At 40.8% G+C, this 133,054-nt stretch overlaps 9 protein-coding genes and 1 long non-coding RNA gene across 15 annotated transcripts in view; 5 read left to right on the top strand and 5 right to left on the bottom strand.

The window, feature by feature from the left end:
* The first annotated feature begins 2,653 nt into the window (after positions 1 to 2,653).
* On the top strand, positions 2,654 to 46,331 carry LOC146499104 (uncharacterized). The gene is made up of 2 exons (XR_014870069.1): positions 2,654 to 2,699; positions 44,326 to 46,331. It is a non-coding gene; the product is annotated as an uncharacterized LOC146499104 (long non-coding RNA).
* vcam1b (vascular cell adhesion molecule 1b) lies at positions 6,986 to 20,256 on the bottom strand. Its single transcript, XM_085137020.1, has 10 exons — positions 20,125 to 20,256; positions 17,043 to 17,345; positions 15,637 to 15,942; positions 15,298 to 15,555; positions 14,945 to 15,211; positions 13,969 to 14,247; positions 10,883 to 11,185; positions 10,523 to 10,795; positions 8,601 to 8,861; positions 6,986 to 8,474 (listed from the first exon to the last, which is right to left on the bottom strand). Exons 1-10 carry the CDS (start codon positions 20,168 to 20,170, stop codon positions 8,314 to 8,316), a joined length of 2,457 nt encoding a protein of 818 aa, XP_084993146.1. The 5' UTR covers positions 20,171 to 20,256; the 3' UTR covers positions 6,986 to 8,313.
* cdc14ab (cell division cycle 14Ab) lies at positions 24,315 to 55,927 on the bottom strand. 5 transcript variants are annotated; one of them, XM_085137022.1, is made up of 16 exons: positions 54,066 to 55,927; positions 48,046 to 48,136; positions 47,463 to 47,538; positions 46,407 to 46,499; positions 45,788 to 45,867; positions 41,496 to 41,562; positions 41,083 to 41,145; positions 40,260 to 40,347; positions 36,995 to 37,225; positions 36,298 to 36,436; positions 33,378 to 33,558; positions 32,631 to 32,731; positions 30,614 to 30,661; positions 30,394 to 30,510; positions 29,372 to 29,732; positions 24,315 to 24,453 (listed from the first exon to the last, which is right to left on the bottom strand). In XM_085137022.1, exons 1-16 carry the CDS (start codon positions 54,208 to 54,210, stop codon positions 24,424 to 24,426), a joined length of 1,911 nt encoding a protein of 636 aa, XP_084993148.1. In that variant the 5' UTR covers positions 54,211 to 55,927; the 3' UTR covers positions 24,315 to 24,423. The 5 variants fall into 5 exon arrangements, with proteins under 5 accessions (XP_084993148.1, XP_084993151.1, XP_084993152.1 ...); XM_085137025.1 differs by lacking the exon at positions 54,066 to 55,927 and adding an exon at positions 49,372 to 49,778; XM_085137026.1 differs by lacking the exon at positions 29,372 to 29,732 and having other exon boundaries at positions 24,316 to 24,453.
* A 113-nt stretch (positions 55,928 to 56,040) lies between these two features.
* Positions 56,041 to 61,326, bottom strand: rtca (RNA 3'-terminal phosphate cyclase). The gene is made up of 11 exons (XM_085137031.1): positions 61,155 to 61,326; positions 60,900 to 61,000; positions 60,249 to 60,392; positions 59,985 to 60,108; positions 59,358 to 59,416; positions 59,134 to 59,275; positions 57,672 to 57,793; positions 57,370 to 57,428; positions 57,050 to 57,144; positions 56,866 to 56,970; positions 56,041 to 56,682 (listed from the first exon to the last, which is right to left on the bottom strand). The coding sequence occupies exons 1-11, from the start codon at positions 61,203 to 61,205 to the stop codon at positions 56,584 to 56,586; spliced, it is 1,101 nt and encodes a 366-aa protein (XP_084993157.1). The 5' UTR covers positions 61,206 to 61,326; the 3' UTR covers positions 56,041 to 56,583.
* A 5,598-nt stretch (positions 61,327 to 66,924) lies between these two features.
* lmnb2 (lamin B2) lies at positions 66,925 to 77,185 on the bottom strand. The gene is made up of 13 exons (XM_085137028.1): positions 76,750 to 77,185; positions 74,245 to 74,381; positions 73,950 to 74,106; positions 73,542 to 73,667; positions 73,312 to 73,410; positions 72,610 to 72,681; positions 72,391 to 72,516; positions 72,028 to 72,248; positions 71,393 to 71,630; positions 71,204 to 71,311; positions 70,596 to 70,715; positions 70,418 to 70,498; positions 66,925 to 69,338 (listed from the first exon to the last, which is right to left on the bottom strand). The coding sequence occupies exons 1-13, from the start codon at positions 76,966 to 76,968 to the stop codon at positions 69,303 to 69,305; spliced, it is 1,740 nt and encodes a 579-aa protein (XP_084993154.1). The 5' UTR covers positions 76,969 to 77,185; the 3' UTR covers positions 66,925 to 69,302.
* A 5,021-nt stretch (positions 77,186 to 82,206) lies between these two features.
* Positions 82,207 to 86,212, top strand: rpl36 (ribosomal protein L36). The gene is made up of 4 exons (XM_085137035.1): positions 82,207 to 82,326; positions 84,339 to 84,433; positions 84,695 to 84,829; positions 86,095 to 86,212. Exons 2-4 carry the CDS (start codon positions 84,341 to 84,343, stop codon positions 86,182 to 86,184), a joined length of 318 nt encoding a protein of 105 aa, XP_084993161.1. The 5' UTR covers positions 82,207 to 82,326; positions 84,339 to 84,340; the 3' UTR covers positions 86,185 to 86,212.
* Positions 86,213 to 88,600: 2,388 nt separating this feature from the next.
* pde6d (phosphodiesterase 6D, cGMP-specific, rod, delta) lies at positions 88,601 to 101,753 on the top strand. Of its 2 annotated transcripts, none has more exons than XM_085137033.1 (5): positions 88,601 to 88,883; positions 96,188 to 96,276; positions 98,319 to 98,444; positions 100,973 to 101,078; positions 101,617 to 101,753. In XM_085137033.1, exons 1-5 carry the CDS (start codon positions 88,834 to 88,836, stop codon positions 101,696 to 101,698), a joined length of 453 nt encoding a protein of 150 aa, XP_084993159.1. In that variant the 5' UTR covers positions 88,601 to 88,833; the 3' UTR covers positions 101,699 to 101,753. The 2 variants fall into 2 exon arrangements, with proteins under 2 accessions (XP_084993159.1, XP_084993160.1); XM_085137034.1 differs by lacking the exon at positions 88,601 to 88,883 and adding an exon at positions 88,890 to 95,752.
* Positions 101,754 to 102,097: 344 nt separating this feature from the next.
* Positions 102,098 to 110,935, top strand: phb2b (prohibitin 2b). Its single transcript, XM_085137032.1, is given in 12 exon segments — positions 102,098 to 102,219; positions 102,457 to 104,945; positions 105,786 to 105,918; positions 106,186 to 106,220; positions 106,222 to 106,271; positions 107,250 to 107,329; positions 107,586 to 107,770; positions 107,931 to 108,060; positions 108,254 to 108,357; positions 108,709 to 108,786; positions 108,966 to 109,045; positions 110,528 to 110,935. Coding segments are annotated over 11 exon segments (921 nt in total). The 5' UTR covers positions 102,098 to 102,219; positions 102,457 to 104,924; the 3' UTR covers positions 110,553 to 110,935.
* Positions 110,936 to 118,468: 7,533 nt separating this feature from the next.
* Positions 118,469 to 133,054, top strand: part of LOC146499112 (uncharacterized) — a 17,154-nt gene continuing 2,568 nt past the window's right edge. Inside the window, exons 1-5 of the mRNA XM_085137036.1 lie at positions 118,469 to 118,659; positions 126,509 to 126,577; positions 126,676 to 126,757; positions 128,399 to 128,478; positions 129,022 to 133,054. The exon at positions 129,022 to 133,054 is cut by the window's right edge and continues 2,568 nt beyond it. Coding sequence (XP_084993162.1) covers positions 118,615 to 118,659; positions 126,509 to 126,577; positions 126,676 to 126,757; positions 128,399 to 128,478; positions 129,022 to 129,060 — 315 coding nt within the window. The 5' untranslated portion in view covers positions 118,469 to 118,614 and the 3' untranslated portion in view covers positions 129,061 to 133,054. The remainder of the gene's footprint in view (positions 118,660 to 126,508; positions 126,578 to 126,675; positions 126,758 to 128,398; positions 128,479 to 129,021) is intronic.
* Positions 131,083 to 133,054, bottom strand: part of lrrc40 (leucine rich repeat containing 40) — a 10,124-nt gene continuing 8,152 nt past the window's right edge. The window contains exons 12-15 of the mRNA XM_085137027.1: positions 133,019 to 133,054; positions 132,556 to 132,633; positions 131,650 to 131,835; positions 131,083 to 131,304 (exon numbers count right to left, since the gene is read on the bottom strand). The exon at positions 133,019 to 133,054 is cut by the window's right edge and continues 75 nt beyond it. Coding sequence (XP_084993153.1) covers positions 131,199 to 131,304; positions 131,650 to 131,835; positions 132,556 to 132,633; positions 133,019 to 133,054 — 406 coding nt within the window. The 3' untranslated portion in view covers positions 131,083 to 131,198. The remainder of the gene's footprint in view (positions 131,305 to 131,649; positions 131,836 to 132,555; positions 132,634 to 133,018) is intronic.

Genomic DNA, 133,054 nt, shown 5'->3' on the forward strand with positions numbered 1-133,054 from the left:
CGAACTTGACAACATAAGACACGCAGCATGAAACATATAAAGGGTGAAGGAGGCTTAAGTTAAGCCTGTGACAAAAGACATTTGTGTAGAGGTCTTTGAGATTTCTGAGGTAAAAATCCCATCATATTCACCCATTATAGAGATTTTGATTAAAAGCCACATTATAACCATCCAAAAGTATACACGTCACGAGCTACAATGCTACAAAATTACACTACGCATTATTTTAGAGCAGGGGTCTAAAATAATGGGCCCTCAGCCCAGGGCCCACGTCAATGTGCAATGTTAAAATAAGTTCTTTAAAAAGCAAAAAGTTACTTAATATAAAGGCAATATGAGCAGAAGGTAACAACATGTTTTGTGTGAAAAACTAATGTGTACATTTATGTCTGCATTTTTATTTTGTTAAACATGAACAAAATTATGACCAAAGTCCTGCCATGTGTCTGGGTACAAATATGTTTATTTGGTAGTCCACTCAGTTAAGAGTGGGGGGGGAATTGCATTCCCATTTGTAGTTTTGTCTTGTTGTACAATATTTGAAATTTTTAAAAAACTACATTTTCAGAAATATTTGTGGGTGTTTTCTTGTTTGTTTGTTTGTCTTTGTACTACTTGAATACTAAAGTGGCCCTCCAATGAGATGACAGTGCCAGCAGTGGCCCACAGCTCATTTAAGTTTGAGACCCCTGCTTTAGAGCCACAAGTCTGTATGACATCTAAAATGAAACAGTCTTTAATTGTTTGAGGTTGCTTTTTCCATTGAATTTGTAAAAATAAATTTTCCATAAAGCAGTTGTAATATCCACAGGTGTAGGTGGGTGGCAGGCAGAGTTGTGGACCCAAAAACACAAGATCAAAAGGAAACAGGAAGTACAAATACTGAGACTAAGACACATTGGCTCGACACAAGGACTGGAGAGAAAAACAGACAAACATGGGTACATGACTGGGAAGGCTAAAGGACTAGCTTAGCAAAAATTCAATTTAGAGACGTGTATAGACACAACTCAAACTGGGAGCTGCTTCCAGAAGGCCCTATAAGCTGAAGGTTTGTTACTCCCACTCTACTTTTAAATACTCCAGGATCCGTAAGTAAGCCAACAGTCTGTGGGTGAAGTGCTCTAATTGGGTTTATGTGCTCTTTAAGATAAGATGAGGCCCGATTATTCAAGACCTTGTATGTGAGGAGAAGGATTTTAAATTTGATCCTGGATTTAACAGGGAGCCAACAAAGATACGCCAATACAGGAGAAATATGCTCTCTCTTTGTGGTCCCTGTAGTACTCTCACTGCAGCATTTTGGATCAACTGAAGACTTTTCAGGCAGTTTTTAAGACATCCTGATAACAATGAATTACAGTAGTCCAGGACAGAGGTAATAAATGCATGAACTAGTTTTTCAGCATCACTGATATTGTGCAATTGGAGGAAAGCAGTCTTACATATTTGTTTAATATGTACATTGAAGACAATATCCTGGTCAAAAATTATTCCTCACAGTGTTACTGGACATTAGTAATGCCATCCAGTAAGTATCCAGTTAGACACCATGTTTCTCTGATTTTTATTGGTGAGTACAATAACCTCAGTTTTATCTGAATTTAGAAGCAGGAGATTAGAGGCCATCCAGGTCTTTGTCTTTTATCTAGCTTCATGGACAGATAAAGGTGGGTATCATGTGCATAGCAATAAAAATTAAATAGGTATAATTCGAACCACTGCAGCACAGTACCTTTAATCCCTACAGCATGCTCTAATCGCTCAATCAACAGTATTGAACGCAGCCCTGATGTCTAGCAGGATAAGCACAGAGATAAGTCCATTGTTAGAGGCCAAAGAACATTGTTTTCAATCTTCATTAATTCTGTTTCTGTGCTGAGATGAGCTCTGAAACCTGATTGAAACTCTTTAAATAAACCACTGGAACTGCAGATGATCTGTTAGCTGTTTCACTAAATTTTGAGATTAGAGGAAGGTTGGAGACCTGTCAGTCAGTAGTATTAGAAGAAACAGCTTGTGCTTCGCTTCTCTGCCGTGTTGTTCTCAGGACTATGGCAGTAATTTGCTATCTCATGTTCAGAACTAGTTTTTGCTTTGTGCCCTGTTTAACCTTGCTCTCTTATCTGTCTTCAGTGATTCATTCAGTGAAACAATGCTTGACACTTCTTTTTTGTCATTGTTGCTTTGCTGTGGACAGGTCTGAGTACAAACCCACTTCAACCCATTATCACAAGACAGCAACCAATTACCTAAGGAATACTCACCTGCAATATGCCTGCCCACCGTTCACTGCTCTCTCAGTCCATTCAAACACGTAGGAACAAGCAGTTAATGCAGATGAGGAGTATGGAGCTAGTTCGGGAGCAGCAGGCAATAATAGTAAAAAAAGAACAAGTTCACAATATCAGACAATATTCTTCAGGCCTAGGACAATGGAAGGCTTAAGGCTCCACTGGAGAAAAAGAAATAGCATGGCAAGACCATTAAAGGCCTTTCAACACCAGTTTGACCTACTTTGACCAGAGGCCCAGCTCCAACCCTTTTCAGGCTTGAGACATTTATTATAATAGAGGCTTCAAGAGTACATTGATTAAGATGGATCTTTACAAGAAACTACAACCAAATGATTTGGTTTTTTTTGTTTTTTGTTGGGGGGGGGGGGGGGGGGGGGGGTGTTGCAAAAATCAAGTGAAGATGTAGATTTGTAGTGGCTGTAGCTCAGGAGTTAGAGGTTATCTACTAATCAGAAGGTTTGTGGTAAAATCCCTGGCTATGACAGTCTGCATGCCTAAGGATCCTTTGACAAGGTACAGAACCATAAGCTGGTCTCCGATGCATTCACTGGAGTGTGAATGTTGGATACTTAGGTGTAGAAAAATGCGCTTGTGTGAATGGGTGAATTAGGCATGTTGTATAAAGCGCTTTGAGTACTCAAGTAGAGTAGTAGTATTTCTTTTTATTTGTTTTGACTCTTTTATTTACAGTAAGTTATAAGTGTATTAGTGTTATAAGTGTGATATACCTTCTATACTAGGGGAGTATTTTTTATACAACCAATTTAAGCCATAAGTTGCACCTTACTAAAACCACTGAATGAAGCTCAATATTAAAGTTTCAGCAACGCAAGCTGTATGGGATTTCTATGGGAAATAATTAAAAATAGCATGATATTTAAAAATAAAAGCCTTGCCCTGCCTCAGCTATGAGCAGCAGATGGTGCTGATATACAACTGAAGTTCAGACACTCCAGGCCAGTGCAGAGTCTTTCAGGTCAAAGCCCAACCTGGTGTCGGATAGCTTTGTTACCACATCTCTAATCTCTCTAACGTATCTCTCTCACCTTATCTTCTTAAATTTGAGAGATTGTCTTTTAGTCTCAAGATGCTCACCACATGTCAAACCACTTATGTTGATAGAATTGTCATGTAAATGTAAAACATAAAACATTAGTCAGCTGGTTATGAAATCAGTATGTGCTGTGAGAGGACTGCTGATCAGTTTCCATGGTAACCATTAGACTCACTGCCCTCATTTGGATAGAAAAGAAAACGCCAACGCTGCAGCAGCATCGTTTTGCACGTCCTCTACCGTGAAAATAACAAATAACATAATCCTTCAATGTTCCTGCATTTGCATTGCAGATGTGTTCTCCCCCTTGTACCACTCTAATAGAGCCTTGGGTGACGTTGCATTCATGCCCCTATAAATTGCTTGAAAATAAAAGACAAATTGTGTGGAAGGAACTGGCTGGGATGCTGAATATGTGAGTAATATAAGAGTGCAGTACGTGGTGTAGCCCCATAGTTCTCGTGGTGAAGATAGATGTGGTCTATACGGTTCTGTGTTGACTACCACAAGGTGAATGAGGGTCACAGTTTGACACTTATCCCATGCCCCAGGCACGGCTTGTTTTTTCATGACACTGGATTTAACCAAGGGCTACTAGCAGATTCCCTTGTCCCTAGAGTCTTACAGAGAAAGCGACTTTCTCCACTGCATACGGTTTGTACCAATTCGTCATACTTCTATTTGGCTTGTTTGCAGCCCAAGCCACTTCCCAGTTCCTCATGGACCTGGTACTGTGTCCACATGCTGCATATGCTGCCACCTACTTGGATGGCGTTATCATCCATAGTGACACCTGGGTGGAGTATATGTGGTGGCTGGCTATTACCGGCGGTATATGCCAAACCTTTCACCTGTAAGGGTGCCCCAGATCTGGCCCAGTGGACAGAGCCACACCAGACAGCCTTCCTGCTGGTTTAGAAGGCTCTCTGTGGGGAACCTCCTAATTTTTCCCTGGCCGGGGCCATTTTGTCCCACCAGGTAAAGGGGAAGGGACAGTGTGCTCCAATTACAGGGGGATCAGACTCCTAAGTGTGCCAAGGCGCTGGAAAAAAAAAAAAAGAGTTCATCTGTTAGTCAAACGTCAGATAGAGGGCGAACAATGCATCTGTTTTTTGCAGGTGATGGGATCCTGGATTATCAACAAAGCGTAGAAGAGTGCAAAGTGGTGGGAATAAGAATCATCACCTCCAAGTCTGATGGCATAGTCCTTAGCCTAGATTAACAAGGTCCATGTCAGGTGTTGAGGAACCAGGACACACTGATGAGAAGGAGGCAAAAGTGGAACAAGGAGGCAAAAGTGGGCAAGAGATGAGAACAGGGCACTGTTGGAATTCTACTAGGCAAGTAACCCCAGCAGAAAGGGTTACATGAAGAGGATAGACAGGTGGCTCCAGCAACATCTGAGATTCCTGTCCAGAAGAGCACAGTCCTTGAAACAGCAAAGATAATGTGCAGGACCCTCAAGCTCCCAGACCTCTAGTAGAGAAACCGAGGTTAAAGGATAAAGAAAAAAGATTTATGGCCTGCATCTTTTATGCAGTCGTTTCTATGCAGATGGACACCTGTTCAAATAAAACCTTGGCCGTTTAAAGTAGAACGGATTATTTCATTCCAAATGCATTTGGAATACAAAACGGAAGAATAACATACATTTATCTGTCCAGATGACTGTGGCATCTATGCAGGCACACTCATGGAGTGTGCGACTGTAGTTTATGCACATTCAGCTGAAACATTTTAGGGACTCTGTTGATTAATGCATTTCTCTTTACTCCATCTGGTGTTTTTCATATTGTGTGTCCTGATGGGCCTCCAAGACCTCTCACCTCCAAGTGGCGTTGTGTAATAAGTGAGGACAAGAGTTCTGCTGTGTCTTGTCATTTTAATCTCCTGTTTCATTGGTATTTCCTGTCAGAGCAAAACGAAAATGGAGCTCCTTTGTATTCCTGATCTGGAGCGTCTTAAGCAGTATTTTTAAACAATTTTTTTTAGTTGTTCAGTTTCAGTATAGGTCATTTCTTTCTTCTGAACTCTGGGCTATTATTCACCCTCAGAGTTCTAGTTAAGCTCACAGTGGGTATTCTTGTAAACTTTCCCTTTCACTCTTACTGCTATCCTTCTGTTACAAATCTCGGGTTGTACATGATTTAATTATTGATAAACATATTGATTTATTCTGTCTTGCAGCAGGATGATTATATTAGTTTAAATGAATCAAAACCTAATCTACTAACTGTCCGAATGCCAGTACACCTAACCAATGTCATAAGTTTTGTTGCAGTGGTGGTGAAGATATTTGCTATTAAGTGAAAATAGTATTTTAGATAGTATTTTGAATAAATATATTTTTATGTTTTATAGTACCTTATTTATTTTGTATGTGTGGTGTACCTTTACTGAGCAAAGTGCACTTCTGCTGCCCTCCATGTTAGCTGTAGCTGTTCTCTGTTGTTTTCTCTGTTTTCTTATTTATTAAGCTTCAGTTTTCACCACCTGGCTTGTTTCTGCAGTTGCATTAGTCCGTGTTGTTAATTCACCTCTGTTTGTTTGAGAGCAGCATGTTAAAAGTTAATGAGATGGCATTATTATCTTCCCAGAGAGTCTGCATACGGATCAGTATTTCATCATCCACTGAAGTGGGTTTTTTTTTTTCATGCCTTCAATCTCTTCTCAAAGCCCTCACCTGAGTATGGAAACTGTAATAGGTCAGCCTTCCAAAGGTCCGTTTATCATAGAGATCTATGCAATGATGTTGATGGCTCCTTAAAATGGTAAATAGAGCTAGAGAAGCACAGACTGTTACAGAGTCTGACTCGAAACTGGTCCAAATACTTGGTCTGATCCATACTGACTCCCCTCTTCACACCTCGCTTCTGAAACCTTCCTGTTTCTATGACAACGAGGACCCAGTTCGCTTCACACTGAAAACAAAAGCCAACAGAACTCTTTTAATTTATCCTTCCAGTTTGTTGGACCCTTCCATGATTAGGCACATCCTGCTGCTTCCTGATAAAAACAGGGCTTTTAATGTGGTTTTGTGGTTTTCTTGGTTTAGACCTTTTCAACAACAATCAGGAGATTTTCACTGGGCACTAAGTCTCTGGGCTTTTATGACACCTTTAGGACTTGAGTCCAAAGATGGATTATGAGAAACAAGGCTAAGGTTGCATATAGGAGAAACACTCACAGACTAGAAGAATGTATTATAAAGGTTTTTTTTGTATATTTATGCAGTATTTATTTTTGGCAGTAGTTTTCTGTGTGTCTTCGGGTCAGTTTGCCTTTTTTGGTTGTTTTCTTTGTTGTTGTTGTGGTTTTATATCTGTCTTTAGTTGCTTTGTAGTTTGTGTGTGGGGAGTTTGGTGAGAATTTCTTTCTTGGCCAGATCTTTCTTGTGAATGAGCAGTAAGGAAAGAGAAAAACAGACAGTGTTGTATTTAATTTTGGGTTTAAAGGCTGGCGAGCTGAAATGACTGAAATGCAGCTCAGCCGTCACCATGGTAATAGCTGAGTCAATGCCAAAGATTCCAGTAAACACCGAATCTAACAGAAATAAAAGCGAAAGCTCGCCACTTACAGGGAATTCCCGGGGAAATCCTGCACACTGAAATTTCAAAAAGCCTGTGATAAGAAATAAAGACATAAATATCTTTATTGAAAGCAAGCAAAAAGAAACTGTACACATATTTACATATCATCTCTTATAACTCTGCAGATAATTCCACATCACACCAAGTGTGCAGCAGTACCACGGCGAGAGTTCAGAAGAGACTGAAGACTTTCTGGGAGAGTTCAGCCATATGGTGTCAGTCAGAAAGTCTCCATTAACAAGTTGAGCAACATCTTTGCTTTCCACAAATCTTTAAGCTGAGTAGCTCTCACTGAGAGGAAAGTTCACAGTCACTGAAAAGTCATTAACTCAGCTCACCCTGATAAGAGAATAAAATGCTGCTGAAAACTGACAGTGAACATTATTGCATATAAGATTACTGAGCCGTAGGTAGTGTTTATTTTTCAAGCTGGACTGTTGTAGTCACGTGTTGATTAGTGCCATGGATGTTGGTAACTTGCTGGAAGAACAGCCAGATTTTAAAATTTGGCAGCCATGAACTTGGGAGTGGTTTCTGGGTAGTTTTGTCACATGTTGGACAAAATTAGCTTCATGTGTGAACAGATAGCAAGCCACATGTTGAAATATTTAAACCGTATATCAGGAGGTAGAATTCCCATGTCACAATAACCAAGGATAAGATGTGACAGGATACGACAGGATAGGATAGGGTTTGATATTATCACATGCCGTGATACATGCCTGCTTTTGGCAAATGGAAGATAACTGTATGGCAATTCCTGTTGGGATGTGAGGGTGTATTGGGAGGTTTATACCATGTTGGGATTGTGAGAAGTGGTAGTAAAACATTAAGAGGTAGTAGTCACATTTTAGGAAATGCTAGCTACAGGTCAAGATGGGGTAACCACATAATTGGGGATGGTTAGCACACAACACCTTATTAGAAGTGGTGGCCACACATCAGCATGTCTAATTCACATGTTACATAAAGCAGTAGCCATACAATGAGATGTGATTGGGCCATGAACTGTAAAACACATCTGCAGAGTTGGCAGTTACATGTGACATGTAGCCATGTGATGGAACGTGTTAACCACACGGAAAGACAATATAGCCACATGTTCCTGGATACTGAAAATCATTATGTCATTTGTTAGCCGCTTATTGCTGGGACAACATGGTCACACCTATGAATATCAAAGCCATGTGTTTAAAAGCACAAAGCACATGTTGAAATAAAAGCCATCGGTCATATTGAGATATTGTCCTGCAGCAGCCACATGCACATGGTAGTCACATTTAAAAAAATCTGACAGCCATAGATTCAGATGTGTTGACGCTACACACTTGGTAGCTGCATGAACCAGGGGCCTTTTAGGCCAGGGTTGGCCTCAGGCTGAAGGTGGAGCAGACTGGGGCAGTTGATAAAAGCCTTTCTTCCTGGATCTCCTCACGTAGTCGAGGAACAGAGCAGAAGCTGCTAGAACAGTGGCGATGCAGACAGCTGGGATGATGATGACGCTGAAACTGGGTGGAAGCTTGGTACTTCTCTCTGCACAAGAAAATAGGCCAGTTTTGTGAAACTGTTTACAGAACTGCTGTGGGTAACATATGTTCAAATCAAACTTGAGCATTTTAACTTAAAGGGAATAATAAAATCCAAATGAATTTTACTGACCTCTGACACTGATGCTGAAGATTTTGACTTGGTACCCAAGGTCATTGGTCACGTTGACCTGGTATAACCCCGAGTCTTTGGCTGTGAGATTGACCAGTAGGAAAGTTCCATTAGTAGAATATAGCTCTGTGCCATTGGCCATTTTCTTGAGAATCACAGCTGACGGTGGGAAACTGATGGTTTGGCAGCAGACAGTGACATTTTGCCCCTCCTGGACCACTGTAGACGGCAGGATGTGGACTGTGGTGTTCCTCGGAGGAGCTGGATAAGAAAACAGATTAAAATTAGATCTTCCTTTTTGTTGTTGTTGTTGTTGTTGTTGTTGTACAACTGCTTTTGCAGGAAATGTGAAAAGACCCAACTGAGAAACTTGTCATTTTGGGGAGTTTAGCTTTATTCTAACTAATATATTGTGTTCATACAGTATATATTACAGTTTACAAATTACTAATAACATCGCTGTACTTATTGTACTTTTTGATTTTGTGGTTTGTAACTAACTGTAGCAACATCCTTGGTAAGATGCACATCCAGCTATAGCAAGGTACATTACTTTCCCAGTCTTACTGTCCAATCAAAGCACTTTAGAACACAAGCAACTTATATCCATATACTCATAATGCACTTTATCCTATAAACTCTAAGAATACTATCTACCTCAAATCCCCATGCAACTCAGCATCTATAGCTATAGGTACAGTACTATCTTTAATGCAGTAAAATCATGCTTTGAGCATAAACCACAGTACACTTGGGCTACACTGTGTTGCTGGTTCTTATAGTTTATTCATCTAGTTTACAGTGTATTTTGCTGATTTTACAGTGCATTCTGTAGACGTCGCTGAAAGTTCATTCTCTGTTGATTTTCAAGAAACACTTCAGTTAGTTTGACCAATTCAATTTTCAATTCAATTTTATTTATTTAGCATCAAATCACAACAACAATTGCCTCATATCTGTTTAAACGAACCCCGTCCTCTTTTAACATAAGGACGTGTAATCTAAATCTCAGTGGAAAGAGGGTCATACAGTGAACGTGAAAAGCGTGTGAAAGCAGCTCAGCTGAACCTGCTGACCTTCTGTCACACCTCTAACCAACACATCATCACCTGATAGTGGAGAGCCCTGCCACAGGAAAAAAAACAGTGCCAGTTTGATACTAAACATTCTTTCACATTTTGCTTCTTTGCGTTTCATCATTTAGTAGGTCATCTACTCCTCACTGTTTCACTTACAGCTCATGGGGCCTTTTCAATAAATATGGTTATTTTTAACCAGTTGGGTTTAGAAGGCCCACGGACATAAATCTATTTTTATGTCTGCCACAACCTGGATCAGCTCTAACGCAAGAGAAGACAGAGAAGTTTTGAATGTTTGGTAAAGAAATAATCAGAATGTCTGCGTTCATAAGATTCACTTTTGCATTATTCAATGTATTTCAACCTCTTTCACTCGATGGCCCTCTTAGGAAAACCACAGCAGCAAAACGCTTTAACTTATACTGAGTTTTCATCCTTGAATGCATGGTGGCACTGAGCCTGGCAGCTAAAGTTCTGAACTAATGACTCCACTGTAATGCCGGAAGTTTATTTCTGTCTCTGGCTTCTGATTACAGCTGTCAGAGAAAAAAAAACAAAAGGAAAACAAAGGGCTGATGAAGGTAGAGCGTGATTTAAAATATGGATGGATGAAATTTAAATTAGCTGATTTTATAAACCACACTAAGGTGTGAATGTGAGTGTGAATGTTTGTCTCTTTCCCTGTTTCTCCTGCCTGGACATCTGTCCTTCCTCTCTCCCTTCCTATCCCCCCTCCATCCATCCTGAATTAGATGGATGGATGATTTTTTTTGAAGTGTACAACATGTCATTCCCTCCTTCTTTACGAAAGACGCCTGTTATAATTATTATTAATGATCTGACCTTTGACAGTGATGGAGTGAGAAGCCACTTCAGATCCATACTTGTTGGATGCTTCACACCGGTAAAGGTCAGAGTGTTCCAGGAGGATCGGGGAGAAGGTGAAGGTCAGTGGTGATGAGGTGGCTGGTGTGATTCTTTGAAGCTCCATCTCGTTTCTGCTCAGCACCAGTGCTGGGGCCGGAGCTCCATCTGAGTGACAGCTAAAGGTCACGTGACGACCCTCCACCAGCTCCTCGTCTGGCCTAATTAACAGTGATGTGTTCCTCGGAGGATCTGAAAAAGAATTAGATCAGGAGTTTAATAAAGCTGGATCTGAAAAAAAATGAGAGCTGCAGAAAAAACATAAAAACAAACACTTACAGTGGACCTGCAGATGGATGCTGGTCCTCTTGGACCTCCACAAGTCTCCGCCTTCTTGCAGTAGGTCTGCGCTGCAGGTCAGCACCTGATGATCCTCGTCAACCCGGTGATGGAGACTAAAAGAGACGTTCTGTAAAACACTGGAGAAACTGAACGACTTTTCCGCCACCGTTTTGTTTCCCAAAAGCCACTGAATCCTCAGCTGATTAGCCCAGAAGACATTAATGACATCACAGCGGAAGACTGCTTCTTCACCCAGCAGGACAGGGCCAGGATTCTCCAGTACGGGATCAAATGGAAACGCTGGAGAGAGAGAGAGAAGTAAGTAGCTGATTCAGGAGTGTGAAAATATATAAATTGTGCCAATAAGAATCGGCTTCCAAAGATTTAAACATCAATTGATGGCTAATTATACATAAGAAACATTTTACATCAAAGTCAACAGACATCAAAAGTAAAGTTTTTTATGCTTTTCTGATATTTTGGAATTTACAGCGGTGAATCATAGTTGGGATTCATGATCTGAAATTTTTAGATTCAAAACAGCCCCCCACCACAGAACTCTAAGACCACGAGAAAGACCTGCAAAATGTCAGTACCGATTCCAGCAGATTCAAGGACCCTGAATCCTAGCCGAGACCCTTTCCTTCAATATATGCACAGCTTTTTAAAGAAACTGTTAAAGAAAATTGGACTGCTAATCTAATGCAATTTCAACCAATAAAATATGTTCATCTAAAACCTCCTCATTCATCTCATCAAGAGCTCTTCAAGCCTAACAAAGCGCCAAACTTCCTTAATATCCTATAAACTCACAGATCCCATTTAAAACCTTTGAAATGGGATCACTGAAATCTCAAATGGTCCACCTTCCAAAGCTTTAAAAACTCTGTAAAGAATACTAGATTCACCTGAAAGACCTCAAAAACCTCTTTAAATTAACTTCTGAAACCTAAATGAGTCCTTTTATGATTCTCAAAAACAATTTTGGTTCCACTGAATCGTTTTCAACACCTATAAAAGCAGGGAACCTTGTCAGGGAACACTGTAAACTCTGAAAATACAACAACCAGTGGACTCTAAACTATCCGAGATCAAAGTAAGAACTCTGACTTTAAAAACCTAGTAACAAAGTATGAAAATATCTGGAACACACGAGGCATGCAACAAACAACTGCATCTCTAAAATCTTTGTCATTGAAAAGCAAGTTTAACAACTAGAATGTAAAAGTCCGTGAATGGAGAGCTGAGCAACCTTAAGTGACTTGGAAGACTTTCAGCAACTTGATGAGGATGGTTAAGTTATGGTCATTTTCCTGCTTCTTGTCCAGTGCCATAACGAGGTCATGCACTAGCAGATATTCCAAGTGTGGATGTAACTGTCAGAAACACTGAGTCCTCGCCTCCTTTCTGTGTGGGAGGATTTTGCATGTTTTCAGTCTTTGTTGAAGTGGTAGGGGGGTAAAGATGAGTGCATGGGCGAGTGTTTGGCTTCTTTCCCCCATGTTGTCATTTCCTGACAGAGCATTGGAGTTCATCTTCTTCAGCTCAGATCTGACGGTCAACAAACCTTTTAAAATGAGCCTGTTTGTGGCTCTCAGATCACGAGCGTGTTAGTAATTGTTAGTCACTGCAGTTTCTCTTGGAGCTGCTTTTTAGCTCTGATGTGATCCGGTGAAACAGAGTTTTTTTTTTTTATAAAAACACACTGACTTTGGAGAAAAATCTAGAAAGCCTGATCTAGGCTAACTGATCAGTCATGAAAACGGCAATGTTTGTCGGGGCATGCTCTGCTCTCTGTATCGCCAAAGCAGTGAAAGCAGTGGTGTGCAGCTCTACCCCCACACTGATGAGCAGCTCGGCGTCAGGACATCTGTGCAAACATTACTAAGCCTCATGTCTGTTATGAGCAGTTCATCTTTTGATTGCACCTCTGAGATTATTGAATGTCTGACTCCTGTTGTGTGAGACTGCTGGGAATAAAACTGACAAACATCACATTTTCTTATGTTTTAGAAGTTCTTTCCTGCTTGTGCTGTTCTGCTTTACTTGTAAGGGTTTTGCTTCAAGTTTTTAGTACATAAAACTCTTAAAATACGAGGACACAAGTCAGACACAACACAGTGTAAGAAAAAAACCACCCAAAAACAACAACAAATCCTTTTCATTTATCTTTAAATTCCTCTAACTTCCTCTTTTCCTCTCATTGTTAATCTAATAATTATCAATTATTAAAGAGTCTTTATCATATATTTTGCAGTACAATTCCTACTGTCAGTGACCCGTGTTTATGTTTTTGGACTGTGCAATAAGATAATCTAAATTAGATTAGATTCTCTGAGGGGTTTATGTTTAGTTTGCCTGTACTTTAGTGTTCTTATTAGATCCTTTCTGTTTAGTATCTAGATCTTCCTCCCCTCAGTGTCCGATCTCCTCCTGTGGTTAGTTTGTCTCGTCTTCCCAGTCACCATGTCAAGCTTGCGTGTCATGAGTCTGTCAGAGTGTTCCTGTTTCTTTTTGATAGTCCTTGTCCTCTGTTCAGTTTATCTAGCTTTGCTTCCCCTTTGTCTCATTATGTCAGATTAGGTCCAACTGTGTCTCCCTCCAATTGCGGTTCCCTCGTTACCCTCCGTGTACATATTGTGTGTATTGTTCCTCGTCGGGTTGTCTGTGTGGCAAGCGTCAAGTCAGGTATTTCATGTTTAGGTTTTCCTGGTCGATGTTTTCACGTCCCTGTTCATGTTTCATGCCTTAGGTTCCCAGTTCATCCTGTTTTCAGAGTCATGCATTCAGGTTTTAGTTGCTTTTCCCAGTTGAGGTTTTGTTAGGTTAGTCGTTGTGTCCCATTTTTTTTCTCACTTTTTCAGCCATCAATAAAGGCTCGCTTTTAGTTTAAGCTTTGTTCTGTCTCTGGTGTCTTCATTTGGGTCCACTCTCCACTCGACACCTACTGCAATCTCTAAATGGTTTGAGAGGATTCTTCAAATGAACATGAAAATCTACTTAATAGGTTTAATAGGTGTGATTTGAAACCAAATAAAGTGGCAGTGCGGGACTATAACTGCTCTCAGGTGTGTCAGACTCACAATAGACATGGACTTGAATGTTTCTGCTCCTGTTGACGGTCTCGCACTGAGCCTGACAGCTGTATTCACCCCGATCCTGGAGATCCAGGTCCTGCAGATGGAGCACAGACAGTCCGTCCTGCGGCCAGGTTGTCTGGAGGACAGTCTGGTTCTGGTCTTTCCTCAACCAGGTGAGGAGGATGGGGTTGTGCAGACAGCCGGAGGCCTTGCAGCTCAGACTCAGAGCTGAACCTCTCGCTGCAGACACCTGAGGACTCGCCTCGACCTGTAGAGGGTGAGCTGGAGGAACACAGACATCTTACTGATCCTGCATGTTCACGCTGAAAGCAGTTATTCTAATCTTGTCTGTGAAGGCTCTTTTACAGGAGAGGCTTTTATTTTACCCTTACACTATTAACTTAAATAGTTTTTCTCTCACTTTAAACATGGATCCAAACTAATCTGCAAAGTGGTTAAACTGGGTCTGGTCCATTGTAGCTTAATCAATAATTATAGCTAAGCCTTCACTTTACTACAGAGGTTTGCACTCTGAAGTTCTCTTTATAGAAGCTTCCCTTTCTCTGTGGCTGCAGGGCTATGAGATCAAACTCAAGAAATGTTTTGATAAGAAATGTAACACTTCTCATTATTGTTCCTACTACTCCACCCTCATGTTGGAGGAACGAGACATTTGACCTGCACCTGAAAAATTACAAATGAAATTGATGACTATATCAATTGTATTGCAAGATAGATATTGTGATATAATCTGTAACTATGATGCTTTATGTCTGCAATAATCTGGTGTGACATCTGAGGAAGAATATTCACAGCAGGTTGAAGGATCAGGAAATGGGATTAGAGGCATCCATCACAACACATGATGGTCATTTAGGAGTACCTTCACATGAGGTACTTTCATTAATTTCATTTCATATTAAAATTTGAGAGTTTTTCTGAGATCACCTTGTAAGATACAAACTGGAGGAAAGATTACCTCTGACAGTGATGGAGCTGGAGGCCAGCTGGGATCCGTACAGATTAGAGGCATCACACTGGTAGACGTCAGAGTGTTCGAGCAGGGCGGAAGACAGGTTGAAGATTATCGTGGACGCTCTGTCAACGCTTTGAAGTTCTGTCCCATTCCTGCTCAGCACCAGTCTGGGGAGCGGAGCACCCTCTGAGCTACAGACAAAAGTTACCTGCTGACCCTCCACCACCTCCTCACCCGGAATTACAGAGAGGGAGGTGTTAGTGGGTGGACCTGTTAGGGAGACACAAGGGACACAACTGACTCATTGAAACTAATGGAAGTGCACATACTAAGAGTGAAACAGGACCATCACTCACTGTGAACCGTGACGTCCACGGTGCTACTGTGGGTTCCTTCCGTGTTTCGCGCATCACACTCGTACCGTCCAGCCTCGGACAGTTCCACCGCTGTGAAGTTGAGCTGACCGCCTTGACCGCGTTGCAGAGTTCGGCCATCTGCTGTCCTGAAACTCCAGGTGATGGTCGGCTCAGGATTTCCCTCTGCCAAACAGGTGAGAGTGAGCGGAGAGCCGGCCATAACTTCCTTAGACTCCAACTTCTTCACGACAGGAGCATCTGGAGACAGAGAAGTCGGGTTTATGAGGACACGGACAACAAGACTCAGACGTGAGGACTCAGAACCAAACCCAGACTCACATAAGACATTTATTGGCACTGCGCTTTCTCTGGTCCTCTTGTTATCTGGCAGGTCCTTCAGCTTCAGTGTGACCCTACAGGTGATATTTCTTCCCTGATCCGTGTTTTCAGCTGTGAAGTTGTAGTCAGACTGGACTGCCCCGGATTCACCATCTTGCACTGTGGTCTGCAGAATAGTGTTCCCACTGTGCCAACTGATGTTCACCTCCTCATCAGGATATATGTTAAATGCCTTGCAGGTCAGGGTGGACTTTACCCCCAGTTTGACATTATCCTGGCCTGTGATGACAGGGTCCGACGGGAAGGCTAGAACAGCAGAGACACAGAGGGCAGGCATTAATTCTTATAACAACAACAGTCTAATAGTAAATAAAAAGAGTGCAATTCTACTTGTAGCACCTTAAGTTTGGTTCCAATGTGGTTTTTGTGTCTGGATAATTCATAAGCACACAGTTTTTTTTAATGCTAACTTCTCTGCGTGGATGCTGGTGAGGCATGAAGGTAACGCCACTTTGACAGACAGGCGTCCCGACACAGACAGCCAGCTGGTGACTGCTAGCGCTTCGCCTTTTGAAGCATTTTTAACAAAATTGCCAGACAAATAATATTACCTAGGGTGTGTTACAGACCCTCAAGAAGTCTGTGCAGTTTTGGTTTTGGTGGGTGATCGCGAGTTTACCAGTTTTAGTTGGCAAGTCAGATTAATAAACAAATTGAAATAAATTGCTTTGATTAGGCTGATTCTGGTGTCCATAATGATTCAGAGTGAGGTGGGTTACATTTTACTTGCTACCGTGGATTTTTGTTTGCTGTAGTAGAATTAAAGTGATGCACTAGAAAAGCATATTGCTGGGAGAGAATGAAAGCCCCTAAAGTCTTTTACAGGACTTAAAAGCCAAGATTTGTTCACCTTTTCACTTGATTTTGGTAACCAAAACTGCTAGGTGTAGTGTGGAAAGGATCGCGGTTTGGATTAGAATGGACCCTTTCATAAATCTAACTACGTATCACAAGGTCAAACTTCTTCTTCTTCCTCTGTGATGTAAGGAAGTAATCTAATGGATTACCCTGCACTTTGAAAAATTATCCTAAAGTGACAGCAAGTGTTTTAAAATAAAGTAAACGTGGTTATGAAAAATGAAGGCGTAGTATATCAGAGGAGGAAACAGTATTTGGTGATGCAAGGGTCTTAGACCTCTGTTTCTCAGCAAAAGGCTCGTTTTCATCCAAAATCCTAATCACACTCTGCACTTCGATCTCATCTTGATCTTAGATTTAAAATCTACTTTATGTGTACAGAGGTAAAATTACAAACATGCACTAAACTCATGTTGTTTTAAATAGAGCAATAAGAAAATATATAACATAACGTTTCAAATGTATGCTGCATTTCAGTGGTAACTCACAGTAAACCTGCACCGAGCGTTTCGCTTGTTTCCTGTCTCCATTGCAGCTGACTGTACACAGTATCGCTTCATCATGCTCCATCTTTACACGCTCAAAGGTCAACACAGAACAAGTTTGGTTGGTGCTGATGGACCCGCTCAGAGGCCGGTCGCCCAGAATGGACCAGGAAACACTTGGCGTTGTGGTACAGCCCTGAAACAAGCAGACCAGCTGCTGACGCTCACCCAGACCGAACAGAGCTGTTTCAGGAGTTATGTCCACCCGTAGAGCCAAAATGTACTTCGATGACATCAGGAGCACAGCTGTGGACGGAAACAACAAAAATTATACAAAGCAACAACATAGCTGGGCCAGGTTCCAGAAAACAGGTTTAGTGGAAAGTTAGAGTTTGTTAACCTTGAGTTGAACCTCAGGTAAACTTTGCCTCAAATACAGATGATGTATGAATGAGGCTGATGAATATATAGCGCCAAATCACAATAACAGTTGCCTCAAGGTGCTTTATATTGTAAAGCAAAGATGCTGCAATAATACAAAAAGGAGGGGGGGAGGGGGACTCAATAATTAGACGACCTGTGGGGAGGAAGAGAGGACAAAAGACATTGTAAGAGAGACGGAGATTTTTAATAACTAATGATTAAATGCAAAATGGTGTATAAACACACTGAGTGAAAAAAAGGTGACCGAAGAAGTAATATCATGGGAAGCCCCCAGCAAGCCAAGACCTATTGCATCATAACTAAGGGAGGATTCAGAATCACCAGAATTCTTAAGACTAATCTTAAAAGTAATATAAGTCTTACTTAGACTAATCTTACTCTCCCAAATCAAAACTGGGAGTTGGTTCCACAGAAGAGGGGCCTGAAAGCTGAAGGCTCTGCCTCCCATTCTACTTTTAATTTACTCTGGGAACCACAAGTAAGCCTGCAGTGTGAGAACAAAGTGCTCTAATGTGGTGATATGGTACTATAAGGTCATTAAGATAAGATGGGCCTGGTTATTTAAGACCTTGTACATGAGGAACAGGATTTTAAATTTGATTCTGGATTTAACAGGGAGCCAATGAAGGGAAGCCAATGCAGGAGAAATGTGCTCTCTCTTTCTAGTCCGTCAGTACTCTTGTTGCAGCATTTTGGATCAACTGAAAGCTCTTCAGGGAGTTTTAAAACATTCCCTTAATAAGGAATTACAGTAGTTCCAGCTAAAAGTAATAAATTCACAAACTAGTTTTTCAGCATCACTTACAGACAGGATGTTTCTAATTTTAGAGATATTGTGCAAATGGAAGAAAACAGTCCTACATATTTGATTAATATGTGCATTGACGGACATATCCTGGTCAAAAATGACTCCAAGATTCCTCACAGTGTTACTGGAGGCCAAAGTATCCCCATCCAGAGTAAGAATCTGGTTAGAGACCATATTTCTAAAATTTTGGGGCCAAGCACAATAACCTCAGTTTTATCTGAACTTAGAAGCAGGAAATCAGAGGTCATCCAGGTCTTTATGTTCTTTTTCCTGCAGTTGAACTGATTAGTGTGTGTAATCTGGCTTCATGGACAGATAAAGTTGAGTGTCATCTGCATAGCAGTGAAAATGTAATTGTTATGCTCTCTAATGATACTGCCTAAAGGAAGCATGTATAACAAAACTGGTCCTAGCACAGAACCCTGTGGAACTCCGTAATTAACCTCGGTGTGTGAAGAGGACTCTTCATTTACATGAACAAATTGTAGTCTTTTAGACTACAATTTGTTCATGTAAATGACTACACCTACAGCATGTTCTAATCGCTGTAATAAAATATTATGGTCAACAGCACTGAGGTCTAGCAGGATAAGCACAGAGGTGAGTCCACTGTCAGAGGCCATCAGAAGATCATTTGTACCCTTCACTAAAGCTGTTTCTGTGATGAGCTCTGAAACTCTTCAAATAAACCATTCCCCTGCACACGTTCCATTAGCTGTTCAACAACTACTTTGTCAAGAATTTTAAGAGAAAAGGAAGGTTCTCCATGTGGATGGAAATGTATCAGCACCTGATGTTCTTGTGTGTCTACCAAGCAATAACCTGTGGGACTACAACAATTTAGCCAATGTAGAAGAGACAAAAACTGCAGTTCATCTGTGCTTCCATGTTCAAATGCCCACGTTTACAACATTAGAAAGCACATTTACAGTTTGGTACAAATAAACAGTTTTGGTTTCTGTTGAGCTTCCACCTTCATAAAAACTTTATGATAGCTCATGTTTTTAGAACTCGTTCATTTGGATACTGGCGAGACTTAAATTACAGGTGTGGTTGCTTTGATTGCTGGGGCTTGCAGCCTCGCCTTGTAAACTGTGCTGGACCTCTCCATCGTTTCTGTGGTACATTTTGGAATATTTAATGGATTGTGAGATAAAAATGACAAAATAGTCAATAAAAAGGAGAGCCCAAATTCAGTACTAGAAATAAAAGAACTGAGGTGGCCAGGTGTCAGTCTAAGCAGCCACGGCCTGCCCCCACTATCAGTGCAGTTATGAAGGGGAAACGATCCACAGGCCAACAGCTTAATTTGTACCATACTGGAAAGACACGTTTTAATTGTGTGAAGCTGCGCGTTTTAACCTGAGACTGACCCACTTTTAGAACCATCCATGAGTGGCCATTAGAGGAATTGGAGTTTCTGGCATTTTTGTGTTGTCACTCGTGTTTCCAAATCTTGTTTTGTTTTGTTTTTGTTTTGTTTTGTTTTTAGTGGGTTTGTTTGTTTGTTTTGATTGAGTTACACCAAAACATAAAAGAGTTTACTGTAAATTGCAAAGGAAATGAAACATTTCATATTTTCATGAAGTTGAATGTGGCTTTTAATGTGAGTTTTTGAATTTTCCTCATATTTTACGCATGTTTCTACTTTTTATTCTTTATTTGCGCTATAATAACCACAAGCACAAAAGCTGATGAAAAAACGAGAAAATGACGAACGAAATCTCAAATAAAAATCCAGAGGTTACAATAACCCCCCACCCCCCAAAAAATCTCTCTACGTTTAAAAGACATCACATAACAACCAGATTTATCAGAAGGAAGGACATTTACCTGAGATGAGCTGAACAAAGAGCCTGCGGACACACAGAAGATCCATCTTCTCTGTTGAGGCCACAAATACGCTGATGGATGGATGGATGGGCGGATGATTAATGGATGGATGGGTTCGTGAACAAACAGAGCAGCGTCTCGTTTCTCGGAGTTTCGGAATCTGAAGCAGAAAATCCGGCGATGATGAATCACAGAGGGTCTCTGAAGCCCTAAACAGGGCTGATGAAGCAAACGCCCCCTCCCGTCATTCAGTTCCAAGTGCCTGTGTGTGCACGCGCGGGCAACAGCGCCCTCTGCGGGACACGCGATGAGCGGGAAAACTTCACCGTCGCTTTGTGCTGTGTTCACTGCTCCACGGCCTTTCCTCCCGTTCTCTTTTCAACATCCTGTCGCCTTTTCTTTCTCCTCGTGTCTGTGCACTACACGTTTCCATCTTTTTCTCTGTCATGCTCCTGTTAAATTTAGTTATTCTCTACGTATGATATTCCTCGTTTCACACCGGGGTTATTTTCCTCTCACTTTTGGTTTCTCTATTTATGTGAATTTGATGTTTTTTCAACGATCTTTTTCAGTGACATTAAATCACCCACAAGACAGAAGCGTCACAGGCAGTGGTTATAGTAAGAAGGACAAATCAGCATTTTTCTTGGACTCCCAGCAGGAACTTTGTGAGGGAAATTCCCAGGGCTGAATCCCAAAAAGAAGAAAACATGCTGTATGTTTTCTGGTATTATGCCTTTATTGAGCTGACTAAAAGCTGGGACTAACACCTTTTAACAAAACGTGAACATGAATTCACTTCAATGCTGCCTTCTCACTTAGATACATTTAAAGTCAAATATTTCCTTTTGCTGTCAGTGAGCTGATGAAGCAGCAGCAGACATGCTGAATCACATTAAGGAGTAAATGAGCTGAATACAGTGAAGCTCTCACTGTGGGGCCTCTGCCTGACTGATTGAATGATCTGGAGACTGTGATAACAGCCTGAGTGATTCACAGCCTGAGTGATTCACAGCCTCTGTGATTTAGTATTGATTAGTTTGATGAGGATTCAGACTAATCAATCCTTTTCCTGATGAAGTCAGAGGTCTGGACAGCCCCCCACCCCAGGCTCTGAGATATCCGACCTCTGATTTACTGAATCATCACTTCTGTTATTTGTGTTGCACTTTTCCTTTCTTTGGTCGTTCATCCCACACTAGTCTTGGACTTGGGACAGCTTCTTCTATGCTGGATTTGGATTTTGTTTGTATACATGTGTGTGTTTTACACTTGGACTAATGTTGTAGAGAATCAGGTTGGTCGTGCACACGTGCGAGCACTGCAGGACGTTTTTGTCCCTTAACTTGAAAAACATCTTTGCACTCAGGTGGCACCTCAGAGCCTTAACATCTTACATGCACCTCCACTGGGAGAGAGCCACAAAACCTAAGGGTTAAATGAAGCCTTAAGACTGGTTCGATTTTGGGTCTGACCTGGACTTTTTTCCAAACCACACTCTGGTAGCATCAACAGATCAAGAACAAACTCAGAGTCGGAGGAATTGTTTTATTTCCTGTTATTGCTCAGACAGAAATTCTGTTAAAAGGGGGAAAAAAAACTACAATGTTTTTTAAACGTTCCCTCAGTAAAACACTTGAGTAAGACATTAAATACACATCAGACATCCATTTCCACTTCTTCATAACAGCAACAAGTTGTGCAAAAATAAAAACCTTCTGTGCATTGCTTATATTTGCAGTGCTTAACAAATGTATTAGACCACCACCTAGTGTACGTTTTGTCACAGTCGACCTAACTCTGACCAAGCTCTATATTGAAAATCTTATTTTTAATGTTGTAAAATATCATTATTGTTGTTATCCATGACTTTTCACGTTTTCTGCTTTACAAAAAAAAAGAGTAGAAAACAGTAAACCACATAATTATTCCCACGTCTCTCTTGGAAATGAGATCAATAAAATTACCTTTTGATCCAGATGCCAAATTACACTTATTTATATGCTTTTACAAACAGAAAAATTAGTTTCGTTTCAGTGGTTGGACATTACGTTCGATTCACAGTCCACTGTCCCGGATCAAGTTTGGGTATAAAAACTTCAGGAATTCAGTAATTTTCAGTTTTAAACAAGTTTGTGAAATACGTCTGAAATATTTGTTCTCGTGTAAAACCGGTGGTCTCATAAATTTGTTCAGAACTATATGTGACTTTCATCCAAACGATTATTTCTGAGATATTTAAGGCACTTCACGTCAGTTTAGTTAAACCATCATGTGACCGAGGGACATCACCATCGAATAAAGATTTCAGAACGAGTGATCTCTCTGAGTTGGTAGCTGGAGATTTGATTTCATTTGCCCACGATAATGTTAAAGACCCAGGAATCTGCCACAAATGACATATAAACTCATTTCTTACACACACCATGAGTGCAAAGGAAGACAACACTGTGCTGATGTCATCATCAAGCGCGTTTAAAGCTTCAGGAAAGTTACACCGGGCATTGTTTTATCCAGCACAGCGTGACCTGTATTTTACAGCAGGCTAAAAGCAGCAGTAAGGTGAAGCACATTAGTCAGCTGATGTGGTCTCACGTTCAGTCCTCTGCACACAGATAGAAATGACATGGTGCAATGACACCTTCTCACTCCTGTCTGTGGCTTAAGTTGTTAATCTATGCACAATCCAAATTACAAAGACACTGTTAGGACTCTGGAAATGTAAATAAAGACTAAATGCAATGATTTGCAGCGCTGCGCAGCTACAACCCTCTGTCAGACAAGAAAGGCACAACATTCCTCTCCCAGAGGAGAGAGGAATGCTGTTGGAAGCAGAGGGAATGCTGCACTGTGGGAAATGTGAAAGTGTCCCACTCTTTCTGACACTGCTCATATTTTTCTTAAATGGCACATTTTCTCAGCTCATGTTCTCAGACATGTTTTCTGTGTTATAATGAGAATAAAATATGTTTACCACATTTGCAAATCCTTGTATTGTATTTATTTACATTTTACACAGGAGTCCAACTTTTGGGTTTTTGCAAGTTTAAATTAAAATAAAATCCTGAGGTGCTAGAAAAGGTTCTATGTTTCTAAAGTTCATAAACCTTTAAAAAGTCACCGGGGCTTCCGGAGGTAAAAGGTGTTCTCATCTAGAGGCTCATTCTCGGAGGACGTACCAGCAGAGAAAGTAAGTTTAACTTCCTGTTTCCTAGAGAAAGTTCCTGTGGCGATAACCTTTAGAATAATACAGAACACTTATTTTCCACATAAAACAACACAGAAGATCACAGTCATTCCTAAAAAGAGGACTCTACGGGCCACATAAACATACGAATCCGTTTTCAGACTGACACCGTTAGCTAAACACAAAGTGCTTCCTGATGCTACTCACAGCAACAAGTGCTTCTAGTGTAAAGAGCATGCCTGCTGATGTCTGCTGTCCACATGGCTAAAACTAACCCTGATCCCACAGCTTAAACTCATTACTATACAACCACACTGCCTGCTAATCATTTTCCATTTACTGTTCATCTCCTTTAAATTGTTTCCCTTCCAGCTCTACTGGTTAGACTGTATATAAAAGATGGCAGCCAAATATCAGAAATCTGGCCTTGAATTAACTTCTTGTTGTTCTAAACTGTACTGAAGTGGAAATGGTGCCTTGTTACCAAACTTTTAATTCAGTCTGACAAATTCATTCAGAGAGGTGAGGTTTCATTTTACAATCACGACGCTAAAAAACTAAACTGGTTCTTTAAGGTACAGTGAGTGACAACACACACATTCACACCCATTCTCACTTTAATACCCTGAGCTTAGTTAATGACATTCTGTTTTTGGGTCCCTTATTCTTCTGCTATTAATAATGGTATTCCTTTAGATTAAATTAGACACACAAACACAAAAAAAGAGGGCTGATCGTCACATCAACCAAACAATATGCTGGTTAACCTATCAGAAGCCGGACGGAAATACTGTAACCATGATGACAGAGCAAATTGTCATCAGCTGATCCCTCACTTTACCAAAAAGTTACACTGATCATTAAAACAAAAATACAACTTTCTGTCACAAATATAAAATATATCTTTTCCATGTAAATATATCTTCATGTGTGCGGACTATTTATTTACAGACAGCTCATTTACAGTCTGACGAGCAAGCAGCCATCACCTAACAGGAGATTCAGTCCTGACAGAGAAAACATCTGAAGGTTCCCTCTGAACATCCAATTTAGGAGTCGGGTTGTGGAGAGAAAAAATAAAAGAAAAATGTCTTCAGGTCAGTCGGGTATTTTTAGTACTGGATGTACTCGGACTGAAGAGACTGAAAGAGAAAACAAACAGTGTGATTAACTTTAGGGCAAATGTGATCTCTGCATTTCCTGTGGGGGGCTTTAACAGAGCTGTGGGAGGACGATGTGGGAAAAGGAAATTCCAGATGAACTGACATCCATGAAATCAACTACAACAACCAGGGCTTATCTAAAACTTTTGCCCTATGCACGGTTGTTCATCATGATATTTACAATCTATATTGATCATAAACATCATGGCCACCTAAAAATGTACAAGAAAATTCAGAGTTCTTTCTAAAGTCATAGCTGAAAACATGAAAAGCTCTACAGTACTCTGTGGAGCTGGTTCATGACACCAGAACCAACATAAATGTAGCTGGGAATGACACAACAACATGAAAGGGATTTTCTGATTGTGTAAAACTAAAATAAGCACACAGGTGTCTAAACAGAGTCGTATCTACAGTGTCTTTGTGTGTTGCTCCCTGCAGTCCATTTGCACTGTGCCTCTGCAGACATGCCCACATTTTTACAGCAGACAATGCTGCTCAGTTTTTCATTATTCCGAAAGCTCATTTTACATAATTGACAACATTTTTCATCAGAAATATATGATGACAACATTTCTCTGTGCTGTGGCTAACATATATAATCTCAGTCACAGTAGCACTGCATTTATTCTATATCATTGGTCCTTGTCCATGTATGCCTACATGTATGCTAAAGCACTCACAAATACCTTGACTAAGCAGCAATTTTATGAACCGTTCAGAAACCAAGCTGTACGCACAGTGCATGCTGCAAAAAACAAAGTGAACCCTTAAATTTATTAACTCATACAACCCCTGTTAGCATCTCCATCAGACGCTTCCTGTAGCTGATTATAGTGCTTGCACAGTCATGAGGAGGAATTCTGGGCCATTTCCTGCTACTTCCTACAACTGTTTCAGTTCATCAATATTTGGCAATGTCTTGATTAGTAAGCCTTCTTAGGGCTCAATAAGTAGGAGGTCAGCACTGTGACCTCCCACTGCTCCAAAACATTCATTTTTGCTGGTTCAACTATTCTTAATTTCCCTAACATGCTGACATGTTAGGGAAATTAGCTTGTAAACTGCTGACTTGGCATTTTCCCCTAAAATTCCTGGATCCAGTTTTAAATGACTTGTTCCCTCAGGCTCTGAGGTAACAAATGCTTTACAGGAGGGACAAGGTCTTGTGTTTTATGTGCAGAGCCTTAGGAGTTTGTAATCACACCTCATGAGGTCACATTTCTATTCTATAAATCAGATTCATGTCAGCTGACTGGCTGCGCCGTTCTAGCAGCTTTATTTTCTTCTCTGAAACCAGCTCAGAGTTTTGGTGCCTGTGCGCTTGGGATCGCTGTCTTGCTGAAATGTCCACCATCGTTTCATCTTCATCATCCTGGTAGATGGCAGTAGATTTTTATCAAAAATGTCTTGGTACATTTTTCCACTCATTCTTCCTTCAAATTATATGAAAACTTCCACTGCCGTATACTTAAAAGCCCCACACCATGATGTCCCCACCTTCAAACTTCACTGTTGTCCTTGGGTGATATGCAGCGGCTTTTGGCCTCCAAACATGGTGTGTGTTACGGCATTCAAAGAGTTCAGTTTTGGTCTCATCTGACCAGACTATATTAGGGCTCTTTGACAACAGAATTTTTTTTCCCTCCTCTGTCTGAAATCTTGGAGAGGCCACCCGGTCGTGGTCGGTTTACTGTGTAATGATGTTCTTTCCACTTCAGCAGTGCTCAGTGGAACTCACTGGAGCAGTGTAAAAATTCTAATGTAACCAATGCCACCAGTATGTTTTACCCCTCTTGAGATGTTTCTTATATGACTCTTTTGTATGAGACACTTTTTCATAGGCCATCAGTTGGCACTGAACCAGCTGATATTAGTTTGCACTAAGTGTGTCTGTGAAGGTTCTCAGTCATCCAGGTCATCGTAGTCAAAGGAGCTTGCAAAGAAAAGCGTCTGGACTTCTTTAAGTTACTTGAAGACGTTTCACCTCTCATCCGAGAAGCTTCTTCAGTTCTAAGGTCAAATGGTGGGGAGTCCCAGATATAAACCTAGTGGGAGTGTCCCCCCACAGAGGGACAAAAGGACCCCCTGATGATCCTCTAATCGCCTGAGCCAAGGTGTGGAACTGGGTGTGGGTCCCAATCAGCCAGAGTTTCGGGTGATTTGCACTAAGTGGTAGGATTGCTTTCTAATTGCTTTCTAATTACTGACAGATTTCAGCTGCTGTCATGCCTGTTTGCACCTCCCTTTCTTAATCAGTTCAATACCTTTTCCTTTATCATTTCTTATTATTACACATAATGTATGGATATCTACAGTTTCTTGAAGAAGTTTCACCTCTCATCTGAGAAGCTTCTTCAGTTCTGTGTGTGTGGGTTTCCCTGTAAGTCAACAAACACAGACCAGCATCTACTTTTTGACTGACAGCACTCATCACAAACTTGGGAGTAATCAGGACCCTGCAGCACCGAGCAGAAAACATTCCCTCTAAAGCAGAAGGGAAAGAAAAGGAACACACCCCTGTAAAGAAAGCTCTTAAAACACATGGTTATCCCAACTGGGCAAATCAGGAAAGATGCACAGTAAACAAAGGTCAAATGACAAACAGAACAACATGGTCAACGCTTATGTAGCAGGTTTATCAGAGAAACCCAAGAGAATTTTGTATAAGTATGACCTCCCAATGTACTTCAGACCCAGCCGCACCCTCAGACAAAAACTGGTTCATCCCAAGGACAAAACTCGGAAACACAAACTAAGCCACTTTACAAAGGCATGGCACAACATAGAAGAGCCACCTCGACAGGACAAGACTCAGCTGTACACTTGCATCTAAATGTTAAAGGTCACTCTTTCGAGGATGCCAATGTTCATATTTTGGACAGAGGAGACAGACGGTTTGAAAGAGGAGTGAAAGGGGCTATTTATGCCCACTGTGAACGACCATCCTAGAACAGAGGGGGTGGTTTAGGACCCCAACTGTCTGCCACCAACAATGCAGTTTTGAGATCCTTTCCCAGGTGCCTTAACACCCACTCACATCTTGCATCAGGTGTCAATAGTTTACATGATAGGACGAACTATCACAATGGTTTCCCCCGAAACCTCTGCTAATAATAACCCATATCCTTTTTGACACCTTGGCTCATGTGATGACGGACCTGATCAATAGTGGGTCAATGACCCTCTTAAGTGACACAACCACTAGGTTTTAAATACCTGAGATTCACCACCATTTGGTTTTAGAACTGAAGAAGCTACTTGGATGAGAGGTGAAACATCTTCAAGAAACTTAAAGTCCAGTCACTTCTCTTTCCAAGCTCCTTAGACTAGGACATAGACATATGTATTTGGATTTCTTTGCATGTGTGGAGTGAATGTGTTGTTACTGACATCAGGTGAGCGTTTCATCTCAAGAACACCTTTAGAAATATATCTACTTAGAAAATTGGTGGCATGTTCAATGATTCAATGATCATTTTACCTGCTGTATCCGGTTGTTAAACCTCTGAAAAAAATTAGATCATTGACTTTGGATTTGTCACCAAGCGCTGAAGACTACATGTTCACACACGTACATGTCCAAGTAACACCTACAACCCCCTCTCAAATGTGTTATATTCAAACTTTAGTTACAATAAGTTAACTCTTTTTAGGGATTGAGATCTGAGCAGGTTCCTCAGCTCAGCAGCAGCTTTGTGTTAGTGTGAGTGACGTTAACATGACTGAGATAAGGAGCGTAACGCCACAGAAATACACTGATTCATACCTCCATTAATTAAACAACATCTTTGAAAACAGAGATTCACCAGGTTCATCATGATATTAAAAAGTAACGAGAGGATCATTATCATCCCATTTATAAACCCCCAAAATTACAAACAAACAAAAAAGAGTTCTAATGACAAGGTGTTTTTCAACCTGCAAATATTGCGTATTGTATTTATAATTGTAAATCTTTGTCAATAATATGTACAAAATATTAAATCTTTAGGAGAACATAAAACACAATAAGGCAAATAAACATATTTAATAGAATGGTTGTCAATTACTTATCTGTTAATAGACTACTGAGTTATTTACAGGCTTTGAGGCTTCTGTGTCTCAGCAGCTCATCCTATACCGTGTAGCTTTTTATGGGGTTTTATTTTGAAGTGGTGACACCTTATCATTTCATCCCTTCTTCTTGTTGTTACTGTCCAGTCAGAACACAGATCAGTTCAGAAACACCAGAGAAGGAAACGGAAAACAGCAGAGGTCATGGATCAGAAACACACTGGAAACATCAGCTATTAAACAAGCTGTGTTTTTACTGGCTGAGAGTCTAAATGTTCCAGATCAACTACTGTACATTATTAACACACAAAAAAAACAGAAGTCACAGATACAAGATTGAACTCTGTTTTCATATTTTGCTGTTATGAACCTGCAGACTGTATGTAAAAGTATGTATCCCTGTGATGTCACTCATCCTCAGATTTAGTTGTTTGGTCCTTTCTTGAGCCAGCATGCATACACTATGCACAGACATACTGAGTAGTCAGTACTAAATAATCCACAAAAACTATGGAAAGGAGCTATTCTGTGACTACAGGTAATTTGTACACCTGTCAATCAAATAAGCCAGGGCCTTACGAGATTCAACTGAGCCCTGTTTAGCGGGTATGCAGGGTAAAATCAGTAGAGAGCAAAACTATTTTGTGTAGCAGGTCATTAACCTGGTTATGTCATGGCTGAAGTTCACCAATCAAAGTCTGTTCATTTTTCAGCCCTGAAAGTTGCTGCTCAAGTGGCTTAAAGAAATCTGCTGTTACATCCAGTGTGTTAGTGACATGAAAACAGAGAGCCAAGCAACACAGACGGAGGGGCCAAGCTGCTGCTGTGTCAGAGGACTTACAGGTATGGAGCGGCTCAGGTAGCGTCCTGAGGGGCCCTTTGTTGCGCTGTAGGGCCCAGGGCCCCTGTAGGGCCTGAAGTCCTGAGGCCCTGGTTGAACAAGACCTTTTCCTGTAGGGGGCACTGCAGGGCTGCTGTATAGACTGATGTTGTTGTTAACTTCATGCTGTATGCTGCGAGGTCCATTACCATAGCGAGAGACAGATGGTGGAGTAAAAGATGATGACGGGGAGCGTGGAGAGAGAGAAGACGAAGACGAGGACGGGGGAGGAAGAGAGGAGTACAGAGTCTTCCTGTCCTTCTCGGTGTCAGCAGCGTACAGATCACTGAGAGAGCTGGCCAATCGAGAGCTCAGATTTGAGCTGAAGTCAGCAGGCAAACAACACACAAACAAATTATTACAACAAACAATACAGCTAATATAATGCAACACGTCTGCTCCATCTGAATTCAAGTCAGTGTAAAGGTGACTACACTGGTTTAAACCGGATTCCTGTTACTTTTGCTTAAATCCATTTAAATCCAGTTTAAACCTGAAACAGATCAGGTTCAATCAGCCATTGTTAAAACACAAGTTGAAAATCAGCCAAGTACTTTTACTAAATGGTAAATGGACTTTCGCATTTCTACTCAGGGCACTCTTTTTGCAACTTCCCTCAATCACCCATTCACACACACTTTCTATCTAACATTCACACACATTCATACTTCACTGCATCAGACAACCCTAAGAGTTGCTGCTCAAGTGCCTTAAAGAAATCTGGTGTTGCATGGGTTAGTATCTTGCATGCAGACTGGAGCAGATGGGACTGAACCACTAACTCTCCAATTAGTAGGTGACCTGCTCTACCACTTCAGCTACAGCCACTAGTACTTCTGACAGGTACTACAGGTAGTGTCTTAGTACTACAGAGCAAGAAAGGAGGCGAGTAGTGAGTTCAGATGAAAAGCAGTAGGTTATAAAGGAGGTGATGTGATGTAAGTGAGAAGGGTGTGATAAAGGAGGTCTTTGGGATCACTGACCTCCTGATGTTTGACATTGTTGATGATGGACTCTTCCCGATCCTCTTGGCTGCAGCAGAATTGGAGGATGTCGGGTAGTTGGTGGACTTGAGTGGGGAAGTGGCGCCCATCGACAGTCTGGACACAAACATACAATGGTGATCAAAACTCACGATTCCTACTGTATGTTCTCGTATGCACTGAGGAAAGCTGTAATATGTTTGGCTGTGAGGAATTGTACCTGAGTGGTTGTGAGGCTGATCTACTGTGCACATTTATCTCCTCCACTCTGAAAAATGACATCTTTGTCAATGCAGGCTCCGAACAAAACTTAAGACAAGACAGACTACATGCCAGTACATGAAAAATCAGCCTGCCACCTTTCAGCAGGGGAAGAAGAAGGAGGAGAAAGGAGTTTTTCAAGATTCAGAGCGCTTCCTGCAATCAGAACACACACACTTAGGGCCATCCGAAAAGAGCCTGTGAGTTACTGCAGTGCAACAGTCTCTTGTAGCTTATTCCTTTAAGTGAAACCAATTTAATAGCTCAGGAACTGCATTAGGATCCCAGGAGCTCTGATGTTCTGTCCACATATAAAGCAATTTGCACACAGCCTTGAAGGTGACGCTTGATTGCCAATGGAAATTCCAGACTTTGGTTAACTAGTTAACCCTTTAATAAATGTACCACCCCCTCATATCTCAGTCAACAATATCCTTTGCTTTCACTGGTAGTCACTTCAATTGCTTGTGTGAAAGCTGAGAAAGTTTAACTCAGGTTCCTCCCACTTCGTGTATGTAATGATTATTTTGGCCACTCCTGCTTCATATCACCCAAAGTGGCTGTAGTTGTCACAAGCTCTAGAAAAAGATGAACTATGAATCGTTTAAACGTAAATTAACACACATAACTTAAAGGCTGAACCAGGGTTGTGTCTACACATAATTATAATAATACATTTTATTTAAAAGCACCTTACAAGACACCCAAGGACACTTCACAATAAGAGTAAAAAATATATAACAGAAGAAAGACAGCACGAAGAACACTTAAAAACAAGACAAAATAAACAATAAGTTCACATTCAATATGCACACTTGAACAGATTTCAAGGTTATAATCTGCCTGGGAGCAGAGCAACTGAAGGCTCTGCTTCCCATGCTACTGAGAATTTGCATATGATCAAGGAACTGACCTCCCAGCCCATTGTTCCCTGAGTGGTGCTAGTCTCAGTCATTATGCAAATGTACTGTTTATAAGCTTGGGGAAACCCTCAGTCAGCTGAGACTGAAGACGTCACTTGGATGAGTGACAAAATGTTTCTCCCACTGAAAACGCTACGTCCAGATGAACAGAATCAACTTTTGGGGACCCTCTCACAAAAATATCATTTATTCATGTTTCTTCACCCAAATCGATGAAAACTGCCCAAGACAACACAGTTTAACAAGACATGAAACCGCATTTTTCCACCAACAAGGTGATTCTCAAAGAACTATCAGCTGAATAGTAGCATGCATATCTCAGCATGGCACAGTTCCTGCAATATCGAAATCTGGTGCTCAAAGCAATAAGGTACAAGAGACCGCTGCACGGCAGGCTTTTTTCGGACGGCCCTAAGTGTGTGTTCTGATTGCAGGAAGGACTCACAATCCTGAAAAATTGCTTGGCACTGAACTAAAAATATTTTTTATAAATAACGACAAGTGAGCAGTCCTCTCTCTTTCTCCTCCTTCCTCGTGAATTAAAAAATTTGAAGAAAATGGACATTGTGAAGAGCAAAAGAAGAAGTGGCAGGCCTAAAGAACCATTTACAGAAGATGAACGGTATATGAAAGTCATATCTTTAAGAAACAGAAAAAAACAGCAAAGAACTGACACAGAACCTGAAAGTTCAGCTGATCGCACCATTGTAAGATGATAAAAGTGGTTCCCTTAGGTCCAGAATTTGTTGTTCCCTTTTCACATGTATGGCCTGCTTGAATCCTTACCCATCTTTCACCATCTTACAATGCTGTGATTGCAGCCATTCCCCAACTCTTTGTGAATGGTACTCATGGCCATTGACCAGGGGTCATGTCATCAGACTGACCTCACAGCCCATTAGTTAGTCAGTGTTGCTAGTTTCAGCCATTATGCAAATGTACCGCTTATAAGTTGGGGAAATGTGCAGTCAGCTGAGTTTGAAGAGGTCAGATTTTTCCCACTGAAAAGTTTCAGCTGTAATGGGTGGTACTGATTTGATTAGGTTTTAGTACCTCAGGGCACTAGTAGTGGCTGGACGGGGGAAGCGTCGGCTCTTTAAGGCTCTCAGTTTGTCTCCCTGAGTCAGGCCCAGCCCACCGTCTGTTTGGTCACCCTGAAACATAAAACAAAAATACTGTATGACAGCTGACATGTTGCACTTCACAATGAGAATAAACTCACAATAAATAAATAAATGATGTTATTAACAATAATAATGACAGAATAATCATAATGATGTAAAAGAAAAACTAACGGTAAGTAAAGAATATCAGTGAGTCCCTATTACCTGTGATTAAAAGTGAACCATCAACAAATAGCTGATCCTGACCGATCAGCAGTCAAAGACAAAGCTCCTGTTTCCAACTCAATCCTATCACCAAGAAAAGCCTAAGATTAAATAGTCATGCAAAAACTAAACACCAATTCAATCTTTAAAGCTCAATACACTTAAATAAAAGCAGGCCAGCTTTCAATGATTAATTGTGCAATATTTTGGGAGTTTGTTGAATTACCTCACAAAAAATTCACTTCTTTGAAATATTGTAATGTGATAAGAAACACAAAGATGAAACAAGACTTTTTTTTTTGATAAACATCACATAATGTGTTTTGATTCTGATTATGAATGCTGAAGTTTGAGGGTAAGGACAATTTCAGGTCACATACACAAAGCTTCTTCAATGTGCTTGTTCTGTGTGTGTGTGTGTGTGTGTGTGTGTGTGTGTGTGTGTGTGTGTGTGTGTGTGTGTGTGTCCTACCTCATGTAGTTGGTCAGAGCTCTGCGATCTGGTCAAGTTGCCGTTAGGGTTTGTGTTGATGTGTGTAGGGTTTAATGTGAGCTCCTCCATACTAGTGATGAGATGAGGCATAGCCCTCTCCTCCTGCTTGGCTTTTTGGGAATGCTGATTGTCTCCGAGAGACCACAGCGCTGCCTGCTTCCTGTTAATGCAAACACACATCAATGTTGATGCTACAACTGGTTTTCTTTAAAGATCCTGCTTCAATTTTGTCTCATGCAAATAAAAAACGTATTTGGATTAATGTTTTTGTCGGATCAAGTTGTTGTCAGCCAGACCCTGGATCTTTTTGCTCTTTGAAGCTGTTGTTTGACTGATTGATATAGCAACAAACCCTTAAACCTATTTGGTTAATCTTAATTGTCTTGTGGGTTTGAAGGCTTATTGGATTGAAGAACCAAATAAACAGGATCAATATAACTAGGACAAACTGAGCTTTGTTTTAACTAACTTACAGACAACAGGACCCTGAACTGCAAACTACTATATCCCAAACATTAATTTGTCACACTGGATAAAACATTGTTTTTGAAGTGATAGATCACTAATTAAAAAACTTAAGCAGTTAAAAATTTCAGCTGTTTGTTGAGTAGCTGCAGAGCTCAGACTCAAACCACCATGTGCTGATTGAAATCTTCACCACGTTCAAAAATGTTTTCACAGAAACATAGTTTAATGACGAAACAAACTGAGCTGCTCTATACTAGCCTGCAGTAACTTGGTAATCTGATTACAGGTTTTAAGAGCAAAACTGGATGGTCACACATTAAAGTAGTTTCTGCACTGTTTCAGATGCAGGATGAATACAAGATGAGGCTATTTTGAGGCACTATAAAATTAACTTTATTTTCAACAGTCACCAAAACATAAAACTGAATATATAGAAGTCACCAGTTAAATCTTCTAAAAACTAAATTTAAAAGTCGACTGACTTTAAAAGTCAACTGCCCTATCAGAAGGTTTCTTAAAACCTTCTGATATTATTATCACAATATTTTCTGTTTCACTTCTTTTGGTTTCTTTCTGGGAGTCAGTGCTGGTGGTCATGAGTATCACACCTTCCATTTACTTTCATGTGCGTCTCACATTTACTAGAATACCTGTGATCCATGATCATTTCCTCTCTTTCATGTAGACAGGGCAGAATGAATGTGACATTAACTTGTTGCACCATCTTCTGGTACAAACTGGCATTACACCAAACTATGGTTCAGTTTATCTGTTTGTTTCTTTTTTTACACTGCACTTATGTAGTAGATACAGTTGTGGTCAGAGCTTTACTTTCACAAATCACAAGGATGAGTGGCAAAGTATTTTTGGGTGGTGGAATAATACAGACATCTTTTATGACTGTATTACTACTGTATTATAATTTTGGTGCACAAGTTTGAATTTATTTTGGATTTTCTTTAGTGCACACAGAATCAAAATAATACATAGAGGCTCCTCCAAAATTTCTTTAGGAAGTTTTAGATGTCACAGGCCTTTGGTTACTTTCAATAATTAACAGATCTCTCTCCACTGGCTGTGTCGCTGAATACTTAAAGACAGCCTCTGTACAACCATCATCAAAAATATAGTCTTGATCCCTCTGACCACAACAATTACTGACCAATCTCAAAGTTACCTTTTATAGTTGCATCATGCAACTGAATACTGTTTTGGAAAGGCTCTCTACACCTACGTCGGAGCAATGTCTTTGAAAAAAAACATTCAGGTTCACAGCACTGAGGCTGTGCTTATTATGGTAACATGACGTTGTAAGTGGTGACACTGCTGAAACTGTCTTATCTTATATTAGGGAATGGATGTGTGCAATTAAAAAAAATTCATTTAGATAAACTGCATCCAAGCATCAAGTCCTTCATTTGTCCTTTATCAGTTTATGCAAAATCAGCTGTCAGTAACCTGGGAGTGATATTCAATTCTAATTTCATCTTTGTGAAACATGAACAAGATCACCAAGTCTACTACCAAGAAATATCACAAGGACAGGATCACCTGAGAAGGAGAGTTGTAGATTTACACAAGTTGGGAAGATATTTTTCCGAACCACTTTCTAAAGAACCATACTTCCCAAGAGCATTACTTCCAAGAATTGTCCAAAAGTACAACTTATTTGGATTGGCCAACACAACGAGCCAAGCTCTCACCCTCAGATGACAGGAAACTGGTGGAACACCAAGTTAAACACAGTGTCCCTATCCACAGTGAAGTGAGTATTGCTTCAGGGTGGACTTGGAGGGCACCGACCGGGGCACTTACTTCAAAATGAATTTAAGCTTGACTGCAATTTGCAGCTGCCCACACGGACAAGCCAAATGCCTTCTGGAGAAATGTTTTATGGTCAGATGAGAAAATGCCTGAGCTGTTTAGCCAAAATGACAGGAGATATGTTTGGAGGAGTAAAGGTGAGTGTTTCAAACGTAAGAACACTGTACCAACTGTCAAGCATGGTGCTGCTCATGCATCATGCTCTGGGGCTGTTTTCCTGCCAGTGGTACTGGTCCACTGCATAAAGAGAATATAATGAAGAAGAAGAACAACTACCTCAAAATTATTCAGCTTCAGCCGAACTCAACAGCTAGATGATTAAAACCTGTGCCCCCAATCTTTTTTTTTTTTTTGTTTAAAGAACAGCTACAAAAAAAAACATTTAAAAGCCCAGAATTTCAGTAGCATTAATGCCCACAGTGAGTATATGTAAACTTACCAAAATTATAGATGTTTGTGGACAAAATATGAGTAAATTTTGGAAGCAAGTTAGTTTGATGCATCATACAACTGAATACTGTTTATCTTTACATCTTAAGAATTTGTTTGTTGTTCTTTCTGAAAGATGAAAACAGAGATACAATCAAACAAATAATGAGAGACCTACTCCTCTAAGAAGTTCTGCTGGGGTCCAATCACAGAGCCCGGTCTGCAGATCCGTATCCATGCGATGGCCTCACCTGCCGTGAAGCGGTAATGTTTCATCAGGTAACAGCCAATTAGAGTTCCCGTCCTGCCCAGACCAGCTGACAGAAAGACAAAGAAGTGAACCAGTGAGTCAGCAGAGAAGTATTAAAGTAGACTTCAAACAGCCTTCTTGTTTGTTTCTATCACAAACTCTGTGGATGAACAGCACTAACTCACTGCACCAACTGCAGATAAGTACCACATGCTAAATGACAATAGACTGGTCACTTCTGTTAAACTTCTAAAGCCTGCCTGAAGGGTCTAGGGATTTGGAAAGATTCCCTCACTTGCTCCAAAATGTAAATATTAGGGCTGCAACGATTCATCCTGCCTGCTCAAGGCTGATGCCAGCCGTCCTATATTACATATAGCCTTACCTGCAGCAAACAGGGGTGAGTCTAAAGGGGGGCATTGCGGTGTATTAGATCATATTTATTTCAAGGTATTCATAATACTTTTTCAGATTGAAAGTGAAATAATATAAAACAAGTTAATAAAAAGCCATGAGCCAGTAAAACTGTGAGCCACTGACCGGGGGGGTTTAGGTTGGACACTGAATTATTAATAATATTAATTAACATCTACACCATCAGAACCAGATAGAGGACAGGACATACCCTTGCAGTGGACGGCCACAGCACCATCTGTATTCTCACAGATGTGCAGAAAGCGCCGTGCGATGATGTCGTTGGGCGTGGTGCCATCTGGGAAGAAAAGGTCGTAGTGGCTGAAGCCTGCATCAGTGAAGCGTTTGGCGTCGTAGATCTTCTTGTTAAGACGGATGATAGTAGTCACATTGTGTTTTCTGAAGTATGGGAAGTAAGCCTCAGGAGCATGCAGAGGGTAACCTGCAGTAGGCAGAATGACAACAGGTGTCACTTACATCCTTTAATGCTTTTGTTTCATTGGGAGACTAGATTGGCCTGACTTTGGTCAATGTAGTCACACCTGGTTAAGCTGTGATGCCACATCATCGTCATTTGACTCAGAACACACTATATATTGTTTCTGCTTATTTGATCCTGGAGTATTTGCCTCTTTTCTCATTTCCTAAGGAGAACAGAGATGACGAAAAAACAGTCTGTATTACAACAAAAAAAAAACCAAAAAAGTTTACTGCTCTATTGCTTTCTTTACCTAGAAAGGTACAACCTAACCCGGGTCCAAATAGGTGAGTGCATAAACTATTGCACTACCATGAGACCATTAAAGACAATACTCCTTGGGGTTGCATGAAAAAGCTCAGCAGACTTTTACGCCGGATCCCGAATCTGCTGCGGTGGCCTGTTTGCATAAGCACTTTAATATCACTGGGTGACAAACAATCCACCCAAGATTTTAATGAATATTCCCCTTGCAAGAAATTTTAACTGATAAACTTCTGTCGGGCAGTTTTGAATAGATATGTAATTCAGTTCCTCCCCAAAAATGAATTAATAGCCCAACTCATCCCAGGAAAATAATCATTTACCAACTTTTTTCTTACTTTATTAGCACTCCACATAAATATTCCTAAATGTTTTTGTAAATGACATCCTTCAACTTGACTCAACTCGACTGTTTCCGTTGTTTTGCATTAAAATTGAATACCACCTCAACGTGTGGACCGTTATAGCGATGCATTTAAAAGTTGTGGCATCATTTGTATGTGACACAAAAACAACAACAAGGGCGGATGTCGAGGCGATTGTATGCCAGCTTTTTTTTTCCAGGCTCGGGGACCACGCTGTTCGGTTTGGCCATTTCCCTTGCTGCCGAGTTTCAAAATTTGCAGTTTTGATTTTCATGAAGGAGTCATTCTTATGATCATCGAGTGACTAGCCAACCAGTGGCATACAGTGTATAATTTCACATTTTCAGATAGATTCATGAACTAGGTACCAAATGGAAAACCATAGTGGGAAGGGCTGAGGGAGAGCATGGATCTCCGTTACATGCTTAACTAAGACTATGACTAAGTATGTATTATTGTAAGGTCCACCTTACAATATAAAGCGCCACGAGGCAACTGTTGTTGTGATTTGGCGCTGTATAAATACAATTGAATTGAACTGAATTGAATGAAAGCAATTAACAATCAGCAATCTCTCTTTAAGACAGCCTTTTGACCAAATCTGTCCCCAGGCTTCAAACAGGGAACAGTAGAGGGCAGTTTATAACGTGGGAAGATCCCACAGTGGCACAAGCAGGCTAGAAGTTTACAGAAAATTACAGATTTCATCTGGCCATTGGTGAGTGCAACACTAAATCAACTGGTCTGAAATAAGAAAAAAAATGTGAAAAAGTTGTATAGATTTAAAGAGTTAATATGGCTAATGAACAACAGATTATCTATTTGAAGTGTTTAGATGTGCACAGCTTACAACTTGTAAAAGTGAAACTCTGTAACATAAACTGTTAACCCTATTGGAGTGTGTGCATGTGTGTTAGACTGAAGATTGTAACAGTGAATGAGAGCCCCAGCTGAGTAGAGATAGGGATGTAGCTTACATATATAATTATTAGAGACTGAAAAGATCTATTAAAAAAAAAACCACCAACAACAAAACATCAATTTTCCTCATTTGCTGGTGATTTCACCAATATTTACAAGCTAAAGGCATTTGTAGTTTACACATTATGCAACACAGTAAACTTATATATCTCTACTAAACTAAATGCCTTTTTACATAAAAATGAAAGATTTACTTTTTCTTTGTTATTATTTTATGTGTTACAGAACAAGACACAACACGACAACGCCAATACCTCCTGGGCCATTTCTATGCCATGTCTACCAGTTCACCACCAGCTCATCACCATGACAGCCACTCACTGGGAATGAAGACTGCTAATGCTTGAGAGAGGGTCCTGGAATAGGAAAGACCCCATCAGGAGCATTGCTGAGCCAGCCAATAGGGCAAACTGTGCATTGTATGGCCCATTGGCCACATCTAGTCCCTTGGTTGTTGCTGAATGGCCCACATGAGGTCAATGGTAATTTAAGATTTAAAGTACATAAGTATACATCATGCAGTTTGCATACAGTCTGGCAAATCACAACACAACTATATAGAAGGCTACTGTTTTTTAATTTACTAATGGATGCATGAAGATGATTGTAGGGTTTTTACTAAAATATGGAATTTTATGTATTTATTTTCTGTCATCGGCAGCAACATAGCCAAGCGCTTAGTTTGTGGAGAACAGAGAGCTGTGTTTCAATCACTATGAGGCCCAATGTGCAGACAAAATACAAGAACCTGACTGTTTGTGAGCGGGAACTGCACAGCACACAATGCACCCGACCCTTACGTCGCCTTCTGCGGGTGGTGGGCCTACAGGTTTGTGGGCCCATGTCCCTTTTCGGGTTGTGCCCGACCGGGCCCTACGGACTATGGACCAGCCACCAGTAGCTTACCCTCAGGCACCCTCCCTGGGCCTGGCTCGAGGGCGGGGGCCCTAGTAAGCCTATCCCAGGCAGAGTGAACTGTTCCCTGGATCTTCTGCTCTTACAGGTTTTTGAATCATTCAATTTACCATGGGAGACACTACCGGGGGGCAAAAACATTTCACATTTCCAATGCCTAACTAACAACTATTCTTACCAGTAACAGTTTATAACGACACAAAATGAATACTGAGCAGACTGAGTTTATCTTATTGCCGCGGACCTCATAATTTGTGTAAATTAAATGCTCACCCCTGGTATACCCCAGCTGAAGTAATGGTATATGACCTTCTGATGATGTAACTGGAGGTGTTCTAACCCTAAACCCACTCCACCCCCCATTTCCACAACCGACCAAATTGATAACAGACAAGAATATGCTAAAACAACACACACCCGACTCCCTTGCTATTGCAGAAAAGACAGGCTGCAGTCTGAACACGTTCACTCACCGTTCTCCACTTTAGTTTTAGGATGAGGACCGCTGAAGGCCAAAAACTTTCCTGGTACAATCCAGTTCAGATCTCCATTCTCCACGCGCTACCAACAAAAAACAACAACAACAAAAATCTTTTAGAAGATGTAGCCAAAATTCCATTAAGAGTAAAAGCAAGCACACACATCAGGTTAACAAAGCTAATTACAAGACTATCAATTATTTAGATCATGAATGAATGCTTGCAGTCACTACGCCAGAAATGATGATGAAAATCCTGAATATTTGTCAGTTAAATTTTAACTAATAATGCCCTGAGAGCTGTACTTAATCAAATTAAGAAAATTACAAATACGAGTGGTAGATGCTGTTTATGTAAACAAGGGGAACTTCCTGTATATTTATGTGTATTTCCATCAATATTTGATATAGATAAGAAGTGACAGGGGTCTAAGATGTACCTGTGTGCCTAGTTTGCTTGCTCAACTTATGATTTTGTGCATTATAGTAAGATTCTTTCCATTCTGCAAGGAGTGCTTTTGTCTACATAATGTGAGAATAGTAAACATCCTTTTAGTCTGCAAAACAAACACGCTGAATTTTATATTAATTTTTTGCTGACTTTCTTTAAAACAAATCTTAATTCATTACAAATGTAGACAGAACTCAGTTGGAGTGACTCTCTTCGTGTTTTGCTTTGATGTCTAAAGTTATATGACTGTCAACCAGGCTCAGATTGTTTTTTTTCTGAACCTTTCCCTTCTAACTGAATTTTAAAGACTGACTTGATGAAGTAAACACTGGCAGCGGCTGGTAACTAATGATGTGAGTATTCATACCTCATAGTGTTCGTACTCGTCTACATCAAAGGTTTCGAAGTTGAAGAAGCCATGCTGCAGAGCCTGAAACACAGAATGGCTGACTCTGTAAACAACTGAACAAAACTGAGGGCAGAAAGATCGGCAACAAAGCTGCAAGATGGCTGCAGTAATGGTCTAGCAGAGCAATAAAAGATATAAAAGATATAACAAAAATGTTAAAAATGTAGAACTCAGTACATTACAAGAGTAATTTGATCTATGTAAATGTAATGTGTGTAAACTGTACTATAGACACTAAAAGAAACAGAAAATGTAATAATGCCCACAGAAAAAAGGTAGTGTGGAACATCTACTGTGGAAAAAAAATGTCATTAATCCAATAAACTAAGATTTTAAATTCAAGTACTCAGCAGACGGCACATTGACCTCACCTTCCTGATGCCCTGCAAGCAGTCCAACACAGTCAGGTTGAAGGTGCAATTCCCAAAAGAAGCATCCCTGCAGAGATACATATTGTGAAGACACCATACAGCAGCTTAGCCCATATACTAGGAAGCTAATAGACATTACACAATTCAAAAGCTCCATTTAACACAACACCAACAAAGCACCCTGTCCACTGACAGTGTGGCATTTGTGAGTAGTCCTGTGTAGTCTTTATGTAGGGGTGCACGCCTCCTGGAAGAACAAGTCCCACTAGGAAAGTTTTAGGAGAGCAAAACAGGTTGTCTAACAGTTTTGGCATGCTAGCAGGATGAGCTTTTAAAGCTGAAGAGACTGGCTGTGATGTGTTAACCCAAGCCAATATTTTAGCTGGCCTGCCTGCTTTGTTTGTCTAACAACTATTTATTAAAGGTTATTTAAAAAAGACCGCTGCAGCTTTTCTTGTCTGATGTATTTTAGACTTAAGATTGAAAAGGTCAGTCTTACAATGGATCATTACTGACATGTTTTTATTTAACATCCATATTTTACACACTATTTTCCCAGTTGTACTGAAAATGTACCCAAGCCAGAATAAACTGAAGTTTTCCACTCTATTTTTCAGCAAATGTCTTTGAAAAAGCCATCCACTGGCAGACTCTTCTTCTACATCCTGAAGAGTGTCCCAGAAAGTCGACTCTGTTCATCCGGACGTAGCATTTTCAGTGGGAGAAACATTTCATTACTCATCCAAATGACTTCTTCAGTCTCAGCTGACTACCGGTTTTCCCAACCTTTTTAATAGCATATTTGCATTATGACTGAAAGTAGCACCACTGAATATCAACGGGCCATGAGGTCACTTTCATGTTCATTAATGACCATTGATCAAAGGCCATGAGTACCATTCAGAGAGTTGGAGAATGGCTGCAATCACAACATTGCAGATGGTGAAAGACGTGTCCCTTAGGCCCCCACCTGGATTCAGAGATGGTCTTTCCCTTTTCATATAAATGGCCTCCTTGACTGCCCGCCCAAACCAACGTTCCTCCCACCACCGCATCCTAGTCACTGAAAGAGCGTCCACTGGCCTGAAGGTGTGTATAGACTGCGTAGTCCTGACCTGATGAGTTAGCTTTTATGTGTTGCGCTTCGCCAGAGGTTGTTTGGTTTCCCCGATGTATAAATCATGGCAATCCTCCTGGCACTTCACAGCGTACACTATATTACTCTGTGTTGGGGGACCTGATCCTTGGGGTGCACCAATTTTTGGCGCAGCGTGTTTTGGGGTTTGAAAGACACAGAGACGCTGTGTTTAGAGAAACTGTATCTTAACTGTTCCGAGTCCTGACACATAAGGGATCGCTCCAGGTTTTCGCTTATGCAGCAGTTTCCCTTCTTTTATTGATATGTACACCATCCAAGTTTTAGGTGACCATGTCCATGTGGGTATTCCAAGAAGTAGGTTTAGCTATCAACTCTGAGTTTGTTAACCCTGAGATGAGGGACACTCTGGTTTTCTGTTCCAGAAAGAGCATCAACTTCAATCCTGAATCAGTTACCAGGGTAACACACACCTGCTTGCTGGCAGGTTTTCTTCAACAAACTGAGTTTCCCTGACTCCTCCCCTCCTGCTGCACCTGAACCAGCTGACAGACATCAATTCATCTCATCATTCATTAAGTTGTTATTGGGGTGCATAGGTGAGTCAGTTCATTTCCAGAAGTTTATGTTTGAAACAAACACTGAAATCCCAGATTTACAGTAGTTTGCCATTCTGTGTATTTAACATGAACACTTTTACAGACATTCTGTCATCATTTATTTATACACAGATTTATAATAATCTCAGAATAAAATATAAGTAGCCTCCATCATTTTAATTGTTTAATCAGATCTTTAGTTTCTGTTTTTACACATTTTGTCTCTCTCTTCTTACAGCTGAATAATTGCATTTAAAATCAAAAGTAAAATTAGGATTTAGTTTTATCTAATGAAAATTCTTATTGGCCTAAATCATGAAAGCAGAATGTTGCAATTTAAATATTATATAACAAACTATGAATGAAATAATATGTTTTGGCTGTGATGATGACAGAGTGGCCCAAACTGATTAAAATGACTCTTCTTCCCTCCTGTTTTTATGGATGAATATCTTGGTCAGCACTGACATGTGTTCATATTCCTCGGTTCATTGGATTAAAATTGAGGCTCTGCACTTTATTTACCCGTTGCCATGGTGAATTGTAGAATCAGGGCTCTGTGATGACGGCTTTCTTTCTCTATCAGCTCTGTTAACTCAGGGTGAACCTAGTCCGTTGATTGGACGGACTCTGATCAGCTGTTCTGGAACAGGAAACTCAGAGTTGCTGATCTCAGAGTTTGTTTTTAACCTCAGACTTAGATGAACATGGTTCCTGGAATCTCTCCTGGTCTGGATGAATAAATATATTCCACACAGCTGCAGAGATCATCACTTGTTTTGGTAAGAGGTGGTTTCAGATCCTCAGTGTGCAAGGACTCCGCTTCACTTTGACACCACTCTGACTGAACTCGTCCACACCATAAATAACAGTGCCATTCCTGCTTAATGCTTCGCTTCTGTTACGCACCAACACATCAAGGCCACAGTTACCTGCTGTAACAGCGTTCCACAGAAACTTTCATTTATAACCACTGTTGGAGTGAGGTCGCTGCTGCAGTATACTCATACTATACAATAGCTGTCGCAACGCAGGCAATATATCACCACATAAATGCTGATATAGGAGGAGAAGAAGTCATAACCAAAAGCCAAGACCTTGTCGACTGAAATTTTTTTTACGTTTTTTGGAAAAGAAAAAGAAAAAAAGAGAAAAAAAAAAAAAAAAAAAAAAAAAAAAAAAAAAAAAAAAAAAACACACACTGCTCCAACATCTGGTGTGGCAAAAACAGACATGTCATTTTTATTTTAAACATTCTTCTTATTTCTGTTCAGACTCAGACACCCAAGCTGCACCTCCAACAGATGGCCTCAGTCTTTAGGAGTGGTGTTTGCTGCAGCTGCTTCAGGGGTCTGAATCCTTTATAGCTACAACTAAATGGAGCTGTGATCAGACACTGAATGTTTCACTACTAACCCTCCCTGGAAAGGTGGGCCCTACCCATCATGTTTAATCCGTTAGCAGCCAGGTGAGACCTCAAAGCTTCTCATGAGGCCACCACAAAGACAGAGTCCTCCTCCATTCAACAGCACGCTCAGCTGTTATGTAACAAGTCAGTGAGTGACAACAAAAAGTCCTTTATTGTGAGCACGCACACTTACACAGAGCTCATCTGCTCTGGGTCGGTCTCTCAGTGACTGTTAGCTGTGGTATACAAACTGCTAACACCCTTCACTTAAACGATAGCTGCATCCCTAAACTTATTTTAGTAAGAATGACTTTTGTTTTATTAATGACAAATATTAAATATTCAAAGGAGGAAAACCACAGCTATTTTAGAATAAAAGATAAAATAAGATTTATACACACAATCTAAACTAAGGACTAAAAATGTTACCTTACTCTGTGTTCTTGGAAAGCTTTTCAACATCAATAGGAGGACATTTTTGTGCTGCTGAAAACACACATTATGGTGGTGTAGCCATTAATTGTTAAAAATAATAATTCGGTGTTGAAGGTTTTTTTTTTTAGTTTTGATTGGCTTAGGGTTAGTAGACATGTTTGTTGACATGACCATAATAAAGTGATAAAAATTAGATTTGGGGGATTTTGGGCAAACACTACCTTTCTACTTTTGGATATTCAACATTGTAACCGTACAGCTTTGGTTTAATGCCACAAAATAAGATAATCCCATCAAAATAAAGAAATTTGCATCTCAATACTGATACCAGAGAAGTCCTCTGAAAATATTTTATTTTATTAAACTTCCACAGAGATAATAATGCATTCAAATTATTAGAAACAAACAGTGCTACAGTAGAAAGCAAAAGTGTATAACCAACATATGCTTTCTACTAGCCAAGAGCATTGTAAGGTAGGTGTGGTTAGGTCGCCAGCCTGAAGACAGATCTGATGTTGTTGTTTGCTTCACAACATTTAACTCAGCTCATAAGAACACTAAATACTATTATTTTTCAGACAAGTCACCATTTAATGTTGAAAATGCAGCACACAAATGGAATAAAAAATAATTCTTTTTTTTTAAATCAACCATGTCATTTGAACTGCAAGTTATGGATCTTCAACAGTGCTGGTACAGATGTCTAGTATGGTAAATGTACTTCCTGCAGTAATACTACTGTTGAGAGACTCACCTGAAAGGCAGGTAAGCAGCATTTGAGCCTGAGATCAAAGCTCTGTAGGCTTCTTCTGGGGTCTTCTTCAAGTAAATCACCTGGGAGAGGACAGATATTAATAAAGAATGCATTTAAAAAAAATGCTGAATGTTTTTAAGCAGCTAAAAATGATACCAAAACATAGTTTTGTACAACTTTAGCTATAAAACGGATCCGAATGATGACGGAAGAAGCTGAAGATTTAACAATGTGTTTAAGGGTTTATTTCAATGTAGTGACAAGATAACGTGCACAGAAATCACAGACTGATTAAATGAGGCGACAGGAACTGAAATGTGGAGAATCCAGCAGCATTGCTCACTGAGTCATGAGAGCGTCTCATTCATGAAAATCAAAACCACCTTTTTTGAAACCTGGAAATGACAGAAATGACTACAAAAGAAAAACAAAAACCAAAAAAAAAAAAAAAAAAAACTGCAGTGATCCATGAGTCTAACGAACAAACCAGTCTACCGTTGTGTTTAGCGCTGCCTGTTGCCGTTTTGGGAGTCGTCGTCCCCCCGTTGTTAGCTTCACCTCTCTTATGAACAGCTCTGATTTATACACAAAGATGGATAAGAAGCAGAGATGTACTCACAGCATAGCCACCAATCAGCACAGCCGCGTTGGATCTCTTCCTTTGATCGAAGCTGGTGTAATGAACAATTCGCTTCCTGGTCAGTGTGAATGACTGCCAACAACGAGAAAGAACCCAAGGTTAAACAAAGTGGACATGAAATACTAAATGTATAAAGACTAATTTACACCATGGAGCCCTGCTCTCAAAAACTGACATATATGTAACTGTAGCTGGAATTAAGAAATAAGTGCTTAAAGTTGAGTTTTAAAAACATGTCTAGTGCCATCTTCTGTTAATACCAAACGTTAAGTCATCGGGTCGGTTAGTTGGTTGCAGTCAGACTTACATGGGATTATGTTAGATAAGTAGTAACAGAACCAAAAACTCATGGGTCACTTTTGTGCTGCACCCGGCTGTAAAAATTAGTTTTATGTTATAACTGAGGATATACTGTCCACTTTCACTCTTGCTCTTTAAGCATTAAGTGCTTCTTCATTGATTGGGTAGCTGCACCGAAACGGTAAAATCCATCTGTTAGCCATAATGTTTAGTTTTGTAAAGCACCTTAAAAATGAGCACCGTTTGGTTTTTGCTTGCACGTCTGTCGGGTAAGTCCTGGAAAAGTTTGAGGCTGCAGTGCACAAGTGAAAGCATGTTTTCTCTCAGTCTGAAAGGAGGCAGGCTCAGGACCACTAAACCTGCTCCCTTTGTGTCAGATCAGATCAGATCTTGTGTTACCGCTGTCAGCAGAAGACGTGCTGCTTGGTGTGGGATGAACACGTAGCACAGATCAGTGTTTATATGGGCGTTTTGAGAATGAACATGGGCTGTGGATCCAGATCGTCCAGTCAGCTGGACGTCATGACAAATGACAAGAAGAATGTAATCACTGTGGCAACGTGCAAACAAAAAACAGAGGTTTGAAGTCAGAGGGAGGAGTGGACATAAGATGACACAATCTCACAGCAGGTTGACTGCCACAGAGTGAACCTGCTGTGAGATTGTGTCATGCAGCATCTGTCCTTTTGCATTCTGGGCATTCCTGCACAGGGTGAGGCAGCAGTAGAAACTCACCTTGAGCTTCTTGTTGAGCTTGCAGCAGTATCGGTACAACATGGCCAGGTTCAGAGGCCCAAAGTCTGCGTAGAAGCTGCAGACACAAAGGACATAGAGTATACAGTCAGTCAGACACACAGAAGTCAGACTCCTGCTGGCTGAAAAGGAAAGTGATACAGAGAGTAAAAGTCTCCATTTAAATTCCTGAAGTATTTCTCCTGTAAAGGGGTCACACTTCAACATTTCAACTGTCCAAGCAGGACTAACTTCTTTTAACTTTCAGTCAGGCCTCTAAAATTTCCAGTCATCGGCATCCAGAAAAGCACTCAGTTGCTTTTATCCCTTTTACTTCATTAAAAAAAAAATAAGTAAATAAATAAATATTACACTGTTATTATTATATTATATTACACAATGCATCTCACTTCTTTCATCTATGTGTGTGCCAGGTTACACATGCACAGCTCAAATTCTTGGTACACTCTTCAAATACAACATTAAACACAGTCGTTGACAAAGCTGGTTACAAATGCCTGGCTTTGCAAGTTGTATATAAAACACACATAGTCAGAATGTAGTGCAGCAGGTGTGATATACTTACTTTTCATACACAAACTCGTCATCAGTGCAGAAGTAGTGTGTGTTGGCTGTGCTTTTGGGTTTACTGCGTAACGTGGCGAAATACAGGCGCTCTGTTAGAGACAGATATGAAAGGCAGTTAGATTTGCTGATTGTGGAAATCACTGCCTTTCCATTGTATACCACAACTTGCTGATAAGTTTTGAACCTTCAACGCTTACCAATAAACACACAGGTCAACTATGGGCATTCTGCTTCTTCTGCTTTTATGTTGCGCTGTTCCTGTATGTCTACAACCCTGAAATGAGGGTTCAGGAAGCTCCTCTCTATGTAAAGAGCTTAGCTTTATTTTTATGTTTTTAAACCCACAAGAACATTGTAGTGCAACACAGTCTGGACTGATTATTGCTACAGTTTGATCTTCTGGAATTCTGAATTTAACTTCAGAGATTATGAAAGCCTAATAAAGGCAGCAGGAAAAGGAAAAAAATGGGGCAGAGTGAGCAACATTTTAGGTCCAAACAGCTCATTCATTTCTGAAATCCAAACTTTAGTGATGAAGCATATTTTTCACCCTCTAATCCTTGTTTATGCACTAGTATGAGACACAGACACACACTCATAAAAGATGGCATTGGTTTTGTTGCTTTGTTTTCACCAGCTCTTTCGCTCTGCTCATCGGCTCTGAGTGATCCACCGAGTTATTTAGTTACACACAGTAAGCTTACAATGGATTTCAGAAAATTCGATTTTTTTAGTTTAATTCATAGCAAAACTGATCAGTGTTACTGGAGAGAGAATACAGTGTAGAACTCTCCGAAAAACGTTTTTATGCAATGCCTGCCTCTCCACAGTGACTTTTCTGTGTGCACGATGAATCTACTCGTATACGACAAACGACAAGCTCTGTTTAAAACACGGAGCTGGCAGCCCTGGGGACTCCAAGCACTGACCGCACAAACAGTGCAGAGGATAAGGAACTAATCCAAGGCTAATTCTACAGAATGCTGCTGCTAGGTGTACAGCACTGTTACCCTCTTTAGAAGCATCGATGACTGATCAAATCTGAGAGGATGCCACAATCTCTATTTCAGTTCAGTAGGCGCTAAGCAAAGTTATCCATCAACATCACTTTATATCAAACCAGTCACCAATGGAAACAATCACTAACCTGCTGTGTAATGGCATAAAGTTGATTTTTTACTTATCATTTTAACGTTTATAGGATTTTACTTTTTTTAACTCGACAACTCCCGGTTCTCCGTGGAGTTGTGACAAATAGTTTAACAACTATGTATTGTGCTTTTTTGTCCCCTTGTTAACTCTGTAATAATACTGTTAAAGTTACCTTTGATAAACTCTACGGCTCCCAGCAGCTCAGAGTCCTGGCTCATCCTGAACAAGGCAGACAGGATCGGGGACTGCTTTGCACCCGCCACCGTCACGGATCCGTCTAACGCCTGACCTGTCTCTGCTCCGCCTGCTATCTCCACAAACTTTTCTGAACTGCTAGCAGTTCAATAAGCGGTTAGCGGGCTAGTAGGCAGTTGAACAGAGAGTTTTAACTAAAGTTAGAAACTTTCACTTTAGTTCCACACTGGTCTTTTCAGCTTCTCCCCTCGAAAATACAAGCCTTTCTACTCATTGCTTTCTGTTTTATAACGACAAGTATTCTCAGCCTTCATATTAGCATGTTAGCACCACTCGACGACGATCCGACACTCTAAAACTCAGATTGCCTAAATCCCTCCTTAAGACACGTTACTGTAGCAACGGGAGCCGCTCCCATAGCAACGACAGCCAATCACCAAACAGAACATGCTGCCTTTCTGCGTTGCTTTCAAGTTCCACTGGGAAACAAACAACGAGGCCTTCAATCACTCGGTCTACTCGACTAGTATTTGATAAGCTGGAAAAAGAAAAAACTAGTTGGTTCCAAAAAAAAAAAAAAAAAAGATGTAAATAAAACAGAGCAACGATTTGCAAAGCCAAAAACTCCGTATTTCATTCACAAAAGAACACAAATTATATGAGTTAAAAATGAGTCAATGAGAGGGACAGTTCAGACTGAGCAACTTGGAGACAAAGTGAGAGAGACAAGATTGAGATGGTTTGGACATGTGCAGAGGAGGGAAAGTGATATAAGATAAAGGATGAGAGGGCGGAGGAAACGAGGAAGACCTCAGGGGATTAAATGGATGTAATGAGCAGATATAGAGGGTTGGTGTGACTGTCAGATTTATTATTCTTATTGAATGTGCCAATGCAATAACAATTAATTATCAGTTTTCTTCTTCTTCTTCTTTCCTTTAACAATTTGATGTGTAAGTTGTCTTTCAGATTTGAGAGATCTCCCACAAAAGTTATATCAGGACAGGCAACTCTTGTCTGAGTATCTTGAAAAGTAACAAACCAAGAGCAATCTCAGGCACACTTTATCAAAGAAACACAATTCAAAGGTTGTGAGTCACAAGGCTTTGAACTTTTCCATGTTTTTATATCTTTTACTTTTTTTCACAGTAGCAGTTTAAGGTTTTATGAAGCATTTGATTGTTTTCAAGAGATTTTCCTCTTGCAGTGTGATAACATCTATCACTATAAAAGCGAGCCTGGAAAATGATCAGGAAAAATGCATGGGTTTTTTTCAACTTATTTTTTTATAAATAACTAAATAATATTCATTATGATGGATTTATGGCTCTCTCAGACACCCAACAACCTTGGCCATTAAAAGCATTTACAAAACAGCTTCAAATTTTCAGCTGAAAATCAGACGCAGAGGGTGTCTTTATACTGTAATCATGTCCACATTATGCACACTAGGTAAGTACCAAATGAGCATTTTATATTTGGGAAGTTGAGGCTACTCGCAGTGAAAGAATTTTTCTAATATGACTTGTTGGTATTACTATGTCACTATCTCTCTCTCAATCTAAATCATTATGGCTGATCTTGTGGGTGTGTATGGCAGTTAACATGTGACATCTGGATCATTCAAACAGCAGCTTAAAACCCCTTTAAAGTAAAACCACATCTATATTGATGTCACTTATCTGAGCTGATAAAATGTGCACATTACATGAGTACCACTGTTTAAACAGAAGGTGTTTCAATGTGCTTGCCTTTCAAAGTAAAATCCAGTTAACAGTAAAATGACATTTTAAAATGTTTCCAGCTGCCTTTATCACTCTCAGACCTTTACGGGCTGAAAAATAATCTCTACGTGTTGTTTCAGCTTTCAAATGATTTTAGCCAAATTATAAAAGAACTTAAAAATAAAAGTTCAAAATTACATAAGCTGCTTTTTAGGGGTTAAAAGAGGATTTCTTTATAATATAAAATAAGTGCGTTGAAGTACAGACACTTGTGCCAAAAAGTATGCTCTGATAAAAACTGAAGTATTGACTTAACTGATTCAAGTAAAAGTGAAAAAGTATGGGCTCTGAAATGTACTCAAAGTAAAAAAAATTAAAAAGTAGCTTTCTGGAAGACATTTCTACCAGCCATTTATGTGCAAAGCTAACTGAACTATATTGATAAACTAATAAAACTATGATATTACATTGGAATACAAACATTTTAATCTAAATCCTAATTCTAATAAAACAGAGAAAAAGAAAGGGAATTATTAATTATTTTTTTTAAACGGTTCTATTTGCTGTTGCCTACATTGTAGATGGTGAGTCTTCCTCAACACCTAAACAGAAAAATGAGTATGGGGTTAAAGTGGGGTTCGGTAGGTGGGGGGATGTTAAGAATAACTGTGGTGGCTCAGCGTCGGGGCAAATATCACAATACAAAATGATTTCTAATGTGGGTTCCAGTATATTTTCTTTGTGTTCAGGCTGTGATCGGTTGACCCGAGCTGCTGAGGCTGCTCACAGGTTTACTGGTCTTTGTGGATTTACACAACTGAACGGAACAAGATTCGAGCAACGTGCTTCGGGACTTTCTGAACCAGTTTATCTTTGTCTTCCTAAATGACATACTCATCATCTCAAAGAACTTTATAGACCACCACAACTATGTTTTCCAGGTACAAAGACAGCTAGAAAACAGACTGTGTGTTAACATGAGACAGGTGCATTGAATCTGTGACTTTTCTTGGATTCATTATCAAAAGTGGACAGGTGAAGGTAGACCTAGCCCAGGTTTGCAACCATTTGACGCTCAGCAGAGATGGTTTTCTTTGACACCTCTAGTCAGGTTTACGGTTTATGAGCAGTGCTCTTGTAGCAACGGAAAAGCAAAATGCATCCGTGTTGCTTTTTCCTGCCTGTTTTATTTGTGCCCAAAATAAATCTTCAAGTTCTCCACCTGCAGGATTACTTAGACCTGTACTCCACCTGTACATGCATTGTCCCTGGATTTTGTCATTAGGTTGCCTCTGCTATCACTTAACAACGTCATTGGAGAATCAATCTCCAAGCTGCTCATTTCATTGCTCTCCTCTAGCTCCCTGCAGCACTACAAATGAATCAACTACCGATCAACCATGTGATCCACCTCCAGGGGATACTTGTTGTCATCATCTCAGACAGTGGCCCTCAAGTCACCTTGAGAGTCTGGAAAGAGTTCTGCATTGCCATTTGGCCAAATGTTAGACTCTCATCTGGTTTCCAGCTGCAGACTAATGGCCAAATCGAAAGAGCCAACCAGGAGCAGGAAGCAGCCTTTGGTGTGTGGTATCAACCAACCAGTATAAACCACTGCAACAGGTCTCACCCTATTTGAGGCATCTCTTGGTGACTGCCCACACTTGTTGCTGTCTGAACAAGGTGAGCTTACAACACCATCTTTGTTGCTGTCTCCAAATTACAGTGGTCCATTTTACATTTAGGCCATTATCAACTCTGTTTCTATCCTCTGTTTTCAGCCTATCACAATTGCTCCAAGAGCACACCAATGACTCATCCAGGCCAAAAAGAACCCAAAACATCTAAAGAACTGCAGACCTTGGCTCAGTTAAGGACAGAGTTTATAATTCAACAATAAGAAAGAGACTGGGCAATAGTGGCAACGTGAGTTTCAAGAAGAAACCTGCTGCTGAGCAAAAAGAACACAACAGTTCATCTCACATTGGCCAGAAAACATCTTGATGATCCCCAAGACTGTTGGGAAAATGTTCTGTGACTGATGAGACAAAAGATGAACATTTTTAAGGTTTGACTGCTGTTACATCTGCCATAAAACGAACACAGCATTTCATAAGAAGCACATAGCAGCAACAGTTAAACATGGTGGTGGTAGTGCGATGGTCTGTGGATGCTTTGCTGCTTCAGGAACTGGATCACTTGGTATAATTGGTGGAAACATAAATTCTGCTCTTCTCATGCTCAAAAACCCTCCAATGAGGTTGAAGCAATTCTGCAACAGTGGGCCAAAATCCAGCACCACGGTGTGAAAGACTCATTGCAGTTGTTGCTGCCAAGGGTGGCACAAGTTTTAAGGTTTAGGCAGCAATTACTCTCTCACACAGGTTTGGGTAGCTTTTATCTTAGTCTAATATTAAAATTTGTTTAATATGTGAAACATGTAAGTGCAATGTAAATAATGAAATTCTGAATGCAATATAATTTCATTTAAATTAGATTTCTTCCTCCAGCCAAATCCAAGACATCAGCATTTCTGGATAAACAAAGGTAACCAAGGTCAAGGTGTTTTGAGTCTATTATCTGTAATTAATGGCAAATCCTCAAGCAGATGACCAAGAGACGTGCTTGTTATGGGGCTTAGGCCTCATTTAGTCAATAAAAAGTCATATTTATAGATAAATATGAAAAAGAATATGTCATTAAAGTTACAATAATGCGTCCCTACAATAAATAGGAGTTTCTATTCTTTTCTTTTTCCTATGTCTTTCCTAAGTCAATCAAATAGTTTCTAGAAAATTCTTTAAACTATTCTGTGTGAAATGCAGGTGAAATGATCCTTCCTCAGACCGAGTTTGTGGTAAAGTTTCCTTCTGTATTTGTATTACAGAGTAGTCCTTTAACGTCCATTGAGCATCTGTATATATCCCAATGACGACTTCAAACTCACCTGCGATCAATGAGATCCACACACAGTTGGGAGCTGATCCTGATCCAGGTCCCGGCACTGGTACCGGTCCTTGTCCAGGTCTGGGTCCTGGCTGGAGTATCAGAGGGTTGACCTGGTGGGTCCTCCAGGACCCGGTGTCTGCCATGCTGCAGGGGAACAAACAGACTGTAAGGGTACAGCTGAAGGAAAGCGGTGTCAGGTGCCCTGGATTGGGTTACCCCTGGTTCCAGAGGGGACAGAGGTGTGAGTTTACAGCCTCCTCAGGTTTCAACACACATTCTGAGCTGGACTTCCTGCTATGCACACTGTACATCATGTCACCTACTTCAGGTGAGTTAGAGGGGCAACCAACACAATAACTGATGACATCACGGAAACAGGACCATAGGACACAGGAAGTCCAGGTCTATATTTAAAACCAGGTTTAGAATAGTCAGGAGCCAGTTACCCATTTAATCCGCAGTCATAGGCACACATTCAGTTTTTACATCAAAAAAACTTTGATGCTATTTGGGAAGAAACTGCATGGGGTAGAAAAGCTACAAAAATATTTAAAAAATCCTGCCAATACCTAACCATTCAACCACCCACACAATACACAGTGAGTAACATACATTTTGAACATGTCACCAGTTGTCTAAGTAAAAATATTTCTGAGGTGCTATTGATATGAAATTTTCACCAGTTTTTCAGTGAAATTTTCAGTACCAACCCATCCAATCCACACATGGAGAGAAATCAAACCATAGATGTCCATAATTTAATTTATGCGCAATAATGAGAACTGACACAGGGCAAAAGTATTGAAAACATGAAGAAAGGGAGATCCAAACAGGCATGGAAAGTCATGGCCCAAAGCCCAGAGAGCTGGATGTGGAGCACTCTGTGGAACCTGAGGAACAGGTGGTGTGAAGAGTTAGGGTCATCCCCTCCTGCCAGTTCTGGGGGTGACATAAAACTTAACTAGAAAGACACCACAGGCCACAACATAAAATAAAAAATGTTTTTTAAAAGATTTGCTGAACACAGAATTAAAAAAACACTGCTGATTTGGCCAAAACGGGCCCCTCGTACAGCTGTAAATCCTCCTATTAACGACTTCATCAGTGCCCGTAACAGTACGGGCACTCTGATGTACTGATAGAACTTTGTTTTTCTTTTTGGTGGACTGATTTTCTCTCTTATATCAATTTATACACTGGATCTGCACACAACCACACAAGCGTCCCTTGATACATGCAGCAAACACAAACACACTTTTTTCTATTGACTCGGTGTCTTGTCCTGGTGTATGTCCTGTGTTTGTGTGTAGTAACTGGTTAAGTCATCAGTCCAAAATTAAAGTGGTTACATATGAACTGCAATTCTTGAGCCTAAATCTTGCAACCATGTAAACAGTAGGAGTGTGTGGTCAAATATCTATAAACCTCCACTCACAGCTCCTACACAACAACATAAAGCCACAGCACAGGGCTAATTGTAAATGGATTGGCTCTTACATAGCACTTTATACAACATCACATTCACACACATGCATCTACATCAAAGTGCTTCCTACTATTCATATGAACACCAGGATCAAACCACCAACCCTGTCATTAGTCGGTAACCTGCTCTACAACCACCCCAACTGAGAACTTCCTCCTTTCTAATCCCCATATCTGTATTAAGCTTCTATTTGCCATATTTCAGATCTCCTGTAGGTGAGACCAGTAAACTGGGAATGCTGTACATTTGCTGAATGAATTTTATTTTGGTTCAGGAAGCACAGCAGTCATCTCTTCCCAGTCAGCCTGTATGCTCATCTGTAGAGGCCCGATAGATCGGTTCATAGTGGGCATGCTTCCAATAAATGTAGATTCTGAGCAAAAACCATTGCTTTTAAGAAATCATACTGAAGGTTACTCGGTAGTTGAATTGCAATCAGTTTTATGACGCGTTTGAGCAAAGCATGCATATAAACATAGAACTGGAAGACAGTTTATTCATTTTATTGGTCAGGTTATGATTACAACTCAAAACTTCATATGTATTGGTCACTGTTAGATAATCAGCAATGCTGATTTCTGAACTGGACTGAAAAAGCCTCTCAAAAGTCTAACTACTACACTCCACATAGTGTTAAATAATCCTGATCCTTTAATCGCAAAGACCCTTCTTTGCTGAGGGTTCAATTCTCATGCAAAAAGCCAAAATCTCAATCAAGGCTATGGATATATGAAAATTTTCAAAACTCTGAACAAAGAAAACTCAAATTTGACAAAGGAGGATACTGACCAAAAAGCAAATGTGCTTTCAGTCAAAGAGCAACCAAAGAACCAGGAAAGTGAAGTGCACATGGGGAAATATTGGAAATCTTTCCTTGAAGCAGTTAAAAACAGGCAGAAACATGTGAACACGAGGAGATTTATTTATTACAGTATTTATGGAAAAAACCCTGAGAGACAGAAACTAAGAGGGTCGGCCACGTTTGGAGCAGCTACCGAGCGTGGGGTCAGTGTGTGCACAGCGTGTTCTGCTACAGGTTGGGGTTCACCGCTCCTGATCCTTGACATTCGATGATGTAGGTGATGTTTCTGCTCAGCTCGTCTTCGCACTTTGTTATTGTGAACTTTGCCTGCAAATACAACAGCACACAAGGTTAATGACTGATCAGCTCGACTCAGACAGATCCGAGGATGACCTGAGGTGCTGCGTCAAACACCAGGACAAGATAAAGAAGCAATATTAAAACTGGAACTGTGACTCGCGAACAGAAAAGGCACCATTGGCCGAGTCTTGTGCTGCAAGAGTTTCTGACCTGAGTCAGCTGCTCTGCGATGTGAATTGCTGTCTGTGTGTGTAGCGTCACAGCACCAGTTCGAATCCGAGACGTTCCCTTTGCCAGCGCCATGAAGATAATGAGCTGCAGAGGAGAGTCAGAGTAAGGTCAGAGTAAGGTCGCAGAGTGTGTGCGTGTGCGTGTCGCTCTCTCTCACACTCACCTGGTCCTGCAGGAATTCGTCCACGCAGCCATTGTGTCTGATGTTTTTCAGCAACATCTCAGCAGCTTCGATACCCACTTTATCTGCATACACACCTAAAAAACAAAAATCCCATGTACTTGAACATCTGCACTGTCAAAGAAAAGTCTCATCACACTGTTTCAGAACATCAGCCCAACAAGCATTCAAAGCATGTTTGTTTTCAAAGAGGGGCATGGGAAAGTAATGACTTCATATAAATTACATTTCTCAATGAGGTGTCAACATTTATCACATTACTGCAGCATTGCTGCCACCTGCTGGTTCGTGTGACTCCTCACCTTTCTTTCCCAGTGCTGAACCAGCAAATATGCAACCTGTAGAGGACTCAGCGATGATTCTGAAAAAGAGGTGAAAAAGCAGTCAGGGGCTGATCCTTTGGGAAGCATTGGCAGTTTTAAACCAAGAGCTTCATAGTGTACGGCCTCTTAGACCAGGTTTCACAAAGCTAGAACTCCTCTTCATGCTGATGATTTTAAATAATCAGGACTCTGGCCAAATGCTTTTCCCCTATTCTAACGTTCCAGAACATTTTTTCTTCCTTGCATGCCAACGCTGAATGTATCGTATGTTCAGAGCTTACATTATTCCATTTCCATTCCCGCAGGCCTTTTCCTTCTCTTGCTGTGGCTGGATGTTGATGTAAAGTTCTTTGATTTCCTTCCTGATGGTTCGAACAGCAGCAGCTGACATGTCTTTAGCCAACTGTAGAAAACAAAACCTACAGTCAGCTCAATAAAGAAAAGCATACCTGACATTTTTCACATTTAGTTTTACAATAACAGACCACGCAGCACCGGACAGTACATTTCATTCGAAAGTTCCTTAACTAAGTTTAAGAAAGTGAATCCATTTCCACAGAAACCTTGGCTGCATACAACCTTGGCTACAGTGGCTCTTCTTAAACAGAAGGCAACAAATCAGAGAGGTTCAGATTTTCTCTGTATGTTCAAGGCACAACTTGTCCTGGCATCACATATGTTGCCCATATCTTTATGCCATATTTATCTTGGCATGTACCGTTTGAAAGGGCAGCATCTCCTAAAGCAACCAGACACTCATCCAGTGTGCTGTTTGCACTTGAGATATAGATGAGAGGCTGGCACTCCCCATACTCCAAAACTCTCTGACCACTGCTAATTTGTCTTGTATCACGATTGTCTAAATGATTCCCCCATAACAACACGGAAAATTTCTGGAGTCACATGATGGTCTTAAAAATTGTCTGACTAGAATCTGCATCCCATAAACTGCTGGTAGATTCATTTCTGGGTCTTTGCACAGTACAAGGGTAATAGCACATTGTTCATCAGGAATTCAGTGCAGTTGTGGAAGATTGTACTCCAAGGGCAATTCCAAGGCATTTGCAAACATGACAGTTAAGTGCTAACTATACTGTTATGCACTGTCCCCACTGCTGTTCTGCACAGGACTCAAACCTAACGCCAATTCATCGCAAAGAGTGGATATGTTTATATATTCAGGAGTGGAGTGCACTCCTTAGCCAGGTGGAGACCGAACGACCAAGTCCAACACTAGGCTGTTGGGTCTCCAGCTGTCCGTGTCCACAACAGACTTAAATCAAGGCTTAAAGTCACCATCTTGGACTCTAGCTGGTGATGTCAGTTCTTATCCTGTTCTGAAGCCTCGGTGAGCTTTGTGTAGCTCAATATAAACAAAGTGAAAGACTGTATAAAAGATGGACGTAGCAAGGTCATCACAATAGAGAGTTTCAAAAAAACTGATGTGAGTAGGAGGCCTCACTGTGAAACTGCTTATTCATTGGCTAGCCATTTTTGAATGACAAGTTATTAGCCAACGAGCTAATAATGAGCACAAATAATCCTTTCTGAAACATAGCATGTGGCTAAGACTAGTTCATTAGCAGTGACTGTATTAACAAAAAAAATAACAAAGAAGAAATTGTGTACCGGAAAATTAATGAAAGATTGGAAAAATAATCCAGTACACAAGAAAAACAAAAACACAACAGTCGACGCAGTAAAAACCATAAAATGAGTAATGTGAGTGAGTGTGAACTTTACTTTGAAAGGTAGAACTCCAGCAACATAAGCTCTACCATAGATCTTTGTGATGTTTCCTCTCTCAGTCATTGTGACAGGCGTCAGCTCTTTGATTGGATTCACCGTCACCAATACCTCACCTCCACCTTTAGGGTAGAAACCCCTGACACAAATACACAGTACACGGTCAGATACACACAAGTACTCCAGTAACATTTCAACTCTGTAGATCTTGGTACACTGACCTCATTCTGATGTCACAGTCAAAATGGACTCCAAACTTCTCCACAATGGGTTTGAATACCTGAAGACAATAAAAGATACAATCAAATGTAATATAAAAACAAACGCTATAAACACACACTTAAAGTTCTCTGCTTTCACTTTCACTGGAAGTGCATCAGGTTAAGCACCAACTGAAGCTCTGAGTCAGTTAGCAGGGTAACAGACTGTGGTAACCCGCAGTTTCTCTCAGGTTGACTAATATCACAAGCCCATCAGTAAACTCTGTCTTATCACTTTCTACACATTTGATCTTCACTCTTTTTCCTCATAGGCCACATCAGATTACTGCTGAATAACTAGATTTAAAAGTCAAATAGAACTCTAGCAACATCTAATGAATATTAGACTTGGGTGGATGACCACTGACAGCATAAAAAGTTGTGTTCTATCAAACTTTAATGCGGTCTATGGAGGATCAGAGTGGTCCAAGCAAAATAAAATGACTCTTTCCACTCTAAAGGTAAACATCATGGTCCATACTGACACAACGTACTCTTCAGTGAGTTGGAGACTGTGTTCTTGGTATTGGGGTACCAATGATGATTACTTTGTCTGTTATAGGGCCGTGGTGTGTCTATGTCGATTACCTTGATAGTGTAGTCAATCTGAGGAGCCATCTCTGCGTTGGTTCCTCCCTTCAGACACAGCTGTGAGGCAGCATCGGCATAAAGAGCACAAGGCAGAGCAACCTGCAGCAGGAGACACACACTCCTGACACACACACACACAAGAAGTGATTATATATAGATGTTTAATGTTTAAAACAAAAACAATCAATAGCTTTTGTATTACTGCCAGATAGCAGCTGGTTACTTATTAAGTAAGCGATGCAGTCAGTGGGTCAGACTTACCCTGCAGTCTGCGTGTCAGCCGTGTAGTTCCCAGCCCGGGTTTTACCAGGAGTCAGACTGATGTCAGTGGAGCCAATGCTGGCTCCTTGAAGACTGCCAGAACACAGATCTGAGACCAGCTGCAGGCCGGTCAGGTGCTGTGGTCTGCACACAATTGATCAAAATGTTACCATTTGAAATTTCAGAACTCTGTTCTTTTACTGGGATTTTGAGGGGGCTTGTGTCTCCAACTTTTTCAGAACGAAATAGAAATGCACACGAAAACGTCGCAAATAAAACGAACCGAACAGTAATTAATAAAATCTAATTAAGATCGCTGATTAAAAGCCGAGGAAATTCTGCGGCACAGAGTCGTGAAGGTTTCTGCTGAAGCTGCTAAAAGTCGTGCTGTGCAGACTGAAGCTGAAGGTGACAGATGGTCTTCTTTTCACACAGAAGCTGCGTTTTTAAATCAGCTGAGTCTCAACAAAGGCACACAGACAAACCGGGAGGTATTTAACTAATCAGCGTTCACACGGTAGCGCAAATAACACCAATGTAAATAAATCGGACAATCGGTTGTTTTTGTTAATACTTTTATTAAGTTAACCGATGCATCAACTTTAATGAATAGGCTAACACTAGCCTGCTAGCACTGAGCTAGGAACTCACCTCAGACCCGGCGTGCTTCTGCCGGCTCGGATTTTGGTGATTTTGATGGAGGACCCGATGATGCAGCTGAGCGCCGCCGAGACTCTCAGGATCTGTCCGCCCTGCACAGAGCAAATGAAGGGGAAACAGAAGCGACATCAGCGAGCTAAAAACCGCCTGCTGTCCGCCGCGCTAGCATTGTGCTAGCACATTAGCGGCGGGGAAAGCCGGCAGCTTTTCATGTGATCACCTCCCCAACATAAAGTGAGTACTCACTCCTTCCATCACGCTGCCGTCTATCTCCACAGCCTCAGATTCCATCTTCATTCAAAACAAAGAATTTTTTACTTGGATGCTGTTGCTCAGCTCAACTCCAGCTTCCCGTACTTTTCCCTTGTGGTTGTTCTTCTTCTTCTTCGTCTTTATCAGCGGTTGACAAAGAAGGAATTGGTGCGTTACTGCCACCAACTTGTATGGAGTGGGAACCAGAATGACACTTCAGGATTGGATGCTATTATACAAATGGGTTTGTCTAAGATACCTAATTATGACCTGATAACTTTTACTTCCTGGGTTATTTCTAAGTAAACCAATTAAATCTAGTTTCAGTTTCATTCTATTTGGGTTTTGAATCAGAGACTGTCTTTTTTCTTTCTCATACTCCTGACAGTATAATATTACATGCTCTACTCTCAGCACCCCCACAGTACTTACATTTTTTATTGCAATGTTTCCCTAAAATGTATGGTGTATAATTAAGCCCAGTGCACCTTAATATGAGACGTAAAATGATTGTGTCTTCTCTACTCCTTCTCCCTACACTTCTTCATCTATAACCAAATGACTGCAACCACTTCCATTAACTTTCAAACTAAAATGAAAAAAGGTGACCACACTAAAACAGTTTTTTTTTCTTTCCTCCAAGTGGTGGAGTAGAAAACATGATTTTGTTTATTTACTAAAATATTTTATCTGTAGTTTATGGAATACAACATTTTCCAGCCATTAACTCTCCTCAGTTCCTTTCGAATTATTTTCCAGGAATTTTCAGTTTCTTCAAACCATAAAAATGTCTTTAAAGTTTGTGAAGGAAGCTAAAAGTAAGGATGCTTTTAGCTCTATTTTTTGGCCACCTTGTTTAATGTGGCTAAAAATTCAAAACACATCAAATATTCCAACTTAGATAGAAGAGCATTGCTGAGGCCCAGCACTGATGTTGGATCACAGTTGGTTTTCCAATCCATCCTGGAACAGATTGGATTTGGACTCAGTCCAGGTCATGTTTTTTTTTTACTGCAATTGTATTTCTTAATGACCATTTAGTAAGAAAAGTTCATGTTGAACAGCATTCCAGCTTGGGGGCTAGTCTGTTCAGCTGCCATAGGTGAGGTACACTCTGGATAGGTCACCAACCTTTAAACTGTAATATGAATTTTTATATATAACTTTACATAATAATCATGTATAACTAATAAATAATTTTTTCTAGTTTACTATTCTGTGTATAAACCACACCTGTCCACAGAATCAATTCCTTCTACTCCAAATGCTCCACCACTATGGTCAAGACCAAAGAGCTTTAAGAGACATCAGGGACAAACTGTACACCTGCACAAAGTTGAAATGAGCTACAAGAACATTAACAAAAAAGCTTGGTGAGAAGATGACAACTGCTGGTGAGATTATTTGGAAATGGAAGCAATATAAAATGAAAATAATTCACAGTCAGTCTGAAGCTCCATACAAAATTTTGCCTCATGGGTGAAGCTGATCATGAGATAAGTGCTGCTTGTTAATGATCTGATGCAGTTGGGATCAGTCACCAAGAACACCATTGGTACCACACTACATTGTAATGGATTGAAATCTTGCAGGTCCTCCTGGTCAAGAAGGCATATGTACAGGCCTGTTCTAAGTTTGCTAGTAAACATCTAAACAATTCAGAGAAGGATTGGAAGAAAATGCTGAAGTCAGATGAAACAAGAATTGAGCTCTTTGACATCCGCTCCACCCGCCATGTATAGAGGCAGAGAAAGGTTAAATGTGACTCATAGAACATCATCTGCACAATCAAACACGGAGGTGGAAACATCGTAGTTTGGGCTTTTTTTCTGCTAAAGACAATTTCACAATAAAATCCTGACCGAGAACCTCCCTCTCTCAGCCAGGACACTGAAGATTGGTCAGTGACTCAAAACATATCGTCGAGGCAACAAATGAGTGGTTAAAATGAAGCACACTAAGGTAATGGAGTGGCCTAGCCTGTCTCCAAACCTCAGTCCTATTGAAAAGCTGTACAGAAGTCTTGACCCCTTCATCCACTGTTTCTTTACATTTTGCTAGGACAATGGGAAGCTGGTGCAGCAAATGCCTGAAACATGGGCAAACATGCATGAACATATAAAACAAAAACAGAGTTTGTAATGAGCACCTTTATTATACTCTCTTACTATCCTAGGCAGCTTTACTGTAACTGTAACGTCAATCAAGATTTGAACCAAAAATTGCAAATGTGGCTTCATCACTCTTCATGAGACCCATTTTTCAGTTCATTTCTTGTGTAATCTGGCATACCTCAGCCTTTTCATCTAAAGTCCAGACCCTCTATCTGCTCTATGGGTGCATTCCAAAAGCCTCCATCTCGTTTTCCTAACCTCTTCTCTTTGACCTCAATGAAAATATAATTAAGGTCAAGGAGAAGTTGGTAATACTACTGATAAGTACTTAGGAAAAGAGTGGTGCACCAAGAATATGAAAAACCTCACAGCGCTGTCCTTAACAATGTGAGATCAGATGTCTGCTGTGCTGAAAGTACATTGTGAAGAAGACAGACAACAAAATGTGCATTTTCACCACAATGTGTTCGATCCCTGTTGTTTTATGCAGGTCATTTAAACAAGAATATCCTGTGACAAATCTCTTCATTCCAAAAGAAAAGGAACATTTTAGGCCGGATTCATTGCAGCAGCACAAAGCCTTCCAAGAACATGACATTTTTATTTTTATTTTATTTTTTTGCCGTTTCTATGCATATGCTGCGTCCCATTTATTTGACAAAGGCATACAAGGTTAATCCACTTAATGAGCAGCCCCAGGGAAAGATGGAGAGAGTGGGCATGTGAGATGGCCCAAAATGAATGCTGGGATGGGGTGGGCAACAAGGGATACACATGAGCCATCCTTCAAATCTGGGCATTTGGAGGAGCCTTGGAATTTGGACAGTCTTTGTTGAAATGCCATACCTCTGTGATTTTAGCTACTTTGTAACCTTTTTCTAAAGCTAAAGTAAATGCAGGAATGGGCCACAAACCAGTCAGAGCTCTTTGCTCATTACCAAGATTACATCACAGGCTGCTCACTGTTTTGTGTAAAGAGAAAGCTTAGTTTTTCTTTTGTTGTTGTTTTTTTTAATCAAATACAAAACATTAACTTTCATGATATGAAAACATTTTACTACAAAAGATCTTCAATGTATTACTAAAACATGACAAATTAACAACAAAGTAAACAAACACTAATAAACTGCGACTGAAAGTATCTTAAATTGGTTGGCTGAGGCAGCAGCAGGGAAGCTCGGACCTCCCTCTAAAACATGGCTGTGCCATGGGCTCCCCCGTGTCACCTATTGTAGCCAACCTTTACATGGAGGAAGTGGAAAGGAAGGCTCTTGGCTCTTTCAAAGGAAGAGTACCCAGCCACTGGTACAGATATGTAGACGACACCTGGGTCAAAATCAAGACACAAGAAGTGGAATCCTTCACTGCGCACATCAACGCTGTGGATAAAAACATCAAGTTCACCAGGGAAGACACAAAGGACGACTGTTTGCCTTTCCTGGACTGCGCTGTGCACATTGAAGAGAATGGCAACCTCAACATCGAAGTTTACCGGAAGCCCACACACACGGACCAGTACCTCCTCTTTGACTCCCATCACCCTCTGGAACACAAACTTGGAGTAATTAGGACCCTACACCACCGGGCAGAACATGTTCCCTCTAAGCCTGAAGGAAAAAAGAAGGAACACACACATGTAAAGGAAGCACTCAAAACGTGCGGCTATCCTAAATGGGCGTTCTTAAAGTCAGCAAAGAGGCACAGAAAAGAAGATCAGACACCAGCGAGGGAGGATAAGAAGGACAGACGCAACAACATTGTCATCCCCTATGTAGCCGGTGTATCAGAGAAACTCGGGAGGGTTTTCTCCAAGCATGACATCCCAGAGCATTTCAGACCCAGCAACACGCTCGGACAAAAACTGGTTCACCCGAAAGACAAAACGCCAAAACACAGACTTAACAATGTGGTGTATGCCGTACAGTGCAGCGAGGAATGCCCAGACCTCTACATTGGAGACCAAACAGCCACTTCACAAGCGCATGGCACAACACAGAAGAGCCACCTCCACAGGACAAGACTCAGCTGTCCATCTGCATCTTAAGGATAAAGGACACTCTTTCGAGGATGCCAATGTTCACATTTTGGACAGAGAGGACAGATGGTTTGAAAGAGGAGTGAAAGAAGCCATCTATGTCCACTGTGAGCGACCATCTTTGAACAGAGGCGGTGGTTTATAATAATCATGTATAACTAATAAATAATTTTTTCTAGTTTACTATTCTGTGTATAAACCACACCTGTCCACAGAATCAATTCCTTCTACTCCAAATGCTCCACCACTATGGTCAACTCTCACCAACTCTCTGCCATCTATAATCCAGTTTTGAGATCCCTTCCCAGACGCCTTAACGCCCACTCACATCCGGGGCCATCTGACCTCAGGAATTCGCATGATAAGGTGGGGCCAGGTTTCACAATGAACTCACCCGAAACTCTGGCTGATTGGGACCCACACCCAGTTCCACACCTTGGCTCAGGCGATTAGAGGATCATCAGGGGGTCCTTTTGTCCCTCCGTGGGGGGATACTCCCACTAGGTTTATATCTGGGACTCTCCACCATTTGACCTTAGAACTGAAGAAGCTTCTCGGATGAGAGGTGAAACGTCTTCAAGCAACTTAGAGAAGTCCAGACACTTTTCTTTGCAAGCTCCTTTGACGACCTCCCTCTAACCACCTACTCCTCCGGGGAGCCATCGAGCTGTTCCCGGGTCTACCCCCGGCCCTTCTGATGGACATGCCTGGCTGAAACACGTTACCCAGCAGGCGACGGCCTTTGCCGTCACCTTAGATGTGGAGGAGTGGCAGCTCTACCAGCCGGTTAGTGGACTAAGAAATCAGTGTCCAGAAACATCGCAGGTCTTACTGATTCTAAACATCAAACCCCTTCCTCAGAAACCCCTAAAACTGTTTGTTTCCCGCTCTCCAAGGAGCTCCAGGTCCCGCTCGTAGACTCGAGAGGCTTTTGCTGTAGCTCAGTCAGGCAAACGAGAGCTCTCTCAGACCTCTGGCTTCAGGTGAGGGGGTGTCACAGCTCCACAGCACGTGTTTCTCTCCCGCGCTCTCATTGGTCGAAGCAAGGGCCTGCCTCTTTTAATGGCGTATTGGTTATAAATGTTCTTGTGTTTAAGGGTAGGGCCACCTGTAATTTAACGTAGTTTATTGACGTTCAAGGTCACTCCCACCTTCAGTCAAGGGTCTGACGGGTATCGGCCGACTCAAGAGCTGGAAGTTTGACTCCGAATATGAGTTTTTTGCATCAATCTTTCAAATGTTTGATATTTGTGTCGCCTCAAGTTAATAATAAATGCTTAATATCAGGTTAAAATGACTTGGTTGTAGTACAAATGCCTTCAATGACATGTCTCATCACATATGCAAGCAGAGACTGTTGAGCAGTGGGGCCACACTGACCCATGTTATTTGTAAAATCATTCTAATTAAGTGGCATTTTTAAATCGGACGACCCTGGACTCTGCAGTGTCTGTCAGATAAACAGCAAGTTCCTCAAAGGCCATTATTTGACTCATATTGTTTTTACTGAGGAGCTATCAAATGATGTCTGTTCAAGGCATTCTTTATAAACACACCTCACCCCACTAATATTAATGATTTGTATGCACATAGAAGACTCTTGATACCACATACATATGTGTAAAACATTTATTAAGTGTACAAAAAGTAGCTTGACAGAAAAATCATAGATAAAACAGACAATACATGCCATAACCCCTACATGAATAATAGCATTTCTCTGGTTCTTCGGACTTTTGTTGTCATCAATGTTGGTTACTTTTCAGTTATTAGTAAAGCAACTGGTGCTTTCTCCCAATAGAAATCAAAACATTTTATATTAACTGTTCGTATCAAGTGAAGCCTTTCGACTTTTTAGTGGAACACTACAGGAATAGTGTTTAGCTAATTTTTTTGTTTATTTTTTACACGGACCCTGAAATATAAGTCGAGTTTCCCCAGTTTCATTAAGTCACAAAAACCCTACCAGAGCCAATCTAAGAATTGTACACACATAAAAAAAATAAAAAAAAGTTAAACTGATTACATAGAACTAGTAAATCACACAACACAAACACACGAGAGAGCCGTTTCCACAATAACACACAGCAGGTATGAGAAAAACTCATACAGTGTGCTCAAGTCAGAAACAGTACAGACGGAGACCGTGTACTCGAAATATCACGTCAGACCTGCAAAAGTCTGAGGAAACAGGAATCTTACTTCCATCATTTATCCCACACACTTCAAAAAGTTTGTCAGTTTTAGGTTTCAGATTGAGAAAGCTTTAACTTTAATTTCATCATCTAACCTAATCCAATTGACACTGCACTGTCCAAAGAAGAACAAACCCAAGCAAAGAAAAACTGGCCGCTGCATGGTAAATGTTCCTAAACCCTAAAGCCTCAGCTCCTCTCTGCAGATCCAGGTGCTTATTAACAGCCTGGCATGTTGGTTAGATGAGTCCAGTATCCTGTCTGTCTGCACACATACGTCCTGTTTCGGCTCAGAGACGCAACATTTAGCAAGTCTGAGAAGCACCAGTTAGTTCTCCAACTTTGTCGAATGAAAAATGAAAACGGCAACAAGAGGCATAACAGCAGACTGTAAGAAGACTCCACCCACCCTACAATGTCAGCATTTGTAATAAGTGTTCTATTATTGTTCTGAAGTTTAGTTCCATTGGTTCTCTGGAGGCATCGGTCAGTTTTTGTTACAAGTGCAGATTTCTTCCTCTGCAGACTACACACGGGCAGCATAGACACGCACCTGCTAATAGAAGTGTTGCCAGTCAAAATGAACCACTAGTGTTTTTTGGTCAAAAAAAAAGTGCTGGCCTCACTAAGAAAATCTCTACAAAAAACTATTAGCAACAAATAAAGCCAGTCTAGGCAACAAGTTGCAGTGTAATTCAAAAAATAAGAGCTAAATAAGAACATTCAAACACTGTAATGGAGCGGTGTGAGGGCCCTGGACTTCCTCTGGGTCTGCTGTCAGGGTTTACACAGCTGCTTTGGAGCACTCGCAGCTCTTCTAGGTGTGGATAGGACTGAGTTCAACAAAGCACATTTCCCCAGGAAAGCAGGGTTCACATGCATCACATAATTCTGACCATGCTAGTCTTGTTGAGGGTCGCAAGAACACAGACAGGAGAGCTGCGTGATTTTAGGTTTGGCAGTTGTCTTGTGTTTTTTCCTGGCTTTATGGATTTCAGCTTGCATCTCAACTAGGAGCCACATTTAACAAAAAAAGGAGGCTGCTTTTAGTTTTCAGAAATCTAAGAACGTTTTATCTTCACCTTTGAAGAAATAAGGAAGAGAAAAGTACGGAGCATAGTCACAAAGAGTTCTGGGTTGTGACCAGAAGGTCAAGTATCAACCGAGTGTACCTCAAAGGTCAGAGGTGGTTAGATTGAGCCCAAAGTAGAAGAACTGGATCCGGTCAATTTGCAAACCACCTTTTGAATAGGGAAATCTAAGGTAACTGAACAAGAATGTATCGTTTCATTTGCATTTGGATGCAAGTGAAAGGAAGACTTCAAAAAATACTAAAAAAAAACATGCAGCAGACAAACATGAGTATCCACGCAATAAATGTTAAAGTTAGAAACACATTCAGAAAGGCCCTGATGTCACAAGAAAGGGGTTTGATAACAGATGCATTTTACCCAGTACACACCCAGTATACAGCGGGTGTACATAGCATATATACTATATATAGTATATATATTCTATATACCATATATAGTGTCTATATACCATGTTCTGTTGTGCTTAGGAGTTGGGATCCATCATGTCTAATCCATCGTTGCTGGCGTCTGACTAATTTTTATTGACTCATTAAAGTAGGTGCAGAAATATGGAAAGCTATAAAAACCAAGTCCATTATACAAAAAATGATCTTGAATAGTAAAAACATCACATAATGAGGCAATGGACAGGATCATATCTGAATGGCTCTAGAAGAAAAAAGTAGTATATAAAGGGTAAAAGCCATCTACTTATGAGGAAGGCTTCACATGATGGCACACTCTCTGGACGACACTTTGCCCTGTAGGAGAAACAAAAAGGTTTGTTATTGGGAGACTTCCATGTGTAGCAGTACAGATGTACAAGTTCCAAAGACTGACTCCATCCAACAGCCTACAACAGGTGCTGACTGAGACAGACCGTGTGTTCTACACTGTTTAACCCCAGTAAATAAACACGTTATGAAAACTATGAGCTCATTTTGAATGTGATTGCAGCCACAAGTCATAAATACGTTGGCGCAGGGTCACATGCAACACTGTATAGCATCCCCTCTTCTTCTAACAGCAACCCACAAGTGTGTGGGACTTGAGGAGAGCTTGTTGGACTTGTGGAAGAGGAATGTGTCCCATTCTTCTCTGTTAGAGGATTCCAGCTGCTCAGCAGTTCTGACCCTGCTTTGTCCTGTTTTTTTGGTGCAAGCTGCAATCCATAGGCACTGATTTTGGTTAGTATGACCTCAGCAGTTTCTCCACTTTACCTCAGTCTATTTTAAACTAGCTTTGGTCCAGAGAAGACAGCAGTGTCTCTGGATAACACTCTGATGTGGCTGCCTCTTTGCATGACAGAGCTCCAACCTGCATCTGTGGAGGGCACGCTGAGCTGTGTTCACACACTGATCCTGAGCCCATGCACTGATTTCCACCACACAATCATGCCCGTTTTAAGGGACTGGTGATGCAGATATCCAACAATGATGATATTATGAACTACAGATGATGAATTACTCAAAGTCTTCACATGTTTACATTCAGAAACATTCTGAAAAACAATTTGTAGACACAATTTTCTGCAGAATGGTGAACCTCTGCCTCTCTAAGATGCTCTTTTTAGACCCCGTCATGTGACTCACATGTTGCCAATTAACTTAAGTGGCTGCTAAATGTTCCTCCAGCTCTTTCTTTTTAGTACCACTTACTTCATCAACCTTTTATTGACCTTGTCCAACTGCTCTGCTACCTGCTGCTGCCATCGAGTCAAAATGAGCTCATAGTTTTCTTAACATCTAATCTAACTGCAGTGACAGCCCTGCTCCTTTACACTGAGCCAAACAAAAAGTTTTACTAAAAAAGTAAAGAAAAAGAAAATTTGTTGGTGTACCGTTTGTGCCACTGTCTCCTCCTCGCCATCAACATCATCTACATCCACCTGAGTGTTGGTTACAGTCCTCCTGGCCACCTCCTGTGAGACAAACACCGCATGACTCAAAAAATAGAAACCATGTACGAATTTCAAACAAAGGAAACTGGTTTAGTTAGCTATGCATTGACATCTTTACCTCGCCATCAGCATTGACCAAAGAGGTAACTATGTCATTTCCTGTGCCCCAGGAAGCCTGGCTTTTCCACAGCAAGTCAGTTGGAGGACTGTGAGCCATACCTGCATCGGCAGACCACACCTAGGTGCAGGTAAACAACAAAAAAAGCTCTTTACAACATACAGTATAACATACAGCTTCACATATTACATTTTTACAATATTACACAGCATGATCATCACGGTACAGTCTGTTAAAGTCTGTCCAGGTAGGAAGTCTGAGCCGCTGGGAATCCATTTCACCTGCACAGGTGCAAATCAATGACAACAGGGGCAGTGGAGAGACAACAAGTCAATGCCCCAGAGGGTTTAGCAGTTGGAGGCCACAGACTTTCACTCCCTCCTTTTCCCACTGATTTTTCTCTTGGTGTCCTTGTCAAATACTAGTAGCATGAGACCACCAGTGGGTGGTAGCACATTCAGCACAGTGGGAGAGGGAGGATGGCTGCTACAGGCCAAATGATCTTTGCTGGTGGGCTCTTTATCAGTGTTCCTGTCTCACCTCCACTACACGTGTGTCTGTACGTGTCTGATCGTTTAAGGTCATGCAACCATACGCAATCTACTCACAGTGACAGACTGCCCAGCTTTCAGGACATATTTTGGTGAGAACTTGTAGATGATTTCTTCCCCATTGTCAACCTGTCTCTTCAATCTCCAGTTGCCCAGAGGCTGATCCTGCAAGACATGAGGAGCTTTAATACAGAAGTGCACTTTGTTCAGAAAAGGAGACACAATATAAAATTTCACTTAACACACCTGCTCAGTATCGTTGATGAGTGTGACTGCGTTTCCATCCATGTCAGTCGGTGATATGGTGACGGCTCCAGTAGCCGTAGCCTCTTCTGACACCAGCAACTGCTCCTCTCCTCTTCCAATCTCGGGCATCTCCCTAATCTCTGCTTCTGCTCTCTTCCTCTTAGAGGAGCGGGAGGATGAAGATCCTGTTAATCTGGACACTGTGACTCGGGAAGACGGGCTGGGGGACAGCTTCAGTCTAAAACAGGAGGAGAAAATGATGCTGCTGGAATCAATGCTGTTGCAACGATCCCAACAGACCAATCTGATCCAAGTATCACTTTCCACCCGCTACACATCCTACCCTACAGTAAGTACTGGCTCTGATGGCATCCTCGTGATAAAGTACTTGATAAAATACTTCTACTGCGGAAAAACACTCTGTATCAGCAAATACCACACATACAGATACCTTGGCTTCAGGTACAGATGAGATTATGACTTCTATTTTTTTTTTTTTTAGCCCAATCAGTCTCATTCACCTCCACAAGGGCTGAAACAGTTCAATGATGTGAGAACATAGGCCAGTCTGAAACTGGATTTCACACATTTATCACTTTGATTCAGTTTATAAAGCACACCACAAACATGTGCACCTGTGTTCCTCTCCCTCCAGCAGTTTCCTGTATGCATTGATCTCCATATCCAGAGCCAGCTTCACATCCAGCAGCTCCTGGTATTCACTGAGCTGAGCGTTCATCCGGTCTCTCAGTTCAGCCATTTCTTGTTCTTTTGCTTCGATGGCACGGCGGTGCTTGTCTCGCTCAGACGACAGAATTTCTTCCAACTCTCTGATACGATCTTCTGAGGCAACCACCTACAAAAGCAAACATGCAGACACCACCCAATTAAAACCAAATAGCAAACCACCAGAAATCCTGAGCTGTTTAAGTGATTTAAAGTGTGGAAGCTGTAGGAGAGGTCTCCATTTGGGTGTACTGGTGTCCATAAAGCCACACCTGTTTCTGCAGGGCGCTGAGCTGGTACCCAAGGCTCTCTATTCTGGTACGAGACTCCTGCAGCTCCTCCCTGGCTGAGCTCATTGCCTTGTCATTAATCTCAGAGGACACTTTGGCATTATCCAACTGCAGACAGAACGAGACACATAGCATATTTGAACACAAGGAGCATAAAACAAAAAGAAAGAAAGGGGGAAAAGACAAACATGTGTCTCTCACCTTGGCCTGAAATGTTTGCTCCAGTTCTTCCTTATAAATAGAGACTTGCTCATCATGTTGCCTCCGCAGGTCCTGGTTGGGATCACACAACTCTGATTAACATTCATTCTCAACAGAAAGCCTGCTGAGCAGTGCTGACACAGATGTGAAGGTGAAATTTAGCATCAACACAAACACAGTACAGACATAATAATATATACATAATATACTTGCCAAAATGGTTACAGAGAAAATTAACAAGTCCTAGCATGCAATGTGAAATTGTGCAGCATTTTACAGTCAGAGCCAACCAGCATGCTCCTGTGCATGTGCGCACAATTTTCAAAAAACAACTAGAATTGGCGTTTCCAACACAAGATTTATCAAGGAATAACAAAGTGAACTGATAGTGACCTCAGCAGATTCGTGCTTTCACAGTGTGACATTGTGGGTCAGTGGAGCTGCTGCTACCAAAAGATATTAGGGTCAGCTGCTGATGGCATCCTGCCCAGGTGTACGGGTACTCACAGAAACCTTTGATAACCGAAGTCTGAGAAACATAGTACTGGTTTTCTTTTGGTGCCACAGGCAAAAAAGAACTAAAAACTGACTGATACTAAAAATGCCTTTATTATTTGTATGATAACATTTGTTTTTCAATGACTGTAAATATACTGGGTTGTAACAGCCACAGACACAGGAACATCAGAAATGACATCATACCTGTAAAGCTTGTGCCAGTTTGAACTCATAGTCCTGTCTGACTCCAGAGTCCACCTCCACTATTCTCTGCTCATGTCGACGGCGAGACTCGCGCACCTCCTGAGCACAAGAAGTGAGTGAAGTGTAACAGAGAAACGTCACCCAAAAAAACCCAAATTATGCAATATTATGCAAATTAGACTTTATGGCAGTCTTGTGCACATGCACAGTATTTACGACACAACCCTTACCTCATCAAACATAGTCTTCCTGAACTCCAGCTCTTCACTCAGTGACTGACAGCGGTTCTCTAAGTCCACACGCATCAGCGTCTCTGCCTCCAGCTGGCGTTTACCAACAGCATGGCTGTCCTCTGCCTACACATCATAAGACCGGGACATTTATTAGCACATGGACAACATTAGGCTGATTGGCTGGCTCTTCATGACCAAGCAGAGAACATTTGTCATGTTAGTCTGGCATACAAAAAGTAAATGAAACATTTACTTTCGGGGACATAATACCCAACTGAAAAGGTAAACACAATAAACCAGAATATATCCCAAGCATATCATCATGGTGATCATATATTATCATTTCTAATGATTCAACCATTTCTAGATTTTTTTTTTTTACTAAACATCTGGCATCTTTCCCACCTTGGCCAGCAGGTTCTTGACATCAGCTAGCTCAGAGCTCAGAGCAGCATTTTGGCTTAGAGCTGTTGAAAGAGCTGCTTCATTCTTATTCAGCTGGGCTTCCAAACCACTGGCCCTGGACATTGCTGCAGCAAGATCACCATCCTTTTTCTTTATACTGGAACAAATAGACAAGGAGGCAGAACACAATTATTATCTTTAAGTGGTCACTTAATGGCCCTTACAAGCAAACATCCCAAATCTTTAGCCACGTTAACACAATTTCAAATAAAAAAAGTATTTGATAAGGCGTTACCTGCGTGTAGCTTCTTCCAGGTCAGCCTGAGCCTTGCCCAGATCTATCTGGAGCCTGGCTCTCTCTTTAGCAGTTTCATCCAAAACTCGCCGAGCATCAGCCAACTCTGCCTCATACAGAGCCTTTAGGCCTGTTACCTAAAGAGAGGGATGCAAAACACATTACCTGGTGGCTTGGCCTGGTGAAGAAAACAAACACTACTGACTGTTCCAGGATGGAAAGTCTTCTGAGTGGTTGCATATTACAACAGAAGGACATGTTTCTAAATTTCACCTTAAAAATGTAAAAAAAAAAAAAAAACAAAAAAAAAAAACCCAACCTATTTCTTTTTTTCCCCCTTTCTTTTAATCAGACAGAGGATTATTACAGGAACATACACTAAACTAAATATACACTGCGGCTCCATTATTATGTCTTAAATTTAAATTTGTTCCCGTTTGAATTTTATCTGAATAAATAATGAATTGAAATAAATAAATAAAACTCTTTCAGTCAAGCATTGGGAGCAGTGTTAAATTCAACAGTCAGAGCAGCCGTTTCCAGCTGACCTAATTTCATTCAGTATCAATTATTCTGAATGAATAGATCCAACTACCACAACTACACACACTGTGTGACGTTTTCAGTAACTATACATAATGTTAGGATGTAACAAAAGTAATTACTGTCTGAAAATAGCCTTAAAGCTTTTCTTTCACTGCTGCCACCACATTGGACTTTCCGAGTCTAAATAAGACTCAACTAACAGCAAAGAGGAAGTGCATTAGCATTTGAGCAAAAAAATACCCCATAAGTACTTCATCTATAAAACCTATAGAAACCAACCATCGCATGTCGCTTCACCAGTGGCAAAAAAGGTGAAGAGAAAGAAGACAGAACAAAACAAGGAAGACCGATACAACCATTTACACAATGGAGAGAGGTTCGGGATTTAAGACTTTCCAAAAATGTCAAATTTAAAAAAAAAACAAAAAAAAAACTTGCCTGCTTATGATCTAATTTACATTTTTTTTTAAAATTACCTTAGTGTCACTGGAATTTAAAATAACATTTTTAGAATTTATATTACATTATTAAGTAGCAACCCTGTCAGTGTTAGCCACATTGGTAACTACTCCCTGCTACCTGCAGTAGTACAAAAATGACTCATGTTTTTTAAAAACAAACAACAACAACAAAACAGCAGAAAACAGTCACAAAGGCAGGCTTGTTAATTCAGTTAGCACTAGACATGCCAACCAATAAAATCATAAGGCTAGTGTGCAGAAAAAGGCAGCACTGAGTGATTGCTAACATAAAAGAACACGTTTAGGGGCTCTCCTTTACTCTTTATAAAAGAAGGAACTTTGGAACATAGTATATGAAAGTGTAAAAAGGGTGGACAAGGCCAATTTTTCGCAAATGTGGTTATTGCGTGCGTTCAATGCTGTGTTGATTGAGGTTGCTACTTTACAAGAAAAACAGGAAATTGATGTTGCTATGGGCAACAACGTGTCTTTGCAACACCACCTGCTATAACTCCAGTAGAAACACTACAAGACCAAAATTTATCTGTTGTAGGTCGAGTGTCGAAATAGTAGTTCCTTTAAGAAGCAGTTCCATTACAGGGTTGCTACCTGTGAGCATACAATGACTCACAGCACGAAGAAAAAAAGGATCTGGCACGATTACAAGATCTACCATTACTCAACTATGTTGGGTTTTTGTGTTTGTTTTTTTGATGAAGCAGAAATCATACATCATGCAAAGGTCACATATAAAAAAATAGAAACCACGCACAAGTTCAAATTTTACCTTTAGGGCAACAACTATTCAAGATTACAACAAACACCTTTGTCCCATGATAGGTTCTATCGATGCTTATCTGATTTAGTCCAAAAACAGACTAAAGGATAGTCTGAAACAGCACAAACTCAGCTTTTAACTTGAGATTATTTAAATGTTTTCTGTTAATTCGAGAAGACATTTAAAGTGAAATGAAGCGCAAAATTGTCTTGATACAATCATCCAGGTAAGGTAATCAATCATTCTGGTAAAGAAATTCCCCAAAAAATGGATTCTGTGGTTTTTTTTGTTTGTGTTTTTTGTTTAGGTTTTTTTTTTTTTTTTTTGGGGGGGGGGGGGAGTCAAATGAACGGACAAATTCACAAATACAAAAAATACATTAAATTTAAAAAAAAAAAAAAAAATCACTGGGCAGAGATTGGCGCGCAGACCCACCCGCTCAGTGCTTCCGGTCCGGTCACATTTGAATACAGATGCAGTATGGATCATTACGGCAAACAATGCAAAGCCAACGGCACCAGTGAAGCTGAGTTTACCGTATGTGAGCGCACTGTTAGTTACACATTTTACGCCGCATAATTAACGTGACTTATAATGACCGATTTTCCCTATCGTTCAAGACTACATATGTGCGCGCACGAGCCTTTTTTCAGTTACACATTTTTACGACAGGGATCACGTGCTGATATTACGTTTGCTGAAATATTTTCATTTACTAACCTCTCTCGTAGTCACCTCTTCTTTTTCCGAAACTTTGACCATTAGCCGGTCATTCTCCAATTCCAGCGCCCGCACGCGATCGATGTACACAGCCAGCCTGTCGTTCAGATGCTGCAACTCCTGTTTCTCCTGTAAACGAGAAATCCGAGTCGGGGAGAGAGGAGTGGAGGCCGCTGACCGGCCAGCTTCACGGCTTGGGGTAGCGCTTGCAGTCGCCATAGCGGTTCCTTCAAAATTCTGCCCGACTTTTCCTGAGCACTCAGCGAGCAAAAGAAAATAAATGATTGTATCTACTGGCTTTGTTAGATCGGGATGCAAAACAGCTCCTCTTGATAGTTAGCGCCAGGATATCGCAATCAATGAGCCGGAGGACCACGCAGTGTCTCGAACGCTTGCTTTACACAGTGATGTGATTCCAAGATGGCCGCGGTCAGGACCGCGCCAAAAGCAGAGGACACTTCCTGTCCGCAATGGCTGATGGGAAAGCAGAGGTACGGGAAGGGCGTAACGTAACGCATAACCTCCTGTCTAAGCAAAAGCACCTTTAGAGGTTTTTTTCAAAAATGTCCCGTGACTTTAACATTATGAAGGACGGCTTCCCCACCAAAACCCACGAAAAATTACCAGAAAGAACTGTTCACACTTGATAGTACTGAAGAGGATTAGGGCCACTGGGGAAAAAAAAAAGTGGGCACGTCTTTTTTTTTTTTTCTTTTCCTGAATTCTGAGAAAAAAGTCAGAATTCTGACTTTTTTCTCGGAATTCCGACTTTAACCGCAGAATTCTGACTTTAATTTCTCAGAATTCTGAAAAAAAAGTCAGAATTCTGAGATTAAAGTCAGAATTCTGACTTTTTTCTCAGATTTTTTTTCCAGTGGCCCTAATCCTCTTCCATATGATAGCAATAGGATAGGGTTACACAGGTGCATATAAAGACTTCACACCAAACTTCACCTTTCCTCTATGCTTAGAAATAGAAGCAGTTCATTCTGGTAAATGACAGTATATTTATATTCCTGTGAGTGCCAAACATAGTGTGTGTGTGTTTCATTGTTCTACTGTGCTTCATTGTTCTGGTAACAGTGACAATAAAGATCTATCTTATCTTATCTTATCTTATCTTTTTATACAGTATGTCAGCATTCAAAGACAACCACTACAACTATAAAACATTCTATTACATAATTATCCCACTTGTAAGCAGTGTTGCTCAAGTTACTTGAAAATAGCAATTATTTGCTAATTGCTGATTACTCCCCCAAAAAAGTAATCCTGTTACTTTATTGAATACTTATTTCCAAAAGTAATTAGCTACTTATTACTTAGTTACTTTTTAAAAACATGAAACCCAACATAATTCTATTGTTTAAGCATAATCCATCATATAAAATTGAAGTCTCTTTTAAAAACTTGTTTTATTAATTTTAACCTTTTGACTTTATGTGCATTGCAGTTAAATTATATGCAACAGTGTTTGACTTGAAGAAATTTGTTAACATTTAACCCTATTTCCTGTATATTCCAGCATATAAAATAAAATGGGTTTTTTTTTGTGTTTACACTCATTCTTTCAAATATATGAAAGTAAAACACTGCAAAAAAAAAAATAAATCAAAGATTCAGCAGCACTCCTGTTGTTCTTAAATCTATTTTCACCTGTTTAGCAGGAGTGGCGCCGGTGGAGTTTTTCCTGGTGCCGCAGCTTTCATGTCAATGGGGGGATCTGGGGGTTTGCTCAGATTTGAAGTTTAATTTTTCACTGTAGAAAGAGCTTTTCTTCCCACACAGAGTGTACAGCAGACACTAAAGTTTTTGTCACTTTTTTTCAGAATCAAACTCAAAGTAATGTCAGTACTTCCAAGCTTTAAACGCTGCATGGTCGTACTCTCTCCAGCAACACACATCTGTTGCTGCCACAGATGTCGCACACTCATACGTCATTGTCATGAGACATTCTCACAAACAAAATCACAGTTTAGTAATACAGCGTACTTACGAGAAAGTAACAGTAATATAATTACTTTTTTGCAATAGTAATCCCTTACTTTACTTGTTACTTGAAAAAAGTAATTGGATTACAGTAACGCTTGTAAGTCCCAAAATTATAACTAATTGACACATTAAATATAAACTTGTGCTTTTATGTAAAATACTGAACATGAAATTAATACAAATCCATCAACATGAATTTACCTCTTTTAACAAAAATCTCCTACTTGTAATTTAATTATGTTTGTTTGTTATTGTCCATTTATGGAAATATAAGCAGCCTCCTACAAAATCCTAAAAATATTTTTTAACTCTGTAGAGTTTATTATGTGGATGTGTTGGCAGTGCAAAGACAGCCTGCACTTCTGATTTATAAACAAAATTTGGGAGCTGTTTTCATTTTGTTCTCAGTGGAAGAGTTGGATGGAGGAGGCTGCTCTTTGGTGAGATTAATGGCAGAGGCGTAAATCCTATCCCACAAACCATAGACCAAGGTGACTATGGTTTGAGGGTAAATGTTAGAAATGAGAAAAAGACAAACACCCATGTCGAAAAGTAGAGGGCTCTAAGTTGAGGGTTTTAAAGGCGATAGCATACACAAAACATATGGAATACATAATAATAAAGATTATGATCTCTACACTGAAAATAATTAATCAGCATTCACACTAATTTTAACAATAAGATGAAACAACAACTAAGTATGTTACCAACTAGTGAAAATAGCGACGATTAGTCAGGTAGTCGACCAGTCGTGCACATCCTAGTAATTTATTATTTATGAGTACACAGTTGTTAAACCTACTTAATATTTACTAATAAATGATCAGTTTAACTAATTAGCCCCCACATATTAAGGGATTTTTAGATTTACACCAGATTTTATTTTCAGACACAGCAAACAATGATTATGTCAACATCTTTAATCAATGACATTATCAAAACCACAAACGAGGTGACGACAAATGATTCCCTTCACTCTAAAACATCAAGGTGTATGGAGCTCTTCAAATGTAGGTTTAAAGGCTTTTTGCCCTCGAACAATTAACATTGGCTCAATACCTTGAACAGTGTACGACTCTCTGCAGAATTGGATGATGAAACATTTTAACTCCACACTTGTCTTATTATTATATATTATAATAAGACATGATTATTTATCATAAATAATTATAGATAAGACAGTTTAAAGCAAGGCAAATGCTGGCTGGGGAGATGGCAGCCCCCCCAAAAAAGGTAATTCAAATATGCTAAATTCGTGACTGATGATATTGGACTGCAATAATTACTCTCTTAATGTAACAATTTGATCTTTTTGACCAGTTTTGTCATTTTCAAAAACATGAAGTTTACTTTCAGAGAAGAGAAAAGAAAACAGAAATGCTTTTTTTAGAACCATTTTTATTTGTTTTGTGAATGTTTTCAACCACATTAACTGATTAGCAGGGTAGTTGACAATATATAATCATCCCCAAAATCTTTTTTTTTTTTTTTTACAGTGTATTGCCTTCGTCAGCAGCCTCTCTACAACTGTGTGACTGAGCTTCAGTCTGCGCTGGGATGTTGAGTTCATTCATTAGCTTGTGAAAACTTTGTGTGTGCATAGCTTGCCAGATCAACAACGTATGTGTGTTTTCCTCTAGGTGTTGGAAATGGAGTTTGTCATGGGAGCCCAGCCACTGTACAAATGTGGGAATTGCAGTTGTCACAATTTACACCACGGACACGAGCACTGTGTGGGATTCATGGAGAATCAGCACAGACCCACAGTGCGAGGATTGTCACCTATTGTTGTTCACTTTTTATCACTGTAAATAAACTCACTGCCTTACACAGCTACTGTGTATTTCGGGGTCAGTGGCCACAGATACTGTGTGTTTTGGGCCTGGTCAGCTCATTAAAACAGGTACTGTTTGTTGTGCTAGGCCACCGGCAACAGTGAACTTGGGTTTTGCTTCTAAGTTAGAAGGTGTCTGGGAAGGAATCTCAAAACTGGATTATAGATGGCAGACAGCTGGTGTCATAAGCCACCAGCTCTGTTCAAAGATGGTCGTTCACAATGGGCATAGATGGCTTCTTTCACTCCTCTTTCAAACAATCTGTCTAATCTGTCCAAAATGTGAACATCGGCATCCTCGAAAGAGTGACCTTTGTCCTTAAGATGCAGATGGACAGCCGAGTGTTGTCCTGTTGACCTGTCTGTCTGACCTTCTTTTCTGTGCATCTTTGCTGATTTGATGATCAAAAAACAATTAGGATAACCACATGTTTTAAGAGCTTTCTTTACATGTGTGTGTTCCCTCTTTTTCCCTTCTGGTTTAGAGGGAACATTTTCTGCCCAGTGATTTAGGGTCCTGATTACTCCAAGTTTGTGTCCCAGAGGGCGGTGGGAGTCAAAGAGGAGGTACTGGTCTGTGTGTGTGTGGGTTTCTGGTAAACTTCCACACCCCGGGCGGACGTCAACACGCCACCTGGATCTGCCGCGGCTGAGCTGGAGGACAACGTGCCACCTGGATCTGCCGCACCCAAGCTGGAGGACAGTGCACTGCCTGGACCTGCCATGCACGACCTGCCATGCCTGAGCGAGACGGTCTGCACATCAATGTCCTGCCAAGTTACACATCCACGATCTGCCAAGCCACATCCTGTTCAGTCACAGTCTGCACTGCCAGCACGTTGCTGGTCACCTGCCATGCCACGCCGTCGCCGGCCACCAAAAGTCTTTCGCCATTGTTGCTGCCCACCTGAACTGTTCCATTGCCGAAGTTGGACCTGCGGTTGGCCCTCTGGGCTTTTTGTGTTGGACTATGTCCCTTTTGTTGTCTTGGGGGATTGGTTTGCTTTTGGACTATGCTAATAGTAAACAGCTAATGTTACCATATGTGTCGGCCAGGTTGACATTCATGAAGACTGTTTAATACTTTATTAAAAAACAGGAGCTTTGTTGACCTCTGAACTTTCTCCTTAAGTTTTGTTAAGTGTTATTAGCATTAGCTAATCCAGCTGTTAGTAAGGAGGAGCTGTGTGTCTGTCTGTGTGAAGTCGTGTGTCAGCAGCCAAAAAACCCAAAGGATCTATTGGTTCACATTTCCACCAACTACAAGAAGCATCTCACTGTACTCACCAACAGTGGTTTCTGGGGGAATAATTATTTCCTTCAATGTATATAGAAAAAAACATTTAGACATTTAGGGCAAGAAGAATCAAAAGTCTCACTAAACAACAATGGTATTTGTATTAGAATATTAAGAGCTATGGATTTTATATACTGATGCACCAAACTCTGTGAAGATTAGAAACACTTTTGCAAAGGATAAAGCTGTGCATCATCACAGCCTCCTCCATCCTCAAACCTCCAAATGCATTTTAGGAATAAAACGCCCTTTAACATAGTGTACATAGACTGATTCCAGAGACAGATTAGTGAAATGAGAAAACCCCATTAAAATGAAAAACACTTCCTCTTCCCGGGCAGCAGGGGGCGCTGTCACGCCAGCGTAACAGAAGCGTTTTCCGGGTCAGCGCTTTCATTGCCCCGTTTAGCTCACGCAACAGTCCTTCCGGCCTGACCGCCATCAAAGATAGCAGGTACGATTTTAATGTCGAGAAGTTTTAGCCAAAAGCCGTTTCTAATCTTTGCCATCCGTCGAGTTTTAGAAGATTTGTTGAAACTGCTAGTAACTACTAACGTTACTTTACATCTCAGCTCAGTATTGTAGCACCGTATTTATATGAAGTTGAAGAAAATGTGGCGTCTAGTCAGCCGTGTCCGTTTTCATTATGTTCCTGAGTGCGTAGAAATCGGTGCTTCCGAGCGCAGACTGAATACTGTTGTAGTGAGAAACTAAAGCAGCGAGCAGACCTGCGTGCACATAGGGAGCTGTCACACAGTCTGGTGGACACTAACGCTTTACCGGCCCGGTGTGACGGATCAGCGCCAGTAGGTCGCTTGTATCCTCAAAATTGGAAATGAAATAGCAGATTGCTCGAGGCTAACTCGCGTGTCTTACATGGCGAGTCCAAATCAAGAGTTTTTACTGAAGGTGGCTGCAGCAGAGCACCTTTTAGTAATCAGCGTTCACTGAGTGTAAATGATGATGGTTAAGCTTCCACCGACATTGACCTGTTTAGGTTGTGGTTGTTAAACGGAGATTTGGAGTCCTGTTAGCACTGTAAGAAATGTTTTTGAGACCAAATTATGGTGTTGTTTCAAATAGCTCGCTCAAAAGGACCAGAAGCTCCTGCTAACATTCTTTTTGCACACAGTTATCGGTCTAATCTGCAAGTTGCATCCATTGAACGAGAGTAATTGGTCTGTTGTGTGTGTATATCACACAGTGCTTTTTTTATGAGGTTGAATTGATTCCACTGACCTTACATCTTGCTCGACTTCCTGAGCTACAGCTACCTTTGCAGTAAAGTAAAGCGATGGAGGTCCCCATCCTATTCCTGTGTCACAGACCTTGCCATGTCACATCTACACCCTGTTTGATTTGAGCTTTCCTGCTGTCAGATGATCATAGCACTACTGAACCCAGTGATGTAGACCACTCAAGGAGGGAAAAAAGGCTTCAGTAAAACATTGCCCATGGGTGCAAAGCTAATGTGCCTTACAATCAGTGTTGGGCAAGTTACTTCGAAAAAGTAATTAATTATAGTTACTAGTTCTTCAAAAAAGTAACTGAGTTACAATATTCTAAAAGTAATTAATTACTTGAAAAGTAACTATTGCGTTACTTTAATAAAACGTTTAACGCTCTGGGGTCCAGGGTATAATTGGCCATTTTAACTACTTTTGATTTTCCCTCCACATTTTACCTTTAAAAACTATTTACTTTGCCTTGTTTGGTATCATCCTTTTCAGCACAACCTCACGTGTCTGAATTTACTGTTATGTTTTCATTTTGACATACTGTATTAACACAATTGATCTAAAATCAGACAAAAAACTTTAAATGCAAATAGAAATTGTCAATTTTAAAATCCTCTGCACAAGTTTTGCAAACAACAAAGTTATTTGCATCCTTTTACCTTGATTTTTTTAAAATAACTTTGTATAAATAAATAGCTTTGTCTTGAAGTGGTCATGTGATTGGCTTACCATGACTACTTTATTCTTCCTCAGTCAAACAGCAGCACTCATGCGATTGTTTTGCCCTCTTAGCTCCAGGTGTTGTTCTAGACAGTGATCGTGATTACCGTCCGCAGGAGCGCGTGCAGCTGCTTAAAGCTGTAGCATCCAGATTACTTACTAGTCAGCTATTTCTGTGCAACTGATATAAGATGCGGTAAGCTGAACACAGCATCAACCGTCTGTTTGTTGAAAAATAGTAACGGACCGCATTTTCTTGTTAGTAACTGTACCGGCGTTGTAACGATAGGAATAGTAATTAGTTAGATTACTCGTTACTGAAAAAAGTAACGCCGTTATTCCCATCACTGCTTACAATAGAGCTTAGACAAGAGCCTGTTGTCGATGTTGGTCTCCCCGCTATTGCATACCAAAGTATTTGTTCTGATATGTTGATCATGTGAGATTGCAGCTAGTTAAAGCCTCATCATTTGCACTTGTCTTAATGTTTGTGTGTGATCCTCCGCAGACATGGCTATTCGTTATCCTATGGCTGTTGGCCTTAACAAAGGCCACCCAGTCACCAAAAATGTAACTGCTCCCAAACACAGCCGCCGGCGCGGGGTGAGTATCTCTTGCTGAGTGACTTTACAGACTTGACTATATTACAAGTGTTAAGATAAATATATTTGCACTTCAGACAATAGTTTGTGTACTTACTCTGTGACTGGTTTGACCTGAAGCGTTCGATGACACATATAGTGTAGATCAGTCCACATAAGCATAATTTGTCAGGCATCAACATTCCTATATCACATTATGTCCAAATAGAGTCAATGGTGTTAAATGCTTTGACTTACCGTGTACTATGTCTTTACTGCCCAGCGTCTGACCAAACACACCAAGTTTGTGCGGGATATGATCCGTGAAGTGTGTGGGTTTGCTCCGTATGAGAGGAGAGCCATGGAGCTGCTGAAAGTGTCCAAGGACAAGAGAGCCCTCAAGTTCATCAAGAAGAGGGTGAGTTTGTGTCAAAGCACTCGCCAGCCTAAACCACAGTACTATTTGCCCAGTTAGAAAACATAAAAGTGAGGACAAGTTGTAAAATGTAAATAAAGATTATGCAAATGTTGTATTATCTGTAGAATATTTATAAAACATATTACATGTTTAAACTGAATTATTGTACCATGTTAAGAAAACTGAGCTCATTTTGACTCGATGGCAGCAGCAGGTATCAGAACATTCGAACAGGGTCAAGCTGAAAAAGTGGCACTAAAAAGAAAGAGCTGGAGGAACATTTAGCAGCCACTTAGGTTAATTGGCAACATGTGAGTCACATGACTGGGTCTAAAAGAGCATCTTAGAGAGGTAGAGGTTCACCATTCTGCACAAAACTGCGTCTACAAATTGTTTTTCAGAAAGTTTCTGAATGTAAACATGTGAAGACTTTGAGTAATTCATCATCTGTAGTTCATAATATCATCATTGTTGGATATCTGCATCACCAGTCCCTCAAAACGGGCATGATTGTGTGGTGGAAATCAGTGCATGGGCTCAGGATCAGTGTGTGAACACAGCTCAGCGTGCCCTCCACAGATGCAGGTTGGAGCTCTGTCATGCAAAGAGGCAGCCACATGGGAGCGTGATCCATAGACACTGCTGTCTTTTCTGGACCAAAGCCAGTTTGAGATAGACTGAGGCAAAGTGGAAAACTGCTGAGGTCATATTAATCAAAATCAGTGCCTATGGAAGTGGCAGTTTGCACCAAAAAACAGGACGAAGCAGGGTTAGAACTGCTGAGCAGCTGGAATCCTCTAACGGAGAAGAAGAATCTTCTAACATTCCTCTTCCACAAGTCCCGCAGCTGCTCTGGTGGACTTGTGGGTTGTTGTTAGAAGAAGAGGGGATGCTACACAGTGCTGCACGTGACCCTGCGCCAACTTATTTATGATTTGTGGCTGCAATCACATTCCAAATGAGCTCAGTTTTCATAACATGTTTATTTACTGAGGTTATCAGTACCATGTTTTGTGATTTGGAGGTTATACTCATAATTTTCTATGTTACACAGCCTTCCAACTGCTAACTATGAGTTGAGATGTGTGCATTCTCACAATTTCAGTGAGGTAGTTTTATTATGAGCCATCTGTAATGTGTTGGCCATTTATAAGGACCCGAGCTTTTTTGTGATTGTTTGTTGGATATGATTTTTTTATGCACTGACTGGACAACAGAAAAGCTCAGAGCTCTTCTAATATTTCTATACTTTTTTCCCCTCACAGATCGGCACTCACATTCGGGCCAAGAGAAAGAGAGAAGAGCTGAGCAACGTACTGGCTGCCATGAGAAAGGCTGCTGCCAAGAAGGAGTAAAAGTCATTTAATAAAACGTGAAACTACATTCCAGCCTCGTCTTTCTTTTTTTGCTTTGTCACCATTCATCAGATCTGTTTATGTTGCTGCAACCATCTCGGTCATCAGCACACCTGAAGATGTTTGTAGAAATCTCAAAATATAGACATAACATGCTGCTTGGCTTTAGACCAGACTGTAGATTAGCCTACGGTGGCTAAAGGAATGAATATCACCAAAGAACTTGTAAAATTACCGCTGCAGCAGAAATAAAGCATATACATTTTTGTATAGAAATGTGTACTTTAAGTATAAAATAAATTTTAGAATGGTGACTTGTGCCCATTCTTTTCTGTTTGAAAGGGGCATGAAGCTTTGGCATGTGTGTAAAAATGCTTAATCAGCTGAGTATTCTCCAGCACTTTATTTTGTCTCACACACGGTCACTCTCAAGCCACTTCCAAATTTTAAATGAGTTCACAAAATGAAATGGAGAAACATGAGGTGTGGAAGTTCAGTGGTTACCACTGTCGCCTCAGTGAGGGGTTTGTGGTTCACATCCCAACTGGGCTGTTCTTTGAGTTTGCATGGTTTTGATGTGTGGCTTGTAGTCTTACAGAATTTGAGTGATCAGTACTACAAAACGCGACACACACCAGTCGTGCTAAATTAGCTCACAGGTGACTTGAATAATGCTGATCATCTCCAGCTCTGTTAATTGGCTATGCACCACAGACCTTAGTAGACAAACCATTACTTAAAGTGCCATCACTTGACTCAGCTGTATTGGCTAATTATAGGCCAATCTCCAACCTTCCTTTTATTTCAAAAATTCTTGCAAGTGTAGTTGTAAACCGCTAACTGATCATGTGCAGAGAAAAATAGTTTATTTGAGGAGGTTCAGTCAGGTTCGAAGCTGAGAGATGCATCTCCACCTTCAGCTGGTCCATGTATTGTTCAGAAATGGTCTCAGTGGAAGGGTTGCTTTCAGGAAGTCATTGTTAAGAAAGGTAAACAAACAAAAGCCTGAAGTATGCCACATTACACAAGAACTGGACTGAAAATCAGTGGCAAATGGCCCAATGGAGTGATGGATTCAAATTAAAAGATTTTGTTTCAAATTGTTGTCAGTAAGTGTAGAGGAGGTCAAGAAAGATGTACAACGGTGAGCACCTACAGCCTGCATCTGTTAAAAACGGTGGAGGCTCTCTCATGGTTGGGGTTGCATTTCAGCCAGTGGTGTTGGAGATCTTGTTAAAATCGATGAAATTATGAATCCAGATAAGTATCAAAAGATTTAGCATCTTCAAAAATGGTAAATTGCTGCACCCATCCCCCATTTTCCATGCAAATTATAAAGATATAAGGGGTGCTCAAGACTTCTACATAAGCCTGGTGCAGTCGTACTGTGTGAAATTGTATGCACACACAGATTTGCCACCAACAATGAACATGTCTGTTTTTAGTAGTGTTTGGTCCTGGAGAAGGACAGCCCTGTTTGGATTGTGCGTGCAAACCACAGTTTCCAGCCTGGTGAGCCTTGCTCTTGGGAGATTTTGCTCCGTCTTTAACAACTTAAGAAAATTATATTGCTCAATTTTCTCATCCAATAAAAGAATATTTACTACATCCGTTTACCTTGTATTTTATTTAAAACCTACAAAAGGGTCACATATTTCTAGATGTCACTAAGGGATATTGCCCTTCAATATAACTAAAGCTTTCAGACAGTTGTAGGGGTCGCAGTATATAATCATTTGTGAGACAATCATACAGGTTTAAAATAATACAAATTAGAACTAAATACCCTGAATTTGAACTGAAATGTAACATTTAGGACAACTGAGTTAAATTCTATCTCTGAGCTACGTTTTGATGTAAGTACAGGATATATAATAAAATATGTATAATATAAGACCTATTATTTTTTGCACCCTACAAAATTAAATGAGTGAAATGAGTGTCTTGAGCTACACTATAGCTAACTAGTTTACTTGCTAAAGTTAACATTACTGTTGGCTAAAGGGAGTCCGCGCACGGCTGTGGTGTTCTCACATACATCACACGAAACAACACAATTTTGCTCCAATAAAAGTAAAATAAATGACATAAATTAAAGATTTTCTCCATTTCGGTCGTCCATCACGGATGCAGCGTCTACTGTCGCGGTTGCTAAGCAACAAGAGCCGAGCGTCGTAGGGGACACGGTCCAGTTTAACAGCCGCTCACTTCCGGTCTTTAAGGGCAGCCCCTGAATTTGAACACACGCCTAGTTTTGCGTTTTAGGCGAGCGAGTGCTTAAATGATAAAAGAAGTAAGCACACAGACAGCGCAATAATGATGTAATACTTTGTGTGCGCCGTTGCCACTGGTGACGCGTCTTTATCCGTTTTAGTCCCGCCCTTGCTCGCTATTCTCCCTGTGATTGGCTGATAGTGGTTCCCTTGCATTTCACTGGTTAGGCTGTGTGCAGCCCGTTTGCTAGCTGGGTATATTTAGCTGATTGCATTATCGGATCAGATTTAGCCTGCAGTCCAGCAGAGTAGTGAACGTTATTCCAGGTGAATTCTGACTAGTAGTTAGCCAAGTAGTTAAGCTAACGTGAACAGCAGCCGTCTCTTCAGAAAAGTCTAGGTTATTTGTAAGGAACGAAAACGAACCATTTCGGACATGTCTTCAGACGAAGACAGGGCCAAGGAAATTTTGAAGGGCTTCAAACTGTATCCTTTTTCCTGTTTGTGTTGCGCGAATGTTAGAAACACAGGAGTGAGCTAAATAGCTAGCTGTCTGGGTAAAGGCATAGGACAGGATGCAGCAACCACATTAGCAGGATGGATGTTGTACAACAAGCTTAGTTGCTAAAGCTAACCTGCCACAGTCTCCGCGCACGGAGTTGTATAGTTGCTGTTTTCTAGTGTCTGAACGGACACAACAGCAGCTCATTCAATGACGACCTGTGGGCTCACATGAGCTTCCACATGAGGGTGAATTCGCCTGCAGTTGTAGTACCTATGGCACATGACGAGGATGAGATTTTGCTCAGGTAGCTGAGAAGTAACTGTTGTGCCTCCTGTAACTATTATTAAGCGCCTCACAGGTATGTGACTCGCGTTGAGCATAGTCTGACTGCTGCATGGTTCCGTAATGCTGGAAGTTGAAACCCAGGTGCGCCTCTTTGTGTGATGATGGCAGACTTGATTCCACGCAGCTATTCTGGATTTGTATGCTAACCACCAGAGCAACATTGGAGATTGCAGTATGACCTGTTAAATGTGTACTCGTGTAGTGAGTAAGTTTTATTCCTCTTTGGTGTGCCTGTTAGCGCTCATCCAACACATGTCTGAGAAAGTGACCGAGGAACAGATTTGTGATTAGAGAGTAGGAGATGCTGTTCCTCATGTTTTTAAACGTTGAATTGGCATATCTAACGATCGAGTCACACTGTACAAATGGATCAAAATCTTTGTTGCTCTGCACAGGTGCACTGAATGCAGGACTACAAGGAAAATCCACTGCTGCCCATCTGTATCTTAGTAAAGATCACGTGACTAAGCCAGAAGTAATTAAACATTTCCAAGAGGAACTTTTTGATTCATCAGAAACAGGATACTGTCCCACATCCTGATAAAGGACACGCAGAAATCAATTTTCAGAGTGAAATCAATTTTGTTGACTGAATCTGTATATTTGATGTGAGGTCCAACAGAGTAAAAGATTCTGCAGTAGATTAGTCATGTATTACAGCATTTATACATTTTCTAATTTGCCAGTTTAATACATGGACATTCCTGTGACTGTACAGCTTAACAGCTGCAAATATAAAACATATTCCCCCAGCAGGGAATCCATAATGCACTTAAAAAGTGGTGCTTCCAGTGGATTTTGAAGAAAAACTCTGAACGTAATGCGCTCCCACGCAGGATAAGTGTTCAGCATAAGTTACCTCAGTCATTTAGGTAGGTAAATGGAGTCTCTTTAAGCTTGATGCAGCTCAACAGGTCATTGATTGATTCATTAATTCTGAGTTGTAGCATCCAGTTTGAAAGACAAATGTCAGAACATCAGTCTGTAAACTAAACATGAAGCTGGTGTTTTGTTTGTTTGTTTTTTTTAACCAAGGAAAACTTAAAAAAAAAAAAGACAAAGCGATTAAAGTCATGCAGTAAAAGTGCAGTAGAGTAGTATCATAATAGTCTCTTATGTGTAGGTTATCATTGTAGACTTATTTTTAGGGGTTACACCTTGTGTACACATGCTGTAACATAAGCATGAAGCAGAAGCTAAGGAGGTGTTTCAAGCACACATCTGATGTTTAGGTTGCCTATATTTTATAAGAACTCAGTGCTGAGTCAGTTCACAATCATCATTAAAACACTTGTAAAATAGAAGGACATGCCTAGAAGCTCTGAAGTATGCACTCAAACACAGGAGTAAAACTATGTTATAACCTGTGTCGCACAGAATTAAGCAAATACACTTCATTTCTGATGCTCAGAAAACATAAAAACTGAAAAGCATGTCCAGATTAGAAACCTTACTATAGAAAAAGTCTACAGAAAAGGGGGGTGATGTTGTGCTTAATGGTTAGGTCTGTGCCAGTGTCACCCTTTCATGTAAATTAGCTTGAAGCTACACTAGGACATCCTGGGTTAGCTTGACCAGTTAAGAACCAGCTTCATGTGAGCACTTTTTACTGCAGGCTTGATTCATACATTCACACACATTTCTACAGCACTTATACTGCATGCCTTTTAACCGTTTGGTCAGACCTCTTGTTGCACTGTGGTAATGGTTAAACCCATGATTTAGTGGAATGGAGCTTTACTGCCTTCTGTCCTTATTGAAATGGGGTGAATAGAATTTTCTTTCCCCCTTCTTTACTGTAACTGTAACACAGATAAAGTCCAATATGACAACAGCCCTGTTTAACTTCTATAATACTAAAGTAGTGTTTGTGAAGTTATTTCACTTTGTCCCATTCTGAGTAGTCATCAGATTTGTAAATGGTGACATGTGATGAATTTAAATGGCCAGGATGTACTTACGAAACCCCTTCAGACACCTTGGAACTGGAAGGAAGTCTTCTAGAAGGATTAGTCAGATTTAAGCAAGCTACTGTGAGAGACTGACAACTAAAAGAGCTACACAGCAGTCTTTGTGCTAAAGCAGGCAGCTCTAGTGTTTGGTACTTCAGTGTTTCCAGCTGACTTTTCAATCTTTTGATATCTTTCTAGATATCAAAAAAGTAAAATAATGACCTTTGTTTTAACTGCATGCCAGCTCAAAACACTATTCTTCTTCTTTTTATGGTTTACTAGTTGTAAATTAAAGGCAAAAATATAAGCAGCTAATGTAATTGATGGTAAAACCTCAAGCAAATTGTTTCCTAAAATTGCAGTTACGTCCTGTGAGCATTACCTCAAAATAAATGTACATCAAAATTGTATTCCTTGTTTATCCTAACATGTAATACTATAAAAGCTATTTTGGCAGCTCCACAATCAAATCTTATTGAATTCTGGTGTAAATGGCTTAAAGTTAAGTAATTGTATAAATGTTGGGGTTAGAAAGTTGCCAATACTTGGAGCCATTAACATGTCTTTAAATAATAAATGCAGACTAAAATGTGACAGCAGCTTTTCACTGGGGGCTCATTAACGATGTTCTGACGGGTCTGTGCAGGCACCCTGGTGATTTACACACACACACACACACACACACACACACACACACACACACACACACACACACACACACCCTGCAGCAGACCCACAGGAGGCTATGGTATCATTTTGTATGATGTTATTGGAGCTGAAGTGTGTATGGATTTTAGACTGTGAGAAAGTGATTGGGAGTAAATTGAATAAGGGCATACATTATTGGGTGTAAAGCATTTGTGGAGGTGATGGTTTTTATTTTCTGAGCCTTTTTTTTTGGTAGTGTGTAAAGAGGATTCTTCTGGATGGTGTAGATCTGGTTATACTTGAAGGGATTAGTGAAACTGTTCAACTCAGCATACTTTACTAGAAAGCCAAAGGAAGGGGGAGGGGATAGTAGAGGTAATGGAGTTGTGCTGTCAGTGGGATCTGACCCATACGGCTGGGATTATACTCCCTTGCAGACTCAGCCACGGACAGCTGTCGACTGCAGACACTTAGCTTGGAGGAGGTATGTACATTTGGTGCCCTTCAAGTGGAGTGGCTGTGGAGACAACTGTGCACAGACCCAACCAAAGGGAAATGTGTGAAAGTCCACTCAGTTTCTTATATACACTGTTTGGACAAAAGCCACACAGCCACCATGTACAGTGCTCAACAGATAACAAATATTTTACAAATGGGCCAAAAACCTTTTTCCAAACTATAAATGACTATTCACTGTAGTGAAGGTTCAGTGGACTTCTCTGGGAGGTCAGAAATGAATTACTAATCACATAAGCATGTGACCACTAAAACTACTTTTTCAGTTCAAAAATGGAAGTAAATAACTGATTTGGCATCTTAATCAAAAAATAATAACATGTACTTATATCCAATAAATGTGAAAAATATAATAGCAATTATAGAAACATAGAAAAGTAACTTCGGCAATTAAGGACATCTGTGACATAAAGCTTACATTTTGTTAAGCGCTGTATGTGTTCTTCAAGCAAATTAGAAAATAGTATAAGAAATCCACTATTCATTACACTATTCACAGATGACCAATGAATAATCCCATAATATGACGACTTTCATTCCTCTGGGGGGTTGGCCAACAGGCTGCTGGTGGAAACTGTGCTACTTTTGTCTGAAAATAAAGACGGAGGAGAAGGGGAAGGTGTTTTAGGCATTGGTAAGAGAGAAGGAAAGGCATGAATGCAGAGGTGTGAGTAGGAACTCTACATGTAGGGACTCCGACTGGTAAAAGGAGAGAGCTGGGTGATACGGAGAGATCACCCAGCTCTGGGGGCAACTTTTCACTGGGGGGCTCATTAACAAGCACGGGAAGCACTCAAGGTGGATTCAAACTATTCTACCATGGTTTAGATTGGAAGTGAAGCGGCGTGGGGGTAATCTTTAAGGAAGAGGATGTCAACAGTGTTATGGAGATGAAGAGGGAGTGAGGTGGGATCATGAGTTTGATGATGGAAATTGAAGGTGTGACGTTAAATGTTGTCAGTGCAGAGTGTCCCTATGGCAGGTGGGAGTTGTTAATTTCAGTGTAATGTAGGTTAGGGGAACAGAGGTGATGAGGTGTTGGGGAGGTATGCTTTTAAGGAGAGAAATGTGGAAAATTACGTGGCAGTGGATTTTGCAAAAAGGATGGAAAGGACTGTCAAACATACAAGAAAAAAGAGGAACATAGGGTGGCATAAGGTCACCCTATGTTCACCCTGAGTGCAGTTTGAAAGACATGAGACTCCAAGGTGGTGTCAGGGGAGAATGTAGCTAAGCAGCATCTGATGGTAGTTGGTAGGATGATTTTAGAAATTAAGAAGAGGAAGCAAGTCAAGGATTAAATGGTGAAAGTTGAAGAAGGAAGCATGTCGCTCAGTTCAGGAAGGAGCTGGGACAGGCTGTGGGGTTTGTTGGGAAGTTATCAGATGACTGGGAATGTACAGCTGAAATGGTGAGAGAACCTGTCAAGAAGGTGTTTGACATATCCCTTGTATTTAAGAAAGAGTATAAGGATACTTGGTAATGGAATGAGGAAGTACATGAAAATATTCAAAGAATGAGGTTAGCAAAGAAAAAGTGTGATAGTCACAGAGATGAAGAAAATAGACAGGTGTACTAAGAGGTTTACAGCAAAGAAAGAGGTGGAAAAGGCTCATAGTGAGTTTGTGAAGCTGGAGACTAAGGAAGGACAAAAGGACTTGCAGAGAGATCATGCTGAAAAGATTGTGCAGCAGCCTTTCCATCTCTAAACATAAAGATGGAAATCGAGTAATGAGTGAAAAGAGTGTTGGGAAGATGGAGGAGATACAGGAGTATGGATGGAGGACAATTTTATTTATACAGCGCCAAATCACAACAACAGTCATCTCAAGATGCTTTATATCGTAAGACCCTACAATAATACATACAGAGAAAAACCCAACAATCATATGACCCCTTATGAGCAAGCACTTCAGCGACAGTGGGAAGGAAAAACTCCCGGAGGGGCGGACATCTGCTGCAACTGTTTGGCGTTAGGGGAGGAAGACGGGACAAAAGACATGCTGTGGAGGGGGCCAGAGATTAATAATGAGTATAATTCAGTGCAGAGAGGTCTAACACATAGTGAGAAAAGCGACTGGAGAAGAAACACTCAATGCATCACGGGAATCCCCCAGCAGTCTACACCTATTGCAGCATAACTAAGGGAGGATTCAGGGTCACCTGGTCCAGCCCTAACTATATGTTTTAGCAAAAAGAAAAGTTTTAAGCCTAATCTTAAACATAGAGATCGTGTCTGTCTCCCAAATCCAAACTGAAAGCTGGTTCCATAGAAGAGGGGCCTGAAAACTGAAAAAAGCCTCCCATTCTACTTTTAAATACTCTGGGAACAACAAGTAAGCCTGCAGTGCGAGAGCGAATTGCTCTAATGTACTGATATGGTACTACAAGGTCATTAAGATAAGACGGGGCCTGATTATTTAAGACCTTATACGTGAGGAGCAGGACTTTAAATTCAATTCTAGATTTAACAGGGAGCCAATGCAGGAGAAATATGCTCTCTCTTTCTAGTCCCTGTCAGTACTCTTGCTGCAGCATTTTGGATCAACTGAAGGCTTTCTTATGGAGTTTTTAGGACATCCTGATAATAACAAATTACAGCAGTCCAGCCTAGAAGTAATAAATGCACAAACTAGTTTTTCAGCGTCGCTCTGAGACAGGATGTTTCTAATTTTAGAGATGTTGCACAAATGGAAGAAAGCAGTCTTACATATTTGTTTACTGTGTGCATTGAAGGACATATCCTGGTCAAAAATGACTCCAGAATTCTATTGGTTAGGTTACATATAAAATTATTGCTTTTTGTTCATCATCAATTTATCCATCCATCCTCTTCTGATTATTGTGGGGGTGGGGTTTAATTGTAGCTACCATGGGTTGAAAGTGCATTATGAGTAAATCTTCAAAGGTCATATTACAGTGTATGATAGATGACTGTTCATAATAGTAGTAGTGTATTAAAGGTCTGCTTTTTACCTGTGTTTTGACACACTGTCAAAAAAAGTTGTAACGTCATCATTTTCAACATGTTCCAGCCGTCAGTGCTTGAGAATTTAAATCTGTACTCTGATGGTTTTAAGGTTGTGTTCTGTGGGTTTGTGCTGTTGTCCTCCTGTTGTTTCTAATGTGAGCAGTGAGCACTTCTGTACTACAGTAGGAAATTCAGCATGCAGGCTTCATGAAGTCTGGGGGAATACTTGTTCCAGGGTACCATTCTTTGGTGTTAATGGCTGACCAGTGTTAAGTTGTAGTACTACTGTTGTTGCAGTAATATTGTTGAGCTGATCAGAGGTTGTGTTTCTTCACCAGATATCCTGCCAGTTTTCATTTTGCTTTGATTGGAATTAAGTGAGGGCATGGCGCATTAAGAACAGCTTCAGTTCCTTCACGTAAGCTTCTACTGGTTTTTGGCTGATTTCTCCAGTGCAGCATGTTCCTTTTGAAAACACCAGTTGTAGAAGTATCCAGATCCATAATGTTTATTCACAGTACACGCTGTTTGTTGGGAAAAGATCATCTTTAATTGGAAATGATACGAATACAAAATTTCAAATATTTTGAATTTGGCAGCAAACACTTGAAAAAGTTGGCAATGGGGTAACACGACAGGGAAAGCCTGAAAATATGCATGTTGAAAAGTCTCACTGCTGACCTGACATGTAGGGACATTACAGGGTGGTGTAGGTCAGGTACACGCTAGGTTACAGCATAGCTACTTTGTAGATCTCCCACTGCAGCAGAAATTCCCAGTAAGTCTACCGGTGTGTATTTGAGTGGTGCGTTCACTTTGGTTAGGACACTGTTACTTAACTGTTTCCTGGTAGAAACTGGATGAATCTTCGGGATGCAGAGACGGGCAAAGTGCTGTGGCAGGGAACGGAGGACCTCTCTGTACCGGGAGTTGAGCACGAAGGTATGTCTGCGCTTTTGACACTCTAAAGTCATATCTGTTGTGACAGAACAACTAAATACAAATCTTCAAATCATTTTTATGAGACCTGTTTAGATGGTTTACCCACTAATTCATAATAAAACCCACTCATCTCATAAGCCAACATTGTCAGCTGATACTGATGGTTCTATATATGCAGTGTCATTCTCTCTGTTTATTTAGAGGCTGTATATTTAGACAAAGTCATTTTTTCACATCATTTTAAGTTTAAAAATTATAATGTTCAAGAGGCGTTTGTGACACCAGATTGACCTTTTATTGTTACCAAAAGTGATTTTGTGGTTTTCAATCATCCTGTTGTAGAAACCAGCCTCTAGTTAACATGGGAAGAAATTGGTTTCACTCTTCCAGTGAAAATTGTGTGCAGCACAAACAATAAATGTGTTCTTTTGTAAATGACAGATAAGGTCGGAAATGACTGTTTATCAGGATCGACTGTTGCAGGTAAACAGGAGTGGAGTCATCACATCCATCATAAAATGTTTTGTGGCATTGTGCCTTCAAATAATGTGTAACACAGGACGACCAAGCAGAAAAAATGTGTTTGTCCATTATTGTTCAAGAAGTTTCTTGACAGCATGATATCGGACTGACAGTAGGGAATCTGTTATGAATTCCATTGTCATCATAGATTTTCCTGCAAATCTGAGGAGCCTGATCAATTTTTTACACTCACAATTATTCTCGGTTTCCATTCAACCTGATAATTCAGTTACTGAAGTGAAATAATGATAAATGGGTTATGCAACTTTTTTTTTAGTGACAGTAAAAAGCTAAACTTTGTCTGTTAGTGGACAATGGTCAAATCAGCCATTCATTATTCTTCACTCTCTCTCTTCCCCATCATATCCCTCCATCAGTTTTTTAAACCATAGTAATTACACCTTCCTGTCTTTCTCGCTCTGTTCTTGGGCCTGCGGTCTCCCCTCCTGCACTTCTCCACAGCAAGTGTGAGCAGCAGCAGCCTCCTGTGACTGCGATGGCTGGTTACTAGTTGTTGCTAGGACTACAGCTGTCAGTGTAGCAGCAGCCCTAACAACTATCATGTCGCTTAATTTCACACAGTTTGCTGCATCCATTTCTTGTATCAGAGTGGCTATAGCTCAGGAGCTAGAGCGGGTCGTACTAATTAGATGGTTAGTGGTTCAATCCCTGCCTGTTCTGGTTTGGATGCCATAGTATCATTGGGCAAGATGCTAACCATCCGTCGAAGTGTGAATGTTGGATGGAAGCACATAAGCATGGAAAAAGTGCTTGTATGAATGGATGTGAACAAGTGAATGAGGCATGTTGTATAAAGTGCTCCGAGTGCCCCAGTAGAGTAGAAAAGAGAACCAGTCCATTTACCATTTGTTTTTTTTTCTGTCTTAGCTTTTCAGCTCCACTTTGCTACTTTTGTTTGCTTTGGTCCATCTTTATCAGTCACTTCTTCCACGATACACTCTGTTCTACAAGGTGCATGAATGCACAGGAAAGGCAGACGAGGGGTCAGTTGCGTTGACAGATTTGATCCGATCCTACAAGCTGACCTGTAGCCTGTATAATTATGTCTCCAAAGGGGAAGAAATTGACCCACTGGGCAAATGCCAGATTGCCAGTTCAGGGCTGTTAGGTGCCCAAACTTTTGCAGATGCCACTGTCTGTCTGCTGCATGAGTTTATTCATTTAGCTTTCACATAAAAAAAAAAAGTAGTTGTTATACATATACTACGACATGCACTCTCTGGCTACTTCATTAGTTAGACCTTGGGTTTACTCCCTTTAGCCTTCAGAACTGCCTTCGTTATTTTTGACAGAGATTCAACAACATGCTGGAAACAAAATAGCATCAAACTGTTGTTTTAGATTTGTTTGCTAAATTGAGATCACAAACTTTTCACATACTCGTATTCAAGTTTAAAGTCTTAGGTCCTGGGCCCACAAATGAAAACACTGAATGCTGGTATTACGTAGATAGCTGTTGTAAGCAGAGTTAATTATATACGACATATCTGTCTCTTCAGCTCGTGTCCCAAAGAAGATCCTGAAGTGTAAAGCAGTGTCCAGAGAGCTCAACTTTTCTTCCTCAGAGAAACTGGAGAAGTTCAGACTGGAGCAGAAAGTTTTCTTCAAAGGACAGTGTTTAGAAGGTAATATGTGAAAACTGACACAAGCCCTGCATGTTCCTGTTTGGTTCTACAGACATCCTCTTATCCACATGTGGTACAGGGACCTCAACCCCTCAGCTGTAATCGGCTGACTGCGTCATGTCGTCACCACGGTGGGCGGGTGAGAGGTCACCCAGGTTTGTGAATGCAAGAACTCAAGAACAAGGCAAAAAAGAAACTTTATATTGATACCATAGCTGTGTCTACTAAAAATCTCAGACAAGTTCAAATCTCAATGACTTGGACTTGGTCAGTTTTTTTGAAAATCTTGTGAATGTGAAAACTTGAGAAAAAGGCAATTTTGAAATTGATACTATAGGTGCGTTTACTAGGAGGCTAACAGCTTTTTGTTGTTGTGACCATGTGTAGGGACAAATGAAGGCCTGGTAGTCTTAGGAAGGTTAAACAATGAATACAGTTGCTACATAGTATTATGATTATTATTATGTTTCGTCTTTAGGTCATTAGTTACAGAGTTCCAAACCAAAAATGATAAAATGCTCAGAATTACAATTAAATAAAAATTTATTTTTGTGAATTCATTAGCAAATTAATTATAAGATTCTATGATCAAGCAAGTTGAAATCTGAAAGAAGGAAAACCTGTGCAGGGTTACTAGAAGGCGGTTTGAGAAGAACAGACAGCTCACAGCCCTGGAACCTGTTGTGCATTGTTGTCACTTCCCTGTTTCACTGTGTTTGTAGTACAGTAATCCCCCTGACACCCTGCTGCACGGTTCCAGAGAGAAAACACACAATCCACACCCACATAACATGTTTGTGCTGCTGTTTTCCACCTGAGAAGAAAAATGTCTGTGAACTAATACAGTGGGGCAAAAAAGTATTTAGTCAGCCACCGATTGTGCAAGTTCCCCCACTTAAAATGATGACAGAGGTCAGTAATTTGCACCAGAGGTACACTTCAACTGTGAGAGACAGAATGTGAAAAAAAAATCCATGAATTCACATGGTAGGATTTGTAAAGAATTTATTCGTAAATCAGGGTGGAAAATAAGTATTTGGTCACCTCAAACAAGGAAAATCCCTGGCTCTCACAGACCTGTAACGTCTTCTGTAAGAAGCTTTTCTGTCCCCCACTCGTTACCTGTATGAATGGCACCTGTTTGACCTCATCATCTGTATAAAAGACACCTGTCCACAGCCTCAACCAGTCAGACTCCAAACTCCGCCATGGCCAAGACCAAAGAGCTTTCGAAGGACACCAGGAAAAGAATTGTAGACCTGCACCAGACTGGGAAGAGTGAATCTACAATAGGCAAGCAGCTTGGTGTGAAAAAATCAACTGTGGGAGCAATCATCAGAAAATGGAAGACATACAAGACCACTGATAATCTCCCTCGATCTGGGGCTCCACGCAAGATCTCATCCCGTGGGGTCAAAATGATCATGAGAACGGTGAGCAAAGATCCCAGAACCACACGGGGGGACCTGGTGAATGACCTGCAGAGAGCTGGGACCAAAGTAACAAAGGTCACCATCAGTAACACACTACAACGGCAGGGAATCAAATCCCGCAGTGCCAGACGTGTTCCGCTGCTGAAGCCAGTGCATGTCCAGGCCCGTCTGAAGTTTGCCAGAGAGCACATGGATGATACAGCAGAGGATTGGGAGAATGTCATGTGGTCAGATGAAACCAAAGTAGAACTTTTTGGTATAAACTCAACTCGTCGTGTTTGGAGGAAGAAGAATACTGAGTTGCATCACCATACCTACTGTGAAGCATGGGGGTGGAAACATCATGCTATGGGGCTGTTTTTCTGCCAAGGGGACAGGACGACTGATCCATGTTAAGGACAGAATGAATGGGGCCAAGTATCGTGAGATTTTGAGCCAAAACCTCCTTCCATCAGTGAGAACTTTGAAGATGAAACGAGGCTGGGTCTTCCAACATGACAATGATCCAAAACACACCGCCCGGGCAACAAAGGAGTGGTTCCGTAAGAAGCATTTGAAAGTCCTGGAGTGGCCTAGCCAGTCTCCAGACCTCAACCCCATAGAAAATCTGTGGCGGGAGTTGAAAGTCCGTGTTGCACGGCGACAGCCCCAAAACATCACTGCTCTTGAGAAGATCTGCATGGAGGAATGGGCCAAAATACCAGCTACTGTGTGTGCAAACCTGGTAAAGACCTATAGTAAACGTTTGACCTCTGTTATTGCCAACAAAGGTTATGTTACAAAGTATTGAGTTGTATTTTTGTTATTGACCAAATACTTATTTTCCACCCTGATTTACGAATAAATTCTTTACAAATCCTACCATGTGAATTCATGGATTTTTTTTTTCACATTCTGTCTCTCACAGTTGAAGTGTACCTCTGGTGCAAATTACTGACCTCTGTCATCATTTTAAGTGGGGGAACTTGCACAATCGGTGGCTGACTAAATACTTTTTTGCCCCACTGTATTTAGGCCATGGTGGTATAGTAATAGCAATGATGGTGTATGCTAGAGCAGCAGCATTGAGCCCTCTGTCTCTGTCTCTCTGTCCAGAGTGGTTCTTTGAGTTTGGTTTCGTTATCCCCAACTCCACCAACACATGGCAGTCTCTGATAGAAGCGGCTCCAGAGTCCCAGATGATGCCAGCCAATGTTTTAACGTGAGTCTCTGCTCAGATGTTTCCTGTGCTTTGTTTTGTGTTTCTGTACTTGGACCGTCTCTGTTTCAATGCCATAGAGCTGTGCTAGGCTTTTATCTGGCCTTGAGCTACATCAGGCCTGCTTCCATAGCGATACAAAGTATACATCAACACACAATTGGTCTTATGTTCTTGGCTGAAATATATTTACATACTTGCATTTTATTCTGATGATCTGAACATTTGCACGTAGCCGCCCTGTGGATTTTCAGCGACCGAATCATAAAAGATCCAGTCGCTGAGCTTCAAACCGCACAAAGTGTCGTTCAGCAGCCCTACGTTCTTCTTTCAGTGTGCCCGGAGGTCGTCTTTAAACAGATGGCTTGGGAAGCGCAGGCTAATCATAATTAAAGTCAAGTGCCACATTTAGTTTCCTTTTATTCTACCAGTCACAGCTGTACAAAGTTGCGCAGCATTCATGTATCTTTTGCCCTGTTGTAGTGAATTTTCCATTATGTTTCACTTTTACTAAAGGCTGACACTTGTCTTTGTTTTCTAGTGGTAATGTTATCATAGAGACCAAGTTCTTCGACGATGACCTGCATGTCAGTACTTCCAGGGTACGGCTTTTCTACGTCTGACATTTAACCCCCCGAGTCTACCTTCCTGAATGCTGACACCCTGCCGAGGTCTGTAAATACCCAAGGTTAGCTACAATTCGCAGCGGTAAAGAGCTCATTGCTGACGTGGGATCAGCATGTTGGGGTGAAACCCAGCTGTGGCGCCACAATCAGTCAAGTGAGCTCGTGTTCTCTAGTTTTGTGTCGACTTGAAAACCTCTGGATCTTGGAAGAAGAGGGAAGAGGAGGAGAGAGAACTCGATTGCTTCCCCTGTTCCAGGATCACCTCTCTCTCTGTTTTCCCCTTCAGACTGTTTCACTGTAAACACGTAATCACTGATCTCAAGTCAGCTAGGGAAGCCCTCTGAAATGACCCGATTTGTGTTTTTTCTTTTTTGTAGTGCTGCCCTATCTCACTCCCAGGTAGCATTTACTCAGGAACAGAACAGATGTGTAACCTTCTGTGAATAGATATCATGTTTTCTAATCTCCATGTGTCATGTCATGGCTGGTCAAAGATGGACTGTTGTTGTTGAGGGAAGGTGATGCACTCAAGCAGGGGTGGGGGAACTCCAGGCCACAGGGGGGCGGTGTCCTGCAGGTTTTAGATATCAGCCTAGGTCAACACACCTGAATAAAATGATTAGTTCACTACCTCTGGAAGTGGCCTCTGGAGAACTTCAAGACATGTTGAGGAGGTAATTTAGCCATTTAAATCAGCTGTGTTGGATCAAGAATACATCTAAAACCTGCAGGACACCGGCTCTCGAGGCCTGGAGTTCCCCCACCCCTGCACTAGAGGGACGGGGATGAGATGAAAGCTCTTATTGTCATTTTAGGTGCTACAAATTTTATTGACAACTCAGATAAAATGTATAAACCTGTTACAATGAACACTGCATATTTTACATAATTCAAATATAAAGTAGTATAGCCTTGAGGCGACTGTTGTTATGATCTGGCGCTATATAAATAAAATTGACAGAATTGAGCTCATTTCCTCTGGCTGCGTCCCGTTTCAGAGGCTGTCTGTGAGCGCCCACATTACTCACATGGTATGTCTTTACTAGTAAGGGTGACATTCCAAAGCAGGTAAAATGCAGCCTCCTTCCTGCATTTGAGCAACAGAAGGAGCACAACCTGTGCACTCTTCTCCTCCTCAGATGGTCAATGATTTTTTTTCTAGTCATTGATTAGAATTGCTTGGTTTTTATTGGAGAAATGGAAGAAATATACATTTGTGGATATATTAATCTTTACACATTAACCCAGTTGTAATGTTTCACTTTGATGAGTTGATGGGGCCCGTCTAACACTGCAGTGCTCATCCCCTGTTAGTTTTCTAAAGCACTAACCTTAGCAGGGTGACTCGTGACTGGGACAAACCCACTTAATGTAATGTTTGCAACAGTGGTTTCAATGTAGTCTGATAGAAGGCTACACATGTTTGCTTGTTTTTTTTTTTACACTCCTCCATGAATTGTTAAAATGAAACCTTCACACAGTTATGACATAATTAAAAACTGTTGTTATTCATTGGTAGAACAAAACAAGCTTTTATTCCATTAATTTATGTTTTAATTGACCTTTACATGACTTAATTCTGATATTTCACTTTGAATAAAATCATTATCAGGGTGAAACCAAAACGTGCGTCATTTTATCTTAGCTAGATCCAGATGGTAACAGCAGCTTAAATTCTTTTACAACACCTTTGCTTTGCATATTCTCACTAGATTATGTAGTTCACACATTCACCTCGTTATGTGTATTTCTTAGCTCCTATCTGGGCTTTGTAAAATAGATTTGTGTTGTAATATAATGGGAGGTGTGGATTAAAGTTACATGATGTTGGAATAACATGATGAGTTCTGTTTATTTTATTAATTAATAATTTCCCCCGACCTGGTTGGGAAACAATTCCCCAATTTCAAATGATGCATGTAGAGTTGTTGGAAAAATTCCCATGCACCCTGAAGTATCTTATCACAGATATGCTCTTCTATGGCTAGGCCAAAAAACAGGTGGAGTCTCCTCTCTAGTACTGGGGCAAAGACTTCCACAGGGAGGCCTAGGAATGTCATTTCCGCTAGTTACCTGTGGGACCACCATCCCAGTTTGCCAATCCAGAGGGGACTGTCCCTGACCTCCACACAATGCAGCAGAGATTTGTCAACCAAGACAGCCCCACAGCATTTACTTCACTGCAGATACTGGTCAGCTGGCTCCAGAATCCAAGAAACAAATCAAGATTGGTACAACTGTCCTTCAACTGACTGCTCCCTTCACTTTTGGCGTCCACCATTGAGACAGGTACCAGCAACTTTACAGCCAGAAATAGAGGAGTGGCACATGACTAATTTAGATTCAATGTCCTGACCAAAGATCTACCAGAATGGAGGGGTAAAGATCTCTTGGAGCAGGCATTCTGCCAGATGGTGCCTGTACATCCACACCGGACATTTGATTGTGTCCAGCATCTTCCCACACCACCTTGACAGTTGACAGCTCAGTTTCTCTCAGCCTAGGTCGTGGGTGTTAAGTGCACTAATGTGGAAATCTCTTCAGTTTCATGCAGATTTTTTTTATGGATTGAACAATTATGTTTAGAAATGTACTTAATATACTGTATGTCGTTTTCAGTGTTTATTTGTGACAGAGGGATATCAGCAAGAGAGAAAGGGAAGGATTACAAGATGCTAGTGAGACCTGCTATGATGTATTGTTTGGAGACAGCGGCACTGAAACAAAGACAGAAAGCAGAGCTGAAGATGTTCAGATCTTTATGAGTGAGCAGGATGGACAGGATTAGAACTGAGTCCTTTAGAGGGACAGCTCAGGCTGAGCAGTTTGGAGAAAAAGTGAGAGAGACGAGGTTGAGATGGTCTGGACGTGCAAAGGAGGGAGAGTGGATATATCAGAAAAAGGATGATGAAGATGGAGCTGAGAGGCAGGAGGGAAAAGCATATGTTAGGGACAGGGTGAGATGAACCGCTGTGGGATAAAAGACAAAAAATAATCACATAGCAAGCAGAAGAAACTCAAACGCTGTTTGGGTAAATTATACAGTAGATGACGGCTGGATTTTGGGGGCTAACTGAGACCTCCAGGGGGCAGCATTACTTCTGTGAGAATGCTTTTATGACGTGAAACGCCGAAGAAAAAGGGGACTACATGTCCCAGTGTAGTTTGCGGCCCACGCGGAGGGGTTCCATCTGTGTCGACCTTGGGCTTTGACGTTTAAAACATGGCGAATAAGGAGCCGAATGTAAGTGTTTGAAATGTGACTGGTTTTGAATGAAGACAGCATGAACTTTATTTTTGTGCGACGTGTTTATCTGGCACCAATGTGACTGGTGACGAGGCTAAGTTAGCATGCTCCATCAGATTGAGCAGCTTTGCTAGTTTCGTTGTAGTTCACTAACAGCGCGGTTAGCAGCGACAACTGCTGTATGTGATCTAGTAGGCTTTACACGATACAGGTGAGCGCAGGAGATAGTGGGACAGGGCGACCTTTCGCTGTGAGGCAGATGTTTCACATTGTAGGCAACATCATGAGATTACATGTAGCTGACCTTCTGTTAGTAGGGTAACCTGAACTGGGCTATACAGGCAAACCTGCCGGCAAGCTACTGTTAGACCTTGTTTCTGCTTAAGGATAGCGGGTTTCTTCTCTACTACCACATATGGTTTTCAAGCATTCATCGTTTTTCTTAACTACCTAAACATGCCAATGCCAGCTAACAGTGGGCGGAAAGCAGTGATCCACCGTGGACAGGTCCCACATACATCACAGAGCTAACGCAGACACAGCCAATATGTCCACATCCATGTGTATGAAAAACCCGGCTGGCATGCATGCGTTTAGGCTGTGGGAGGAGAACATGCGGACTCCACGCACAGAGCCTTAAGTTCAAATCCGCAACCTTGGTGCTTTGAGTTGATGGTGCTAACCACTGCACCATCATAGCTCCATCAGCTAAATGATAAATCAGAAAAATTAAGCTTGGCAGTGATATTACACCTGACATAAACATAAACCGCACCAAGATACTGATTGTATTTTTGTTGTTGCACTCTCGCCACCACATACAAACACAAACTGCAGCGGTTCATCCAGCACCTGAGGGATCTGGCTGGTCGGATGTCCTCATCTGGTGGCAGAGGAGCCGGATTAGGACTGAAACTGCTACTTGGAGCTGGTGCATTGGCATATGGCATTAAAGAAGCCACCTACACAGGTAAACACACATGGGATTTTTACACCATGCTTTAAATTTGTGGCGGCCTGGGTAATGCTATGGTGATTTACAGAAATAGATCTGAAGACCTGTTTAGAAACTTTAATGATGAATTTTGTTAATAACATGCTGTGTACTAGAACTGTACTACTGTACTTATTGATCGAGTTAAAGATGGTGACAATGCAAGGTTTCACAACTTCAGTCATGCTAATATAAGTGTGTGTGTGTGTGTGTGTGTGTGTGTGTGTGTGTGTGTGAGAGCAGTGGAGGGTGGTCACAGAGCCATCATCTTCAACAGGGATCGGAGGGGTGCAGATGGACACAGTTCTGGCTGAAGGGCTACATTTCAGGTAGAGTTACAGCTAGTGTCAAGATCAATTTTAGATAAATTTATGTGAATCTATTAATGATGCAGATTTTGCACTCAGCACAATTAAATGAAATCTCCCTGAATATTCCCAGAGAAACTGACTCTTAGTTCATTAAAAAAAAACAACTTTTTACTATTATTTTTGTGAGTCACTTTGCCTGATGACACCCAAAGCAGTTTCCAAACCACTTTTATGTTTGTTTGAGAGGTACATGACTAGGCAGAGTGAAGGATTCTGGGTGTGCAACTTACACAGATGTCCTTGTATGCAGTCCACCAAAAAACCAACAGCTCGTAGCCCAGCAGCATTTGCTATGCATAGGTTAAATGCTGATTGACTGACAAGTGTACCTGAAAAGGAACGCACACCAGCTTTGACTGTAAAGGGGAGAAGTGCAGGAAAAAATGTGAAGAAGATGAGAAGCACACTCGGTTTACTTTACTTTAGCGCTTTAGGTTTGGACTTTGCTCTTCTTGGCTGGTTCTAGAGATTTTCGATGCTGCCCCCTGGTGACAGTAAATAGTTAGAGCATGTGACTACAAAGCTCTGTGTAGGCTCATGGTCCAGCTGTACTGATGCCTTTAGATCTTTGGTTTAAAGAACTACAAGAAAACCATTGGCTTTAGTACTGCCGCAGTGCAGGAGATGAGCCACAGTTTTAAAAAAACATGGCGGAAACTGTGTGGGTGGCCACAAATCGGCATGTGTTTGGTCCTATGGTATGTGTGTTGTTTTTCAACCTCAGCCACTCATCTAATAATATAAGATAAGATAATAAAGACATGAAATGGGCTGTGAGCTCTGTGGTGAGGTCAAGACATTACCTTTAAAAAAAGATTATGAATTAAGAATATTAAAGGTGATCACAGCACATGATATCTAAGTCATTTATGACTTAAATGTGAGTATGCTTCGAAATCTTGATCAGCTTTGCTATGACTTTCAAATCTTTTGTAGGATCCCTTGGTTCCAGTACCCTATCATCTATGATATCAGAGCTAGACCCAGAAAAATCTCCTCTTTGACTGGAAGCAAAGGTAACAAACATGGGGGGCTTTCTCACGCTCTCTCTGTCACTCACTCTCCATCTCGATTCTTTATTTGTTATTTGTAATAGTGATCTAGCTCGTGCTTGAGACAGCTGCTGATGAATGTATCGATGTGCCAGTATAATAACTGAGGCAAAAGATTTGTTTTAAGTTCAAAGTTACAAAGCCGAATATAACAAAACTTGTTGGAGAGGTGGCAAAGAAACCATTCAGTCATTTTTGGTGCGTGCATGTTTGTATGCAGATCTGCAGATGGTGAATATAGCAGTGCGGGTGTTGTCCAGACCCATGGCGTCCAACTTGCCAGCCATGTACCAACAGCTGGGGAAGGACTACGATGAGAGAGTCCTCCCGTCTATTGTCAACGAGATCCTAAAGTCTGTGGTAGCAAAGTTCAATGCCTCCCAGCTCATCACACAGAGAGCACAGGTACTGCAGCACCTTCGCACAGCTGGGGGGGGGGATTAATTTTTTTCCTGTTGGCCAGTTACTGTAATCAGCATTGATAACTTGATCCAGAACAGTAAATATAATAATCAGCTGATTCGACACAGTGCAGATCATACTTGTGTTGGTGTGTATCGTTTAGGTGTCTCTGCTGGTGCGCAGGGAGCTATTTGAAAGGGCCAAAGACTTCAACATCATTCTCGATGATGTCGCCATTACTGAGCTGAGTTTCAGCAGCCAATACACTGCTGCTGTGGAAGCTAAGCAAGTTGGTAAGGCTCAGTATACCACAGTGTTATCAAACAGTGATTCAGACTGCTCCAGTCTGTCATTAGCATCACTGGAGCAACAAACAGCAAAAATGCTGTTGCCATGGTTTTCATTATTGTCTCTGAAGTAAATGTGGCTGCTTGGGTTGTATTGACCACGCCTGTTGTCTTAAAGTGTAACTGTGTGTGTGTTTAGCTCAGCAAGAGGCCCAGAGGGCCCAGTTCTATGTGGAGAAAGCCAAACAAGATCAGCGACAGAAGATCATCCAGGCTGAAGGAGAGGCTGAAGCTGCTAAAATGGTAAGCAGACACTGACGTGGTCTCAGTGCAGTGTTAGCAGCAGTTATTACTGCACAACAAAATGCTGCTCTACTGTTTCTCTGAGAAGCTGTTACATGTCAGCCAAGAAATAAAGTTGTTCTCTATTACGGGAGTGTCTTTTCCGTGCAAACTGGAAGTAGGGATGTTGTACCTGAAACCTCTACGGTTTCACACATGTATGTAACCCGAGTCAGACAGCAAAACAAGTGCTGAGAATGAACTGTGAGAAACGTAAATATCCTTAGAGAACAATTAAATGTAATCATTCTCTACCTTTCTTGTCATATTGTATGAATGTCGTTAATAATCTAAACAAACTGTTTCCTTCAGCTCGGCCAAGCAGTGACTAAGAATCCTGGTTACCTGAAGCTGAGGAGAATCCGAGCGGCACAGAACATTGCTAAGACGGTCAGTACGCTCCTTCATTGCCTGCGGCTTCGTTTCTGTTTTGTCTTGACACTCAGTAAAATCCCAGAAATGCGTGCTCTGGCTTTTGAGTAATCAGCAGAATTCCTCCCCGAGGAGAAAATGTAGACTTTAACTCCCAACATTGGGAGGTGACTAATAATCGCTGTGTCTGCTTCCAGGTGGCATCGTCTCAGAACAAGGTGTATCTTAATGCTGACAGTTTGGTCCTAAACCTACAAGACCAGGCACTTTTTAACAAGTAGGTTTACCCGCAGTCTCTGTCACTCACAAACAGACCAACACACAAATGTCTGCATCACTTCATTGTTTCATTTTATTACTCGGACCATGCACAGATTTATCAGTTTTGTACCAGATTTCGCTGTCAGCTAATTTCCATCTGCATCACTTCAAAGGACGCTGCATCCTCTTTTAGTTTCCACTTGTCTTGACTGTGAACGATCGGAGGCTGAAGCTCAACTCCCACGTTCAGTTTTGTAGGCATCTGCACACAATCAGCAGACTGCACATGGCTCAGTAGTTACAAAGCGAAACAACACCTCGGACCTCCGTCTTAATCTACATCACTTTAACAGAAAGTATAAACATTGTTTCTTTTCCTGTAAAATATCCTGCTGGCATCAATATAAAGTCAATCGCAACATTATTGCCTTCATTAAATTCACTTTTATTAGTTTATAAAACAAAGCGCAGTCTTTACTTTTTAGCTCATCCAGCTGAAGGACTCGTGGACTTGTGCCATGTTGAGGCGTCCAGTGTCCATCTGTCCACAGTTCAGCTGCTGCTCTTCGTAGAGGCTTTTTCACATTTTAGCAAAACTTGCAGGTGACGATCACCTAATGGTTTCCCCCCAAACTGTGCTCAAAGTTGTTTTACGGGCGGTGACCTACGAATGATGAGGGATTGTGAGCCGGATGAGCTTTTACATTATTAAACTTCTGGTCTTTATGTAACTTTTCAAAAACAAACCGTTCTAAACAAAACCCCTCAAACACACCTCTCCACCAAAGCATGGCACTTTTTACCCCATCAGCTGTGAAAGGTTATTGTCGTCACCAGTGTTGAAAATAGAAATTAGTTACTAATTACTGATTACTTCTCCAAGAGAGTAATCCTATTACTTTACTCATGATTTATTTTCAAAAGTACGGTGCATGGTCGTACTCTATATTATCCATCGTTGATCTTCACACATCGCACGCTCGTACGTCATTGTCATGAGACACTCTCACAAACAAAATCGCGGTTTAGTAACGCAGCGTGCTTATGAGGAAGAAACAGTAATCTAATTCCTTTTTTGCACTAGTAATCCCTTACTCTACTCGCTACTTGAAATAAGTAATTGGATTACAGTGATGTTACTGCCCATCCCTGGTCGTCACCCAGGCAGCATGTACACTGAAGTTTGTAAATGCAATAACACACAATGACCTTGAACTCAGTTCGAGTCAACTTTGCCAGGTCAGGACTGGCAGCAGTCATTAGTTTTATATAGTACCAAATAAAAACACAAACTACTTCCTCTGGAAAATGTATGAACACTTTTTAAAAAAAATTTTGTCAAGGTTGTTAAATTCCATTTCTGTGTTTTACCACTGAGTTTATTTCCACTCCTGATAACATGAAATTTGAACGCTGTTGTGCTCGACAGCAGAGTTGTGACTGTGAGTTTAACTGTGTGTAACAGTGTAAGCTAATGTGGTGTTCCCTTGTTTTTCAGTTTGACAATGGGTGCAAAGAAGTGATGAAGAGGACACGAGCTCATGCGAAGGCAGTTGATTTTGCTTTGTGCTACTGGAAAAATCAACGTACATGACTGGAAACTTGATTTCTTTATGGTTTTCTTGTTTTAATTCTCATGTGTCGGAGTGACTTTCATCAATGAGTTGTCTAGTGATACACAAAGGGGACGTTATTAAAATCCACATTGAATACGTCTAACAGATTTGTTGAAGAAAAGCCTTTTGTGTTGAAGGATTTATGCAACAGTACATATGGATACTTAAGAAGATCAGAGACTTCTGTCAGGAGGAGCTCATTGGCCTAAAACGTCTCCAAGCCGCTTGTCTAGTTTGGCTGCAGATGTTCGTTTTATATGTTTTATCAATAAATGTTCCTGTTTCCTCTTCCAGCTATGACATGAGAATGTTAGCTCCATCTACACATATGTGGTTTTATGTGTTTGTTTATAATACAGCCACTGCTGCTAGCAGACCATCTTATGCATTAATAAAGTTCATTAGGAAAAGTTCTCATTTCTATTAGTTACACTACTCTACTTACCAACTGTCAAAGGTTAACTGCAGGGTTAAGACAGAGAGGCAGACAACCGCTCATGCTCATATTCACACCTGTGGCCAATTTAGGATTGCCAGAAAACGCAACTCATGCATGTGATGGGACTGTGAGAGGAAGTCGGAGAGAACCTACACAAGTGCTGGGACAACATGCAGGCTCCACAGATTTGACTACAACTTTTAAAGAAAAGGAAAATAAAAGGAAAATGCAATATCAAACAGCCTACTGGAAGGTTTGTTGTAAGACAGCTTAATACGTAATATAATTGTATATACCAAAATACCCAAGTGCCAACAGGCTGGCTAGCTAGCGTTGGCTCCAGCCCTACCGTGACCCCGAGAAGTGGAAAAGTTCATTGGATGGATGGATGTCTCCTGTGGTATTGCTGACTGTTATTACTAGTTGGGACAGCTGGAGGCACTACACCAGTGCAAGACTTGGTGAGTTCTAAGGATCTGTGTCAGCCTGCTGTGTGTGATTCCTGAGTCAGGTTTATGGCGGTTTGCCCTGACATCGCATGTGATGAAGGTGAGAGTATGCCCACCAGAGACCAGCAGTTTGCACATAGATCCAATCTGGAAATAGGTGATGCAATCATATACATACTGCAGAGAGCATACTCCTTTATAGATGTGCTCCAGAAGAAGGTTAATGTTGCATTCACTGACCTTTCTTAAAGAAAGCTAGAGCAGCAAGCGCTTCTGTCCATTTGGCCTCTGCTAATATTGTGTGTAGTAGTAATAGTAGTTAGGTAAACTTCTAGTTACTTACTTAGTTAAAGTGATAAAGGCGACAAATCTTTGTTTGGCTGTTTGGTGCGGTAATGTCTTTATTAGTAGAAGCTTGGCAGGAGCTCTCTGACATTTTATGCACATTTCTGTCCTGTTTTGTGGGCAGCCAAGGAGCTCAGGCATTAGAGTTTTGGTTTCAATCTTGAGAATGGTGTTTCTTTACTTTCTAGTAAGAGTGAGGTTTTGTTGTGGCCTTGGAGACCTTGACATTGAACTGCTTCCTTTTTCTGCTCCGATTTATTTTAATGGTGGAAGTTAATCGTGAATAAATTCCTATGATTTATTTGGAGACTTAATCTGTGGTTTGCCCTGCTGGCACTTTGTGTTAACTTCATGTGTCCTCCAGACTTTGCAGTAGAGGGAGTTATAACAGCTTGGTTTAGTGCAAGGTCATTTCAGATGCAGCTTTTTAAAGAGCTCAACAACCATCACCATAAAGTACATCTGTGCAGTTTGTCACAAGTGTGTCTGCTAGCTCATGGACAGCTGCTGTATTTCCCAGTGATTGAGAAAAATTACACTGAGATGGAGGAAGCTGTAAGGGGCGGTTGATTCAACAGGCACAGCTGAAGTTGCTGACTCTCAGTAAGTTAACTGTGTTCAAAGCAGTTAGGTCAGTCCAGCTCCACTTTACACTGCAGCTCCACTCTGGGTTTCCCTGCAGCCTCTGCGGCGCCTCACTTCTCCCTCCCTCCCATGTTTGTCTCATCCGCCATTTCAAATAGGATTACAGCAATCCTGTGATGGTGGAAGAGGGAGAGGAGATTTGAGAAAGGAAGTGGAAATGTATCTGGAAATAGGGGCTGGAATTGTGAAGCAGTGATTAATGCATGCGTTACAAGTTATGAGTAAAACTCTAACATCAATGCAGTCAGCCAATGTAAATGTGTTAGTAGCAAATGCAGAACACTGATACCCGTTTGTTACCTTTCAAATTCAAAGTATAATTATATGCAGTAAATAAATAAATAAAAAATATACACAGCCATCCTGTCTGGACCCAAGCTCATTTAAAATGGACTGAGGAAAAGTGGAAAACTGCTCTAAAGTCAGGAGAATAAAAATGTTTATTTCTATTTGGAAAACAGAATGGCTTTTTAGTAGAAAGGTCCAGGTGCTGAACTGGCATGTCTGTAGTGCAAACCTTTGAACAACTGAAAAAGGCCAATGGAGACCAGGGACTGCTGAACAGCTCTGAAAGATGAGAATGGGACAATATTCCCTCCCAAAGCCCAGCAGCTGCTCTCCTCAGGTCTGGGCTGGAACAAAAACGGGCATTTATTGGTAAATATTAAGATCTATAGATTTGTTTATACACATATAATGTATATATTTCATTTTGTTTGATTATTGGTATTGATGCAGTTTTTCTTTTTAAACAGGTTTGTACAGAGGTGGGAAGTAACATACTTATAAAGTAAAGTATAAATACTTTGTTACTGTACTTAAGTAGAATTTTCAGGTATCTGTATTTTATTTAAGTAGTTTTTTTCCTGACAACTTTTTACTTTTACTGACTGTATTTTTAAAAAAATATCTCAACTTTCTACTCCTTACATTTTCAAAACAGGCTCGTTACTTTTACCAATTTGCGGAACAGCAACACATAAAAGTTAGTCCTGTTTGTATATTAGTCATCAGGGGATGTCGCGTAAAAGATGAAAGAGTCAGAACCGTGTTTTCAAAGTCAGGAAGTCAGGTGTTAAAGTGGGACTGTGTTTTGTTTTTTTTAACCCCTAGTAGAAGACGAGCGAGCATAAAGGGAGTCGTATTTTTTAAGCATCGGGTAATTTTAAATGCAACAAACGGCAAAGCACCCACCCACCACTTTAATCACGCTCAAGATCTTGTTCTGGCATATGACATAGAAACGGAACATTTAACAGTGTTTCCTGAAAACCCTCTTTTGTCTGATCATTTCCTAATAACATGTGAATTTACAAGAATGGATCACACAGCAGTGGGGAGTAGAGTTCATCACAGAGGTCTTTCTCGAAGCGCTTTAACTCAGTTTAAGAATATATTTCAGCCACAGTTATCTTCTTCAATGCCTTGTACCAACACAGAGCAGAGCAGCTACCTGAACACTACTCCAACAGAGGTCGATTATCTTGTTAATGATTTTACGTATGACACTGGATACTGTAGCTCCTGTGAACAATAGAGCCTTAAAATCAGAAGTACCTGACTCCCTGGCAGCTAAATCGTAAGCTGGAGAGAAAATGGCGCATCGCAAATTTAGAAGATCATTTAGAAACACTTTGCTGCTTTATAAGAAAGCCCTTCGCAAAGCCAGAACATCTTACTATTCATCACTGATTGAAGAAAATAAGAACAACCCTAAGTTTCTCTTCATCGCTGTAGCCAGAGCGCTGTTGAGCCAAACATCCCTTTAACATAAACTTGTAATGACTTCATGAACTTCTTCCCAGATAACATTTTCACCATTACCCTCCTAAGACCTAAACTCTTTCAAGGCATGCATTTTAAATTTTTCTTTGCTATTTGGGCTGATTGGGACCTGACGAATGTAAAATCAAAGAATTACCGGATTTTGTTTTTTTTTTACCTGATTTTTGTTTCTGAGAAAAATGAGATCCACATATGAAGACATTAGTTTAAAACGTCGATAGAACAGTAGCAGCATAATGTCCTCATGAGTGGATATCAGGCCCTTGTAGAGCAAAATTTAGTATTTTGTTCTAGACAACCCAAAATGTGATGTCCACATATGTGGACGTCAGGTCCTAAGAGGTTAAAGAAAAAATTACTCATAACTGTCTCACAGACATACAATTATGTACAGCTACTTTCAGTAGCGTTGATATTCATTTAGACTGTTTTCCTCCAGTTGATCTGAGTCAACTTCAGTAATTACTTGCTCCAAACCATCAATGTGTCTTTCAGACCCCATTCATACAAGACTGCTCAAAAAAGTCCTTCCATTAATGAAGTTTCAGTCCTAAATATGATCAGCCTATCTATAATAATTGTCTATGTACCACAGACCTTCAAGCTGGCAGTATTTAAACCATTACTTAAAAAGCTCAAAGCTTCTTTTTATCTCAAAAATTGTTGAAAGAGTGATTGTCAAACAGCTGACTGATCATCTGCTGAGGAATTGTCATGGTCCTGGGTGTGGTGACCCAGTGTTCATGTCTTTTTGAGTTTTGTTAATATTCCTTGGTTTTGTGTCAGTCATTGTTTTGGTTCTCTTTATTGTTTTTGCGCTTATGTTATAGTTTTTAGTCTTCAGGTTTCTGACTCCGTGTTCCAGGTGCCCTCTCTGTCTCTCCAAATCAGTCATGCCCCCCCTGTTCCCAGCAGTAAGGTTGTGTGTCTTTGTCCACGTCTGAGTATTTGTTGTGCTTCCTGTTTTATTTTGATAGTCCTTGTCCTATATTCAGGTCACGTCACGTATACCAAGTGTAAGATGCAGACAAGCCCTGCACAGTTCAAGAAAAAAACAAGAGACCAGACAGAATCAGAGCTAAAAAACCCTCCTGTGTCATTTTTCTTCTTGAAAGCAGAGTTGGTTTTTATTGAGATATTTGAATTATCATACATCACAGTGTGCCACGCTCTCTCTGCTGATGTGAGGAAATGGAGCTCACCCACCAGTCTTGGTCTTTCTCGCTTTCTGTTATCTATATGACAGTAATCATTGTATATTATTTATATAATATGTATTTGATCATATTTCTGTGACTGGATGGTCTATATTAGTCTTCACAATCCACAGTAAATATAATAATAAGAAAGAGGGCATTGTTGTCTTTTACACATGTGCGTGTGTAATAAGTCAAAGCGGTAGTATCAAAAACGTTTTTTCAGTAATTACAAGGCCCAGTATAAATGACTCTGGTTAATAAAGAAATGGGAATCCTTGCACCTGGCAATGCCTAGAAGCAGCAGATAAGCCACCTGTTGAGGTGTTTCGATTGAGAATGAGGCAGCTACCCTTGAGTTAGAGCGACAAAATAAACTAAGGAGAAATACGACAATACAAGACACCAAGGAGAAATGAGGTGCACAAGGAGCCACAGCACAACCACCCTCAGCCACCTCTGAACAGTGAACCAAAAAGAAAAGATTAAATTCAAACAAGGGGGGAGGAGTGGTTGCCACAAAGAAAAAGCAAGGACAGAGTAATGGACTGGACTGGGAGATTTCTACGTTGATTGAAGGTCTGGAAGCTGATGTGCTTGACGTAAAGAAAATGTTTAATGAGACTTTAGAAGCAACAACGTTAAGGGCAAGTATGGACAGTCCGTCCTCTCCATCAGAGTTGCCAAATGTGCAGAGAGGCCCAGGCTGGTCACGTGTGTAGGCACAGCTTCCACTGTGGTCAGGGGGGCCAGCTTTCCAAAGGCTCGTTAATAAGACAAAAGTATTTCTTATGTGATTTCTTGGTTAATTGATGGATTACTCTATAACCCTAATTAAAATCAAACATTATTTACTCAGAAAGAAACATCAGTTGCATCCTCCTTCATACCACCCACTGGTTAGAATGCTTGGTGCCTTTATTGTTTTCTCTATTTACATGATTGTGACTTGGAGGGGCACTCAGGTGTTCATTAGAAGAGGGTAGGTTGTGGCAGTAAAGACCAGCAACAATGATTTGTTGGTATTTAAAATGATCCAAGAAAACATTGCCCCTATTATTATTTTTACATTGTCAACAGCAGCCAGACTGTTGATACAGGCCAGGTTGGCCCCATGGGCTGTTCAAGCCAATTCTGAGCCAAGCATCTGCAGTCTCGGCAGAGATGGAGATCGACCACATTAGTTCTTCCAGGATTGCTGTGCCCACTGCAACCACCTGATCACTCATATTTAGAATTTCTTCTCCACCTCCAAGACCTCTGGGATGTCTCTGATGAAAAGTGACACAGACGATATAAAAAGACAAAAGAATTGAACCGTGTGTTAAGGATCTCTCCTTTTGCTACATACTGGTTCATAGTTTGCTCTGTAATGTGTTCAAACATTACCTAACTTTAATTTAAAAGTACGAAATGCGTTGTTTCAGGTTCTTTCATTTGAGTTCTGAGGCCTGAGAGCAGCTCAGAAACAGCCCGTCCACCTGCTTCCGATTCGCTCCTGTCTTTGTCTGCTGCCCGACAGCGCGCACACTTTCATAAGCGGCTCTGCGTGATTGGCAGCTCTGTCAGCCACTCACAGGGCGCAAAGCGTCAGTTTTACGTTTACTCCGGTTTGCTAACCAATCAGGACAAGTGTTAAACATTCAAGACGCAATACGGACTCCAAGACTCGCCATGTTGGTGAGGGAAGCCCCCGAAGCCCTCTGTGGGATTTTTAATACAAGCTATCCTGATTACAGGACGGATTCAATCAGTGTAGCGTTCTTCTTTACTTTGTAGTTCCAGTATTAACGTCTTACTAGGATTATTGAATATTTCCTTTAATAGTAAAGAATTTACTACGCATTATGAAAATGTTATTAGGCAAAAAAAAAAAAAAAAAAAATGCAGCCCTGTCCACAGAGAATATTTTCATATTAATATGTTCACACTTTCTCCTGCTTTGGATCCATAACGCCTTTCCAATCCCGCCCTCCCTCCTCCCTCCTCTCTATATCTCGCTACCTTGTCCTGCCTTTTTCTTTCCCATTCTTATACAGAAGTACTATAACTGGGAACAAATAGAAAGACAATAGAAGCAATAGTCAGTTACGAAAAAAACGAACATAAAATGCGATCTTGGCACATCTTGGCACGTAGGCTAAGCATATATAACAACCACTACACATACAATTGATACAGTTGATACAATTGATACATGTAATACTGAGAGAAACTGATTGCATTATTCCTTAAAAAAAAGTCAAATAAAATCTTATTGCATGTTCACTTCCGAAGGATAATAATAATGATAATAATGATGATAATAATAATAATAATAATAGAAGTAGTGTAATATAGCACGATGACAGCTTTTTAAATGACACTGGTAATACTTTAGTACTTTTATTGAAGTAAAATCTAGGTGCCTGCCCATTATGCTGTTGGGGTATTTTACCTCAGCATCGCTCCTTTCATTACGCGTAATTAGGCGATGCTTCTTGCACAACTGAACAGCAGGTGTATGACAGTAAAATGGTCTGTATAAGTCTACACATTTGTAATCCATTGACATATATCCTGCTGGACACTGGCGCCACCGGGCCCTCTGACCACCACCAGTAGGCAACGGGTGAAGTGTCTTGCCCAAGGACACAATGACCGAGACTGCCAAGCCGGGGCTCGAACCGGCAACCTTCCGACTACAAGGCGAACTCCCAACCCTTGAGCCACGATCGCCCCATACAGTGGTATGAAGTATAAAGTGCAGGCTCTAGCTTGTGAAATTGTTCAAATTAAACATGCACTGTGTGTGTGTGCAACACAGCATGTGTGAGATTTATAGTGTATCAATGTCAGGACCCACACACACACTCAGGAGGGCTGGGTATTGTTTTCCCCTCGCCAATAGTAGGCTGGACATTGTCAAAGCCAAACCACCAATCACAGTTCGCTTCTGGACACCCTTCTCCTCCCACTGCTCTATAAAGACGGGAGCTCCAGCTGGCGGACACGCAGCTGACAGCGCAACGATTATCTTAACACAGCAGCTGGAATAATTATAATACGTTCATTTTTATTTTTTGCTATATTCTGACTGGATATTAATAATTTCCTTTTATATATCTAATATGGCAGACAGCCAGGTGAAAAGCAGCGGAGAACTGAGCACCAAGGTAAGGACAATGGAAGGAGACAGGGCACGATGCTTTTTCTAACTCTTGCTTCCATTTATAACTGTAACCTGTTACTAATTTTTCTATTTTAAGCACAGTGCGTATGAAAAAGAAGACTACCAGTTTTCTAGATGATATTCATTATGACCTGCTTGTATGCACGAAATTCTAATATAAATCTACACATTTGTAATCCATTGACATATGTACTGAAGGATCGGAGCTAATGGATGAGGAATAAAGACGGGCTTATTAAGGTACTAGTTTTGGCACAGGGAACATTTCTAAGCTTCCTCGGTGGGCAGCTTAATACCGCCTCCCAGTTTCATTTAGAGTCAGACATGCAGAGATTGTAGGATGCCTGTCTGTCATTTCACAAACTACATATACAGCCGCTGTACTCGTCAATGCAGGTGTGTGTTCTGTGAGGGCTGTTCCGATCTGTCGCCAAACTCTCGGATAGTTGAGGGAACTGAACCGGCTGAGGCGCGCAGAACTGTTACTTTTACTGTTGGGGAACGTTTAGAAGTCGAAGCAGTGACCGAAAGCAAATAAAGACCTTCAGGGATGGAGGTAGGATAGCAGAGTGGGTTATCTCCCGCCCAGCACCGAGTGTTTCCATTCACGACCGTGGGACTATCACAGAGCCACATCTAGTCTTGTTAAACTACTGTTCTGGTTTTGGTTTTACATAGTAAATATCGACTTCATTGTTAGTGCTTCACAAAAACAAATGGTAGTTCCGCTGCGGTGAAACGGCGCGAACACGCATGTTTCTAACTGTCCAGCGCTGTGTTGTCTGTAACTCCAGTTACGCGATCGAGCAATAATCTTATGAGTTTATGCATGTGGAGCTCCACCTCACTGCTACTGTGGCCCTCAGCGGAGCTGGGAGCGCGCACGCTCCTGTGTTTCTCACCAGTGTCGTCACGGTGGAGGCAGGCTGCTGTGCCCGTGCTGACCCTCGCGCCTCTCTTCTTCTTTAACCGAGTTTTCTTTAACGTCTCAGTTTCCTCGCGCCTCGTGTACCCGCTGGTACTGTAGTACTGAGTGATGCCGAGGGGACACTGGTGATTTCCGCTCAGTTTGTTTCTGAGCAGCTCCATTTCAAACAAAGACTAACAGCGAGCGATGCGGCGCAGGATGTTCTACAGGTACACGCTAATTCAAACAGCTGGCGCGCGAGCCGTGCCCGTGAAGCTGCGCATGTCTGTCTGCAAGCCGACTCGCGCGCTCCACGAGGGTTGGAAGCCTTCCTTTCGTCTAACCAGGTGCCATTCTAGGTTCAAACTCTTAGGGGGGCTCAGCTCCCAATCATAATGTGCTGTTCATAATATGCTCTTTGCAAATGTAATGTACTACCTAGTGTAGTGTCGAAGAATAATTCAGAGTAAGTAGAAATTTCAGTCCAATCCACCCGTTTTAATGTGGAGCCGTTAGTTATCAAACCCAAGGCAAAGGCTCAGTGTTTTAAGATCTATTTATGGCAATCAGATAAGATGAGAGACATGGAGATTATTTCAGTCTCTTAACCACACAGAGGCAGTCCAACAACTCATCAAGCACTTGAACTAGCATACAGACACTGGAAAACCACTCCATAGACCTGGAGTGGCAGTGGCGTTTTATTATGCAAACTCAGCACAGAGCATCATGTACCCCAATTTCACGAGTGGAGAATAGATTTGTAGTCCTGTTCAGCCATGTTTAGAATGAATCCTGTGAAATGCTGCATTCATATAAATATGCTCTGTTTAGAGCGTGGTACTGGAAAGCAGAGTGAGCGTCCATGAAAGGCACTTTCAGTACTTTGTGAAAAATAACTTTTGTTTTTCCAGCCAACTGCAACTTAAAGCGTCGAAGCACTGTGTTTGTAAACGATAACTGGCATCCCATTTCCACAAAGGTGAGGACAGGAGGAAAAACCCCGAGAGGTTTTGCGCTTGTGTCTACTGACAAAAATATTCACTTTGAGTATTTGTTTTCTATTTGTTTTAGGCATAGATAAATAATGATGATGCAGTAATTAGTCTTTTGTCTAATCTTTTGGTTTGTGGTGATGAGAGGCCGGTGCCTTTCTCTGTGGTGTTTCCTTATTATTTTGAGGAAAGCTGAAATGTGGAGATCATGGTTGTTGTTTTCAAGGCAAACTGCCATGGCTGCCATACCCTCTACAAAATACCTTGTGTAGATGACTTAATGAAATTGTACTTCAGATACTTCATTATCTGACAGTTTGTATCACTATTGGACTTTTGTATAAAGTCACCCAGCGGTACAGCTAAAACAATTAATATTAATACATTTTTGATTTGCTTTTCCTCATTGCTTTTTTTTTTTTCCTAGTATTTTTTTTGTTGTTTGTTTTTTGTTTCTACACAAAAACAAAGAACTATATTGAGAACATGCATCTTAGGTCATACAAATGGCTATTAAACCATACTAAACCAGTTAAAACCACGTGAAATGGTCATTTTATTTTGTTTTAATTCATCATGGCATGACTTTGCAGAGAAATTGCAAAAGGCAGTCTTCCTTCAGTGGAAGGATGAAATGATGTGGTTTAAAAATGCCATGTGGCGGCTTTCCTCCTCCACTTTCATGGCATATGTTTTTTTTCTGGACTATGATGAGCAAACCTGGATGCAGCTGGAGAAGCTTCAGCTTAAGTGGTTATTGTTGGCATTACTGTGATTACTGCGAGGAGGTGCACTGATTTGGTGAGTAAATAATTTACTTTTTCTGCCTTCTTGCAGTGACAGGTTTATAAACTTGCTAGCCAGTGTTAGCCTAGCCTTGTAGCACCGATGCTCTGTGCATGCTGCCGCCTCTCTGCTTCTGTTGGTTAAAAAAACATAAACCCTGCATCTTTAATTTTTTCGTTTACAGTTGTCTCAGTGAAACTAACTGTTGTTGATTCGAAATGGGAAAAGTGAGCTTATAAATCATTAGATAAGAGACGAGACGTTTTCGCAGCTCTTAGCGGTGTTGTCATGTTTTCAATTCACACAAACTGTTAGGTGGCAAAAGCACAATAATTTACAAGCATGTATTCGAACTCCTGCATTTGTTTTAATGCTTTATGGCTACATATGCGGCCTCTGTGAATGTCAAATCTAGCCATTCTTTATCAACATAAACAAACTGCTTTTGCATTTAACTAGCAACATTTTTGCTTAGTTACATTTTTAAAAAAGTAGTCTTAATACCATTGCTTTTTACTAAAAACTGTATTCGTATACAAGTTTTGTTGTGAAAGTCAAATTTAAGACATCCATAAATCAGATTAGAAACATTTTGGGGTAGCCTATGTTAGATAGAAACACAGCCACAAGTTTTATCTGGTCATCTTGCTTATTAGAAACTGTAACAAGAAACTTTAACAAGTAACAACTTTAACAACATAAAGTTCTGTTGTAAACAACAGAACTTTATGTTGTAAGTTATCTATGGTTGCACAGCCATTAGGAATCTAATCTGCTTCTGAATAATTTGCTGGTTTTTATTCTTTCTTTCTTTCTTTCTTTCTTTCTTTCTTTCTTTCTTTCTTTCTTTCTTTCTTTCTTTCTTTTTACTTTGTCAGAGATTTCTCAGAGAGTTTGCAGAATTGTCGTTAGACTGAAAGAGTTTAATGATTCCCCACATTACACTGAACTCTTGCAAGTCTAGAAAAGGAGCTGTTGGACAGACATCAGTTGAGTGGTAAGTATTTTTTGTTTTCCAGTAGATTAGTAATATTCAGTGTCATCTATATTAATCATGCTAAATGTTTAATCATACTTTAGACCAACCTGTTTTACTCTAATTTATTCTTTGGCTTTGGGAAATTGTTTCTTTACCAAGCTTTTCGTGCTTTCTGTTATTAGACCTCAGATATGACTGCATTATGCTGTTGTCCTCAGAGGCATTAAAGCAGGACTTTGTGTACATTTCATAAGACATGCTGTGTAAGTAAATACAAACAACAGTTTGGGCTGCGTTTCTTGAAAGATTATATCTCACAAACTTAGTTTAGAGGTACCACAATGTCTGTACAGTATATAGTGAGGTCTGAGCGTTTTGTGTGAAGAGATGAGCTGAGCTATCAACTCAACTGAGTTGGATCATTTGGTGGGGGAGGATGCTGGACAGACTTGTCACACCCAAGCATATAGGCTACACAGGGGATGCCTGCCAGAAGCCCCAGTTCAGGAGATCTTAATATCCCAGTTCAACAGTTTCCAAGGGAGGGTGGGGACATTGAGTCAAAATGGACAATAGCTGATGCTGCTGCAGCAAGGAGCTGCGGCCAGTAGGTGGTTGGTGCCTGTCGTGGTCGTAATCTCAGAAGGGAGGCATCAAGCTGAAGGAGGAGTCCTACCAGCCTTGGTTAGCCAGGTGGTGGCCTCTGCCATGCAATGGAGCAGTTCACAGCTGAGTGTGAAGTGGCGGGAATGAGAATCAGCACCTCCAGATCTGTGGCCATGGTCCTCAGCTGGAAAAGGGTGGAGCGTCCACTCTGGCTAAAGGACGAGTTGCTGCCCCAAGTGGAAGAGTTTAGGTATCTTGGGGTCTTGTTCACAAATGAGCAGAGAGAAGAACGAAAGATTGGCAGATGGATTGGGGCCACAGCTGCAATCATCCTCAGATACTCCTCCACATCGAAAGGAGCCAGTCGAGGTGGTTTGGGCGTGTCCCACCGGGAGGAGGCCCCAGAGCAGACCCAGGACATGCGGTCTGGGGGTTCTCTGCTTAGGCCCCTGCCCCCGCGACCCAGCCGTGGATAAGTGGAAGAAAATGGATGGATGGCATAATTGGTTATATCAAATTGACAGCATGTTTTGAAAACAGTGTAATAATGCAACTTGATTGTCTAAAATGCAGAAAAAATGTTTTAAGACCAAATATAACTTGGTGTTCTAAAGAATGGGCAGCGCGGTGATTAGTTCGATTCCGCCACCTGGCCAGGACCTTTCTGTGTGGAGTTTGCATGTTCGTGTTGGCGTGGGTTCTCTTCAGGTACCCCGGACTATTCCACGACCAAAGACATGTGGTTAGGTCAATTGGTTATTCGAAAGTGCAAGTGGGTGTGAATCAGAGTGTAAATGGTTGCCTGTCTCATGTGTTAGCCCTGTGACAGACTGGCGACATGTCCAGGGTGTACCCTGCCTCTTCCCTTATGGTAGCTGGGATTATCTCCAGCCCCCCGCCGCCAACCTGAAAAGGATAAGCGGAAGAGAATGAATGGGTTCTAAAGAATATGATTATTTCCTTGCAGAACACAAGGAGAGATGAGTCCCCCATCACAGATGGTGTGGTCAGTGGAGATGGTCGCCTGCATCTTCAAGGTCATTGGATCTCCAACCCACATCCACTGCCACTGTACATGTTGGGACAATGTTAAAGACTTTCTTCAGGCACTTACATTTGAATCACCTAAATCTATGACAGTCATTTTGAAAGTAATGCCAGGACCTTCACATCCTTAAAGTATTACAAGCTTGTGTGTTTAAATGCAAAACAAATGTGGTGTTAGAGCTACAGACTACACTGAACATTTGATAGATAGATAGAAATTGAAACTAGGACTTTGTTTCATCATACGGTTATTAAAGCTTTAAATTGTGTAACAAATAAATATGAAATTTACATTTGGTAATATTTAAAATAAAATTCAATAACACAGGCTACTATAGCGGCAGTATACTTGTTTGTTGTTCAGCAGAACAGTGTCCAGTATGTTGGCTGATATACTTTTTTGCATTTGAAAATAAAAGTTGGGCTGATTTTAACTACATTACGAGAAGTGTTTTTAATTATTTTTACAGTGTTTATATCTGAGTGTTGCTGAACTAGAAATCTCTTAAACTCAAGGAATATAAAAAGCAATGTGATTTTAGTTGCATTCAGTTTGTATGTAGACAAATTAAAAATAGTTACCACAAGTTTTTTTTTTTAATATAATTGATCTTGAAATGTTTGTCATTGACCAAACATTTACTATTGCTCAGAAAATCCAACATATTCTGTGTACTCACAATGAAGAAGCTGTCCTAAGTTGGTGATCTTAAGTATTTCTTTTTTTGAGGCAACGAGCTTGCATATTTTTTTAAAACTCTGTAAGAACTAATTATGACCAATGTACTCATAATGAATAAGTTGCCCTAACTTGGTTATTTTAAATAAGCTTTTCGTAGGGCTTTTTTTGTTTGTGTTTTTTTACGTAACAAGTTTGCATATTTGATTACATTTTAATTGATTACATCTGGTCAGGGAAGAGTTGGCCAGATTTGTAAAAAATGAAGTGGCTGCAGTGGACAGGTGCAAGGATATCGATGGTTACACCATGTGCAATACAGAGGATGTAGGTTGTGTCACAAGATGCTCGATCAATTTGTTTCACTAACTCAACTACACAAGACATTTTGTAGAGGGTATAGGAGCTGTGGAAGCTAGCCTGCAAACAACTGTAATCTGCACATTTTGTTTAAAAGAAACAAAAGAAAACAAAAATACTCCTCCGTACTGTAACGCTCGCCCACATTTGTAACAAAAAATAGACCTGCAATAGAAACGTATTTAGAAGCATGCATGTGAGTAAAAAGTACGACAACATAAAGCCCACGCAGAGCCCACTGTTTCAACAGAAAGCCTGATAACACAACAGAAGCAGTGATGATAATGTCACATGTTAACGTTGGCTTGACGTCTGTCTACACTGTGCACTACAAAGGGCAAAGAGGAGACAACACATTGAGCTCAGCTGGAGTGAAAACTTTTTTCTAGCTGTAATGACCATTAAAACCTTCACTGGGTAAAGCTGGCAGGAGCCCGTCATCAAAGAACCTGATCAACAAACTCCAATGTAAAGAAAAGCAAACTCTGCAGCTGCTCCATCCACGGCTCTTTGTTTTACACAGCAACAAATCTACAGTTAAGCTGCAGACGTACGGCTACATTAAAATATGCAGATGAACTGTTCACTTAGTCTGATACCACGTTTAGATTAGGCTGCAACTGCAACACCTGAGTCTAAAAGGGGCCATGAGGTGTAATAGACAGTATTTATTTGAAGCTTTTGTAACATTATAACATATGGTGCTAATGAAATTGTTTTAATATTTAAAAATATGAAATGAAAAGCTTTTTTTCCCCACAGACCAGTAAAAATGTTGTGGATCATGAGCCACTGGCCTGGGGCTGTTACGTTGCACCAAATAATTACTGACATTAATTATTAACATGTGCAGCATCATAACGTTTGTGTTCAGCAGGACAAAATCTTCAGAATGTGCATATGCTCACTTTTCTTCACCGCTGCTACCACACGCTCCTTTAAAGGCTTAAAGACACAAACTCACTCAATCATTTTGCACATGTAAACATGCAGACACACACCTGCACAAAATCACATACTCATGAACACATACCTAATCTATGTCATCCAGCAGATACAACACTGTCAGAACCTTTTCCCACTGTTAACGTAAGAAAGCCTAACAGACAGTTTTATTTTATGTATTCGGTTATGTTGCATGTATACCTTATATCATTTGACATTACAGTACTTTAGATCATTTATCTATTTTTGCATTTAAGAAAATCTTTTCTTAAAAAAAACTACATTAGTTTTTTGACAGATGTTGTATTTAGTTAAACTTTAAAACAATGCAATTTATATTTACCTTTTTCTCCTTTTTGCTCAATTTTCTCTTTCTAAACTAAATAATCTTTCCTAAAAAATCTTCTGAAACCATAAAGTGAGTTATGCTGAGATCACACTTGGTCATTAGGTCATCTCGTTTAATCATGTGCTCTTCCTGCATTCATAAAAGTGGGCCAGCATGTCTGAGAATATGTTTTGTTTCAGGAGCTGAAGGAGAAGAAACAGACTGAAGAGACAGAGAATGGAGAAGACTCTGCTGCCAATGGCAAAAATGTAAGAACAGCTCCTGTTAACGCCTCTCGCACCTTTTAGGACGTGGATAGTCCTTGTGTGTTACTGGTGACCAACATAAATCTGTCTCACCGTGTCAGGAAAAGGAAAATGGTGAGGAAGACAATGAGGTAGAAGAGGATGAGGAGGATGTGGGCGACGAAGAGGAGGAGGATAGAGAAGGTAGGTTTTTTTTATGCCATGCTGAGCAAAGAGGTGATGAAACGGAACAACAACAAAACATGTCAATCAATATAATGCAGAGGTGAGAGGAAAAAGCAGACGTGGCGTTGTTTTTAGTGTTGGGGTCATTTTAGGACTTTGGATTTTTGTAACACCTCCCAACATTTTTGAACAAATATCTGTACTTTCTATTCCTGACATTTTCAAAAACAAATCGTTACTTTTGGTTTGACGCCTTTGATATTTCATGTCACTGTCAGCATCCGAACATGAAATAACTGCAAGTGTCCGTAAATTGCAGTTGCGTTACTTCAGCATCTAGCTAACACTACAAATGAGGAGTTTTTTCTATTTCTATTCTAGTCTTCTAGAAATTGTTTCTATGAGCTCAACAAACATCAGCAAACACACAGATGCTAGTGTGCAGCTTGTCCCACAGTGTGTTGCTAGCTAAAGGTTCAGCTGCTGTATTACACAGGGAGAGAAAAGAAAGAGAGCTAACTTCACTCCGAGATGGAGAAAGATATGAAAGAAGAAAGGTTAGATTTAAAGGTAAGGACTGCTCAGCGGTGTTTGATAAACTGGAAATTTTCAGTCCTCATGTTTGTAAATCAGATATTGGGTCTGTAATTTACTGGTCAACCACGTCCCTACCACGTCCCTACCACCACCCACGGTCACAAGCTGTAGTGACCAAAAGAATGAGATCACAGATACAAATGGGGGAAATGAATCCTCACCCTATCTCTGGATTCAACCTTTTCTGTGTCACACAAAGACACGATGGTTGGAACCAAAGATCTCAAATTTGGACTCATCAGACCAAAGCAGAGATTTCCACTGGTGTAATGGCCATTCCTTCTTGTTTTTGGCCCAAACAGATCTCTTCTGCTTGTTGCTTTTCCTGAGTGGTGGTTTCGTAGCAGCTATTTGGCCATAAAGGCCTGATTCCTGCAGTCTCTCTATCTGGGCTCTAATCTGAGGTGCTTGCAATTTCTGAGGCTGGTGACTCAGAAATATATACCCTCAGCAGCAGAGGTGACTCTTGGTCTTCCTTTCCTGGTTCTCATGTAAGCCAGTTTAGTCATAGTGCTTGATAGTTTTACGGCTGCACTTGGGGACAGATTCAAAGTTTTAGCAGTTTTCTAGATTGACTGACCTTTAGTTCTTAAAGCAAGGATGGACTGTTGTTTCTCTTTACTTAGCAGATTGGTTCATGCCATAATATGAAGTAGTCAAATAGGGCTCTCAGCTGTGTAGCAAGCTAACTTCTGCACAACACAACTGATGGTGCCAACCCCATTAAGAAGGCAAGAAATTCCACAAATGAATCCTGACAAGACACAGCTGTGAGGTGAAAACCATTTCAGGTGACTACATCATGAAGCTTATTGAGAGAAGGCTGAGGGTTTGCTACACATCTAAATTATGAATCATACACACGATGGATAACTACACATAAGACCAATTATTCATGTAAGTAGAAATTTGTCTGCATTATTTATTGATAGAGTTTGACAAGACATCTGTTTAGAAGTCACAGCAGTCACAGTGTGATCCAGGTGGGGTGAAAAATACTGAGCTGAAGCCTCGATTTGTTCTACTGTTTCATTCTAACAAGCTTTATCTTTTTGTATTCAGGTGACGAGGAGGACGATGAAGAAGATGACCTTGATGGACCGAGAGGGAAGAGAGCAGCTGATGACAATGATGATGACGAGGTAAGGATGTGTCCAGCTTACAGGAGCAGCTTTTTATGCTAAAAACAGCAAGAACAGTTAGGGTTACAGCAGATCCGTCACACTGAAGGGCTTCAGCCTGCAGCTGCAAAGAGATGTGTCTGTAAACCTTTAACTATTTCGTGAAAGGTGTTATTTATCCCGAACCCAGATTTGATATTCAAAATATCATATATCTGAAAATCACTTTAGCTCAGTTTTCTGTATAGTTTCAAATTATAAAGACCCTACAGATTTACAGTGCATAATCCAACAGTTATCTAAGATTCCTTTAAATAATAATAATAATGATAATAAAAACATAAAACAATGTCCTGTTTAACACGTATCTGGATGGATGTTATCTTTACCTGAAACATTTTTAGTGAGGGATAGAAAAGTTCAGAGCATGTCTTTGAAATATGTTTTGTTGACCTGCTGGCAAACATTCATTTTTACTTGTGAAAAGGGGGATAACAAAACATCAATAGCGGTGTTGTATTTTTGTGCAGCATCACCTCTAACCTCGATCTTCTCGGTTTTCAGGATGAGGTTGAAAGCAAGAAGCAGAAGACAGATCAGTAGTGTCTGCAGCGCCCACTCTGCACGGAGGACGACACTGTTGAAAGACAGCCAGCAAAACTTCTACACCTCAGTCCTCCTTTCGTAACAAAAATGTGTTTAAAAAGAAAATTTGTTTGTATTTTTATTTACATTTTATATTTTTGTAAATATTGTAAGGAGTTTGGCCATTTTGCAAAAGTGGGTATACAGTGGTGCTCTGAAGACTTTTAGATCCACGTTCAACATCAAACATCCATACTCTGTCTCGACCAACAACCAGCCTGTCATTCCAACAGCACACACACACACACGTACTACAACTACCTTTTTTCTGTTTTTCTAAGACGTATAGGATGCTAGAACTTGTGTGTTGACCTGTAGTTGCATGGGAGTGTTAAAATAACTCGGCTCTTCTCCCAGTGCTGGGGATATATTAGTGGTAGTTACTATGAGATTCCAAAGTCGTAGTTTCTCTTGTCCATGTGTCTCTATCTGTGTGTCTGTCATGGCCAGATTATCATTTTTTTTAAATGTCTGTGCGATTTGGTTGAATAATAAATTCATTTGATTTTGTTTTTAGATTTGGACTGATTCTGCTTTAATTAAAAAAGAAGTTTGGACAACCAGGAAGTCGCAAAACACTCCTTCAGGTTGTGCTCATGACATGAAAGCTCGTATATTACGTGTTATTATTTTGGTAGTTTATTAATAAGCCAGGTTGCTGAGCATTTAAAAAAATATCAGAGTAGCTAGCCTCAAAAGTCAGGGATCACGCCTCCAGGACATCCATCCTTCACTGCTGACCAACACATGACCCCAATAGTCCTGCAGAAGAAGGGTGGCTGAGCCTCAAATTAGAGCTGCTGCTCCTCCACACTGAAACAAACCAGTTGAGGTGTTCAGGATATCTGACAAGGATGCTTCCCTGGTTGAAGCGCCAGGATAGACCCAGAGCACTTGGCTGGTCTGAGAACATCTTGGTGTTCCCCCAAATCTTGGAGGAGGTGGCTGGGGAGATGGAATCTATCCCACTATGGATGGCGCAGCTCTCATTCCTAGAAATCTGAACAAATGTATCAAATTCCTCAAAAAATGACTATCCAGAGCTGGGACCAGGAAGTAGAGTTGCAGTCTTACACGCCTCTCTGCAGATTCTCGTTTTCTGTCATCCTCCACAAACCGCATCCCCATAGAGACTCTCTGCTCTCAGACCATCAATCAATAATTTACTAGAAGCTCTGTTTTAGCACTATGATCATTTTAAACACATGAGGCTGGACATTAAGACCTTTTACCCCCAATCAGATGTGATGTCAGGGGGACTTGATCTCTCTCTGTCCCACCTTTCTTGACGGTGTTGTCAAGAGAGGGGTGCCACTGGCCATCGCCATTATGGCCAGTGGGACCCCTCAGCCTCCTAGTAGACAAACCTATCTTATCAAAATTCTGGCCACCTTCTTATCATATTCACAAGATTTTCAGAACACTTGGCTTCTAACCTTGACCTTGGTCTCTATGGAATCAATCGAATGTCTTTCTCAAGTTATTGTGTTCATAAACTTGGATGTCAACATTACACGCCGGCCTGGCAGGGTGACAACAATACCTATCAGTCTTTTACAGCTGAAAGGTAAAAATGACTATACTGGACATATCAGCTATGTTTTTATAAATGAATTTACACTGAAAGGTGTTTTCTGTTACGTAACTGTGATTAATGAGGGGAAAAGAACTGATCTGACAACATGACCGAAAAGTGGACCTAAAACCTTTCAAATGGACTGTATGTGTATAGACGTTCTATAAACTCTATGCAGAGCTTCAGATAAACAGCACTTTTTAGTTTTTATACTTTTAGTGGGCTATTAGCTGTACTTAATATGTTCTGAAATTCACACCAGTCACAATTAGCAAAACAACTTTATTTGGAGAAGTGCTACTTTTCAGCAGCACCTGCAGAATAGCGAACAATATAAATCCTATTCTGACTCACATCCATAGAAAAAAGAAAAACAGATCAATGGTTTTATTTTATAACCCTTAACATCTTCGAAAAGCAGTCTGCACCATTTTTCATAGATGTGTGAAAAAATTTAAAAAGATTGCATTTAAACGTCTTGATCACGGTGGTGGTGCTCTCCTTCAAACATGGTCACAAATCATGTTGGTATGCGGCTGCGCAGATACTCCATCAGTGCATCTGTTCCTTTGGCCACAATTGCTGCTCTGGGTGTGCGGAAAGGATTTCCCTCCAGACTCAGACACCTGAGGAACAACACCAAATTCAACTCATTTTGTGAGGAATTTAATGTACATCTTACAGGAATTTTACACAGTTTCCAAACTCGGCTGCGATTTTAAGTAGATGCACTTATGGTATAGACGTGGGAATCAGCAGATGGCCCATGATATGATATCATCATGATACTTCACTCATGGTACGATATTACTGCCATTTAACATTTTGCGACATGCTGACAGTAGCATATATTGTCACTTATAACTTCAAATTATGTCCTCAAAGATAAACGTTGTCAGCATCTGTTTTATCCAGCAGGATAAAGTGATCTCACTTAAAAAAATAAAATAAATAATGAGTAAGGTCCTTACCTGAGGCTGGTACACAGGCCCAGTTCAGGAGGGATGTTGAGCAGGTCATTGTTTGCCAGATCTAGTGTTGACAGATGAGTCAATTTCATCAGGCGACTAGGATCCACCTCACACACCTGGTTATTAGCAAGCAATATAGTCTCCAGAGAAAGGGTCTCATACAGGACGTCAGGGAAGGATTTGAACCTGTGAGCGACAGAAATACACAGAGTACACAAACACAGCTCAGACAGGCCAACTTACTGAACCACTGTACATGTGCTCCATTACCTACAGTTTATGAGCCACAAAGCGGGGAGGCCGGACTCCGTGACAACAACGTGAAGCGATTTGTAGCTAAGACCATGATGATAACATATTTTTCTTATTAGTTTCATGTGAGGATCATTGTCTATTCTGTGATTGATTAACTTCATTTTCAATGCACTGCATCATATTCTGAGGTCCAAACTGTACAACATACTGTAGGCAGGAATCAACATGTCAGCTGACGTCCCTTGTGGAATCAGATCGAGTAAGACAACAGTGGATGCTTCATGCTAAGCTGCTAAGGGCAGAGGTTTAGATCACATCCCACTGAGTTCCATCTTTCCATCCTGCACACTCTTCTTTATTTAGTGCTTAGATGTGATGCTCAGAAAGGTCAGTCAAGGGAAGGTCTTGCAATGGATCACAAGCTGTATATGGAACATCACAACACACAACTGCAGCTAACAGCACTGAAGTGCTTTATGGAGTAATGTGCAAGCCATGTCAGGATCGCCTCAGAGCTGATCAGACATCAAGGAGGAATCTAAGTAAGGCCCTGGGACTGCTGTGGCTGCTCCCTCGAGCAGCTGCGTATGTGTGTGTGGGGTGTGATGAAAAAATGCTGGATGGTAGGGCTTCAATGTGGAGTTAAGTTACCTGTTGTAAACGAGGATAATGGAACGTAGTTTAGTTAAGTTCTGCATTTCAGACGGTAAATCACTCAGCTGATTATTCCTAAAACAAACGAAAGAAACAAATACAGCATAAAATATTAACACCTGACCCTTCCCTTTTCAGAGGTTTCATACATCTTACTGACTAGTACTAAAAACAACACCCATTATTATGTAATGTCAGATTATAGCTTAATTTAAACAGGACAGGACGGGAGACTCCAGAGCTAAAATGTTGGCAGTGGTTTGCAATGATGTGGTGTCTGATTTGGAAAGGGAAAAATAAAACAAAAGCAAAAGAACACACAAACACACACACACATGAATGATGCGGTGGATTTTTGTCCTTTCTGTACTTTGGACTCAAAATTTGCACATTATATAATAAATGGGAGCTTCCTGAAATAAATTCTGTCCATATCTGAGTGTCGGCTGTGTCTGCGTACCGGAGATCAATGTGTGTAAGCTGGAGTAACTTGCAG

This window comes from Neolamprologus multifasciatus, chromosome 17 (genome assembly GCF_963576455.1).
Source record: "Neolamprologus multifasciatus chromosome 17, fNeoMul1.2, whole genome shotgun sequence".
NCBI classification, from domain to species: Eukaryota; Metazoa; Chordata; class Actinopteri; order Cichliformes; family Cichlidae; genus Neolamprologus; species Neolamprologus multifasciatus.

Coding starts and splice junctions, on each gene's coding strand:
- pde6d (XM_085137033.1), top strand. CDS start 88,834: ATGTCTTCAGACGAAGACAGGGCCAAGGAAATTTTGAAGGGCTTCAAA. Junction 96,277..98,318: donor ACCGGGAGTTGAGCACGAAG/GTATGTCTGCGC, acceptor CTGTCTCTTCAG/CTCGTGTCCCAAAGAAGATC. Junction 98,445..100,972: donor CAAAGGACAGTGTTTAGAAG/GTAATATGTGAA, acceptor CTCTCTGTCCAG/AGTGGTTCTTTGAGTTTGGT.
- rtca (XM_085137031.1), bottom strand. CDS start 61,205: ATGAAGATGGAATCTGAGGCTGTGGAGATAGACGGCAGCGTGATGGAA. Junction 59,276..59,357: donor GACTGTGACATCAGAATGAG/GTCAGTGTACCA, acceptor TATTTGTGTCAG/GGGTTTCTACCCTAAAGGTG. Junction 56,971..57,049: donor ACGAATTCCTGCAGGACCAG/GTGAGTGTGAGA, acceptor TCTCCTCTGCAG/CTCATTATCTTCATGGCGCT.
- vcam1b (XM_085137020.1), bottom strand. CDS start 20,170: ATGGATCTTCTGTGTGTCCGCAGGCTCTTTGTTCAGCTCATCTCAG. Junction 11,186..13,968: donor CATTCAAGTCCATGTCTATT/GTGAGTCTGACA, acceptor CTCTCTCTCCAG/CGTTTCCATTTGATCCCGTA. Junction 10,796..10,882: donor CATCCATCTGCAGGTCCACT/GTAAGTGTTTGT, acceptor ATTCTTTTTCAG/ATCCTCCGAGGAACACATCA.
- lmnb2 (XM_085137028.1), bottom strand. CDS start 76,968: ATGGCGACTGCAAGCGCTACCCCAAGCCGTGAAGCTGGCCGGTCAGCG. Junction 72,682..73,311: donor AACTGGCACAAGCTTTACAG/GTATGATGTCAT, acceptor GATCCCAACCAG/GACCTGCGGAGGCAACATGA. Junction 69,339..70,417: donor AGGAGACAGTGGCACAAACG/GTACACCAACAA, acceptor TTTCTCCTACAG/GGCAAAGTGTCGTCCAGAGA.
- rpl36 (XM_085137035.1), top strand. CDS start 84,341: ATGGCTATTCGTTATCCTATGGCTGTTGGCCTTAACAAAGGCCACCCA. Junction 84,434..84,694: donor AACACAGCCGCCGGCGCGGG/GTGAGTATCTCT, acceptor TTTACTGCCCAG/CGTCTGACCAAACACACCAA. Junction 84,830..86,094: donor TCAAGTTCATCAAGAAGAGG/GTGAGTTTGTGT, acceptor TTCCCCTCACAG/ATCGGCACTCACATTCGGGC.
- cdc14ab (XM_085137021.1), bottom strand. CDS start 54,210: ATGGCAGACACCGGGTCCTGGAGGACCCACCAGGTCAACCCTCTGATA. Junction 30,662..32,630: donor GCCACTACTAGTGCCCTGAG/GTACTAAAACCT, acceptor GTCATTTTTCAG/AGTGGAGGAGATAAATGTGC. Junction 30,511..30,613: donor TCAGCCTCACAACCACTCAG/GTACAATTCCTC, acceptor GTTTGTGTCCAG/ACTGTCGATGGGCGCCACTT.